Source organism: Amblyomma mixtum, chromosome 3 (assembly GCF_055824585.1).
Source record: "Amblyomma mixtum isolate Tamu chromosome 3, ASM5582458v1, whole genome shotgun sequence".
Lineage (NCBI taxonomy): Eukaryota > Metazoa > Arthropoda > Arachnida > Ixodida > Ixodidae > Amblyomma > Amblyomma mixtum.
In genome coordinates, this window is record NC_143014.1 from 120,135,813 (window position 1) to 120,257,758 (window position 121,946).

Below are 121,946 nucleotides of genomic sequence, written 5' to 3' on the forward strand. Positions count from 1 at the left end.
AACAACACAAACAATTCGCATAAATAATTGGAAACTGATTAGAACGAAAAAGCGAGGAGATGCCTATTATCACATACTTTGGGAACGCAAGGGTTGGGAGATGGGGTCGATATAGGATATAGATATACCAGGTGTTTCAGAAGTCCCGCCCGTAATTAATACTTTAAAATAGGCTTTTCTGGTTTAATAAAATTGCCTCTGCGCCATGCTAACGCCAGTGTATGTGGTCATCAGAAAACTGGTGAATAATGTTAACTAGTAATCAAAATCTAACAGTTAAATTTTGTACTATTAAAGATAGGCACCTCATAGCAATCAGTGATTTGTAGCTGTCCTTTAGTAGCAACAATGTCAGCTTTTGTATTTACCAAACTTTGTTAACTTCGGCGCTATGGTTCAACAAACGGGGAATTTCAAGCGCGATTAGAAAATTGCGCGCCGGCGATGAGCGCACAGCGACGTCCACTTGTGCGCGTCATTCCATGGCGTACGTGCCACATGGCCTTCTCTGGCCCGCCTCGTCTGGAGAAGCCATGGGAGCGCCGATCGCAGCAAGCAGCGGCGAGCACCGCAGTGCGGACGGGACAGAGGTGGTCACGTGCCACTTGCGCCATGGAATGACATGCGCGGGTGGACGAGCGGCACGCAATTTTCAACTGCGCTTGAAATTGTAAAAATTCGTTTGGCCACAGCGGCGAGGGTAATCTGGAAAATTTAAAAATTAATATGGCTTCTTTATTAATGTCCAGCTACAAATTTCTAATTTCCACCAAGTGCCTCTCTCTAATAGCTGAAAAAAATCATGAATTTTGGTTTACCAGCTGAATAGGTAATTAGCCACCTGTATTCTGATGTCCGTCAGCACTGGTAATTGTATGCCGCAGAAGCAGCATATATTTAAAAAATCGGGACGAACTTCCCTGAAGCACCTGGTATGTATGAAAGACGCCAACATACATCGAGTGTTGGCTTCTTTCGCGACCGCGAAGGCGTTCATCGGTTCTTCCATTGAGCCTGCGGCCACGTGCTTAATTTGAGGTCATGTGGCGACACTGAATAGTTGGAACCAGGGGCGCGATTACGAGAAATCGTCTCAATTTTGAGACTCTGACGTCAAAATGACGACACCGCGAGTTGTTGACCGCGGAATCAACCAATTAGCAGCGAGGTTGTGGTGTCTAATAGTAGGGTTCCACCCAGGAAGCATTTAGTTGCGCAATAAGGGACCGTATACTAAAGTTTTGCTGTAAACACGCCGTTAATAATTTGAAGAATGTGTTATTTCGCTAACAAACTATGTTTCAAACTCAACGACATGAAGCAAAAGAAGAAGCGTCCTCAATTTTGCAATTAAGTTTGCTCTTCAGTCACTTTTGCTGTCGCGAGGGTGCGCTGACGCTGGAAAAGCGTCGGTAGCGGCGGCTAGGCGGCGTGAGCTGCCGCCTGATTCAACCGATTCAGCCTTATCCCTCCACGCACATATTCAGCCATCGTAAACATGGCAGCCAGAAAAAAAATCAGCTGATTCGACGGCTGTCCTCTTTTTTTACACATTACGCAGAATCAAAGTACTGCGCAGACGTCTTAAGTGCGCGGAAAAATCTGTTTAAAGGCAGTGATTGCTACGAGTCTGCCGAGAACAATTTGGAAGGAGCGCTTGGCTCGAAAACCGGCGAAGGCAGCTTTAAGGCAAGTTCACACTGGCGAGTTGCAATCGTCGCGCTAGTATTCTAGGCGACCGATTTCGGTCAATTAGTTACGGTTTGCGAAGCACATGTAAAGCGGGGAGGGAGCGTAATAAATCGATTTAAGCCTGTCGCGCGACCTTCGCGACTCGCCAGTGTGAACTCACCTTGCTGCTATCGATGGCAAATGTGCTCCAAGGGCGATGCGTGATTACATTTATTTTTGTTCAGAAAATACCCGGCGAACATGAATAATCACACTGCAGCAACTGCTGACATACGGAAGCAGACCGGTGCAGCTGATGGGAGCTTGCAATCTCACTGCGGGAATTAAGAGCCGGCACGCCCGGTCACTGCGGCAACAATCACTCTTCCGCCTCGTAACCAACTCATGCCGCCCGCTTCGGGTTAAGCACTCGATATTCGTGTTGGTGGCGCCGTTCCGTTCGGATGATGCTCGGATGACGCCGCCGGGGATACTGCGGTGGCGAAAGTTTATGCGAAGGAAGTCCACCTTCGCCGCCGCCTTGTCTTGAGGGGTCTCGCCGGAAAGCGCGCACCTTCTGCGACTTAACTTTGACAGTGGTCTCCGCAACTCACCGCAAACACTTGCACAGTCGGTTGGGCTACGCCGACGTTTACTTCATTTCCTACGGTGTCTTGAAACCCACCGGCGGCGAAGGCGCGCACAGGCACTTGCCGCTCCACTGACCGCGCACTCACCCGCACACCTCCAAGTTCAACGCCGAGTTCGTCGCACAGCCATTATGCTCCTTCCTATGTCAAAACGTCGAAACAACTCGTCCGGCACGTCAAAACCGTCTTCATGCACCCTCTTACACCGCTGCTCGCGCGGCCACCGGCCATGTAAACAACCGCCATTTTCTGTCTCGAGCGGTTTGAGACCACTCGTTCTAGTCTCAAAAAATCGTCTCAATCGGCTCGCATAATTAGGCAAGCAACGTCACCACTTCTGGCGCACTTCTGACGTCGGCCGGTGACGCAAAAAACCAATATGGCCGCTGGTCACGACCGACCAATAGGAACGGGGCAAATGAGACACTTTTTGAGACACTTTCCGATTGAGACGATTTTGAGCAACTCGTAATCGCGCCCCAGAGCTTGGTATGCAGCTGCACGAGCAAACATGCAACTGCAAACAAACGAATACGTGGCGCCATCTGCTAGGCGCCAGCAAAAGGTTCAAGTCTTATACATGGCGCGAATTCTGAATGTTTTCTGCGAGGAGCACGGTTATGCTTGCCAGTAAAAACTGCGGAAATTGTGGACGCAGTTTTCCACTAGCTTATTCCAGACGCTGAAATTTCCAATATGAAGAAATGAGCATTACATACGCGAAGTTCACGATGTTTCCTTGATGCATAACTGAGATTCATTTCTGCATTCCTCAAGCGACACGGTCAGATCAGCTATATGCAAATGTCCCTGTTCAGCGTTACACCGAACCTACTCAAAACGAAATATACATGGATGGAGGTGTTAAGCAGTGCTTGGCCTATTAGAGAAAATTTCGTAATTTGACGAAATAAAAACTGCTAGAAGTGAACACACCGAGGAAACGATCCGTTAGCTGAAACTCCAACAAGGATAGAACGCTAACACAACGGCAGGGACTGGACTTATGTTTTGTTGTCTGCAGTAATGGCGCCTTCCCTAGGAACGGTGTGCAGCTTGTACAGCTCTAAGAGCCGTCGGCAGAAATGTTTTTGATGAGTGGCATTACGCACTGTAATCTAAGCGCCGTGAGTGACATTTTTAGGCGCACGTGCATAGTTGGCACGGGCCTACGCAGCATTTCGCGGAGTGTTTTAGCCCCACCGCGCGGTAAACACGGTAACTATACGGCAACTGGTGCCGCATGGAAAATGCGGCTAGGCAAGCCTGGCAATGCTAGCAATGGCAACGCGCTACCGTATTTGCCGTATGGCTGTCCGGCTTCGCTTAATCTGTCTAATAGCGACTGTTCCGTATGACGTTGCTGACGCGTCAGAGTTACTTAATTTTGGCACCATCCCAATTTCCCCACGCCCCAGCCGAACTAGCGAGGTGAAAAGCGTTTTGAGTGTGTCCCTTCACGTTAGTGTGGTTCGCAAGCTGCCACTTGGCAACTTTTGTAAGGCTTTTTACGGAATGCAACTGCATAAAATACGTTCGCCGGACTGACTCCATTCAGCCAACGTACGCATAGTCTCGATACCGGTGATCGAGAAATTATAGTAAACGCGCTTGAAAACGAGTGCATTACAGAGCGTATTATTGTATCCTTACATGCAAACTTCGATAAGCATGCTTTCTGAGTATATTGTATTCCCCTGTTTTACTCGTTCTGGCAGCCGCCGCGGTGGCTCAGTGGTTATGGTGCTAGGCTGCTGACCCGAAAGACGCGGGTTCGATCCCGGCCGCGGCGGTTGAATTTCTTTGGAGGAGAAATTCTAGAGGTCCGTGTACTGTGCGATGTCAGGGCACGTTAAAGAACCACAGGTGGTCGAAATTTCCGGAGCCCTCCACTACGGCGTCTCTCATAGCCTAAGTCGCTTTGGGACGTTAAACCCCATAAACCAACCAACTTGTTCTGGTCATGAATTTGAGTCACGCTTATCAGGAGGTACAGTATTAAGGTTTTAGCAAACACTTTTTTTTTTTTTCAAATCGGCCATCTAACAGTTCTTTGGCTATGTAACAATATTATAGCACTAAGAAGCTTGAGCGCTGTTCAAAACATTCAGCACGTATTAGCTTTACCGACGACTGTCATCGACGTCAATTACGACCAACACACTAACGTTGAACCAAGCCGCGTTTTACCGCTTCGCCAAAGTGACACATTATCAGAGGCTGTGCACGCGCTGAAAGGGACAATAAATTTGCCTGTTCGACCATGGTTTAATACTGGCATGCTGATTTTTATTTGCTTGTTTGTTTACTTCCTCAAAGGTCTAATGTTGAGACATCGCACGAGGGAGTGGGCGTATCAGGTCAAACAAATGTAATAAAAATAACGATTAAAGGTTTTCAATGAGCCGCTTGCATGGTAGTGGATCGGCTATTGGGGCAAATTCAGTGGGCAGATCACTCCAGTCCCGTGCTGTGCGAGGAAAAATGACTGCCGAAAACTCGCAGTATGGGCTTGTGACACACTGTTTTACGGTGGTTGGAGTGTACGAGTGGAGTGGACGATGCTGTGGGCTCTTTTTATGGATGGGTTATCTGAAAGGCAATAATGGAAAAATTTATGAAAAAGATTCAGACGTGCTATCCCACGCCGTGAGGCTATAGAGGATGAGTTAATTTGAGCTTTTAGTGCTGACATGTTTGATTAGTAGGAATAATTAGACAAAGTGAATCGTGTTGTTCGGTCCTGAACCGACTCGAAGGCATAAGGTTATTGTGGTGCGGGTGAAAAACAGCATTCGCATGCTCCAGCTTGGGACGCACAATCGTTTGGAAAGACAGAAGCGTATATATAACCTAGAGCACTGTTAGCAGATTTTTTCCCTTCTGCTTTCTCATCAATTATCTTTCAGCAAAAATGATTGCAGTAGTAATTTCCCATTACTGAAAAAATAGAAACATCCCCCATACATCTCTTGATTTCAGTGACTGTTGGCTTCCTTCATGTAGGTTCAAGTAAGGTCACGTGAAATATGCACAGAGATATTTGAATGATTCAGTCGTTGCAATCTGAATTTTGTTAATGCTAAATCAGGCAAAACGTACCTCCGACAACGTGAACGGACATGAAGACAGTTTGGGAGACACTTAATGACACGAGACAAGAGTTACACCAGCTCTGTATGCGAGTAAAGTCATTTTGTATTGCGCAATAGTTGGTGGAGTTTGTTATTGCTCGGTAGACGACACAATAATCAGCGAAGAGGCGAATATGAGAATAAATTTTATAAGGCAGGTCATTAGTGTATATAAAAAAAAGGAGGGGCCCAACACGGTACCTTGCGGTACACTTGAAAGCACGGGTGTTAGGGATAAAGAATGTTGACACATGCGAACTGCTGTCGGCTGTAGTAGTTAAAAACTCTCGAATCCAGCTTAGTTAAAAATCTCTGCCTCTCCCGTAACCGAGAGTAGAGTAAGCATGAAATGTTTACGGGCATAACACATTGGTTGTAGATGGTACTAGTCAAAATCTTGAAATGGGTCTAGTGTTCAACACACCATACCACACCACACCACACATACTGTGCACTGGTCCATGTGGACGCAATCGTTTCCTGTGAGTGTCTGGGGAATCTTTTCCGCCCTGCCTCGTCAGCTGTATCCGGTTTCTGTTTGCCTTTCATGTTCGTAATCGTTGTTTTCATTCCTCGGTTATTTGTACCACTTTGCCTATGGGACACTGGTGACGTCACCACTGGATTACTTCATACATAATTGATGACGAAGTAATGACAAATTACTAATTAATAACTAATTACCGATTTATGACTAATTACTAATTAACTGCTAATTAATAACGCTTAAGCTTCGCCTTTAGGAGTGGAACGCGACAGCGTGTTGTAGCGCTGCCAGGCAGTCCACGGAACGCCGCCACCCGTTCGGCGCGATGCCTTGCCCTTTGAACGCGACGTTTTTGAGGAAAAAAAATTACGCAGTAATTCTCTGTCATCTCGGTGGACACCCGAACCGCACCGTAAAGGAAGGGAGGAACGCCACCACCCATTCGGCGCGATGTCTTGCCCTTTGAACGCAACGCTCTTTGAAGAAAGGAAATGGTGCAGTAATTCTCTGTCATCTCGGTGGACATCCGAACCACACTGTACAGGAAGGGAGGAACGCCACCACCCGTTCGGCGCGAAGCTACCGGCGCTTGTATGCCGGTTCTGTAGGAGGGCTTAGAGAGTCTCGTTAAATCTCGTACGGTGCCCGGATGCTCTCGTTTCAGTGCCCGGGTGAATGGAATTCAGTGCCCGGATGTTGGCTCTCGGTCTCGGCGTGACGTCACCACACTGCTGACAACGGGAGCTAAAAGCATTTCATGCGTAAAAACTCGAATCCAGCTTAGAACGCACAGATGGAGGTTAAAGGTGCACTCAAGAGGATTCTGAACTCGTATTTTTACCGCTGGAACTCGATCTACGTGCTCCGAGCGTTCTTAAAACTTCGAATTATTGCCATGTGCGTCCAATTTCCCTACTTTAAATCCGATTAAACTTCCCGGCTCCTACCTTTTTTATTTTATTTCCACGCAGACGGTGCGAAGATTCGACGAACCTTTCAACCAGTCCCGTGGCGGCTTGCCGCTCTGCCATCGGCGGAGTGATACGCAGTGATCGGCGAAAGCAAAGGGTCTACGCGTATTTTTATTTCCGCGGCCTAATTTGGAGCTATGTAGTCTATGACTAGATCTATTTATTCACGAAAAACTAAAAAAAAAAACTCCACCTTAGAAAATTCCCCTAAAAACATTCGGTCAAAAGCGAAAGCAAAGCCGCAACGCCACTGCCTGGAAGGCACTCCATGCGTTGGTTGACGCCTCCCACCGTCTGCGTGGAATTAAAAAAAAAAGGTGGAAGCCGGACGTTAATTCGATTTAAATTAGGGAAATCGGCCACACAGGGCAATAATTCGAGGTTTCCAAGAATGCTCGGAACGTGTAGATCGAGTTCCCGCGGCAAAAAGACGAGTTCAGATTCCTCTTCAGTGCAGTTTAATAGTATACGACCGTAGGGAACCTTGCCGAATGCTCTTTCGAAATCTAAACATATTGCGCCTGTCGGGATGCTGACATCTTGGTTTAAATATAAGTCGTGCAGGAAAAGAGCAAACTTTGTGTCACAAGAACGATTTCTGCCGAACACAAGCTGACTTGCATGAAAACAGATCACGGATGGTAGGAAGTTAACAATTTGAGAGCATAAAATATATTCCATTATTTTAAGAGACACTTGTTACGGAAATAGGGCGTTAGTTTCTCGGTGATGAACGACTTCCTTTCATGAAGAGTGGGATGACCTTTCACGCCATCTAGTCAGGTGGAATTGAACCGCTACGCGGTTCCTGGAATATGAATGATAACAGGAATCACACATGATTAGCATTTTTCAGCCCTTTGTCGCTGATACTGGCCATGCCGGTGCATGACGAGTTCAATGATTCAGTTGCCTTCAGAATGCCGATGGGATCCAATGTGACACTCTGCATGAGTGGATGCGCAAGGTATGGCGGATCGGGAAAACTGTGAAGCGGTTAATTAGTAAAACTTGAACTAAATGCTGTGCTTAGGAAATCTGCAGCCTCAAGTCTAAAGAATCGTAAGTTCAGAGCTAATAGAGAATAAAATCCCATTTAGTTTATTAGAGTTAATGGTTTTTCCGCAAACGTTTTGGGTTAATTTGCAGCATGAATGGTAAAGTGGTATTAAAAAAAATGGGCTGGGGTTCAACCCGGCTGAACCTAGCTTACAGAGCGGAAGCCCGATGAGTCTGCTTCGGTTTCTGCTTCAATATTGACACGCTTCCTAGCTCTATACTTCACCAACGCGCCCTGTCGACATTCTTGATCATAAGAATCATCAGATTTAATCAGCCGTCTACGATACACAGCCGAAACACTGATTGCAGCGCGCGACTCCTCCATGGATATACCTGCGAACGTGAATGAACGCTTCGTGCTTTTTATTATCTTATCAGATGAACGGCTAGTCACGTGGTGGTGGAAACATTTATTGCCAATAATTAGAGATGACGGGGGCGGAGCCCCCTACACGGCAGCGGTTCAGCGCAGCTGACAGGTGAGCGTTGAATCGCATTGTTCAACGCAGTTGCGAAATCTTGCGAACACCGCCGGCCCCGTGCGGGGTCACAGCCAGTCCCCCGCTGTGCCGCTTGAAGGTCATCTTAAGAGCGACATGACCTTGAGGTTTTGCATGAGGGGAGTAGAGTTTACGCTGTAAAAAATGACGTCTAGTTTGAGCGGTCGACCTTTCGTATTCTTTCGTGACAGTGTAGTACCTCTGCCATGTAGAATTAGATCGTTTGGCGGATCGAAAAACGCCTTTTTGTTGGTTGTTTAGTCGGTTTCCGGGAAAACTGAAGCTGGCGCTGTTACTATTTCTGTTATTCTAATGGTGGGAATGTAAAGACTTATAAGCCGATGTATCTTTAGTGGAAAGTTAATGGTGAAGGTAACGAAGGAGTCCGATAATTCTCGGTTCATGCTTACATACGCTCCTTTATCATATAGCGTGTTTTTTTTTCTTTAGTATGTTCCATGCTCACTGCTATTACAAAGCGGCATTTTTCAGTTCAGATATGAAGCTGTATTCCGGGAAAACTACTTTGTCCATTACAATTTGAAGTTAAACCTGGCGCACAGCTCTATCTGTACCTTGAGCCTAGTACATACACTTCACTCTCCGGAATGCCTTTCCGCTTTTCTTTATTGCGGCAAGGTTTGTCTTTGGCTACACTATACCGGTGCATGCTCTTGTCGACACCGAAGTTGAGGCCGGCCGGCCGCTTTCCTTATAGTTCGGCGTATGCGACAACTCTAAGCTTAAAAGCTGCATCGTACGTGGTTAAGCGTCCATTCCCCATCGGAAACTCACCTGTGGCAGACTCAAGATGCTCAAGAAGATGTGGCGGCTCAAGATGCAGCTCAAATGAAAATGATGTCTAACTGCGCGGGCGAAACTTTAAGACCCTCACAGATAGCACTCGGCTACACAGAATTGCTTGCTCGAAAATGATAGAAGCAGGCAGCCGTCATCATTTGGCAGCATCTCGGGGAACGCGAGCGCCCGTGCAGAGCAGTTGATTTCAGCAGTTTCTTTTTTTAAGATTATAGGCTGCCAATCGGGTTCGGGGAAGTGCCCCTTACACGAATGCAACCCTTATCCGCATATATATGGTATTAACAGTGTGGCAGTAAGTAATGTTGCATTCGCTGTGTACTGCCATACTACCAGACTGTTTTTACATTCGTTATAACTAGAGGCCGGATTTTTAGGCACTAAAAAACATGTTTTATTCGCCATAAATAGGCGGCTAAAATTGCATTGTAGGCACCTAACGGAGAAAAATAGGCACTATAAACTTTCTCAAAAGTGCACGCAGTTCCGAACTTCAGCGCCCAATATCTACCGTAAAATAAAACAAAAACACAGCAGGAATTATTTCGGACCTTAAGCAAGGTACGAACATTAGAAGCCATTTTTTTGTTTGAGTCATTTGCTCTATGGTCTGAGTGTACGAATGCGTTTTCGTATGCACGCACGACTTCCAGCTGTCTAGTGTGGCCTGCTCCACCAAGATTGCCGCCAAATGCCATTTGATGAAGATGGCATGCGGCTGGGGCACAAGGAACGAAAATAAGGCAGGTTACCCAGGTGAAAATTTTAATCTGGTAAACTGTTTCCAGCAGGTTTATGGAACATTTTACAGTTGGTTTCAATTGGAACCAATGAGAATTATTTGGACGAACCTATAACTTACTCCGTATACTTTCCGAAATGTGGTGCCATCTGGTCAACTTCCACTTTAACAGCCAAAGTCAACAAGCTGCCACGATAAAATGGCAGAAAATAGGAAAAAGGTTGCTGCGATATTTTCGGCTGAGGTGGTTGGTATTGTGTACACAGCCGGCGTAGGTGTATTCACCACAGCCAACTGACGAGGTCATCTAATGTTGCCATGTGTGTGTTCTACTCAGAACCGAAATGGATTCGAAAGCAAACAGAATCTGAAAGCAAAACCACAGCGTATTTCAGGCCCCTTTTCTGTAAAATAGGGCATTTTTAGGCACCGACGTCGGAAATAGGCATTTAAAGGCACTGACACCCAAAATAGGCATTTATAGGCACTATAAAAAAAGTATTAAACATATTGCAGTGATGGGAATGGCCAAAACCATTTTGTAGCAGGCCTTGTAGCAGGAAAATATTCGCTTTGTAGCAAGCGTCACTTGTTTTGTAGCAAGAGCCGGCATTTCCGAAAAAAAAAGCTTAGAAGACAAATTTATAGTTTATTTGTAACAGCATACATCAATGCAATGCAATACAGAAACACACAAAGTGTATATTGACTAGCACTGGTAATCATTACCATGGTAATTGTACCGCAAGACAAAGAAACATTGTCTTCACCAGCAACAAAGAACTGAGACCGAAGTACTCAAAATATTAAAATAAATTATGAGTGTAAACAGGAGCAGCCACTGAACTAAACCTGCTTTCGAGAAAAAAAGGAACTGACCATCTTGGATTGCAGTAAGCATGTATGACAACCCTTCGCACAAGAATCAAGAGAAATGAAAGGGAATTAGGCATGTGCTTTAAAAATACTGATATCAGATGGACAGGCCTATGTTCCTTTCTTTGAGCCCTTATTAAAGGCAGCCAGATGAGAGACACTATCATTCATTTTTTCCCTAGCTTGGCTCAATATTGCCTGGCCACTCGCAATGTCACTGAAGTTCTTCAGCTTCATGCCCCGCTCAATCAGCAATTCAGCATTTCTGAACATGTGCTGCGCTTCATCTACCTTCTGTTTCGCTTGTGCTTTAGACAAGCTGGCACTTGCTAGCACTGGATCCGCACCTGCACGTGGCCTTTTCGACTTCTCTTGTTCGCAGGCAATGCGCTCTGCATACCGTTTCGATGCGCCTCGAACGGCCCTAATGACATTTGGACAAATTGAAAGCTGGCATGGGTCACTGTTGTACCTTCTGGCAAATGACATAATCTGGCGAATACCATTCACGCTTGCCAGACAAAGGTTCGACCTCTCATTCAAAACCCTTGTATTCTGGCTGAAGCCTCGCTCAACATCAGCGTTCCCATGCGGAAGCGAAAGAAGGGCCTTGACAAGCTTAGTCAAAAGCGGATATTTTCTCTCACCTTGAGCGCCCTTGATGATAAATATATTATGCCAGTATTTGTCAAGTGGCCCATCAGTGCCCACATTCAGCGCTTCAGAGCTTAAGAGTGTCACCTCATCAAGGAGAGATGAAACTTGGCTAGGTTGTATCACTTGAGGCGCACATTTTGCAAGATATCTGAACGATTCTGCTGAAGACTCCTGGGAGTGGGTGTTTGGGTGCAAGCACCTGAGGTGCTGAAGTGTCAAATTCTGAAGAGGAAGCCTTGTCAGAACGTACTTTGAGCACGCTATGTAAAATGACCTAGCTCCTAGTCGAAATTCAGCTTTCTCTGAAGCAGACCAAGATTTCATAGCTTCCTCAGTATCTGCCCCAACTACTATGCTTTCCTTCCAATTCTGCGAACTTTCGACATCAATGGAAGCGAGCTCATGTCCCTGTTTCAACATGAACACCTGAGGCCTCAGAAATCTGCCCAAAATTTTCTTCAACATCATCACCATTTCATCATAAAGAACATGCAGCAAAGGTTCACTCTTTTGAAACAGCGTCAGAAATCCCACAACTAGGTCACCTGCATTCTTCACAAACAGAGCCTTTGCGTAGAAACTTTTGTCATTCAGGTTTCTGTTTAGTCTCGCCCTCATGCTACCTGCAGCACGCACTGGTTTCTGGGAGTCTAGGATGCTCTTTAGGGCAGAAAACTGCTCGACTAGTCTTTCCACGGCTGGTACAAGAGACAACCAGCGACAGTTGACATGACGCAAAAACACAGTTTCAGGCAATCCAAGAGCCTCTTGTTTTTCTTGGAGCTGGGCACTTTGCACCGAAGATGTCTTGAAAAAGTAATACACGTCACTGACTACAGTTTCAACTTCACTACCAAATGAATCAAGAGCACATGAAAACGCGTTGTGCACCTTGTGCAGCGAGCACTCTCCGATTTCCATTAAGGGGCCGTTTTCCTGGGTCAATTTTTTCTTTAAACACTTCATTACATTTGGACCATCACTGAAAAATGAAAAAAACCCTGCTCGAGGAATATTTTCAGTGGCTTCATTTACACATTTCAAAAGGATATCAGCCGTTGCCCTCCCCAAACGAAACGACTGCAGGTGCTCGACCACTACTCCTTTTTCAGCACCAGAAAAGTAGCGCACGAGAACATCAAACTGCTGGCACCGCTGTTCTGGCAGTGGTGTTTCATCTACACTGATACTGTAAAACACACCAGGACGATTCAGTTCCTCATGCACAAGTCCCTTGAAATAAGGCCCAAGCCCATCTGACACAACGTAAGACACTTTTTTCCTACTACAGGAGAAGTCTTTAGCCACCTTTGAGTCGGGAAACATCAAGCGATGAAGGGGTGTAGCCGTATCCGCCCATGAGTATGGGAGACCTTTTATCGTCAATGCCAAAACAAAAAGTGCTTCGCTAGCTGTGACACGGTCTGCATGGGTCATCGTGCCTGTCGATGAAAAATCCAACGATGCTTGAACAGCAGCTGGCCTCTTCAGCCTCCCGTCAGGGCCCCGAAGCTTGCTGGTCAGCTCCAAGTGCTTTTTACTCTGTGAATGCCGTTTCACTGCTGTGACACCATGCTGTGAGCAGTTGATTGTCTGGTTACAAATAATGCAATAAGCATTTTCTTCCCTTTTTCCTGGTCTGCACCACACCTCGAAGCAATCTCCATTGCAGTCGACATCTTTCAATATGCCAGAGTTAAATTTGCTGTTGCGTCCTGCAAACGATAAATAATAATGTTAGTTTGATGAAATAAAAAGCTGTTATGCAAGCAATATGATCCTGTAAATTAGAGAATAATTGTAGAGTGCTTAAACATATTCTAAAAAAAAAAATAAAGACCCAGGAAACACTACGGTTCTTTTCCCACAACAGTCATGGTTAACAATTATACACTTCATTCAAACGTGGCAGTACAAGTTATAGAAACACGTTCCTCGATACAGAACTGAATATTAAAAATTAACTTTAACAAAATTTCAATGGAGGCAAAATTCCAGAGGGCCGTGCGATGTCAGTGCACGTTAAAGATACCTAGGTGGTCGAAATTTCCAGAGCCCTTCACTGCAGCGTCCTTAGGTTGTAGCTGTTGCACTAATAGCTGCAAAAGTAGCTTTTTCAGGGCTTTCAGAGCACCTGAGCTGCACATACCGGCAATCTTTCCTGCACTAATTTGATGAATAAACGTTAATTTGGATAAACGTTAATTTGAACACGTAAAAACAAAAGAGCAGTTTGTTATAAATCCAGAATAAGCAAAGTGCCAAAAATTTGCAGCTCACTAATTGCAAAGTATTGAAGGCTTCTGTCTAGATGTTTGGGAGAGCAAGCTCCATTCTAAAAACCGGACACGTGTAATTATAAAAGCAGTACCACTTTCGCCGACAAAGAGCGCACCTGCTTTGAGCGCGCGATCGCGCTATCATGCAGTCCTCGACCGCCGAGGAAGGGTGGAGGCTTTCTCCCACGTATCCCTTACCCGCCCGTTAATTGCTGCCCTGAAAAACGACCTTGTTTCCCCTTACTTTTTGAAAGCTTCCGCCGTAAATTCGCGAAGCCTGCCAAGCTTCGACAACAGACAGGGCCGTCAGCGCAGCGCCAAAATCGTACGAACGTAGCGGGCGCGCCAGAAGACGCTTGTTGCTTCATCGTATAGCCGGAAGGCTGCAAAATACCGCGTTCCGTGGAACTTTCTTTCATTTTCGCCTCGGAAGTTTTTTTAATTACGGCAGCAACACGAGCACGAAGGCCAGAAGGCCCACCAACTCCGTGAGAAATGTACGGCGTCATATACGTCCGCGGTATACACTTTATTTCAGAAGCCGCTACATAAAACTCCTTAGCATGAGTTCAGTGCTCATATCCATATAACACTTTCAGCTCAAGCTGCAAAGGCACCGCTTTAAGGACGTCTTTCAATCAGCCAAGTGATGTCAGGAAAACGCATTCCGTAGGCTCCGCAGCCGGACAATCCGAAACTACCAAGCGACCTCGCATGCCGAGTGAATAAAGGAGCGCGTGAATGGCCCAGTCGCCGGCGAGTTTTATGCATTTCGTGCCGCAAGATTGTTATGGGCAGCCCGGACGTCACTGTAGCTTTATTTCAACCACGGAATTCGTAGAACTGCGGATGGCAATATGAAATTACTGAGCGACGTTACACGGCTGCCCAGCACGCCACGTGCTCCAGGGCTTTCGAAGCTGATACTAGCGTAAGACGAACGCCACAAAACTACAAGTACTCTTTCATAAAAAGTAAACAAACCGGGAATTAACAGCACCCTCTCTTGCAGGCTCAAACTACCGCGGTTCTGCAACGTGCATCCACCGCCATTCGCTCAATTTGCTACTGTTAAGTCATGTTCAGTTTCTAAATTTGAACCCCGCCACACTGACTCATCAGCTCTTATGTCCAGAAAGACTCATTTGAATAAACTAAAAGGCGCAAAAAACGAGAAAAAGCTTACCTTTCAGTTTCGAGAGCGCCATCGTGACGCCGCCACGACGCCGCTGAAACCGCTGAAACCACGCAGTCGAGGCGAACGAGCGGCGGGAAAGTGCAAGAGCGCGCACCGACGCGCCAAGGCCTAGCCACGGCCCACTCCACCAACTACTCGCCTCCGGTGCCGGCCCACCGGAAACGCTCGGAGCTCGGACGCGGTGGAAAGCGTGACGCGTTCACGACACCCTCACTCAGTCACACTCTCCCATCAGAGACGAAGTAGACGGAGCACCATGCGGATCACTCTAGACGAAGACTGAGAACTGGATCGTATTGGATTTTACCGGCTACTCTCAGACTTCAATGGCGGACAACAGTCGCAAGCATAGTTCCCTCACAGGGCAGTACCTGACGTTGGCGACGGCTCGTTTTGGCGCAGCTTTGGCGCAATTTTGCAAAAAGGCCCCTTTTTGGAGCAGCATGTAGCAGCTTTATCGAAATGGCGCAGATTGGCGCAATTGGCGCAGCATTCCCATCACTGCATATTGTCAACAGCTAATTCATGCTCATATGTAAAAATGGTGCGCCTACGAAGCGTTGAAAAAATAGGCATTTGCCTAAAATCCGATCTCTAGTTATAACAAAACGCTACAGCTAGTAAAAGTTATGGGAATATGCTCACGGTTAAAAACAGAAGAGGCAAGCTTGCTGTGGTCACTTCAAGAGAAGATTTTATTGTCACAGATCGCTCAAGAAAAACAAACGCGTAACATCACAGCTTCCTGTGTCGCAATCGCGGTATTTACATTTGTACACGAGTGAAGGAAAGTTTCTTTAAATACTCAATTCATGCTTGTGCTTAGTCGGATACAACTTAAGTGTGTTCCACCCACAGTCAGGACCACGGCATAGAATTTTAGCTGTACAATTTTTATTAATAAAGTGAAACACTAAAAAGCTAATTTCGTTTACTTTTGCGATTGGCTAGCGGAGTAATACAAGACGTCGCGGACGTGGCACAGTGTTACCAAACTACTGCTTTCTTTAAGTTGTATCCTACTATAGTTAACGAAACTAGAACAAAAGGCAAAACACAAAGCTAACATTTATCGACAACAAAATGATCACACAAATTTTAATAGTCATTCTAATATGCACTCCTAACGAGCAACGAGGTGAGCAAATGCATTATTTCATGACAATGACAATAATAAAAATGAAGAAATGTTTGCTTTTGTACACGATCACGGGCGATTCAACATTCCATCCGACGTTTTTAAGAGCTATCCGAGGTGCTTCAAAACCTCGAAAAACGCAAGGTCGTTTAACGCACTCACAAAGCACATAGTGCTTTGGTAACAGTACACCAAAGGAATAGTACACCAAAAGGATATTAGACAAACACATTGAGACAGAAAGTTTCGTACACAAGAGATGAGAAAAAGGCACAGTGAGAACGAAAGCCATACGCAAAGTTTTAGTTTTAGTGAACCAACGCATATTCCGGATTAACGAACCAGTCGTGAAGATTTTCAAAGCGCTCGCTGTTTCGTGACACGATCCCAAGATGGGTACATTAATCCCCGCCCCTGACAATGAGAAGCGCCCCGCCGGCAACACAACTTTCGCAGAGTCGATATTCGCACATATGCAGCAGATACGTCCCGACATCGCGATCGCAGTAACCAAAAAAAGTATACAGCTCGATAGGGTGTTGCCTAAGCCTTAATATAATGCTAATGACGCGCCCTCTCAAATAGTCTTTATGGGAACCAAGTCTAAGTATTCTACTAGGAATGCGGATTGTTGGCGAACCTTCTGAAGCGGTTAGCGGGGGTATTTAATAAACTACCAAAAGAAAAATGAACAGACGTGAAAAAGTTGTTAATGTGCAGAAACACGATCGAAGAACGCTCTTAGTATCTCGCACAGGGCGTGATCAGCGAGAGCAATTCGCAGGAATAAATTTTATCGGATGTTGTAGCTAGGAAATGCGGTCTTGAACAACGTCACTTTGAAAAATCGAGTGCATGGCTTGACTTTCGAAAACAGTGTACATAAAAGTACTAAATATATACACTGGCAGTTGCAACTTCGTGGGAAGTACAACTGCCGATATTGCATTGCTTTAGTTTTAATTAGCTTCTCTAACTTTTTTTTTTTTTTACCGGCAGGAGAACACATCGACAGTGCCGTCCTCTTTGCGTTGGTAGTTATGAAAAGGCGTATCCCGAAAACTGGCAACCCGAGCAACGAGGGAAGTCACGAAGTAATTGCACAGACAAGAACCCCCAAAAGTGACTTCCAAATAGTGAAATATTTCTTTGTTTTCATGTGCGAATAAGAGTTTCATAACTTACGGCACCACTTGCATAGAATGTTGCATAGAATATCACTAATTGTTTTTTTTTTCAAAGTTTGAGCGGCTAGCACCACAAAGACGCAATTTCTGGACGGCTTGTTTCAGTTAGTCAGCCTTTTAGTGTAGCCTCACGTCGACAAGTTCACAGGCCCTGTTGACCACGTCGCAGAACTCTTCGGGCTTCTCGTAGTGCAGATTGTGGCCACAGTCTTCTAGCACCTGTTCAGAAAATGTTAACAGACGGGTTTGAATGGATGAATTGAAGGCTTAAAAACTAAGGTGATGAAGGGTTTATAATTAAGTATTACAGTCGCGAGATAGAAACTAACAGGAGGTTCTCGAAAAAAAAAAGAGGTGAGTGGAAGACGTAGTGTGCACCTGAGGCTAAACATGGGTGACAGTTCATACCAAGTGCATTGTTACCCAACATCCCCTCGCTCTGTGGGATCTACTACTGTGAATGCTATAAATTGGCTCTCAAACGTGCTGTAAACGATGTCTTCCATACTTCTCACACATATTCCTGCAAATGTGAACACACAACATGCCTATATGTTTTTATACAACGAAAAACATAGCGACGCTTTGATTAATTAAGCGCTCCTGAAGTGAAATGGTGGTGGAGAAGGCGCTAGAAAACAGCACATGGGGCCAACTCACGTGAACTTCGACGTAGGACTCAGTCCTGGCTTCACGGATGGCGAGCGCAGGCCTTCGGCCCATGAAGCTGTGTGCGCCGTAGATGAAGGTGAGCCCCATTTCTTGAGGGAGCGCCACTAGCCTGGTGCCCATCGGGTGCTTTACCCATGGAAACCTGTGCATCAGCGCCTTCACCGAGGCCTCGCCGCTGCGAACAGAAGTGAATGCATCGGCAGGATTAGAACACAAGGGCAAGTATAAGTAACACTTATACCACAACAATATTTTTTTTTCTGGGAAAAGTTCTCTCACGCAAGCTCCCGTTTTTTCCGGAGACTTGACTAAAAGCACAAAAGACGGCCGTCTACTTGTTTTCCACCCCTTCGTGACAGAGGTGAAGTGAAGTGTAAGTGTTACAGGACGTCCGCCGTATGATGTCTCAGTTGTGGGCAAGCACGATGTTCGGCTATTACTTTTGCTATCGAAAAGAACTTCTCACTTCGTTAGCGAAAGTACTTTCAACCGAGAGGGGCAGCGCAGAAGGTCGCTTTGCGACGACGAACGCCTCTCGTGCGGACTGCCAACCTTTTTGTATCTGCTGCTGCATACGCCCAGAAGGTTCTTTTTGCCCAAGTTCAATCGCTGCATGCGCAACAATCGCAACGAAGTATGTACAGACAGGAAAGTCTCTACCATACACTCCGTAAGCGAAGCCGATAGCTCTATTATTAGCTGCCGGCTGGAGACCATACTTGAGATGAAAATTGACTATTGGTTTTCAACTCGACAAAGAGGTTTCAAGCCGCCGGCTAATAATAGAGCTGTGGGATTTGTTTACTAAACACGTGGACCAGACACTGTTTTCTCCGACTGTAGTACCCTTGCTCATCTAAAAGTTCTCCCGCTCACTTGCGCGAAGCGGCGAACTGCCAGGTAGTCTTCGGCAACCTCTGAAGCAACGCATGCATAGCGGCAAATAAATACCGCTGTTGGTGCTCGAAAACGCGCGCGCCATCGGAAAAGCGACATTTAGACGACTATAGTCGCTGTTCCTACACGCCACGCGGAAAGTCCGTCGACGCAGTGTCCCTATGCAATCGAGGCGGCAGCGTCACGAGGAGTGCATCGCCGGAAAGGACGCGCGCGCGAGGGCCTTGGGGTCAGCGAAAGCGCCAGTCTCGTCACCTTGCGTGCATTTTTGCGAGCGCATTGCGGAATACGTGCGCGTGAGTCCGGTTTCGGAGCGGCCGCGAGACTTCTTGGCCTTGTTCCTTGAGAAACGACCCGCGGTCATTAGAAGGACCCGCGTCCACGACGGTGCTCACTGTCCGCGACTCCGCGGAGCTGGGGTCGCAGCTTTATGGACCGCTTGTTCTTGAGCCGGTTTGCAAGGTTTACTCACCCCCTGTCCCTCAAGGTATCAGCCTCGCCGGCGTGCGCAATGATCTGTGCACATCCCTAGGATTGCTTGATAGAATGCTATCAACATTAATTGGCCGGAAAGCCTCGATGCTCTCTCGTCGACTGAATGCTGCCCGTTATTTTCTTAAGGAAGCCTCTGCCCTGCGGAATTCGCGATCCAACGGATGTTACGGCCACCTCTAGCAAGTGAACACAACACGGACAATACAAGAGGATTGATTGATCGATTGATCCAAGAATGTTTTACGTGCCTAAGCAACAACGTGGTCTCTAGTTCCTGTGATACGCGAAAGCTAACCGTTGTTTACTGTAAAAGCAAGGACTTGGCGGGTGTAATGGAAGGCAGTACTTTTACGAAACTTTTTTTCTTCAGAACTTTAGCCCAACGACAGAATGAAGCTACGCCGATGGGCGAAATAATGCACAGCCGGCATGATGGGGACCGGTGGAGAAATATTCCGTGCTTGCATCACAAGGGGATGACCAGAACGGTGATGGCGCGTATTCTTTCACCGCCACGACAAGGCGTTCGATCTCTTTTCATTGAGCTGCTAATACGGAGTTATTACGCAACTTACGCTTTATTACCGCTACTTCCAACTAAAAGATACAGGCATTCTTCTATGTTTTTTTTTGCTTTCGGAGACTGTTTGCTTCCATCATACCAGTAATAAACTGGCCTTACGTTGCAAGGCGGCACACGGACTGAAAAAAAGTTTCGAGAAAGGCTGGGATCTACGACCGAGACAGGGCTTCCTAATAAGTTCCGTACAGTCGGTAATGGCGTTGTTGTTCCACTCGGCCACTGTTTGTGCTCCGAGAAAGAACGGGCAAAAAAAAAAAAATAATTTCGCCTCTGCGGAACCAAGATTATAATAACCCAGGCGCTGTACTACAATATCGGAAAGCTCCTTATCGCGCAGAAGCTTACCGAATGCGTGGCCCTTACTGAGCCGAGGCAACGCGGCGAGCAAGCTTTACCTGAAAGCACAAATGCGCAAAGGAAGCTAAACAAGGAGCTGTACCTAATAGGGCTGTATGTTGCGCACAAGCGTGTGCACGTTTGTTTTGCCTGTGTATGTGAGCAGCATGCATACGTCTTCGAGCGTACGTGCGCGCGTTTGTGCGAAGCGAAGAAGCGAAAGTGCCGTTGATCTTACAGATCAAAGGTCCCTTCTGACAAGGCCGTGAGCTTGAGCGTTTTTTTTTTTTTTGTCAGCGCTGCCGGTAAATTGGTGGTCTCGACACAGCGATCACACACCGCTCTCCCGTTAAGGTCAGCGTGAGAGAACACGACCAAGGCCGTACACGGAGTGCTGTCATTGGCACACCATTACCGAGCCGTTTAGCCTCATGCAAGGGCGAAGTAAACCTCCCTGACAAAACAGCGAACAAAGACACGGCAGCAAACAAACAAAAATGAGGCGCTCACCTGGGCCTTCGAACGTTGCAGTGGTAGAAATAACTGACGACCGCAGTCTCGTCCTGGACAATTTTACGAAACATGTTGGTTTCGTGCGAGAGTACGACTCCGAGGAATGGTGGTCCTGAAAAAAACATGACGATAAACGCCGCCTGTAATGAGGCGCTCTCAGGCAGCTAATTCTATACATTACGGAAACCCATAACAAGCGTACACGAAGCTCTGAAAATAACAACCGGTTGTGCGAAATACAACACGTCCACGTGAGCACGGAGCCGCTTGCATGAGTTACAGTGACGCAGTTTGGGATGCGTATGCAAGAAACGATTGTTTACATTCATTGCCACAACGTAAGTCCCTCATCCTGTTGCCCCGAGGACTGCGTACGAGCAGGAAAGTAGTGATTTGCGCATTGAGACCATGAGGAAATACAGATAGACTTACGTGAGAATTAAAAGAGTGACGGGAAACGTTCGAAAAGTAAGACTATTACAAGTCGAGCGCATAAGGGGCACATTTATGGGCAACTCTTGAAGCGAGTGATTGGGAGGATGGTCCCTTTTTAGACTAAATTTTTGGCTCGTTTTGCCAAAAAAAAAAAAACAGAACCAGTGTGGTTTTTACAGCGAAACCTTTCGCTCAGACAGGGGTGGCGCTAGTGGGGGGTCGACTTTCCCCCGTCGCGGCGTTGGGTTCACGTTGCGTAGCAATCTTTGCTTCGAGTGCACGTTAGCTTGTGTTCACATAGCCCGCACTGAAGCGTGAGCGTTGCAAATCAAGGTGGGGAGCAAATGGCATGCCCATCGCCCAGGGCTGCGCGGATAGCCCCCCCGTTTCCACATACATGAGCAAAAAGCGCACCCCATTCATTGGAGCAACGGCCTAATGAGAAGGGACAACGTTTACATGAATGCGAATTAACGCCTCCGATGCTGCCACACGGTACCTCATTTAAAAGATGAGACTCTGCTAGAAAAGGTGAAATTCCGCTTTGATTCTGGGCTGCGTACTATAGGGCAAGAAGAGCCTCACCCAAGATTCCGCTAACGCGTAGCACCGAGCAGATGTCGGCGCGGCTGAAGAATTTGAGGCCGAGCGTGAAGGCGGTCACGAGCCAGGGCAGCAGTTGGAAAGCCGTGTCCGGCACGCGGCTCTCGGAGAAGCCCCACGGGTCCTCGAGGATCAGGTGCTCCACGTGTTGGGGATGCCGCAGAGTATAGGCCGCCGCCACGAAGGCGCCGAAGCTGTGGCCCAGCAACACAAACCTCTCCAGGCCCACCTGGCGCCGCCATGCCTCGAGCGCTGCAAACCATGCGGCAAGCTAGAGCGAAGCACGGAGGCAGGCTGCCCGCGTGTGCCTGGGACAAGCGGCACTGTGGCCGGAAGCACAGGATTGGTAAATCTGCGGCCTCGAGCTGAGCCACTCTTTAGTTATATGGAATGGGGCAATGCTAGAGGGGCACCGGGTACGAGGGAGCGCGAAGATTTCTGGAGCCAGAGACTGGACACATGCATCCTTGTAACCTTATGGAGCCCTAAAGTAGGCGGCTAAAACCTAACCAACGTCCAACATAACACGACCCGTGCGCATTTACCGAGCAGATATACACTTTAGGTTACTTCCTGGGCCAGAAACAAACTAGCTAACAGTCTGATTTGACATGAGAATAGGAAGTTTACAAATACTCGAAATACTTTTTCTGCAACTACTCATTAGCTACTTATTGTGCAAACAACCTCTTGTCCTGTAAGAAGGTGTATAATATTTTCACAGGTCAAGGCTTAGGAGGCTTCATGGGAAGTCAGTCTTGTAATATTGGTCTGAATCATCGCAGGGACTGACTGAAGACTGATTGATGAGAGTGTGCCTAGTGCACACTCTTCGAACGGAAACAAGCTTCCTACCACGGAGACAGGTCCTAGACGGCCGAAGCACGCACACGCACCTTGAGCCATCTGCGCCTCGGCGGTGCCCGCGTCTCTGGAGAGCGTGGGCCGCGAGCTTTTGCCGAAGCCCAGCAGGTCGATGGCGTAGACGCGCCGGCGGCGGGACAGCGCCTCCATGTTGAGTACCCAGAGCGCCGCGCCGCATAGGTAGCCGTGCACTAGCACCAGCGGCAGGGTCTCGGCGCCTTCATCCTCGTCAGGCTCTAAGTGGACCGTCCACACGCGGCTGTTCCGCGGAGGGCTGTCGCTGATGCGCCCCACGTCCACGTAGTAGCCGCTGTACGGCTTCCGCATAGCTGTGAAGGAATCAACAGTGAGCCACCACGTGGGCGTCCGGCCGGTCTCGACTAAATACAACTGGGCGATATAGGTGCCCTAGAAGCTGGAAAGTGCGCACGAGCAAGAAAACTCAGTGCAGGTCCTAGGCTTATAGAAGGAAGGCAATGAGGAATGCTCGTTGATATGCATGGAGTGGCAGCTTCCGCCATTGCATCAGCCGTCCAACAATCCTGTTTCTACGAGAATAACCAGTCATCCGTTTCCCACGCCATGGCAACACTGCCTTCCGCGGGTCCGTGCCCCACTTTACTACGAAAGAATAGGCTGCATATGGCAGTGACGGCCATTACTGGGCGCAGAACTGAGGCCATCTGATGGAGATTTACAGTAAGCGCTGCCAGGGTGTCGCCATATTATACGCTGGCCTGCTGTGTGCACCTGGTGCAAGCGCGGTGGAAGTGGTAGCGCGAGCTCTCAGAACCTGTCCGAAACAGCAAAGCACAGGTATATTGACATGTGCGCGTAGCAGCCAATACTATTGTACTTGCGTTGTCGCTGTTTAAGGGATGCTGCTGTGCTCCTGAAGGTGCTCGAATAGCGGCGACAGAAGCGTGCAGTAAATTGTTTTACTGCATGCAGCAGATCGTTTCCCAGATCCAAACGGATGGGGGGGGGGGGGGGGGGGCGAAAAGTTGGAGGGTCACAAGCTCCGCCGTAAGGGTATGGCGCAATAGCGTAATTTGTTTATAGTTATAGATGCCGCGGCATCTGCCAATGTATCCAGAAGCGCTCGAGGTGCAGCCAGCGGAAATAAATAGGATAGGGAGAGGACAGTGACAGGAAAGAAAGAGGGGAAAGACAGAATGAGGTCAGTTGATGGTGGAATAATATTTAAAAACTGTGCACAACAGTTCATTTCTGGCAGACAACACAGCCGGCAGGCGTGCACTTTCGTAGTGAGCCCGCGCGCATATTAGCACAACGTTCAAGAAAAAAAAATAAGCACACCATCTAGTTTGAATGCATAGTTTATAGTTTCAAGGTGCTTGCAAAATTACCAAGTTTCCCATTGAGGGTGGAGGCAACGAAGAATGAACGACGTTAACTCGAGTAGTGATAACACGCAGTCACTGCGATATCAGAATGCCCCAATAATAAGCACAGGTCTCTCCAATTTCGAAAGGGAACATAGTTTGAGCACTCGATTAATGGTTACTCTATGTGCGACAAGCACACTAATTTTTCAGTTTTATAATTTTAAATTTGATAGCGAAGCAAAAAAAAAAATCCCTCTTTCTGCGCAGACTAGTTTTTCACTTTCATATTGGACCTCATTTTATAAACAGCTTCTTCGCAGCCTCTTAAGCACCTTTCTAATAATTGAAGTCGCAGTCTCGACGGCGGGCAAGCTGTCCTTATCTTCTTTTCCGTGCTTTCGTGCATCGTAAATGAAAAACCCTGTCCATTAAATTTAATTTCAGGAAACGGGTGTAATAAATTCTTCTTCAGCAACCGAAGCCACACCGAACAAGGAGGGCAACATGAAGACAATGCATTGCAACAATATGCACATTCAACCAGAAATTAACCCAACGTCAAATTGCGACCGAGGCTTCGATGAAATGTTGCAGCGGACCGACACTGCATTTTTGTTCGTATTTTTCAGTGTGGCAGAGAAAGACTAAGAAAGACCGTCAGTCGGGGCAAATTGTGCAGCAGGTTCCACTAGCTCTTGTTGCAGTTTTTTTTATCAGATACCCTTTAAATCAAGAACACCAGTTTCGACAAATATCAGTCCAGAAATCAAGAAAAAGTTGCGCGGCAGTAATGCGACACTGCAGCATATCGCAGGTACTTATCCAAGGGGAACCCACCCCCAACCCACGAAAAATCGTTCGCAGACGACGATCTTGCATTTTTGTTCGAGAAAGAAAGGGGAGGGGGGCCCCTTTGAGAGGAATGCTGTTGAAAGGACACGACAGAGCAGGGATGTGAACGCGAGGAGCGGGGCGAGACAGGTGCTTGTGAACGAAAGGCATCATTGTGACCTTTTGACAACTGCTCTTTGCACTACCTAGAAAGCTGGTGGTGACCGTAGGGGCTTCAGGTTCACGGAGATTAGGGAGCAGCCCCCTCACCTTTTCGAAAAATAATACAGCGGAGAGTGACTGACACCTCCCCTCGCGCTAACCCCTTCAGACAGCAGAGAAGGAAGAGAAGGCGGGGTCTGTGAACGACGAATTTTTGGTTACAAGAAACCTTCCTGTTAGTCAGCTTTCCTGAAATTCCGCAAATTGTCCACTGCTGCGAGAGTCAGCGGCGAGCTGCTGCAGAACTCCACGTGGCTCGACAAAGGAGATTCTGCGACCATTGCTCTACAGCCGCCCCGAGACGGCACTCCACGCTACCGCCATTTAAAATGCAATTATTTCTGTCTTGTCACTTTCTGTTATCAAACCGCTTGGCACACAAGTAAAAAAACAGGCAAGAGAACTACAAAGAAAAACATCAGACATGACAGCGCAAAGGTCACACAAACGTGGTGACGCAGCAACAAGGAACACCACGCGTTGTCGAAGCGGCACGTTTGATTTGAGCATAGTGGTGACCTCTATGCTCCAGAGAAAGGCAAAAAGGCTGACGTTCTGTTCTTGAGTGGTGGCCGCCGACGGGTTCGATCCCGGCCGCGGCGGTCGAATTTCGATGAAGGCGAAATTCTAGAGGACCGTGTGCTGTGCGATGTCAGTGCACGTTAATTAAAGAACCCCAGGTGGTCGAAATTTCCGGAGTCCTTCACTACGGCGTGTCTGAGCCGCTTTGGGACGTAAAACCCCAGTAAACCAAACCAAACCAGTTCTTCCATGGTAACAGATGTAGGTCCGCCTTTTGGTTGTGTGTCTCGCCATGCGGGATATTCTTCCTCTACTGCAGCCACAAAGAGATATTCTTCGACCTTTTGCAAGTTACAGTATAGAGCCGGCTGTGGCAGACGGCCTGCACTGAAATCGCACACCACACTGGCCGCTTTTTGCATTTAGCCTTCGTCAAAATGCGGCCGCCGCATCTGGGATCCCGTTCGGCGATCATTGCCTCACAGCAGGATGCCAAAGCCACTGAGCCACCGCGGCCTCTCACTACTAAGAATCAGGGACATTACAGACGCAGCGTTTTTGAGGAACTGGTCCTGAATCATTTGCACTCTAGCGCACCCACTTCCGAACAAGACGTCAGACTTTAGAACATGTCAAACTGAACGGCATTCTATCGTTAGATAAGTGTCGCTGCGAATAAAACGGGCGTGCAAGCAGTGACAGGGCCAGCCACGGCGCACGTGTCTTGACTCCGGGAGCTCATTTAACTGCAGCGCTTCTAACACAGAAGTAGGCATTCTTTGCGAGAACTGACGAAAGGCGTGTACTCACAGCCAAGGACCCGGCGTTCTGCATCGTCGAGGCTCTGCCTCGATGAGGGACACCAGCTGAATAAAGAGCGCAGTCGGAGCGGGAACTCAATGAGGAAGTACGTGAGGATGCGCAGTACCATATCTAGCAGGGTCTCCTTGTAGTAGCGTAACCTGCGTCAGAGAGAAATGGCGCCGTGTCGCCCGTCAGGAACCCCTTTCGCGAACGAGAGGCGACATTGAGAAGACCGCCACCAACGAAAAGGCTGCGCTTCCGATCTGTGGCAAAAGGGAAGGGACACAAAAGGGTGCAGGAGGAGGGCGCTCCTTCAGTCTGCGGTCCACCCCACCGCTGGGGGCAGACACTCCGGGCGACACTGGAAGCTCTTCCATGAACTGGAGGGGCCAGTGAACGCGCCAGCGTTCCTCAGACCCCTCTCGACCCACGTCAAGAAAAGCGGACAGCGGAACACTGTTCTGCTCAGCGTGCAAGGAACAAGCTGTACGACGCTGACTTGTCAAGGATAGCTGTTCACCTTAGTACCCTATTCGCCACTAAGCAGTCAATGGCGCTGCAATTTCCGCCCTCTCTTTTGTTTGTGTGTCTGCATACCTTGACGTTCGAGCGGACCACACTCTTTCGTCGCTAGCTGAAATTCCCAAAGCCCTGCCCCTGGAATGATGGGACTCAGTTCCCGCGCATTTAACAATGCTGTAACAATATTCGAGAGCCAGTGGCGCGTTGTAAGGCTCGCCGCGAAGCCTGAAGCCTGGTTCACATGCGGAAAATCCTGTTCCGAGCGGTCGCGGCGGCTCGAGCCGAATTGAGCGGCCAGAACGACGACATTCCAACAAGTTGAACGTTTTTCGCCATGATGCGCCGCTCAATCGCTTGCAGGTGAAACAGCCTTAAGGCACGAAGATTGAAGGCAACTTACTTGTTCAGTAGAAGCAGCGCGAATTGCAACTGGGACGAAGACGCACAAAGACGAGCGCTAACTTCCAACTGCAGTTTATTGCTTGGCCCCCAGAAATATACACGACAGGTTGAATCAATAAATGATAAGATATCGACCATAACACGAGAAGATACGTACTAAAAGCTGCTGATACATTGTGCCACATGCGCAATGTTGACACATGCTTCTTTTACCCTTGCAATTTCTGCGGCTTCAAGAATTTCGTGAGTGAGCTGATTGTTGTGTCTATCACTGCGCATGCCAAGACGTCAATTCATCATTTCATGTACATTGTTTTAACGCTGCTTAAGGCGTTCAATGAGGCATCCTACATTTTGCTTACGGCACGATACCATGATGAACAACGCCTTCCTGACAATGCAGGAATCCTTGCGCTGTTCACTTTTCTGCATATCTTCCCCAGCTTATCAGGATCCGAGAAGACTACTTTAACGTCTACTGATTGCCCATCTTTTTTCAGTCTATGTCAGAGGTGGTGAATGTACGGTACTACTGCTAACCTTTTTTTTCTAACTGTTGCAGACGTTCCACCATTTTTGATCCTTCTGGATGACTTTAAACTTACAAGAATCGATTCGGCTATCGAGACAAGCAGTTGTAGGGGGTAAACAAAGTGTACAAGGCGCTGGGCTTGATAATTGAGGCTATCTTTTATTAAACGGATGCACGATTTTTTAAGTGCATTAATATATATAGCACGACTTGGCCACAGCACGTTGTACTAGTTTAGAAAGAGGTTGCGGAAACGGAAGTAATCGTTTACTGTTACGTGGTTAGTAAGCCCAATATGCATGATTAGGCATAAATGGGAGCTTGAGGTCCAAGATTCTTCGCACGTTATCCTGCAGGCATTTACTGGTTAATATGAGCAGATGAAGGCAATTTTCAAGAATGCTTTGGATCTGTGGTCTAATTGCTTCGAAGTTGTTAACATTGGTGCCTGTCAGGATAAGAAACTCGTCTACGGAACGAAGCACTGCACAACCTTGGATCCGTCTAATTGACTTTTGAGCTTCCTGACCTTTTGTGCCAATAGTAGATCGCTTAGCATAGGTGCAATGCATGGTCCTATGCATGCTCTTGTACCAAAGGCAGACGTTAAATAGCGTCTACATGGGGGAAATTTTAGAGTTATTACGAATGCTTTTAACGACTACTTTCTGCTTATAAGCCGGGAAAGATTTGCAGAAAAGTGAACAGCGCTAAGTTTTGTTACACAGGAGTGTTCCATAAAGCACAAAAATCAATTCGCGCCATGCCAAGAAGGCGTTGTTTACTCCATCCCGCTATCGTGCGGCAAACAATATGTAGGACAAAGAGTAATGTGTCTCAATGAACGCTTGAAGGAGCATCATAATAATGTACGACATGAAACAATGAAAGGACATGCTGGTATAGTCATATATTGCAGGGACTGTGAGCATAAAACATGCAAGCCATACTTCGCGGAAACGAAAGCGATAAACAGGCACAACAATCAGCTTATACCCGCGAAATCCTTGAAGCCGCAAAAATCGCAAGGGTAAAGGAAGCATGTGTCGGCAATCTCTCTGTGGCAGTAACAGCACGGGAACTAAGGTTTTTAGCCGCAAGGAAATGACGCTGCAGTTCTCGCCATCAACAGTAGTACGTACCTTTTCGTCTGGTTGTCAATATGTTTTCATTTATTGGTTGAGCCTGTCGTACATATTGTGACGTAGGGGTGACGGCAGTCCGGTCCTCAGGAAGGTACCGACAGGGTTCTAAATTAAACTTTTCACTGCGCTGATTTGCGCCCAAAAAGCACTGAACTGCTCGATGGTGGCGGTAGCAACAGGCGTGTTGGGCGGTCGTCGAATAGCATCACCGCTGTTCTCGGCCTCGCTCAATTTGAACCTATAACGAAGGACTTTCGAGTTAAGGCATGGTAATCGACTACAACAATCTGCATTGCGCGCGGCTACAAACATTTCAGATAAACCTGGTTGCATCTCTCGCCAGAAACAAAGTATAAGTCGCATGCCGGCGGATTTGCGCATGAACAAATAATGCTATGCGGCAATATTTAAGCGGGCCAAGAAATAAACTTCTCTTGAAGTTAGCGCTCGTCCTTGCGTGTCTTCCTTTGTTCCCGTCTCAATTCGCGCCGTTTCTACTCAATGGATTACCAACTCGCCCAAGTTTCTGTTTTAACTTTGTAGGGCATAGCTGCACACACACAAAAATCGAGCGCTGTGAACATATTGCGAGAGTTTATACTCCCGACAATAGTGCATACCCCTGCTCTTCGACGGTGTAGCCTACTCTCCAGATTGAAATTAGGCGTAGCTGTTCGGTTAAAATACACACTTCGAGTGATAGAGCAGATGCGGTTCAGAGAGGTAATCTTGAAGTGCAGGAATGGCTTGAGTGGACTTCTTCCGTGCAGTGCATTGCAGAATATTGAGAGGCAGCGTACGCATCAGTGAAGGTCCCCGAGACCCTTCTTTGGCTTTGATGCCACAACTTCCGAACTTACTAACCTTCAGCCGGCTTTCGTAGAAGGTATCCGTCGTTCACCATTACGCAGGCTGAAATTTGCTCGAAGTTTGGTTCAAGCACAAGCACAGCCCTTTGTCAACAGTTTACATCCCAGTGGGTTTCCTTCCGAGCTCCACCGTGTGGCTTGTAATGCATCCTTAGTGATCAAAATTTCCTGAACGTAAGAAGAAATTTGGTGTTGCCCCCTGCAACTGCCTCCAATGGGGTAGGACTTCCACGAATGCTGCAGGAGCCCCACTACACGGCTTAAAAGCAAACCTCCCGGGCTCTAATCTTGCTCAAAGGCTGTAAAGTCAGGAGGCAAGTACACGAAGACCGCTGACACAGTCGCGCTCGCGCATTCCTCCGAATTTACTCCACACTGTACTGTGCACATGGATCCCCAACTTACGGCTTGAAGCATTCCGCTCACTTGTACGAACCTGAACTTATGCAATGTCCTAGGCTTGTGCTGTTACACTCTTCTACTCTTCCGAGAGAATGCGCGCCACGGATTCGGCCTGCTGTAAATACCCCCGGAGTGACGAGCGACCTCGCCTCAGTAGGGTCCCCCAGTTGAACGCACCTCCTCGCTACGGGACTATCGTCGGCCCTGTCAAACAATAGCCCGGCTTGTGCGTGGCTTGGTCGCAATCGAAAGGCTTTGCTTCTTTCTGAGTTGCCTAGCGCAACCTCTTAGGAGGGTGTTACGAGGAAGAGGGATACTTGCGGGACTTAATTAAGAGATGGCAACGGGCTCAGTGAGCGCTGCATTGGGGTTGAGACAAAGGGCCGGGCTCGAAAAGGGATGCTTAGGTTGAACGAGCTAGGAGCGGTACAAGTAATCCACTAATCTCCGATGCGTGTTTAATACAGAAGCGATTGGCCAGACCCGTCTGCCAAAGTGTCCAGAGGATTTAGCACCGTTAGATTACCTAAGAAATACGTAGAAGTGTTCTATAGTGGAGCATGCATTCTTACAGCAAAGCAGTTGAAACGGTCACGTCCCGTTATACCACAGGCAGCGGCATGCTCACACATTCAACGGTTTTAAGTTGTTGGATTGTTCAAGGTAGACCAGGAAATGTGCGCAGCGTGCCGAGTCAACAAGCGACCAGCATCAGCAATTCCACGGCCAGGGTAGCGTGCCGCAAATAGACCGACCCCCGTGCTTCACTAAGATACGAGGAATGAGCCAGGAACGACTCTCTCAGCATGTACTCGCCTTCCATGTCAACTTCCAAGTCAATGACGGCGTCTAGCAGGCTTCCCTGCTTCTCAGAGAGCTCGGATACAACCGCATCGGGGGAACTGACTCAGATCTTTGTTTATGCGTTCAGGGATGGCGATGATGATAAGCCTTAGAAAATGATGAAAAACAGAGAGACGTCGTCGTCTTCCTTGCGGGGGCACAGGAGTGACGCGCGCCAGTCGTGGAAGTTGAAGACAATGGTTTGCGGTGCTACACGGAGCGAATCTAATTAAGCGAAATTGTGAGGCTAGCTTTTACACAGCGACATGCACTCAGAAAGTGCGCTCAGATTTAATTTTATTCTAGTTTCCTTCTATTCGATTCGAGTTTGGTTTCGCCCGTGTTAGGGCCCAAAATTGCTGCAGCGGCGGCAAGTGCCTTTTCGCAAATGTAAACACTGGTACGCATATTACCATATTACGTTTAAATAAATAAGGAGCCAAACTGTAAATGATAAAAAGTTGACTATTAGACATTAATGAACCAGCGTGCTAGTTAACACATCTTAGCTGTATTCTGCTGCACAGTACCACAGACAATACTGAATCGAAAACAGCCCTCGTTTTATCAAGATGCCTTTTCTAAGGCCTGTATATTCGCTGCACGACGAAACACTTCCCCTGTTGGACAAGTTTATGTTCAAGTTATTTAAATTGAACACAGTCGGTGCCGCCGAAGTGGCTCAGTGGTTATGGTGCTCGGCTGCTGTCCCGAAAGACGCGGGTTCGATACCGGCCGCGCCGGTTGAATTTCGATGGAGGCGAAATTCTAGAGGTCCGTGTACTGTGCGATGTCAGTGCACGTTAAAGAACCCCAGGTGGTCTAATTTTTCGGTGCCCTTCACTACGGCGTTCCTCATAGCCTGAGTCGCTTTGCGACGTTAAACCCTCATAAACCATAAACACAGTCGGACGCAACACTTTTGAAAACGGTCCTCGACTGCTACTTTTGAAATCCTGGCCAACTGATCGCTTTATCTCGTGACCAGTTAATAGCATCTGATATATGTCAATAAGCTCCGAAGTTCGACCCAGCAGCTGCGGAATTTCGACCATAGACAAAGAAATTGTCCCGTTAGGGAGAATGTTTCCGGGCCTTTTGGAAATCGGCAGGCAAAGAGCCGCATACGAGAAAAAAGCTATGAAACAAAAAGGGACGAGAGAAAGGAGCAAGCGCAGACCGTTTTTTTTTTACAGTTTATCGAGCCTAGTGATCGCGAAAATACAAAGCAAGAAACCAAGACAAAGAGTAACACAATAGATACCAGACACACGCACACATATATTTTGTGTCACTCTTTGTCCTTCATTCTTGCGCTGTTTTCACAATGCAGTACCAACTACCCCGTCAGCCCGCTCTTGTGAGCCTATAGTGAGCGCTGTTTCTTCGCGAAAAAGAAGTAACGAGTCCTTCGACCGATTCTTGATTTTAAAGGCGCCAAAAAACATGTGCCTTTAAAATCAGGAATAAATCAATGCCAACCATAGCCCAACAGCAAGTTCTCTAAAGCTATTCGACTTGTCCTCGCCAGTAGTTTCAAAATAAATTAATAAAAACAAGGACCCCGTACAGATGCCATATTAAATTTTTAGAGGGGCATTATAGAATAAAGTCTTCAAGGGAAGCACTATGTGCCCTTTCTATAAACGACAAGCTGACATGAGAAGTAGCATGAGACTAAGGACCACAGAGACATTTCAATGCCACCTTTTCGGGAGAAAAATATTGGGCTGAAAGGAGGCCCACTCTGCGCACCATGAGCTGCCCCTCTGCCACATGAGGTGTTCCACGTGAATTCGCGTTTGAAAAGGCAGACGGCCTCAATGAAGCAATGCGAGCTCAGCATGCCTTAACCGATGCAAAACAAGCAGAAGCGTCTTGAACCGCGACCTAAGCTGGCATGCACAAGTTCACGCTCAGTAGGGGAAACCGATTGAACGGAGGGACGAAGCCGAAAACATTGTGGACACTGAGGCACTAAAAAAAAAAAACCTTTTGTTCTGAACTTCCCTGTCCGCAGAACCTCACCGATGTAAGAATATGGTGGTGTTGGACACTGCAAAGTGTGAAGCAAAGAATCATGTTCAGTGCCCCACAAGCTTCAAGGCCAACTAAAGTACGAGGTCGTAATTGCAGTGAGGCAAATAAACTTAAGAGCTGCAGTATATGTGATAAAATCCTGCTCAATACATCGTGCTGCATGACTGTAGTGCATATAACAGCTAAATGTTCCTATATATTTGTTTATTTCTGTGGAAACGGAACAAGAACATCGAACCTGACGAATATATTTATCACAGTGAAGTTGTCATAATAGCAGCGACAATTTAGTCTGTTTCGGCTCATGCTATCCAGAAAAGCGCTCGGATAGAGAGACAATAAACGTTTATGAAAATGTTGAGGTGGTGAGCGAATTGAAAAGAACGAAGAAACGGAATATCCCTACAGGGAATTTGACATCATCTACTCAAAACAAACAGATGTCCGCGGAGAGTCAAAGCTCGTTGCTACCTCCGTGTGAAGGCGGTCATCACATAAGCGTATTGCGATGAATTGTAAAAAAATGAGCCAGGCTTAGAACGTCCTAGCTCATGTGCTTATGTACTCAAGAGTTGTAATAATTAATTGGGATTTGTTCTCGCCGCCGCCCTCGGCTATCGAATTTGTTGCCAGATGCAATTCAGCTCATAAGTTCAGCTTCATTGTGTCCACCTTCTAGCGGTCTAAGTTATATGAAGAACAAAAACTATATGTGGCACAGGCTGAAGGTAACACCGTGAAAGAAGCTCACCAGCTTTGAGGTTTTTTTCTGGACGCCTTTTTTCTTCTCCGCGGAATCGCGGTAGCCACGCCAATGCTTTCGCACATTCTCGTCTGAATGGTGCCACTGTGTTGCTCCGAAAGGCGCCGGCTTTTAAAGCGCAGATAAGGCGCGGCACAGTTTATCAGTCGAGAGTGAATCACATCGTCAGCAACGAGGCGCCCCCGTCGTACGATGAAATTCCTCTCTATGAAAGGGGACGAAGAACGCCCCCTCGGGCAATCACCCCCGGCGTACGTGCAAGAAGATGGACGAACGAGCTGAAGGGTTCGAGCGGCGCGATGAAGAGCGCGAGTGTTCCCAAAGGGGGTCTCTGCCCTGTGCTTAACCACAATGAACGCGGCTTACTCAGCAATAATTTTTATTTCTTAACGCTTTGTGCCTCTTCAACCTCCATGCAGCACCATTAGATACTTCATTAGACCTTCAACTTTGACAGTGCCTCCCTAGTACTTAGAAGAAAAAAATGTAGTAATTTAGACATGCACAGTCACCAGCAAAAGTTAACAGTATGTGTGCGGTTGGGATGAAATTTGCTGTAGCGCTGCATCACGACTCAGCTGCTTGGTATTGTTAGCAGTGAATAGAGCACGCACTTCTTCTCATAATCGCTGGCATTTCAGGACACTTGGCTTGAGCGACTACGCCGAAATAAACTTTTCTTGCGCACGCTCACGTCCCGTAAAATTTTGTTGCTGACTGAACTGTATCGGCGATAAAAATCTCAGAGGCTGGCGAAGAGTGACCTGGGCACGTAGGTGCCATGTCTGTCAGCCATATATAACCTGCTTTCATTACCGCCTGTGTCCGGCTTCCACCTCCATAAGTGCGGTCTAGAGCCACCGGCTAACAACAGAGCTATCTGCTTTGTCTGAAGCTCACGCGTCCTGCACTGTGATGGATTAGTTGACATGGCACTCAGCAGCTGAGTCCAAAGTCGTCAGATCGAATCCTGGTCGCGGCAGCGGTATTTTGATGGAGGCGAAATGCAAACACAGCTGTCTGCCGTGCAATGTCAGTGTATGTTAAAAAACCAAAGGTGTCCAAAATAATTCCCGAGCCTTTGGCTATGGCGTTTCTCAAAGCCCATGTGGAAATCTGTGGCATCAAATCCCTTGCCACACCGCATCATACCGCGGAAATTATTTACAGCTTCATGAGAGACGTCCAAGACGTTGATTTTATCTGAGCGGAACTGGTTTTCAAAGCTTCTCTCCACCTATTTGGGACCCCTTGCACTCACACTAAAACATCTGCGGCTAACCAGAAGATCGGTCCGCAGTACGCAATCATCTGGGAATTATTTTCGAAATGTAATGCGATACAAGCCGGAAAGCTTTATATTTGAACCTCGCAACTACCTGACGTTAGATTCCGCGGATGGCAAAACTCGCTCACGATAGGTTTGTCGAGCATAAACGCTCTAATAGCGGGCTTTGATATGCATCTGGCACTACGAATTAAGGATCATATTCCAAAATAAAAGCCTACTAGTGCAATGCGCAAGCGAGTCCTAGCCTGCAGCTGCCAAACAGCCCTATTTCACAACCGTGCACCTCAAGGCCCTCATGCGCATATGGTCACCCACAGTCACTGTGCCGGTGGGAACCGCAGGCCTACGGAACGTGTGCTTTATAGATGTCCGGCATGCATCTCACAGAGGTGTATGTGTCTGTGCAGTAATGTATTTGCCGCTAGCATTCATGATGCAAAAAAATAAGCAACTGCCGAAGTTATCGAAGTGTCAGATGTGTTTTTCTTCACGCCACAACCCTCGGGCATGAAACTGCTGAGATTCTGCAATTTTCAGAATAGTAACGATGAAATGAAATTTGTGTTCAAAGCCAAGTAACGTAAAGAACGATATAAAATACAGTCGAGCCTGAAGGCCACGCATATTGCGTTCGTTGTATCTAAGGTTCTTAGTAAGCTGACTTCCCATATTTAAGGCAAAAATAGTCAGACACAAGCGGTGTTTATTTCTCTCTATGCGCGTCCGCTTTTGCAATGTTGACACTGTCACGGCGCTTTCCAAACTCGCCAGCGTGGTCATGTGCTCCTCGCCGAGACACTTTCTGTTCGTTTTATCGTTTTATTGGGGTTAAATGGCCCAAAGCGACCCAGGCTATGAGGGACGCCGTACTGAAGGGCTCAGGAAATTTCTACCACCATGGGGTTCTTCAACGTGCACTGACATCGCACAGTACACGGGCCTCTAAAATTTCGCCTCCATCGAAATTCGACCGCCGCGGTCGGGATCGAACCCGCGTCTATCGGATCAGCAGCCGAGCGCCATAATCACTGAGCCACTACGGCGGCCCACTTTCTGTTGACAAGCTGATTTGGGGACGCGTTATAACTAATCGCGTTTGAAATGTTCATGGCGGCCGGTGGTAGGTCGGCCCCTTCTTCCTGTTTATGATATTCTTGGCAGTCGAGGAGTAGTTATGTTTCGCGTACTGTAACGGCTCTGCAATGTCGGAATTATCATCCACTCAGACCAAGTCATCACAAACAACTTCATATCCTGCCAGCTTTGCATGAATGACACATTGCCACCTTTACAAGTACGTCTGAGCTCGTGGGTGTTCGACCACGTCCTTCGTCGTACCCGGGTACTCAAATCTATACCTCACTGAAGCAATTTGAGATGAACTCTACAGTCAGTTCCAGCCAAGCGGCCTCAATCATTTTCACGGCGGCGAACATAAGAGATCCAGCAAGAAGTCTCTTAGTTGCTCTCAGCATAAGCTGTGACGCGGCGCCGCCTATAGCACGTAAATGATGCCCGTCTCTAAAGTGGCTTGTCCTTCGTGTCGCATTCTGTTGCAGAAGAGCTTGGTCACCGCAGTCAGAAAGGTCAGTATGTAGTGCTCCACACAGTTGTCGAGCACGAGCAGGAACCTCTCCTTGTTTTTTTTTTATGCCATATAGTGCTTGAAATGAATAAACCAGTCGGCGAACAGTCGTGCGTCATTTTATACCCCCTTTCTAAACTAATGGCCAGTGGCACATTCATCAAACAAACAAAAGTTGCTTAGGCCCTTTGTGTTGTCCCTGTAGCGTAAAAGAGCGCAGCTCGCAAAGCACCTTGGCCTGCGAGACTTGACAATGACGAACGGCCGCCGTAGGTCGCTGCCGTGCATGCCCATGCACAGAAGAATGATAACACGAAGATTGCTATTCTCAATACCAGTGCAAGTGTCGCCTTCCAGCTGACACATTTCGACGGCCGCATGTGGTAAACAGCAGATTATTCGGCATTGTTTACGTCCCACCGTTATTACTACTTTCTCGAGTCGCCATTTTCTTTCGAAAGAAGGTGGGGAGGGAGGGGTTGCGTCACGGGGACTGGGAGACGCTCTTCGGTCACTGCCGCCGCAGGTAGCGCGAGGTTTTCGACTGCGGGGCGGGGTTTGTGACACCTCCTCGTTCGCTACAACCAAGTTGTGCGGGCACGCTTGTTCGTTGTATCTGAGAAGCAGTGCCATTGTTCTGATACATGTTTTGACCGTAGCACCACCCTCGTTCATAATAAGCGAGCATTCGGTATAACTGCGGCTTATACAAGGGGGCTCAACTGTATTCGTAAACAGAAATAAAGAGATAATAAATATTCGTAAAAACGAGGTGTGTAAATCTACGAGTAAGACAGATGCCAGACACATTGTGGACCACTGGATATTCGGCATCCTCCACAATGTAACTCGACTCTGAAATGTGAAGCAAAAGAGTGTGGCCGCGCGCACAACGTGCCTTTCTTTCTTTTTTTACTTTATTGGTAGGCATGTTCAAGATCTGGCTATGCAAGGTGGTGCTCAAAGAAGCATTCATGAGGTTCCGATTTACCCGTATGTTATTTTATAAAATGCATGCATATTGCCTCACTAAAAAATAACGTTTCTGGAGCAAGCATCAGCTCTTATTTCTTTGTCACAATGGAGAAACCTTTGGAAATGGGTCCATTAATATCAAATGGCGGTGAAGCGATGCTACGCTGAAGAAATGGATAAACTGCATGCCTTTCTCTTTCAAAGGGTCGAGGCCGCCCGAGGGCAATGAATCCTCAAGGACCAGTGTTCGATGTGCGGCATCGGCAACCCAAACCAGCACAACACTAAATGGCAACGAGAGACAGTATAGACACTCGTGATGCTGAAAAAGGTTCTGGATATTTACAGAAATGTTTGTTTACTTTTACTTTTCGGACAGGGGTTCACAGTTTTCTTTTTTTGGTTGTTTTAGAGACCCTGTAAATGTAGCAGCAAAACTGAGCTTCATTAGTGGTGGCCAGCGTAACAAAAAAAAAAATGACATGGTTGCTCTGCTGACAAACTACAAGTGCTCTTTTCCCGAAAATAGCCGATGAAATTTTTAGCCACAGCGAATTATTAAAGTAGTCTGTTCAACATAACCAAATCGCTCAGGACGACAGCTCGTTGGCTGTATGATGAATGGGCCACTTCGGGTAGCTGCGTCGCAGCGCCTCACGGATTTAACTAGTGCCGTGTGACTGGAGGATTGCTGGTCATCCCCTTGATAGCAGCGTTTCTACTTGATGTTCGTGACACCGAAAAAGCGAGGTATCGTTACCCCCCCCCCCCCCACCCCCACCCCCCCAAAAAAAAAAAAAACTCTGCACCAAACATGGCTGAGTAAGGTCAGACTAGAGCGCATGGGCCCTTGTAGATCAGGCTATGTGTGCAGCAGTAATGATATCGATGGTGAGATAAACGCTACGTATCTCCTAAAAAGCTGCGAATGCAGACTTATTGTTGCAGGCCGCACGAAGGAAAACAATGCGGGAACCGGCGCAGTGGGTGCCATTCACTATAGATTGACCGCAGCGGCCTCTGTCCTCGACTCTGTTTACTTCTCATACGCCGCTTTCTGCGACACATTTCCCCGGAGTCCGCGTTGCGTGGGATGCAAAGGCTTCCGCGACAACAGACGCGATAAGACTAAAGGGCGCGCGGGCGGTGCGCACGAGAGCAGGCCTCTGCGATCTGGACGATCTGGAAGGGCACGCGTACGCACTCATGATTGCTCGGACACCCCTCGAAAGATAACGATTTCGCACGCCACGCTCGGACGGGCTTTCCCTTGCCAAACAGTGCGCTGTCAGTGCACCGCCTTCTGATTGTCACCGGGCCGATGACGTCGCCTCCGTGGCGTGACATGATAGCAGCCAGGTCGATGGTCGTGCCGTGTTACTGGCGGTGTTGACAGGGCCTATCGCGCTACGAGCGCTCAGCGTTTCCTTCCCGTTCTGGTTGAACGCCAACGGTCGGACAATCAGTGGGTGTTGCCTCTAGGACGCGCAATACAGCGCAGAAAAAAGAGAAACAACGTCACGGTCATAAAAGCTTTACGCTTAAGAGACCAAGCTTTTCGGGTGGCTAAAGGAGTCTTATTACGGTTGTCCGATGAAGCGCAAGCAGTGAACTGTGCAAAGTTATCACAGCCAGTGAGCGGAACCACGTGCCGGAGAAACCTGACGAAGCCCTAAATTCTTGTTCATTTATTCATGCAACGCACATTTTACACTCCCAGTAGCTGCGCGACGCTTTGGTACCATGATAGAGTTTCAAAATAGGCAGCACTGCACTCAACCCACCATGAAATAAAACGTGAATTCAGCCATAACAATACGACTCTTCTACCGGTAAACCTCGAAGAAATGCTGTGAAAGTTTTCATATCAGCATAGAACTTGCGTTAGATTCATTGAAGCTGTGAAAAGAGCGCTACTAAAATATCTTTATCTGTGCGCAGAGAAAGGCATCGCGGAGCAACGTACATGGGTGCAGCTGCCAATTCAGAGCCAGTATCCACATTTTCGGCCCAACACTAGCCAAGCCAAATACGAAACCTCATATTCCCGGCATTGCCGTGATGGCTGAAGTGCTCTGTAAGAAACTCGCATATAAGGTGGCACTAACTTTCCCGCTGGACAATATTGATAAACCGTAGGGGTCCAATCTCTATCTGGTGTGTCGTGCGAGTAACTAGTAGTAAACGCCAGCCGAAAGTAAGCATCTTTTAAAGGCACACCCATAGAGGGCCGTTATCAATAGACTGTTGCAACGCAAAACGCGCATCGTGAAATGCTTCTCTCGGTTAAGCCACTAGCCTATTCGCGCCGGAATTTGACGTAAGATGGCATACCACAGTCTTCTTTTCTCAAAGCCAAGTTTGGATGATTTACTTGCCTGGTGTATGTGATCCTCATCAATTATAATGGTGGGCAGCATTGGCGACCCACAACAGTAGCTTTCGCAAAGTGCGCGTTTAGCGTTGTAACAGTCAGTATACTGAATACAGATTCAATACGATTACCTTATATAAGCTATGGCTTGAAGGCATCCAGCTTTGTATGCATCCCTTGAATAGAACGTTAATTAAAGGGGTTCTGAAAGGGGCTCCGAATAAAGTTGCGATATGCTTAGGATATTAAAGTACTCCGCTTCACAAAGAGCCTCCAGCAAGAATTTTTTTTAGCGCGTTTCGAGGAAGCAGAGTTATCTGTAGTCAAAATATAAATTTAGGCGTCTTCGCGCCTTTCTCTCTCCAATGTGGGCGACCCTCAGCCGGCCATACCCACTCGGTCCCTCCGCCGGCTGCCGACGCGAGCGGGAGGGGGCGGAACTTACGGCCGCGGCCATGGTAGCCTGCATGACCTCAGAAAGAGACGCCACGGGAACCAATGACAGGCCTTCGCTGCTGACGTAACGCGTTGCGCGAGGCCCGGATTCGGACGAAAGTCCGGCACTGCAGGTCTCCGCGAGGCTTGGAAGCGTGAATTTTTACAAATATACTGTAAATGATCGGTTTGCTTTTGAGTTCCTGTACGCCGCACGAACACTTGGTGGTCTGTACTCTACATAATACAAGCGTATTATATACAACCTAAACACCCTTTTCAGGGACCCTTTAACCTTGCAATTTCAAACGAAACAAATGAAGGGTGCATGCTTATATATAAGCTCGCAAAATTTATCGATGGAACAATAAAATATGACGCTTTGTACAAGAAAATATAACTGATGAAGGTCGTGTGCTCAAACATGCTTATCACCTTTTTGCTGTTACCCAACAACAAAATAATTACGTATTGACAACAGCTTTTTCATCATCATGGATGCCAGAGATTTCCAGCAAAAATTTGGGAAGCGTTCCGCGAGACGCAAGATAACACGACTTCCGGCATGACATCGTTACTGCAAAAAAAAAAAATTATCAACGTAACTAAATCCCACTGAAAGAGAAACATGACACTGCGAGAGGCGCATGAGTAATGTTTGTTACATGCCATGGCTATTAGTAACAGACGCCAAACATTTAGTAGATTTTAATCACCTCAAGCTGGATGCATGACCCTTGCTGCTCTTTTTGTTATTGCCCTGAACACAAAATAAAACAGCTGTAAGCAACGCCATCTGCGCACAAATCCCTACATCATAAGTTTGGTTATGAAGCTTCGCAACATTCAACCTTTCCTCACATCGTTTTCAAAATCCGGCTTCAAAAATTAAGTTTTTTATTGTATTAAAGGCACTATACGTTATACGTCGATTAATTAAAGATAAACGATACTAATACTTATGCTAGAAGCGTCGAATAACACTGTATTTGATTCCTTCCGTAGTGTGAGAGAGAGAGGGGAGGGGATAAAATGTATTGCTAATGAACTCCATCAGTTCAGTAAGTCCCCTGGAAGGTCCGCTACAGTCGTTTTCCACGCAAGAGTACATAAGCCTTATTACTTTGATACAGCCCAACAGCGACAACGGCATGAAACGGAAAACGACAGGACACCGCTCACTTCCAACTTCATTTAGCTTGGATGTAATTGGATCCCAGCTAAATGTATTTAGAAGCGCACATATCATGGAGTCTAAAACATATTTAATGCAGTGCATTGGTTTGCACACCTAAGTTTATACTTGTATCGCACACATATAATTCGAATTTGATAGTGTCTTATTATCTATAGCACTTATCAATGTTCGACCAGACATCTGTACCTCACGTGTCGTACAGCGTGAAATCGCGGCACTTGTAATGCATTGCTGTTCTATTTTCTTGTCTTCGGTTTATTAGTTCTTTTTGCATGTAGATATGTTACAATATTTTCAAGCAAGTATAGTCTAGTCGGAAGCCACATATTCATCAATATTTTTCGCACTTCTGGAAGTTGTGCGTATACGCTCTTCAGGGTCGTGCTTGTCGACGTGTACCTGGGGTCGAGGTAAAGAATGCAGCGCGAAAAGACAAGGACAAACGAAGAAGTGGAAGAACTGGTCGAGGGCTGGCCAAGCTCCTTGCAGCTTGTTCCCTCGACTCCTTTTCACAACTGACAAATGTAAAATAACAGAGCCTCTTTATTGTTACTGTTAATAAAGTCAGCGCTGCTCCGTCTTTGTTCCGTTCCTGTTGTCGTTGTAGCGCTGTTTGAAAGAGATCAGCGCAAACTCTCTCAATTGTCAGTTTTCATTGCTTCACGCAAGGTTTGTTTAAACTTACAGGCACCCTCCTTACGTGTCGAATAGCAAGTACGCTCTAACAAGACACGGTGAGCTAGGCGTTGCATAGCGATAATAAAAAAAAATCAGCTCAAAATGACGGAGACGTACAGTTTTTGTCAAAAGTAACCAGGCTGCATGTTTTGCTCAGTGGAGCCCTTACAGCTTCCCTGAAGCTGAAATGGTCGTTAAAGGTAAGGACTGGCGGTCTTCTTACCTTCCAGCAAGTTTTGATCTTTAGGAAAGCCACAAGGGCTCCACTATACAAGCTAGAAGCGAACCATGCAGCCTGGTTACTTTTGACAAAGACGTACAGTCTTTGTCAAAAGTTTAGAGCCCAGGGGGTTTGCTTCTAGGCCTTGTAGTGGGACTCCTGAAACCTTCGTGGCAGCCCTACCCACTGGAGGGGGCAGGACCAGAAATCATCTTACCTTCAGGAAATTTGTAGCGCTGGAGGTGCATTACGAACCACACAGTGTGGCTCAGAAACAAACCCCCTGGGTTCCAAACTTTTGACAAAGGCTGTACCTGCGCGTGCCCCTGTGTGCAGGTCTCACGAGTGTCTGCGTGCTCCCGTCATTTAACCTACCGCTGGGCGAAGAAAATGGCTGAAGAGCAGTCACACGTCTTGAAGTATTCGAAGATGCATTTTTTAGCCTGAATATTACCGGCTGGTGCTGCTTTAGTTTGCGCCATGATTTTCTGCAGAAAGCGTTGCGACAGCAATACATAGACGGATTTAATGGCTGCGGGTTACCGCGGCGGGGCTAACTGGCTATCAAGGGCCGTAATTAGCAATGATTACGTCATAGACGGCAACCACTTGGGACAATTAGGCGCAGAAGAACGAATCGGGAAGTCAATCGTTACAATGTGTCACCTCAAGGTTCTCTCTGCAGTGGTCCTCCACGCTTGTAAGCGGCTAATCCAAAGCACTTGCATTCAATACTAAATTCAGAAAGTATAACCACTACGAGCTCATAAGACAGCTTCAACCACTGATCTTTTAAAAACCTACCCTTACAAGAATGGGTATTGAATTTCTGATGTTATTTGATGTAATCGTGGTGAGTCGTCACAAATTAATCACAAAGGACATATATGTTGTGTTTTCGCATCAGCCCGACATCATATATTCTTAATGAGTTTTTGCTTTAACTTTTCGTACCAGATTGACATCATAAATGCTTGATGAATTTCCTCACTAACTTTTAGTGACCGGACTGACAACATAAATTCTTGATGTGTTTCTGCATGAACTTTACTGGTAAAAAAAAGGTAGTCTTTCTTATGCATGACGACTTCAGAGCAGTATCTTTTTCAAGCACCGGCGAAGACGCTTATTTATATTTCTCGTGCTGTAATGACGCACATCAACGAACAGAACTTTGTAGTTAAATCTCTTCATTAGTAACTGCCGGAGATCGCGTTTATGACGCCAGAATTGCCTTAGAAAACCCAACTTATAACAGCTCCTAACACTTGTTGGGGGCGTCTTATTGGCACTATATAACCATGAGCCCACGCTATGATGAAATACAGATATATGTGATTGTATCGGTGTGGCATGTACTTCGAGAGTTTGTAATGCCCTTTTCTCTCGATCATGTTACATGCTTCTTTCAAAGGGTCGATGGAAGCTGTTTGCAGCAATGGCTGACAGATTATGGTCCTGAGCTGTTCCACGTTTCTGCGGAAGTAACACATGAATAGCCTAGTGGATGTTTACATCCACTATACTATTCTAGTGAAAATCATGAGAATCTGAAGAGAAAAACACACATCACGTCTTTCGTCTTAATCAGAAAATCAGTGGCAATTTTCATCATAAATGCATCAGAAACTCAACACAAAAGTCATCAGAAATACATGATGTGTGTGATGTTTGAAATCATTGACTTTTGATCAGAAACTCATCAAAAACTTTTGTAAGGGATAAACTGCCTTTAACACTAATACATTGTATAAGATGCTAAGTTCAAGACCACACACATACAAAAAAAGAAGCTGTGTGCACAGCCTCTCTCGATCATTTGGTATTTTGCTTCTACCGGTGCTTTCTGCACTGACCCAAAAATCGGTGCTAATAAGTCGATACCGCTAATGCTAAATTCACCAGCGCGCAGTTGAATTGTAAAAAAATCTATCACTTCCTACAGTTTCCCTCTCCGCATAATTGCAGAAAATACTGTTTACTTAGCCATAAACACCGGCCAAACTTTGGCTGGATGTGAGAAATAATTAGAACATATCTCTAGCCGAAAAAAAAAGAAAATTGAGCACTTTCATGATACCGCTTACCACTGAACTGGTAGTGCAGCTGACTGGTAATCTTAATTCAGTTATTCAAGGGAGTTTATTTTGTTACCCCATTTTGCGAAGAACAGGGCGACGCTGCTAGCTGACCCCGAGAAAGTTGCTGATGCCGATATAGCCCTGGAAAAAAAAAAGGCCAAGAATGCTTTGGAGGGCAGGGATGACCATGCATCCAAAGCTGTCTTGCCCTTGGTTAGTATAAGTGTTGGTGTAGCTTCCTAGCCATTTTCGTTTTGTTATTACTGCAACCAGTCCGATAAAGTACGCACGAATAACAAATTCGCTTCAGATACTCCGAAAAAAATTTTTTTCTCCTCTCTCATAAAGTGAAACTCGTACGATAACACTGCGATGCAGCGTGTTACGGAGTATTTACTTTTCTAAGAAATAATTACTCTAAGATGAAGACCTTCAATCAAAACAGGGGTAATATACGCTGGCATAATCTAGAAAAGAGCCGTACGGGAAACCATGCACCCAACGTTACCAAGAATGCGGAATAAATCTGCTTGGGGTGTCTGCTCCTTTGTGTCCCGTCCTCCGTGCTGTTTTAGGTATGAACGTTCATCAACACGCCCTATTCGCTACACTTGTGCACGACATGCGCTGATTAGGAATTGTTTTGTCGATGCTAAGCATTGTTACTCCCCTGACAGTGGTAGGCCGTTGCGCTAAGGGAAGTCATTGATCAGTTCGAACCTCATGCTTCTTGGGTGCACACACTCTTCTGGAACGCGGCCAACGCTCGCCACGTTGAAGTGTATCGTCATTCCATTCATTTGTGCCCAGGACACTCAACCGGATTATAAGCTTTGATTGGAGGATGAAAGTGCTTAAGAGACCGGATCCTAAGAGGCACTACGAATAAAAGATTGAAAAACGGTACCTGATAATGCTGGTCAGCATTGTGAATGAGACCTGCGGGCTGGAGCGCGGGCTAGTTGCTGCGGCTTTCTGTCCTCCCTGCGAGCGCCCCTGTCGGCGTTCAGGCGTTTGAAACGGGACTCCGAAGTCGGACCACGCTCGTATCCGCTCTTTTCTTCCAGCGGGCGGTGGCACAGTTATGAGGCGACCTAGGGGAAGAAAGCACGCGCAGGCGCCAGATGCGTTGTCACGCAAACGATAAATGCAGCGGAGTACTCGGTGCGATAACAGAAGCAAACCCCATCTGCGGCGTGCCTTGAGATTGCGGCTAAGCCCTTGGCTATCTGAAACCACTCGAGCGCGAAATGATGTGTCGCATGTCAGCGACACGGCCGACCTGGCATGTTTTGGCGCGTTCCCATCTTGCTGGTGCGGGAACCTGCGCGCCACCCCTACGGCCACAGACGGCGTGTCGTGTTCGCGAGAAACTCCTGCTGTAATGCGAGCGCCCCCGCTCGCAGGAGCTTGCGCGAGCCTCCCTATATCACTCTCTCCTCTCTCTGGGGATCTTTATGCCGCGTACCCAACGCCTCGCTTGTCAGCGGACGTATGCAAACGACGTTTCTACAGTGCCTTTAGCCAACGTGGCTGCTGACTCAGAGAACTTTGTTTACTTGGAAAGCTACGCTGACCACGTAATAGACCACATACCGGTCTGCTCGGCGTGCTGGTTTATTAAAACGAAACGGCGTGTGCCGCTACTGAAGGTTGGGGCGCGGATTTCCAAATGAAGCGTTCGCGCACAAAGAAGCAAAACGAAGTCCGAGATTCTTCCCCCTTCGCCAGGGCGAGGAAGTGACAGGGATAGCTGTGCACAGTGTCCTATGCCCCTCCAGCATGACTGCCCTAATTTCCAAACCTACTTGCACCCACATGCGTGTCGTGGCGCAGAGTCATCGGGGCAACATTTTCTTTGGGACGCGGAAATTATCACAACGTACTAGGACGCCGTTTACCCGGAGCAAGGTGCACGTACAGCTATCGGAGTACCTAAAGGGCTTAGGCGATAACAAACGTTTTTAGCTCACCGGAGACGTATTAGCGTAGACGTATACCGGTTTACATGTCCCCTCTTGCGCTCGCGCAGTGGCATTGTTGGCGTCAGACGGGGCCACTACGCCGGTGTCCGATAAACCGGAATACGACTCCGTTAGTACGTCTCTGCTGTGCTAAAAACGTCTAATAACGTTGTGCCCTACAATCTACCTTGCAGGCAGAGCGGTCTTGGCCTTGGCAAGTATTACTGGTAATACCGTATCGCTGCCATGTCATCATACTTTTGTTACTATAGTGCAGCCTGATGCTGAGCGTGGGAAATTAAAAACTTTTAGAATAGGGGAGCCTGTCGGTTAGCGGGATATGGGAATGCGCTAGTGCGCATGCCCAGAGCTATAGCGCCCCACGAGTTATTGCCCTGCACATGTGCACTGGCGCCCGGCTATTCCCCTATATCTCTAACCAATGGGGACTATAGGAACGGTGGCCTTTATAAAGCTATAGCTGTGCGAAAGACTTTATTTTGTGCAGAAGGAGGAGTCGGTGTATAGTTTTATGGAAAATTCACGCGTTCACCGCAATGAGAATTTCGTCCAGGTGGAGGTGAGATGTCTAAGCCACGTGAGACGAGGAGCGTTCTCGAGAATGGACTATCCATGACAAGTCATTCGGGTGGGGCTGGCCTGCGTAGGCCTATGTGGGCGAAAGAAACAACTATTTTTTATTACATTTTATTTGTACAGCAATTTTTATGCTCTTTGCTGTTGAAAAATTAATGGCGAGTGATATAGATGTTATACCACAACTCTTGCTTTGAATGTTAACGGTTACGTGAGCAATAATCAATTCGATACCAGGGGAAAACATGTCGTCGACTGAGATATCCCGCCATGGCTTGTCCAGGAATGTCAAATCACCTGCCCGGGCATTTCACGAACGGGGTTAGCGGCCTTCATTACTCAGTTCTGGGAAGGGGCTGTGTTCCGCCCTTGGTCCCCTCCGACAAGGCGGCTGGTCGGCGCTCCTTTTCAGTAAAACTTCGATTGGGCCTAGTTGGTACATGCTATTGTTAAAGTGAACGCTGTGCAAACACGGGACGATCCACAACGAATAGACACAGACACACATAGGCGCCTGTGTGTGTCTGTGTCTATTCGTTGTGGATCGTCCCGTGTTTGCGCAAGGTCCTTTTCAAGCCAGCAAAAGGGATGATCCCCTCGCTGGCGTCGCTGTGTCCTACGGTGGGATGAAGACATATGTCTTCATCCCACCATAGCCACTATATGAATGGGTGGCTCCTTTCCGCTCTGACGAGGCTGCTGGCCACCGCAACCGCAGGCGAATGGCTCAAAACTCATAAAGATCAGCTCAGAACCTGATATCTACATCGATGTGAACTTTTAGCGTACATTTAGCATCCTGTTTGACTTTTCAGTAAACCCTTTAGAAAATTCAGCGCCATCTGGTGTGTGACGCGCGAATCGCAGTGCCTCCGCCATTTCTTGGACCTGCCGTCTGCGCTCGGGCCGCATTGACAAGTACGGCGCCCATCGAAGCCACAACAAGCGCAATTTTTTTCTTTCGTGTCCTAGCCACCTTCCTTGACATTGGCTCTCTGCTCCAAGCTATAGTCGCGATGCCGGCATGCTGCTGTGTGCCTTTCTGCAGCCAGAGCAGGACCCATTCACAGTTGCGAGTCGCGAAGGGCATGCGACCAGCAGTCGCTTGCGACCACGCAGCAGATCGACGACACCGTTGTTCACACTTGCAAGCGCAACCAGCAGATCGCTTTCTCGTTAGATTCTCGTTTGAAGCGAAAACTCTCGGGAATATTGACGTTGTGCGCGCGCTTTCGAGAGTTTAGTCTGCTTTGGCCGCGCCTCCTTCACTCGCGCTCGGTCCTCTAAACTGCTGTTAGCAATGTACTACTACGACCTTAGCGGATAGGACGATGTTGTGACAGTTTTTACGTGCACCGCGGTCGTACAAGCGTCATGATGACAGAGGCGCGCTTCTCTGCAGGGCCGGCCTGCCAGCCTGTATGCCGGCCGCCGGAGTCAGAAAAATGCGCCAATATTGCTTATTCGCGTTCACACCAAGCCCGTGGGTAGAGGTATGTAAAAAATGAATAATTTTTGAAGATCGCTGGTGAATACCGAGTTGCTGGCAGAAGTGATAACTGCGACACAAGCAAATTTCTTCCCATAGCCACTTTGCTGCTGCTGCCCACTGCGGCTCGACTGTCGTCTGCTAGCCCCACTGCTGAAGGCGCCGTGGAAATCGAGCATGTTTTAATATTATTGTGAGACGAGGTTGTGGGTTTGAAATAGGGGAGATAAACCCGTTCTCCCCGTTTAAGCGCGGCTGACACAGTTCAAAGCCGCGCTGACCCCACCCCGTGGTCGCGTACGCTACCGAGCGCACGCCGACCACGGTGGGCCTTGCTCTGCGGGAACAAAGGAACGACACACTGGCTGACACAAACAAGGCATTTATTGCTATAACAACAATAACGCCAGCTAGCAACAAAATACACTGAGGAATCGAGGATGTCCGACTCACCAGCACGGCAACGAGCGAACGTTCGCCCACGGTAGGGCAAAGGGATAAACTCCGACGCCCGACGGGACGGGCTCGGCGGGAGCAAGTTCCGACCAAGAGGCGCCCGCGGCGAAAAGCGGAGTGGCGCGCGGAAACGTCCGCTTGCGTTCCCGGTGCCGAGCAGAAGAGACCCCGTCGCTCCCCGTGAGCGCGCAGCAAAACGCCATCCGTGGCGCTGGTGTCGCTGCGACGCGAGCGCCCTCCCCTGTTAGTTAAAGTAACCAAAACTGAGAAGAGCGCGTTTCGTGGGAGCTAACTACAGGAACTAGTGCGTTGAGGGAAAGCGAACGCAGGGGACGAAGGCGTCCCCACAAGGTACACAATAAAGTGGTGACAAAAGCAGCATCTTATTAATTACTAGCGCTGGCCATGATCTGACGCGCCCTCAGCTGCGGCATCGATACGAAACCGGCTAGGCTTAGCGACAACTAGGGCAGGAAGGGAGCAGCGCAGTTCGTCGCCCGGCGCGCCCGCGAACGGTGTCGTTGTTGAAAGCTCGACTCGCCCGCTGATTGGTCCAACGGTTTGCAACTCGCAGTCGCAAGGCTGGAAAATCGAGCAGGCAGCGACTGGTCCGCGACTCTCGCTTTTCGACCAAAACAGTCGCGCGACTTCTGACGCGCACGGAAACAAGCTGTGTATCCAGAGCACGGAACGCATGAAGTAGCTGCATGCTTTTTTCTTCTCGTCCGTGATCTTATCGTTTTCACATTCAAAATAAATGATATAAGTATTGCAAGAGCAGCGAAAAGTTCCTTTTACCGTGTAGCCCTTCCGCTGTATTGTGAGCACAAGCCTCGGTGCACTCGAGGACATGCATTCCGATGCTGGCGACTGTTTCGGCGCATCACAAAATCAAAACGTTGCTCAAGCGCGCTTGTTTTCGATTTGCTAGCATCCGCGTCTCAACCATTCATAGCAAGTTTGGTGTGCGTGAAAAAGAGCACGACGATGCGGCGCCGCGAGGAGCGCCGTCGTTCTCTCCGTTGCGAACCTGCAACAAACGACGGCGACATAGGCGGAGTGCAGCAGCAACAGCGGTGTGTTTTCGTTGGGTCAGTGCCTGCGGCTTAGCAAGCGCTCCAGTAATCTGTCACCTTGATCTGAAGTGAGCAAACTATGGATGGGAACAGCTACAACGCGAGTGATTTTGTACCGACGGCTAGCACACCGGCACTGTTGATCGAGCGCCCGCATGGATCGACACGCATTCCGCCCTGCAGTGCGCCTGCTCGTAGTCGAGACCGGTGTTGTTAGCCCTCCTTTGTCGACAGCAGATTCGACCTGCACGGCTACGCGCACTGTCAACGGATCGCAGTAATACCGGCTTGAAGCTTCGCTGAGAGGTGCGGCTGGACAATAGGAGTCCAAAAACCTTTCCGAAAATCCGCCCGGGATGACAGTCAGGTCCCGCGACCACTGCAAATTTTCTGCCATCGCTTTTACAAAGGCAGCCAGACATGCCACAAGGTGAAAACTAGTGCAAAGGCTGTGCAGAGCACTACAGCTGCGCTTTAGCTGCGCGTCTGCTAGCCAAAGGTGCCCAAAATATGGCGCACGGCGCCGACGGAAGTTGCTGGTGATGATGCCTGCCGAGTTGCGTGACTGAATTTTCTAAAGGGTCTATTCGCTAGGGTTTGCAGCCTTTAATGTTGGTCTTAAAACTGTGTAAGCATTGTTTCACTCTGTTGGATTTTTAGCTATTTTAGAGAGGCGTGTGTGTATGCATGTACGGTTTTTTCCACAGTTTTGTTATGTGGCTCATGGAACCTTCATGTTAAGGAAGAAATTATTTCACTGCTGTCTTGTACAGGAAATAGCACTATTTATATACACCAGGTGTTTCAGGAAAGACTAAGTAGTCTTCAAAAATATGGCTTTTGCGGCATAGTATTACCAGTGTTAGCAGACACCAGAAAGCTGGTGAATTGAATTTAGTAAGCTGGTGAAGTAATTTCTGATAATTAACTTTTTAACTAACACAGTTCAGCAAGTGGTTGCCATTAGAGATTTGTAGCAGATCGTTAGTAGTAGCCATATCAGTTTTTAAAATTTACAAAACATGATTACGCTCGCCGCTGTAGCTCAACAAAATTTGGCTGCAGCGTGCGAAAATGCGTTTTTGAAGGCATGCAGGCGAAGCAACCCCACCAGTGCATGTAACTGCTACAAATCTCTTACTTGCCACTAGACGCCTAACTCTAATAGTTGAAAGGTTCATTAATAAAAATTGGTTAACCAGCTTACTACGTAAGACTATTCACCAGTTTTCTGGTGCCCGACAACTCTGGTAGTAGTATGCTGAAAAAGCCGTATTTTTACCTCAAAATCCCTATTTTTTAAAAATTACTTAGTCCTCCATGAAATACGTGGTATATATGTGTATATATAAGAAAAATCTAATGTTATTTAATTCATGACGTTTTGGCTGGAGGGCCAGTCATTTTCAAGTGTACTCCAGCATTTGAAGCACACAGCTTTTGTTTCGAATGCTGTAGCATACTTGAAAAAGGCTGGTCCTCCAGCCAAGACGTCGTGATTTAAAACCTGTTATGTTTTTCAATTTCTGTGTGTCAATCATTGTTACCAAGATGGAACTGAGGAGGCTAGGTCCTCTGTGCCGAAGGGAATATTCTGTTCCTCTATTGTTCTCCGTAAAATATTTTGATGTGTCATGAGCATCTTATAGCGCTAATGTACGCTTGTGCGCAGTAAATGAATGTAATAATTCGCATCTTGCTTCTATTATTTTTAAGCAGTCTAGCATACAATGTGGAAAAAAATGATTTTTAAGTGATAAAACTATGTTATAAAAGTGTAATACAGTGTAGTTAACACACGCGTTTCTAAACGCTGTCAAGTTGATGGTAGGAATTAAACTTCCTTCGTACTCGAGTCTATTGGATAACGGTGGCAAATTGTCGGAAGACTGTTGGTAGGATGCTGGTAGACATTGTTGGTAAGTGGTTGATAGGAAGCATATAGAAACTGTCGATAAGGGGGTGATAGGAGGTATAAAAACTTTCTATGTACTTGAGTCTTGGATTACAGTGGCCAATCGTCGGGAGACGGTTGATAGTACAAGATTTAAATATATTTATGACTTTCTACTTCATATTGATAGGTTCTATTAACATTTGTCTAAAGACTTTCTAAAAAATGTTACTAAAAATGTTTGTAAGGGCGACAAGCGGGTCGTCTTGGTCATCGAGAAAATATTTACTTTGCTGTATAGCTGTGAGGCAGACCCGCAATATTTAAATAAGGAGAACAATCTCCTTGTCGGTTAGGGAGTGCTAACAAAATTTGGAGCGGGCTAGTAGCTGGCACACAGCATGGAGAGATGCATGTCGAGCCGCGGGTACCGGTGCTCGATTCACCGTGCCGTTGCGCTCCAGCAGCATATACTGTATAAGTTCAGAATCACTCGCGGCGCAAATTCTCACTTGCATATTATACTTTGCTCACCTATAAACAGATTGCAGTGACATTCTGCGAGAGTGTTTTTACTTAGCCGGAATGCGCAAGCACCGAACGAAAGCACATTTCTTCATGAATCCGTGATATGCATGTGTGCAAGCCAGCTGGCTTGGTCATCGTCCCTGTCGCTACATCGCCGCTGTAGAGAGAACATTTCTTTTGCTCTGCCTACGGGAGACGCCCGCAAAATTTTAAGAGAGAACAGAGAACAGGCTACGGGTTCGTTTACAAAGCTCGAGTGCGTAAGCACTGAGACCGCTGTGCACGTCGCTATTGCACATCGCCTGCCGCCTTCGCTTGCTTGGGGGTTGCTAAGCGATGGAGCTAACGACGGCGGTGGTCGCCGCGCCGCCTCGCGCTCCTCTTCCCGCACATGGAGCTCACACTTTACAATTCAGCCATTATTTATTCAGTGGCGACAAAGTAGAATAATTGTTTTCTGTGACGCCTTTCAGAACCAAAATCATTAACGTGTTTGAACCTCCCGCGTTTTCGGACGACTAACAACGCATACGGGCTAACCCGAGCCGCTCTGAAAATTCTGAAGCAATCGGAAAATTTGGCCCATTTCACGGCTGAAAATTTGTGGTGCGAGCACCTTCAGACAAAGCGAAGGCTTCGTGCGCCTTCCGTTTGACGTGAACGTGAGGCACAGTGTAGCGGCAAAAACGAATTGGTGGTAAAGAAGAAGCCCGGCTTCGACGGGTAACACCATAGTTCTTTCCTTTCTCCAAGGGCGCACCGCCATGTTGCCGCGGGTGGAAGTAGTAGATGTTTTTATTATGCAATGAATATAGAAGGAAAAATAATTTTTGCTACCCCGGCATCTGTTATCGCTAGTGGAAGCACCTGAGCTGAGGCCGCGGAAATAAAGGCTGGCAGGCAGCGTGTAGGAGAGAAAAGAAAGAGCTGAGGGGATAATAGAAAGGACAGGGGGAGGGGTACACTGGCAGTAAATCTATTTACATATAAACATGATAAATATAAATATATACAGGTCGCACGCGCGTGAAGGTCTAGTAGAACACAGTACAAAACACGACACAAAGCACAAAACAGGTGGAGTGGGGGCGTCCAGCTGGAAGCCAGACACAGACAGTCCCTACAACAGCTCACCTATGCGGACGCAGTACCGAGTGTCGGGATCGCACTGTGAGTTTTCTCGACAATTCACACCTTTACAGCACAGCATGCTACTGCAGCTCATGGCATGTAGGTCCCATGAGATCCCATCAACATAAAACCAACAGCAGCCGAACCTAGAGGTCATGCTTAATAGAAAAGTAGCGTCTACAAAATGCAAAAGAAAACATCGGCCAAAGTATTCCTCACAGTTTTAAAGCGGCCACATAAAGCAGCCGTTGCCGTCATTGCCGCTCCGATGCCAGACTAGTGTGGAGCTCCCTACGTATAAAAGATGGTTTTCTCGCGTCATCTCGCTCCAATTTTCGGCTACACCACCACTACTGCCGAACACGTGGAAGCACAGAATGAACGTACCACATAAGACGTGTGAGGAAGGAGGACCTGTGCCCAACCCTTTCCGTGATGTCACTGCAGCCGGCCACGCCACCAGCGCTTTTATGAAGCAACTAGCAGCGCGCTCTAAGTGGCGCCATCTTATATGAGTGCTCTATTAAGGTCGCTAAGTAGCTAGTTGCACATGCGCTTCTTAATCATACTTGGTCGAAAAAAAAGGAGGCCCAAACGATTTTCTATTCGAAAATTTCTAACCTGCAGGCAAGAGAAATAGCTCAAAGTTATGTATGTTTAGTCCGGGCCAGCTTAACAACACAGCATTAACTTTTCACTCTGACAGCGTGACCGGAACTTTAAAGCGATTAATTCAGTTGTACCGTATTGTGCGTCTTTATCGTAAAGACTTTCAAAATTTTTCTTACCTCAACCGCTGGCTCGTTTGCGGTGAAACTGCACACAGAGCTTGCGTATTATGGTAACTTTTGTATCGTAGCAAGCTTTACAACGGTACTTACTTAATTAAGCCATGCATGATGCAAAAGCATAATCGTCTGCGTCGAGATCGGCGTACCGAAACCCAAAACACCGAGTTTTTGCTGAAGGGCAGCAGTGGCGCCATCTGTCTGCCAAAACGAAATTAAACAAGAAAAAAACAGCTCAGGACTTCGCGACGTCGTTCTCCGACGAGCCACGAAAGCAGACGATATAAGCTGAATTGGATAAAGGCATTGGACGCAAAAAAGACGTCAAACAATATCCTTTTAACGGCACAGCCTCGTTAAAAAGGTTGTTTCTGGCATTTTTTTTTCCGCTCAGTTGGCCGAAAATGTTCGAAGCGCTTCAGTTCTTGCAACGCTCGCCTTGGCGCCTTGTGACGCTTTCCACTGCAGAAGACAGATGGCGCTACTGCCGCCCTTCACCAAAAATTCGGTGTTTTGGGTTTCGGTACGCCGATCTCGACGCAGACGATTACGCTTTTGCATCATGCACGGCTCAACTAAGTAAGTACCGTTGTAAAACTTGCTACGATACAAAAGTTACCATAATACGCAAGCTCTGTGTGCAGTTTCACCGCAAACGAGCGAGCGGTTGAGGTAAGAAAAATTTTCAAAGTCTTTGCGATAAAGACGCACAATACGGTATAGTTTAACTGTTAATTGATGTTATTGGTTGTTATTGTATTCTGAAGTTATGTTCATTTCTTCTAAATGCGGGATTGTCCAGGTAGCGTGGCCGAGTGGTCTAAGGCGCTGGTTTTAGGCACCAGTCTCTTCGGAGGCGTGGGTTCGAACCCCACCGCTGCCAATAATATTTTGCCTTTTCTCATTAGAGGGTACGGTCTCTATAAATGCATTTCTTTTTCGTAAGCTCTGTCTACCCCATGCAAGCTTTTCTCTATGGAAGCAAGGGCAATATTTTAAAGCGGGTACTAATCAAGTAGATGGACTCATCTGTTCCCGTATTATTTATTTATGGTCGTGTTGCAATCTTGTGTTTATTTGTTTCAAAGAGTAGAAACTACGGTAGCGTGGTATCTCGGTGAACCACTTCGGCAGATCACAGAGGTTTCGAAAACTGAGCCATGCTTACCGGAGTATATGAGGGCACTGGAGAAAGTGGCACACTTGGACCCTTTGTAGTGGGTCCAGTTACCTGTAAACCGGCTCACGTACCGGATTCATTTAGTATGTATTTTGTTTTGTGAAATAACGGCAATTGTGTAAACAATGAAGTAGCCTAGCCGTGTGGTCTGAGGCGCTGATTTCAAGCCATGAAATACAAGGTGGACGCCAGCTGATTTTCCCCTCTCTCACTGAAGGTGAGAAAAGAGCAGACGTGCAACCCGGAAATCTCAACAACGAGCAAGCATGCATGTCTCGCTTACAACGATGCGAGAAGCCAACTTACTGGGGTTCCCAATTCACCAATGCTCGAAGAAGAAATCAAATTTTTCGACTCAGTACTAAGGGGAATAGTTCAGGCCGGCGGAAAGACATCCAGCAACGGAAACATTTAAAGGGAGAGTCTGCAGTCGGATATGAATATAAAACTATTAGGCTATATCCTGGATGATCTCACTACTTGGTGGTAATAAGGGAGGTGGAACTCGCTGTTTAAGCAATCATTTATATTTTAAATTAACAAATAAAGTCAGCTCTTGACCGTAGTGTGGCGCCACGCTGTGTTGTCTCGTTGCGGCTAATTCATCAGACGACTGGAGTGAATCTACTGCATCCTTTGACTATGCCTCAACGACGATCAGACTGTTAGTTTTGTTCATATATACCTGTGAGAGCCTAATTTTCACGCATTCAATTAAATACGGCTGTTTTATTGTTTAAACTTTGTTGATCGTATCTTAAAATGTATTCGAAAACGAAATCACACAACCAACATGCCGCTAAACTTGCAGCGGCGCTGACATCGGCAGCGATGCTGGAAGAAAATGCCATTGCTGGAAATTGTAACATAACACTAGCTTCATTTTATTTTTTAAAACAAATTTAGCGCCCTCAACTGCGATTTAAAACAAAAATGCTTGCATACTGGTTAATGACCCGCCCACTATTGTAACTGTACTACACTGCGGGCACACAGGAAGCTCAAAGCAAACGTAACGTCCGCCAGTGATGTGAACGGCCTATGGCGGCCAGCTTGAAAAGCTTGCACTATATTAACCTGTCATGCAGAGTCTTCCTTTCCCCGATGGTGCAAAGAAAAAGATAGTCGTGGCGAACTGCATGGTCGTTGTTTCTTAAAGTGATGAAACATACAAAAAGGGCATGCCATGCTACAATGGAGTGGATAGCGCGAATATGACGCCATAGTGATCGTAACACCATCAGCGGAAATAACTTAACGTAATACAACCTCACATAATTTGGGAATGCCTCGGATCCCCACGCGGTAGGGATAATACTGAAAGTAAAGAAGCCTGGGAGGCCCTGGTACTGAACGAGGTCCCGGCCGACCAGCATGGAGCTGTCCGTCTGGCGACTGAAGCGGCTAAGAGCCGCTTCCCCAGTCTTTAGTGGCGGAGGTCCTGGCCCTCGTCCGCTAGGCCTGCGCGCCAGGGTCGGGGAGTAGGGGGCCCTACATCGATGGGAATAAAGTTTTAATCATCATCATCATCAGCGGAAAGCTTTCTGCGCATCGAATGGGCTCAGTTTGGGTTTCATGCCGGAAGAAGCGCTGTATTTTTTCGCGCTGCTGAACCTTTGAAAACAACTTTTTCTTTGTTTCGAAAACTCATATGGCATCGTCTTTCTCCATGGCTGCGAACTGCCCATTCGTACTCAACACCAGACTGTGCTCATGATCATAGTTTTGGCTACATGATTAGGAAACTTTCTATATTAACTGACGACTTCCGCGGCGTTCAATTTGATCCCTGAAATATTTTCTTTCTATTTCATACGGACTGTGTTTAGGAATTTTTGAAAATGTTTGCTGTAAAGTACGGTATCTGACAACGACTTCAACACACATCAGCACGCAGCACACCTGTCGTCTGGGTGAATGCGAAACATCGAGGTAGACGGCAGGCGTGCTGCGAACACCCTTCTTGACGTCACACACCTTGACCGACTGGAGCAGGAATGCGTCTTCCGACATCGCATGCGCAGGGGATGAAAATATAAGACGCGCGTAACGAGGGGGACCCTCGATAACATTATTTGGGAATGTCTGGGATCATCGGGCGTAAGGGACAATATTGAAAACTACGACTGCCTGGGGTTCTTTAACCTGCTCTCAGGTCGCACAGTACGCGCCTACATTGAAATTCGACCGCAGCGCCCGGGATCGAACCCGCATCTTTCGGGTCAGCAGCCGAGCGCCATAAGCACTGAGCCACCACGGCGGTTATATTGAAAATAGAGAATCCTGGGAAGCCTTGCTACGGAGCGAGATCCCCGTCGACCTGCAACGACCTGTCCGCCTGGCGCTTAAGCCGCGAAGAAGCAACGTATCTTCGCCAGTCTTTAATCGCGGATGTCCTGGCCCCCGTCTACTCGGACTGCGTGCCAGGGGCGGGGAGTAGGGGCCCTCCTATACCGGTGGAAATAAAGTTTAATCATCATAATCACGATCACAATCATCACGCAGCACACCTGGGATGCCTCCTTCCCTTCTCCCCGCAACGCGGCGATGGCGACGGAGCGCGCATCTGCGGGAGCTCTCCGCGGCGGCGGCGGCGGCGGTGGTGATGTAAAACATTTATTTATACTATTTACAAAAGAGACATTGCTTGGACTGGGCCTGAAGGGCCCGGCCCACGCAATCACTTAGAGGGATCCCTATTCCGGGACACGTGTGGCAACCGCGGCGGCGCGGGCTCTTGTCACCAGGGCTCGTTGGTCCTGGAGAGTTCAGCAGCCGAGCACGGCAGCCTCCCAGTCCTCTCGGGAGGGGTGGGAAAGCATGATTGGCAGGGCGCAGTTTATGCTATGACGAACTCTTCTAAACGGCGCTGATTCTACCACAACTCTGGGGATTTTTGAGATCCTACAAAAGAAATCGCAAAACATGTGCGAGTTGATGGTTCAGGTCGTGAAGTATGTTCAGCTTCTGTTTTGCATACCAGCGTCTGTTGCTTCCGGGGAACACTCTTTAGTGCTCTGCGCATAATAAAAACGTATTTGCGCAACCGAACGACTCAAAATGAGTTATCGCATCTATTGATTTTGCATGTACACAAAGAAAGAACGGCGCTCTCAAGTATAGACGACGTCATCATGGAGTTTATGAGTAGAACAGCGGAGCGAGCGGCAACCTTTGGTTTTTATATGTTTATTGGGGTTTAACGTCCCAAAGCAACTCGGGGCAACCTTTGGTCCCGCGTAACCACCTAAAAGAGCAGCACAGTCCGAAATGTCTGCTGCTTGCGCGCATTATTGGTAACTGTATACATGCACTGTAGCATGTTTGCTTGTATTGTGGTACTTAAACTGTCGTTTTATGTTATGGTTTTGTTCATGCGCGAATGCTTAAATATGAAAATTTGTCAAATGTGAATAAATATATGGGCACTGAAAATTCATATTGTAATTTTGTCTTGTTAATGCTTTATAAAAATGCACCAAAGCGATCAAAGAAACACTGCGTAAGAAAAAGATTTTTTTTCAGGCAGTTAATTGTTCTCAATCAAGCCAAACTTTGATTTTAATATCCGAAAAACCTAAGTACATAAACAAAAAAAAGTAGAAAGAAACTTGTTGGAGCCCCCACTGAAAATGTACTTCCGGCGTCCCTGCCAAGATCAACTGAGGCCATAGCAGCTCTTCCTTCCACTCTGGCTGCACATTTCCATGCATTTTTTTTTTTCCGGAGAAAGGTTTGCACAGTTGGCATGTTGCTTGGACTGTGCATGCTAGTACGTCAAGACAGCCACCTTTATATAGCTCCCTCTTGTAAAAGACCAAGTCTTTTACAGTGAGCAGGCAACTGCAGTCCTGTCAAAGTACTGTTTTTATTATTGCACAAGTGATTCATAGCGAACACAGGCAAAAAGCTTTCACAGATTGCTAACTTAGAAGCACTGGAATCGCGCCGGTATCGGGAAAGATAAAAGTTTTATTATTTACTGTACAACGAAAAAACACGAATAGACAAAAACCGATATATTCAACCCGCAAATGCACGTACGACCCGATCATTCCACAACAGAAAGGTTAAGGATTTCACGTGCAAAACCAACGTGTTCAAGCTCTTTTTTTCCCTAGGACGACACGCATCTGGAATGCACTGGATTCCCAAACTGTTGAATGCCCCACTCTTGATGCGTTCACAAACGCACCCCTGAGTAAAAAACATGAATGGTAGCTTACCAATATCCCTGAAGAGAAAAGTATACAACAGCTGTATCCTACCGCTACTCACCTATGTGGCAGAAACGTGGAGGCTAACAAAGAAGGTTCCGCATAAGTTAAGAACAACGCAGCGAGCTATGGAAAGAAAAATGATAGGTGTAACGTTAAGAGATCGGAAGCGGGCGGAGTGGGTGAGGGAACAAACGCGGGTTAATGACATCTTAGTTGAAATCAAGAGGAAGAAATGGGCTTCGGCAGGGCATGTAATGCGAAGGCAGGATAACCGCTGGTCCTTAAGGGTAACGGAGTGGATTCCAAGAGAAAGCAAACCTAGCAGGGGACGGCAGAAAGTTAGGTGGGCGGATGAGATTAAAAAGTTTGCGGGGATACAGTGGCGGCAACTGACAAATGACCGGGTTAATTGGAGAGACATGGGAGAGGCCTTTGCCCTGCAGTGGGTGTAGTCAGGCTGATGATGATGCAAAATAAATAAAATAAATAAATTTCAGCAACGTGCAGCAGCACTTGAAGAGCTCCCTGCACCACAGCTTGTACTGTCAATAATCATGTTTGCTTGCCACGGAAGACGTTTGATGCGATTTATAAGGTTGGAAATTTGGGCAAGTCGGTATTGATCCATAACATAAGAGTAGCGCAAAACCAGGACGACGGACAAAAGGGGAGAGGACACACACCAACAACACAGGTGCTGTGTTGTTGGTGTGTGTCCTCCCAGATAAACACGTTCTCCCCGCTTAACCGCGGCTGACACAGTTCAAAACCGCGAGGACCCCACCCCGTGGTCGCGAGCGCTACCGAGCGCACGCCGACCACGGCGGGCCTTGCTCTGAGGGAACAAAGGAACGACACACTGGCTGACACAAACAGGGCATTTATTGCTGCAACAACAATAACGCAGCTAGCAACAAAATGCACTGAGGAATCGAGGGCGTCCGACTCACCAACACGGTTACGAGCAAACGTTCGCCCACGCTAGGGCAAGGGAAAACTCTGAGGCCGGACGGGACAGGCTGGTGAGAGCATGTTCTGACAGAAGGCGCCCGCAGACGAAGAGCGGAGCAGCAGAAGAGCGTCTCTTCCCCGCGCGCGAGCAGCTGGTGTCGCTGCGACGCGAGCGCCGTCCCCTGTTAGTTAAAGTAACACAACTGAAGAGAATGCATTGAGGGGAAGCTAACGACAGTTGGGGGTGCATTGCGGGAAAGCGAATCACAGGGGACGAGTGCGACCCCACAAGGTCATTCGCTGAAACTGGCCGGGGAGGGGTCATAATAGGAGTAGACCTTTAGCTCTAAAATAAGAAAAAGTGCATATCACAGAAATCTCCCACAACAGCTCACCTGCTCGAACGCAGTACCGAGTGTCGCAAGCATCGAGTGAGTTTTCCTGGTAACTTACAACTTTACCGCACAGCACGCCACTGCAGCTCATGGCATGTAGGTCCCATGGGGTACCACCATCACAAAACCAACAGCAGCCGAACCTAGAGGTCATGCTTAATAGAAAAGTAGCGTCTAGAAAATGCAAAAGAAAACATCGGCCAAAGTATTCCTCACAGTTTTAAAGCGGCCACATAAAGCAGCCGTTGCCGTCATTGCCGCTCCGATGCCAGACTAGTGTGGAGCTCCCTACGTATAAAAGATGGTTTTCTCGCGTCATCTCGCTCCAATTTTCGGCTACACCACCACTACTGCCGAACACGTGGAAGCACAGAATGAACGTACCACATAAGACGTGTGAGGAAGGAAGGAGGACCTGTGCCCAACCCTTTCCGTGATGTCACTGCAGCCGGCCACGCCACCAGCGCTTTTATGAAGCAACTAGCAGCGCGCTCTAAGTGGCGCCATCTTATATGAGTGCTCTATTAAGGTCGCTTAGTAGCTAGTTGCACATGCGTTTCTTAATCATACTTGGTCGAAAAAAGGAGGCCCAAACGATTTTCTATTCGAAAATTTCTAACCTACAGGCAAGAGAAATAGCTCAAAGTTATGTATAAGTTTAGTCCGGGCCAGCTTAAAGGGGTGGAGACACCAAATTTTGAAGCTATAAAAAGCCTGCTATGGGATTCCTATGTATGCAAGGGCACTCAGAGCCAGGTGTTGGATGCAACAAACGTTTAAAAAATATTTTAATTCGGTTCCAAAGATTACCTAAATGCTCACTCTCACGATCTAGACCCATCGCTAGCGCCATCAACCATGACGTCACAAGGGGTGTAGAAAAATTAAAGTTTTAGTGACGTCATACCAAAATACAGTGACGTACGATGAGCGGGGCACAGCCGCGTGAGCGCAGTCGACGCACCAGCGAGCCGCGTTTGCTGCCGCCACTCGCTCGGTTTGCGGCGCGCCGTTGCGAACAGCGTCACAACGTCCGATTGCAGCTCGTTGCCTGCGTCCGGCATGCTATAGATGTCAACGGCGGGCCGCTCGCGGCGACAACGACGGGAAGCGGCAGCGTCATGATGACATAGGGCGCACTTCTTGGAGCCGGGCGGTCTGCGCCAGTCTTTGTGCCGAACGCCGGCATCTGAAGAACGCGATAGTATTGTTTGTTCACGTTCATAGCAAACCCTGGAATATATGAATATCAAAAATGCATCGTTTCTGACGATCGTTGGCAAATACCGAGTTCCTGGTAGAAGTGATGACTGCGATGCAAGCAAATTTCACCAGCAGGTTTTGTGCTGCTGCTACCTGGTGCGGTTCGCCTGCCGACTGCTAGCTCTGTTGCTGAAGAAGTCGTGGAAATCGAACATATCTTTTATTATGGGACGAGTTCACAGTAAAGGGGTGCCGAGCGGAGCACGTTTCTGAGCGCTGGCCAGTCCCGAAGCGCCCTCAGCTGCGTAGTCGATATGCGAAAGCAGCTAGGCCTAGCGACGACTAGGGCAGTCTGGGACCAGCGCGCAGGTCGTCGGCCGGCGTTGCCGCAGGCAGTGTCGCTGCCGAAAGATCCACTTTTAGCACAGTCATGCTGTCGTATCTCGAATCTAGAAAGCATCATTTCTGGTAGCATGGCTGTTTTGTATTTTCTTGTGCGGACGTGAAGTACGCCGAGTATGCCGGCCGGTAGGTCAGCCTGGATACCGTCTGCAGCCGACGTCTTAAAAGCGAGCTAAAGAGTGTTCTTGACGTAAATAATAAACCATGGGACAAGAAATGTGAAAAAAGTGTCATTTTTGAGGATCGCTGACCAATACTGAGCTGCTAGTAGCGGTAACAACTGTGATGTGAGCAAATTTCTCACAACCGCGCCTATAGCAGCTGCCGCTGGCGCGACGTTGGGGTCCGGCTCGCCTGGCGCCCGCTAGTTCCGCTGCCGAAGGCGTCGAGGAGATTGACCATACTATTATTTTATTGTGAGATGATTCTGTTAACACTACAGCTATTTGTGAAAAGTAGGCCTTTTATTATAGCGCAGGCGACTTCCGCCAGGCAGCAGCAGAGCTCCTCGCCCGGAGCGCCCGCGAGCGGTGCCGTTGCCGAAAGCTCCCAACATAAGCAGACATGCTTTGTCGCTGCTCGAGTATAGCTGGCAGTTCTGATAGCAAGGCGATCTTGTCTTTTCTTGTGATATTTGTACACCATCCCAAGCAGCGCTCAGGTACTGCTGCACGGCAGCGAAGTGTGACACCGGTTGTGGGCGCAGCTTGGGTAGAGCGGCGCAGCGATGCTTACTGGCATTTTGCAAAGTGTTTCGCATCCTCACGCGAACCCGCGAAGGTGATATTAGCGTGCGAACAAAAAAAAAGTCGATGTCCTCAATCATTGGAATCAGATCTGTCAGAATCCGAGCTGCTGGGACTAGACGTGCAGTTGTTTGTTTTCATGCGCTGGTCAGCACGTGTGTGGGAAAGCAGACGATGCAGCAGTAGGTGCGTCACAACTTTTGTGGGCCCACGTGACCAAGCGAAGCAGTTGATCTTCCCCCTCTGTGACGTCACAGTACAACTCGGCGTTCCGAAACCGAAACCGAAAATCGTTCACCTAAAAATGCTAAAATAAATTATTCACTGTGAATATATGAATCTTTGAGTGTGTATCATACTTCCTGGAGCCATAAGAAACGTTTGAAACTAAGAACGCGCGAACCACAAATTTGGTGTCTCCACCCCTTTAACAACACAGCATTAACTTTTCACTCTGACAGCGTGACCGGACCTTTACAGCGATTAATTCAGTTGTATAGTTTAACTGTTAATTGATGTTATTGGCTGTTATTGTATTCTGAAGTTATGTTCATTTCTTCTAAATGCGGTATTGTCCAGGTAGCGTGGCCGAGTGGTCTAAGGCGCTGGTTTTAGGCACCAGTCTCTTCGGAGGCGTGGGTTCGAACCCCACCGCTGCCAATAATATTTTGCCTTTTCTCATTAGAGTGTACGGTCTCTATAAATGCATTTTTTTTGCGTAAGCTCTGTCTACCCCATGCAAGCTTTTCTCTATGGAAGCAAGGGCAATATTTTAAAGCGGGTACTAATCCTGTAGATGGACTCACTGTTCCCGTATTATTTATTTATGGTCTTGTTGCAATCTTGTGTTTTTTTCAAAGAGTAGAAACTGCGGTAGCGTGGTATTTCGGTGAACCACTTCGGCAGATCACAGAGGTTTCAAAAACTGAGCCATGCTAACCGGAGTATATGAGGGCACTGCAGAAAGTGGCACACTTGGACCCTTTGTAGTGGGTCCAGTTACTTGTAAACCGGCTCACGTACCGGATTCATTTAGTATGTATTTTGTTTTGTGAAATAACGGCAATTGTGAAAACAATGAAGTAGCGTAGCCGAGTTGTCTGAGGCGCTGATTTCAAGCCATGAAATACAAGGTGGACGCCAGCTGATTTTCCCCTCTCTCACTGAAGGTGAGAAAAGAGCAGACGTGCAACCCGGAAATCTCGACAACGAGCAAGCATGCATGTCTCGCTTACAAAGATGCGAGAAGCCAACTTACTGGGGTTCCCAAGCGCCAATGCTCGAAGAAGTAATCAGATTTTTCGACTCAGTACTAAGGGGAACAGTTCAGGCCGGCGGAAAGACATCCAGCAACGGAAACATTTAAAGGGAGAGTCTGCAGTCGGATATGAATATAAAACTATTAGGCTATATCCTGGATGATCTCACTACTTGGTGGTAATAAGGGAGGTGGAACTCGCTGTTTAAGCAATCATTTATATTTTAAATTAACAAATAAAGTCAGCTCTTGACCGGAGAGTGGCGCCACGCTGTGTTGTCTCGTTGCGGCTAATTCATCAGACGACTGGAGTGAATCTACTGCATTCTTTGACTATGCCTCAACGCCGTTCAGACTGTTAGTTTTGTTCATATATACCTGTGAGAGCCTACTTTTCACGCATTCAATTAAATACGGCTGTTTTATTGGTTCAGCTTTGTTGATAGTATCTTAAAATGTATTCGAAAACGAAATCACACAACCAACGCCGCCGCTAAACTTGCAGCGGCGCTGACATCGGCAGCGATGCTGGAAGAAAATGCGATTGCTGGAAATTGTAACATAACAGTAGCTTAATTTTATTTTTTTAAAACAAACTTAGCGCCCTCAACTGCGATTTAAAACAAAAATGCATGCATACTGGTTAATGACCCGCCCACTATTGTCACTGCACTACACTGCAGGCACACGGGAAGCTCAAAGCAAACGGAACGTCTGCCAGTGACGTGAACGGCCTATGGCGGCCAGCTTGAACAGCTTGCACTATATTAACCTGTCATTACAAACACCTCCCTTAGAATCCTTAACGCAACCAAATTCTCACCAAATTATTCGGAATTGATATGGGTCCCAGCCCATTCGGGGAATCCGGGGAACGAGGCAGCCCATTCAGAGTAAATTACCCAACCTGTAGTTTCGTCATAGACTGCAGTGAAATTCGTACAGAGATGCCGTCAAGACCACATTGTCAGCATATTTTGTACTCAAACTACAAGGGAGGCTATACAGTCAAGTTCCTTGTCGGCATCATTCCCAATGGGATGATAGCCTTTGTTTCTAAGGTGTATGGAGGGCGTCATACAGACTCCTTCATCACACAAGACTCGGGGTTCCTAGACCTCATCAAACCTGGTGATCTTGTACTCAGTGACAAAGGCTTTCCTAGCATCAGGACAGACGTTCAGGGAAAAGGTGCAGTTCTGCTCATGCCCCCATTCAATTCTACTGGGGGTCAGATGTCTGAGGAGGACATGGACACTACTTATAAAATTGCAGCTGTACGAATTCATGTTGAGCGCGTCATTCAGAGGTTGAAAATCTACAAGATATTAACGAACAGGGTACCTCTAAGCTTAGTTCCCCACATGAGCAAAGTGCTTTCTGTTTGCGCTGCCCTTGTGAACATGCAGCCACCTATTTTAAAGAAGTGAAAAGAAGCTTTTGCATTTCTTGATTGCTACTTTCTGTAGGTTATGCTATCATTCAGCTCATTGAAGGGTTCATGACATGGCTTACCAACAAATTGTGGCTTTACATTGTAGGTACTAGCCATGATGTTGTTGTACATACAAAAAGAACTGAGGCTGTATGCGCGCATTTCAGCTAGAAATGCGCGCATTCAAAGTTATCGGCTCTATGACCCTCTCTTAGGGAAGGATGACTATGTTGAAGCAGCCTGAGTGACATCATAGACTGACTGCCGCGTCGTCTCCTTTTCATCACTAATAGTTCATCACTGACATTTAACACTGCAGTTCACAGTACGTGGTATTATTAGATAGTCATTTTCTGATTTCTTGTGTTATTATAGCAATGTTTATTGGGTTTTTCATGTTTCTCACGTTTATCGTGTTCATTCAAATTATGCAGTGTTACAAAAAGTACCCATGCTATGTTTATGCCTTCGCAGTGTATGTTCATGATGTTTACTTTTTACTTTTTGTCTGTATGTTATGATAAGTAGAATTGTTTAGTACATATTGTTATTTGCGTAGTACTACGAACAATAGCCTTATTTAATGCACTATTTCATTGTTCACAACATAGCTTTGTTATACTACTTGTGTTTTACCACTTGTTGTCTTTTTTAACAGAATGACCACTTGAATATTCTGATTAGTGTTTGACCACTTTACAGTTAACCTAACTGTGCCCTTCTGTCACATAAGATGAAATTAGCAGTATGTATAAATAAGTAAATGAATAAAACTGTTCCTCGCATGGCTTGTGTGGAGCAGAGCTTGCCTGCTTGGGTCCCATGGTGCAAAGCTAGGCAGAAAAGGGAACAACACAGGTCTTTGTTGCCTTTGCCCCCCTGTCATGACTTTTTGCTTTATCCCTCCGCACCCCTAGCGCGAAGAATGAGCAACCCACTCCCCTATGCTCACTGTGCAGTGCGCAGATCAGTTGCGAGCAGGCACATGACTGTTGGACTATGTTGTCATAGACAGCGAACGCGCCAGCGTGGCCTCATGCAACACTCATATACAAATCAAGTTTCGCCATTACTTTTATTGTCGCCATACAAAAATGCGTCTTTGTTATAGCATGTGGGTTTCAGTGACAAGACATTCCGAACAAAATTGGAAGCCATGCATGCACTTTGCCCTTGTCATTTACCGCAGCAGCTGCATGCCTGTCATTGCAGTCAAGATTGAAATAAACTTGTCTGCATGATGTTCTCATCAGAAAACATGGTTTTACTGGTTTCAGCAAAGGATAATTTTCTTAAATAGGCTCCTTCAGGTATGAAGACTGTTTTTGTCGCAGAATGGTACCAGCATTGACGAAAATAACAGTACCGGTGAAGAAAAGTAAACAGGAACGTCGAAATTCGGGCTTCTTCGTTCATGCTTTGAAACAATAGCGCAAAGAGTGTGTGCCTCCTCGTTTCATCGTCCCTTGTCTTTTTGCGTTACAGTTTTGAGATAATAGCCAATTAATTTCTGATAATCCATTTTTTTAACTATCAGAGGCACCTTGCTGGAATTGGAAATTTTTGGCCGGTGGTTTATAGTAGCCATATGAATCTTCAGAATTTCGAAAGTGCAATTCTCCTCAGCGCTATGGCCAAACAAATTTTGGCTGCATCTTGCCAAAATACACTCCTTCGACAGACATGAAGGCAAAGCAACTCCTTCAGTGCACGTAACTAGTTGAAAGCTCAATTTTATTGAGCCAACGCGCGAGGATAATCGTGCTATCGAAACTTTAAAACCCAGTGAGGCTCATATTAACGACTGGCTACTAATGATTAATTGCAACTAGGTGTCTTGTTCTCGTAATGAGTTAATTATCAAATTTAGTTATTCGGCAAACTAGTTAGCTTCACTGACCTGTTTTCTGATGCGCACAGACTCTGGTATTGTGCCGCAGAAGTCTTCTTCATACCTCAAAAAGCCTATATTTTTAAAAAACAACTTCATCTTCCCTGCATATGTGTCCATTACAGTATTTGAAAGTGACCAGATTCACTAGACTAGACTAGATTCACTAGGCAAGTGACTAGATCATACTCGTAGCAACAAAATTCCAAACATTAAAATACTTCCTCAATGGTCCACTTCTATTATTTCAACTATAATGTTTGAGGTCATTTCGCCTGAAGTAACACTCTCACGGCTGACGAAGCCCTCAGTACAGATGAATGCTCAGGGCACAGGATAGGAATCATTTTTGCTGCGATATACCGTACTGCTGTGACCCATTATTTTGCAAAAATTTAACACAACAATGTATTCTCACTTTGGAACACACAGTACAATGTACGGGCTTAAAGATAATCTAACAATGGAATCCATTGATCACAGAAGAAGGATTTTAGCACATATAAAAAATTAGAGAAAGGTGAAAACAAAATCGGAGTAAGAAGCTAAAACAATGTTGGAATAAAGAACGAAGTAAAAGCGCTCCAGCTTTGGGATAAGCTCCCAAAGGAAAAGCTCATCGCGAAGTACACTTACTATCACTGACTGCTTGGGTGAATACACATACAGGAGTGATCTCTGTAAATTTAGTACATACAATGATACTTGTAGCTGTGTGTAGTACTGATGTGTTTTCTTGAGTGCGATTACGTCGTCACTGAATGTGATATAGGGGAGATGGCACATCCTCAGTTCATAGTCCACAAATGGACAGTCCTTAAATCTGTAAGTGCACTTTATCTCGATGAGCCCTGTTTCGTCCCCAATCCTGACCAGTCCGTCAGGGCTACAACAGAGCCAAGGCTGCTGCGGCAGCACCATCAATCCTGTCTGCAAAATCCAACATGGTTATTAGTATTTCTAAAAAAATTAACAATACTCACATTGTTTAATAAAAGTGGAGGGCATGGATTGAAAAACAAAGCAGCTACACACCTGGACAATACGTGCTTCAAGTTTCTGTTCCAAGCTCTGTCGCGCTGCGCTTTCTGTCTTGATGCCTGTCAAATAGTAACGCATGATAGTTAAGTACTAAAAATGTAGTACACACATGAACTCCAATAAGCGAACAAATCATGACTGGCAATAGGCTACCATACTTGAACATCATTTCAAATTTACCGGGTTATCATGGATTTAGGAAACCAACCGTAGCGCACTGCAGGACTTGTGTAGGAAGTCACTTTTGAAAGTTGGTGAGCAGCCTTGAGAAGACCCTCATCACATTTTTTTTTTGTCATGACTGCGTGAGCTTTAGAAGCCTCCGTTCCACATGCCACCTAGCTGACAAAAGAGAAATACGCAATGTTGACGGTCTGATATTCACGCTTTGTGCAATTTCTATGTTAAAATCCACTATACCTCGCACAGTTCGCCTGGCCCTGGGTAAGAATAGGCAGGTCGGCAACACTCCCATGTACCAGTATTTTTTGCTTGTATTTTTCTTTTTGATCCAAACTCAGGTCAGATAAGAAGTCCTGCGGTCGCGTCTTCTCATCGTCTATAACTTAAAAGTGATAGTAGACTGGTCTCGTCAGCATCGGCGCCAACAGGTCTTCCAGGAGCTCTCTTTCAACAGCTTCCGAAGCTCTCTCAATAATGCCATCCAGGACTTCTTTGCAGATCAATTCGTCTGTGTGTTGGGTCGTGAGCTCTAGCACTTCTTGTAGTGGACATACAATCTCTGGATACTTGAGCAGCACAGTGCGTGAGGCAGGCTTCACATCTACGTACCTGGCTTTCTGACCTGTTTAATAATGCGAGGAAGATGAAATGACGTCACACTTTGTGTCTGCAAATTAAAATTGTTCAGAACACACCATTGGCAGAATGCACTAGCCTTATCGGAGGACTAACTATATGAAAGTTGTCTATTTGACAAAATACGTATGACCAGCCACAGAAATGTGGTTAGAAGAAAATGAGGAACTTTTTGAAACAGGCTGGCTACGCAAATTTACTAGGCAACAAGTCCATCAAGTCGTCTGCTGAAGGCCTCATGTTCTTGCTGCTTGGTTTGCCCCATTTTTGAGGCTGGCTTGTGCATGACTGCTTTTCATAAGAATTGATGAAAAAGCACACAGCAGCACCGTGCTTACAGTGCCCCTTGATACCAGCCTTGCAAATGCACTTGGCCCGGCAAATTGTAAGCTGGCGTTTTAGAGGGCATGACCATGCAAGCTGCAAAAAAAAAAATTGCGGAGGGCACTTGAGACTACTTACATTCTCCGAGTGCGGAAGGATTTGTCTCATTGTGGGCTACTATATATATTTAGCGATATTTGTTTACTAGTTCGCAACTAACGACATTTTAAAGGCCTCAGCTTCTAGACCTTTCCACTAAAGGCCTTTATGTTAAATACCCCTAGGTAAAGGTCCTTAGGTCACTCATTTAGCATGAAAGCCTTTGTGCCAAAGGAATTTAGGCTGAAATTCTTTATCTAAGGCCCAAGCCTTCAGAGTGAATGCATTTGGCCCAACGGCCTTCATCCTAAAGGCATTTCACCTAAAGCTCTTCAACCGAAAGGCCTCCCTTTTCCATCGGAAAAGCTTTTGAACTCTTATTTTACTTGCCGCTGTGTCTAAGAAATGTCACCGATAGGAAAGGCCTCGACATAAAGAAGCAAGGCTAGAACTGACAAGGGAATGGAAACTGGTGGACACTGCACAAAAATTGTTCTGGATGGTCGTGCGCAATGATCATTTGTACATCGAAGTTCGGCACTGATGCTCCTCACGAACACATTTATTTATTTTAGGTATTTAACAGTGCTCTTAAACCACATTTGTTTACTTTGTTTCTTCGCGTGCAACGACCGTTACTTGGTCGATATACGTCTGAAGCTTTTTGAGGATAGTAGTGTTTTTGCCATTCGACTGTAGGAAATACCCCAGAATCCTAATGGTGCTGACTCTCGGTACCTTGCTCCCTCCCACGTATACCTCCACTGGTTTATGTAGGTGCGGTAGGCGGGATTCTCGGGTTACCTGGAATTGAATGTAAAACATTTTATTCGCCGGAAAGAATGGCTGGAGGCATTGCTAGCATTCAAACTGAGCGCGCCTGAAACCGAAACCGGAAGTTTCGCGATCAGCCACTTTGTGCGGAACAATCAATAGGCCAGCTAGGTCCTACAGGAGTGTCCGCTCTTTTTGAATGCATTTCTCTATGCCACTACTGCCGAGCACGTGGAAGCGCAGAACGAAGGTAATAGATGAGACCTGTGACGAAGAAGGACCTGTGCCCATCCAACTCCATGATGTCCCTGCAGCCGGCAACACCACCTGTGCTTTTATGGCGCAACTACCGGAGGACTACAAGTGGCGCCATCTTATATCAATGTTCTAATCTGGCCGCTATGTAGCTAGCTGCACATGCGTTTCGTAACCTTACTCCGAAAAATGGGGGCGAAATTGATTTTCTGATAGAAAATTTCTAACTTACAGGGAAGTGAAAGCTTTTCAAAATTCGTTATGTATAAATATAGTGCAGCTAAGCTTGTCCGCACAGCCTGAACTTTTCCGTCTGGCAGCGTAGCCGGACCTGCAAAACACTTAACGCAATTTTGCAGTCGGGCTGTCAGACAAGTTAATTATTATCGTTTTCTGACCTTGGGTTGATTACTTCTAAACGCTGCATCGTTGAGGTAGCGTGGCCGATGTCCCAACAGCGTGGCTGACACACACATCATAAAGTCCATCATAAAGTCCATCATAAAGTATAGAGCAGCAATAATACGTGCACGGGGAGAAAAGCTACTGGCCGGTGAGGCTCCAACTAAGCGTGCCTTATCAGACGAAAAAGCTTACGCTAGAGCTAAAGAGATATTAGAGATGGATTACAAGGGGAAAACGACGCACGACCAAGCTGATATTAAGAACGCCTTTGAGGATTACTACACGGAACTGTTCGGCCACAGATTACCCGATAAACCGGGGATTGAAGAAGGTTTTTTTCACAGTAATGCCTAGGCTGGACCTTGATACTACAACGGCACTCGAAAGAGATATCACCGTTGGTGAAGTCGAAAGAGCCATCGACGAACTAAACCTTGGAAAATCGCCAGGTCCAGATGGACTGAGTGCCGCTTTTTACAAAGAGTTTAAACCTGGTGTCGCTGTGGCCTTGCATGGGGTATTCGTGGAGTTATTCGAGTGCGGATTATTGCCGCCCTCTTTTACGCGCGCTCACACAGTTTTGATTCCGAAAAGCAAAGAGGACGTCAAACTTCGCACGGTCACTGGATACAGACCAATCACACTAACAAACGTAGACTACAAGGTGCTGATGAAGGTGTTGGCGAGACGACTCCAGGCTGTAATTAATCCAGGATTTAATCGGCCCCCATCAAACATTTGGTATTAAAAACAGGACGATACACACGAACATCCATGTGGCCAGGAGTGTTTTAGAACTTTGTGATAGCGAATTCCTGCAGGTAGCCATGCTGCAGATCGATCTCGCTAAGGCATTTGACAGGGTGCCACATGACATCCTCTTTGATTTGTTGGACTATGTTGGTGTTGGTAAAGATATACGCGATGGTGTAAAAATGGCGTACAGAAACTGCACCACAAATCTTGTCATAAATGGTGAACTGTCGCGCCGTATAGATGTACGCTCATCTGTACGCCAAGGTTGTCCATTGTCGCCGCTGTTGTTCTCACTGTAGTAGAACTTTTTGACGGGTTAGTTGGTACATTGTCTTGAAAGAATGTCGTACGCCAAAAAAGGACGAAACAGGAAGGAAAAACACAGAACTCTGCCAGAAAATTTTGCAGAATGAAGAAATACGCGGTTTTGGCTTCCACACGTGTGAAGTTCGTGTGCTTGCTTACGCGGATGACGTTGCCTTTTTTGCATCAGACAGGGAATGCATTACGGCTGTACTGAAAATAACACACGATTTTTGTGCCCAGAGTGGCAGCATGTTAAACATAGATAAGTGCATTGGTTTGTGGCATGGCGCATGGGACATGACCAGATGTATTTGAAAATGTTCACTGGTCCACTACACCGAGCACATATCTTGGGGTGCCTCTTGATTGCTATCGTGAAAGCGATTCGGTCTGGAGCAAGAAGGCCGGTGAAATGAGAGAGATGACATCTAGATGGTGTGGGCGCGATCTTTCAGTGTTCGCGCGTGCCACGGTATGCAATGTTTTTCTAGCAGCAAAGATAATGTACATCTTGCAGGTGTTGTACTGTACACGGGTGAATATACAGAAGTTCCATCGCATCTTTGCGACATTTATATGGCAGTCCAGTTGGGAGAGAACCTCCCGAACGAATCTTTTTCGGCGAGTCGCCGAGGAGCGTCCGTCCCTCTCTCACTTGTTTTTAAGCCAAGTGGTCATGCGCTTCATGTTTCTCCGCGAAAGAAGAAACCCTTTCCTCCAGTGTTTTGTTCAGTTTATGTTGCCAAATGCACTCCCAGACTTTGTAATCTCCTCTACCGGAGGTGGTCGCTACAGTGTGTCCCGTTACCTCCGTGAGGTTGTCGCATCTTATCGATTCCTTGTCACCCGTTTTTCCAGAGAATATTAGGCAACTGTGAAGAAAAGGCAACTTAAGAAAGACTTATTACACGTCCTTTTTCCCGCTCCCATGTATCGGTCGGCCTTTGGGGCCTCACCGGGCCAAAATGTGTTAAAGAGGGTAAGAAGAATGTGGGTAACGCCTTCAGCAAAAACTTTCTTCTTTCAGCTGCACACAGGTACCTTACCTGTTAAAAGCTGGTTACATGAAAGAGACATATACGTCCCGTGGGGCACCCATTGCCTTCTCTGTAGGAAGGAGGAAACAATTGACCATGTTTTTGTCGACTGTAATAATGCAATCTTCTTTTGGGACGTGTTGCAGCGAACCATAAAGAAAGATTTGCCGCTCACTCCGCACGGCATTAGGTTTCTGCCTGTCGAAGACGATGGAGCTCCATATGACACCATTTTTCTGCTTGGCTTGCATGCAGTGTGGCGTAGTGTCATGGCATATCGCCTTTGCGATCCTGGAGCCAGATCTGTGTATCAATATTTTGTTGAAAGTGTCCTGAAAATTTACGATGTGTTAAAAGACCGAGGTTTTGACGAAGAAATTGTATCCCTTTTCCAGAATCTATCCCAACTGAAGAAGTTGGAATGGTCGCTGGAAGCGAGGAGTGCTGTAGCCATGTAAATAGCCATGTAAATAGCCATGTAAATAGTCACATATGTTGTAATGCACAGTATTCCCACGCCTTTGAAGGCAATAAAAAAAATTGAGGTAGCGTGGCCCAGTGGTCTAAGGCGCTGGTTTAAGGCTCCAGTCTCCTCGGAGGCGTGGGTTCGAGCCCCACCGCCTTGCCTTCTCACTTCAGCTATCTGCAAGTACGCATTTTTAAAGTAAGCCCTGTCTACCTGATGCGAGCTTTTCTGGCAGGAAGGGTTTAGTTTTAAAGCGAATGAACCTGCAGCGGGACTGACTGTTTTTTCGTGTATTGTCTTTTCATGGTCCTGTAATCTTGCGTTCATTTCTTTCAAGGTCTGTAAATTGAGGTAGCGCGGCATTTTGGGTACGGAATGGTATGGTATGGCATGGAATGGCATGGCATCACATGGTATGGCTTAGTATGGTATGGAAAGGTAAGGTATGGTATCGTGCTATGAGAGACGCCGTAGGCTAATACGGCTGACAGAGTGCTAACAGTACAGAGCTAACAAGGCTAACATTTGAAACCACTGTTATGCCGCACCCATTCCCCTACCCGCACGATGAAATGATCTAGCTTAACATCTAGAAGATATGGCTAGGAGGCCATCTTCGAACGCTGCTACGCGGGCAACACCAACCATGAAAGGGACCCAAGTAAGATGGTGTCAAAGGTTATGTGCATGAATCAGAATCAAAATGTATTTATTGCACCCTAATGGATACTTGTTGTGGAATCCACTACTCACAGAACTATAAAAAGAAAACCGGGTGCACTGACCCAGTGCACGCGAGCGCATCGAATTTTTGGACGTAATATGGGCCATTTCCTATACTTACTTTACTGCTGCATCTAGAAGGGTTTTGCGCACAACACTTGCTAATACGGGCACCTGTTCTTCTGGGGTGACCCCGGCACACAAGTACGCCCGGTGGATCTGGACGCCTGGAGCAACAGTCGTTGCAGGCGCTAGATGCCGGGCGTCTACAAGGGCCAGACACATTGGGCGCTCAACAGTGGCGCGGTCTGATTGCGGTGTCTTTGCAGCAGGCGATACCAGAAGACACGTAGCCCCAAGACATAGGAGTCGGCTGATCATGACAGGCCGAGTGCATTGTCTTCAGGGCAGAATCCTGGCCGCCGGAAGGTACGACGCCCCGACGCGACGAGGTTGGCTTCGCGTAGAGCGCTCAGTGCGTCGACTCCAGGCCAGGATCATAGGTTCTTACGCCTGATAAGTGATGACGTGGCATAACTCCGCGACGATGTCGGTTTGGTGGTTGCACGAGATATGAAAATGTCCAAACCGCTGGGAGGCGATTTGCTGTCTCACCAAATGCGTCTTTAGAAGGGGAAGAACACGTCCGGAGACAACCGACGGCCTGAACTGGGAAGGCTCCACCGAGAGAGACACCGCGCGCTTCGCCGTCGTGTTAATAACTCCTTGCTCAGGAGGGGTGCAGGCTGCCGTAGGCCCAAACAATGACTGCTGCTGTTGGTCGTCAGTGATGGCTTGAAGAATCACGGGAATGCTTCAGTGTCACTGTCGCGGGAGTGATGGGCGGTGCATACAGGCCTTGTCGCTAGCAGAATTTTTTTCTGCTCGCATGTGCACGCGTACCATCTAAGCGTGCCGCATCATCTTTGTCGACTACCACCCAGTGGAGGCTGCTGCAAACTGCATTGCAGTAAATTCAGCATTTTGCACAAAATTACTCTAAGATATGTTATTGCAGCAAGAGAAACAGAATTATTCTCAAGATATGTTATTACAGCAAGAAGAAAATCAAGAGGTGTTTGATTTGCTCAGGAACAAAGAAAATATGAAATTGGATTTTGACTGGTATGCGTCTTTAGGAGCCCTGTTCTGCACGAGACATTGTATGTACGTCAGTTGCCTGGAACTATTGCAGCCCATTGCAGTGGTGCCACGCTGGTTTAGTTTGGTTTATTATTGTTTAACGTCCCAAAACAACTCAGGCTATGAAGGACGCCGTAGTGATGGGCTCCGGAAATTTCTTTGGGTTCTTTAACGTGCACCGACATCGCACAGTGCGCAGGCCCCTGGAATTTCGCCTCCATCGAAATTCGACCACCGCGCCTGGGATCAAACCCGCATCTTTCGGGTCAGCAGCCGAGCGCCATAACCACTGAGCCACCGCGGCGACCTAGGAAGGTTGAGATTGGTCGGTTAGGGCAGACCCGGACTACATTTATACATTACTCATTTTATACATATCCTCCCTCTACAAACGTGAAATTTGGTTTTGAAGAATTCGTTTGCTCCCATTTTTTTTTCGACGAAGTAAGTTTAAGAAATTCATGCGCTACTAGCTACTTAGCGACTTGATTAAAAGACTGAAGCAAGATGGTGTCACTTGGGGTACGCTGGTCACGGGAAGATCGGAGTGAAATATTGTATGAAGAACGCCTGATGCTGTTGGACGATAACAGGTGTGCAGCTAAAGTGCTTAAATACTGATACAAAAAGAGCGTCGACTCACTGTGGCGGGAGAGAACTAGGAAGCTAACCAGTAAGTATGCAGCAAAGAAGGACAAAAAATAAAGCGCTTTAAGCGGCAGGTAAAAAACGCAGAAGGTAAGGGCTGGATTAATTGAATGGAAAAGCTGCCAAATGTAGAACTATCGATCAACTGGAAAAGTCAAATCAGGAAAGAATCGTTGTACGATAACTCAACAGGTTGCCTAAAGAAATATTAAAAAATTGCTGAGGCTCAGCTTGGCTAAGCCTGGGGAATGCGAAGCATATTAGTGGCTAGGCTTGGTAATACATGGCTTTCCTTGGTTGAATACTTGGTCATTTTAATACAACCACTAGAAGCCTTCGTCGTGGGAGAAGACAACGGCATGGCTACAGCGGAACGCCGACTAACCCCGAGACGCGCGTTGGGTGAGCGCCTGGATTGCCACGGAAGCCGCGTCTGCCTGCCCGGTGGAGCGAGCGTTTCACCTACACTGAGTGTGAACGCGCGTTCGAAATGCGCGGGAATGCGCGGGTGTGACGGCTAGGGGACCCACGGCGACGGCGCGAGGTGGAGGCCGGCTCTCTCATCCGATGTCACATGGCGTGACGTCACGGTGTCACGTGGCGTGACGGCTAGGGGTCCCACGGCGACGGCGCGAGGTGGAGGCCGGCTCTCTCATCCGATGTCACGTGGTGCGACGTCACGGTGTCACGTGGTGTGACGTCGCGGTGTAACGTGGGGGTCCCACGGCGACGGCGTGAGTGGTAGCTCTAGCAATATGATTCGCATAAAAACAGTGCATTGTGGCTACTACCAATACCTCATTTCAAAGGGGACGCTTCTGACTTCTATCTAACCATCCAGATACACGTTTTTTTTTCAGTTTTTTTTTGTTGCGATTTAGCCCCTGAACACTTCCTGTTTGAAGAGAGAGAGAGAGGGAAAGGCAGGGATGTTAACCAGAAAGGATTCCGGTTGGCTACCCTGCACAGGGGAAGGGAATGAGGGGAATTAAAGAGGAAAGAGAGAAGTAAAGGGAAATAATCACAGTCTGTCAATCAAGGCAGTCGCTCTCAAAAAGCGAAAGAGTGCCTTGTAAGCCTTGATGGCAGTTGACTGTTGTGGCCACGGACCTAGGATCTTGGCCTCTGTGAAAGGGCGAGGGTCCAGGTGGTCCAGAGCACATCGCAGCTTATGTCTTTCGGCTACAAAGGCAGGGCACTCACACAAGATATGGGTGATTGTCTCATCACAGGCGCAGTTCACACAAGAAGGGCTGTCGACCATCGCGATCCGGAAAGCACACTTATTCGTGAAGGCAACACCGAGCCATAGACGACACAGTAGTATTGCTTCACGACGGGCTACATTACACGGAAGACGGAGGCGCAGTCCAGGGTCCAATGTCCTGAGGCGACGGTTGCTGGCGGGTCACCTGCACCGGAGTCTTATCAAACACTGAACGGAATCTTTCGCTTGCGGCGCTGCCTTATCAAAACCACCGCGACACGGGTCACCTGAATCAGCATTGTTGCAACCGCTGCGCGACACGCGCCGGCTGCACCAGCGCAAATCATTTCAAACACCGCGCCATTGCTACCGGAAGTGCTCTGGGCTAGTATCATCATCAGCAGTGTTGTCTGTTTACAAACGTCAAAACCTTGCGCACTGGGCGCATTTGTTTTTCAGTCCCGGACTGTGTGGGACTACTTGCGGACTCGAGTCCGATATTTATTTTTCTCAGCCAGCCCGAAAGCTCCGCCAAGGGAGTGACACTCTCATAGAGCCAATGGGGACGTTTTTTTTCGAAGGCGATGGTGGCGGCACCTGGGAGAGGCGGTAAACGCATCAAAAATCCAATATGGCGTCGAGCGTTTAGGCGGCTGGTTGTGGCCGGTTGCTCGCGCTACAGTGCACTGTACTCGCGCGTTCCTAGTGCTGGCGGCCGCTAGCTCGATCCAAGCTTTGTAAATACTAGTGATTAACTGATCCCGCGCTGCATTCACGCTTGATTAGCTAAGTACTTACGGAATCTGCTCACTCGCTTTTGTATTTCGATGTGTCTGTTGACGTAGCATGGTGCATGGTGGCGAGCGGCGCGACTGCTTTTAAGCAGCTGCGCTCGCTCTAGAACGAAAAGCGTAAATGGTTTTGTACAAAGAACAATTTATTAAAAGAACATCAGCAGTGACAGTCGATGTTCAAAAAGTGATTTTAGACATCAGTGACATTGCAGTATCAGTAACAGGCATCCTAAAAATAAAAATAAAAAACGCCATTATGTAAACCTAGAAGACATGAGCGCACAGATAATGTATAGGGGATAAAAAAAAAAAGGTATCGAGGCAGGTACAGTACACATAATAAAATGCTACATGACTGAATATAGGTTTGTACGCGATTTTGTAAGAGATTTAGGTAAATAGCAGGGAAGTAAAACATCTGATATGCATTGAAACGCATCAGTCTGTGGCTATGAATGAACACACGCAGAGAAAGGCAGCAAAAATTTTCAACCTTTGACTCGTGTAAAAGAAATCACAGTGCGTTGGGCTAGGGACAACATAATATGCTGCAGTGTTAGTTCTTCGTATAAAGACTCCAAGAAAAGCTCACTGTGTGACTCGACGTGACGCCAATGACGCTGCTGCAGTGCGAATGTCGCCGACGTCGCCGTTTTCGCTTGCGCGGCTGACCGGGCGTCGTCTGCTGGTCGTCTGCTTCCGCGTTATCAGCGTCGTCATCTTCGGAACTAATTCCTTTGATATCTTATTTTTAATACCTATGGCTGGTTATAATTTGGTTCATAAGTATGTTTTTATTATTGATAGTGGTCGAAAAATTTCACTTTTATTAGGCTTAACTGCAGCCGCGTTTACCGCCGATACCAGGATCGCTGCAATCGTTTCGACCGTGGCGCCACCCTCGGCGCGGACGCGCAACTTCCAACATGCCACAGCCCTGGCTCCGCCCACCTGCCTGCATCGCCATAGCAACGCGTTCGTTTTTCGCCTATGGCAGTCCTTGGGGCTGCGGGGAAGGCAGCAGACGACAGCTGCGCGCCGCGCTGCCAGCCATGTTGTGTTAGACTGTGTGCATTTTGCGTACTTTTCGTGTTCTTGAAGGAAAACATCGTGCGTTAAATTTCACATGAGCTCCGTAGCTGCTCTATGAGCCATCGTAAGACTTTTTGTTCTTGCATCTTCGTTCTATTTTCTTGAAATCCACCGCACACAGACGCGCGTTCGGAGCTGCGAGCGCGTATTGTTTGCTCGAGTCGTCAAGAGGTTTCTGTTCGCTTGTTTTGCGACATGCTGTCTGTGCGCTTACCTGAAAGCATCGCATATGAACCACTCGTATACTGGAGCAGCTATAGCGCTTGTTGTCAACATTTTTGCGAAGGTTTTCGTCTATCTGAATATCCGCAACGAGTTGGGCTACATTCTGCTAACTTCGCCGCGAGCAGTAGCGGCGAGCATACCCTCGAAGCTGAGTTCGTTAATGCACCTACGCCAAGCTGACAGTACGGTCTTCAAATCGACTCAGTATCATGAGCGAGCTCACGGCGTTGCTTCGGCGTCGTGGTGCCCATGGCTTGCGTCGTCTGCTAGTAGATGACTGCGTCCAGGTACGGTAACCGAGGGGGAGCCCGGCTCTGGCGGCGAGTCCGAAAGCAGCCTAAGCAAGTAGGTCATGTGACCATGACGCTGTCTCCTCTCAGAGCGGAAGCCGAGACCTGTCATCAAGTAGTCCGGGACTGGAAAAACAAATGCGCCCACTGGCGCTGGTAGTGGCTCCGAGTGACATGAAGGGGGAAGGATCATAGGCCGTCATTCGTCATGCATCTTATCTGGGGTGTTCGTTCTGCACTTGCACGTGCTCGGCATTAGTCACAGCTGAATGAGTCGAGAAAAGCGTCTTCTCTACGTTGGGTTATAGTGCCTAGTATATTCTAGGCACTATAGTTGGGTGCAGTAACCGAGTTTGACACAGGAGCGGCCATCTTGGGAACGGCATGGAACGATTTCCGGACGAAAAAATGACGACTACATCCGGGGGCGTTTGTTGGGCTATAGTGCCTAGAATATACTGTAGTTGGGCGGCCAGCAGTAAAAAACTGGAGCGGACACTTAAAGGGGTTGTGAAAAGAAAATGAAGCTGCCCGATTTTAGTTTTTACTGCTTCCATAAACATCAGATATACTGATTCCGAAATATTGCGGCTCAACATTGAGCCGGCTTTTAGTAAAGCCGCTTCTAAATCGCTCCCTTTTTGCGCTCATGAGACGACCATGCGATGCCGTCGGCCGGCACATGCATAACTCGACTAGGCCATCTTAAGATCTTTAGAAACGTAGAGATATCTTTTGTTTGCCCTAAAATAACAGCTTTATAAAAAATTGAGAAAGCAAAACAAAGTTTTCCAGTTATTTTCACACGTAATTGTAATCCGTTAAGCTGCACACGTGCTAATTGATCGATCGCTGACCTGGGACCGGCTTCGGTTTCGGTTCTGCTTCTCTATCGTCCGTGGCTCCAGTATCACTGGCTCGATATAGCCTTGCTTACGTGAACCTATCTAGGTGGTGTTTCTTGACAGCGGTGGTTTGAGTCAGAGAATCGAGCTGAGCTGGGTCAGCTCATCTCGACGACTCTCTGTTTACATGAACTCGATACGAACGAGTCAGCTATCGTGGCGGGCCTAGTCTGGGAGTCTCTGAGATCTGCTTGTGGGTGATGAGGGGGTCCTTGTCTCCGGGTAGCGGGGTCTCTATGGCCGCTCGGGTGTATACATCTCGAGCGAGGCGATGGGCAGCCTCATTGCCTGGTAAACCCTCATGAGTTGGAACCCAGATGACTGAAACCTCCCGGTTTAGCGGGTGCTTCCTCAGTAGACTGGCCGCCTGCCTGGAAATTAGGCCTTTGCCGAAGTTCCTAACAGCCGCCTTAGTGTCTGAGAGAATAGTTTTGGCTCTGGTACCTGTACAAGCTAGCGCTATCGCAGCCTCTTCAGCTATTAAAGCGTTACGCGTATTAATGGATACAATTACCTTCTGGGAGTGGTTCCCATCTACCACCGCTATGATTGCGGCCCCTTCTAGCCCTCAGGCAGCATGGCAATAGGCTGATTCCTGAGGAGGGTCTTTCATTAGATTACTTTGAATAAATTTTGCTCTATGCCCTCTTCGTTCCTTTTCATGGATAGGGTGCATATTCTTAAGAATCGGTGCCATTTTGAATAGTTTTCGTGTTTCAAGTTCCAGCGGTTCAGCGACATAGGGTGGCTCTCCTGACGGAAGCCGTAGTTCTCGTAATATTTTTCGCCCCCCTACAGTGGAGTTGAGCCGCCAGATCTGCGCCTCCCTGACCGATTTCGCAATCTATTCCCAGGTATTATGCATTCCCATAGCTAGAAGCTTCTCTGTCGAGGAGTCGGAGGGATGCCTAAAGCCCTTTTGAATGACGTTCTGATCATTATGTCGAAATGCTCCACTTCTCCAGGATTAAGATTCAGAAAGGGGGTGTCATGAGCTATCCTGCTGATTATAGAGGCATGAACCAGCCTTATCAGGCAAGGTTCTCTGAGGCCTTTGTTCCTGGGGGAGATTCGCCTGAATGTCCTCGTTACTTAGTCGATATACGTCTGAAGCTTTTTGAGGATAGTAGTGTTTTTGCCATTCGACTGTAGGAAATACCCCAGAATCCTAATGGTGCTGACTCTCGGTACCTTGCTCCCTCCCACGTATACCTCCACTGGTTTATGTAGGTGCGGTAGGCGGGATTCTCGGGTTACCTGGAATTGAATGTAAAACAATATATTCGCGGGAAAGAATGGCTGGAGGCATTGCTAGCATTCAAACTGAGCGCGCCTGAAACCGAAACCGGAAGTTTCGCGATCAGCCACTTTGTGCGGAACAATCAATAAGCCAGCTAGGTCCTACAGGAGTGTCCGCTCTTTTTGAATGCCTTTCTCTATGCCACTACTGCCGAGCACGTGAAAGTGCAGAACGAAGGTAATAGATGAGACGTGTGACGAAGAAGGACCTGTGCCCATCCAACTCCATGATGTCCCTGCAGCCGGCAACACCACCTGTGCTTTTATGGAGCAACTACCAGAGGACTACAAGTGGCGCCATCTTATATCAGTGTTCTAATCTGGCCGCTATGTAGCTAGCTGCACATGCGTGTCGTAACCTTACTCCAAAAAATGGGGGCCAAATTGATTTTCTGATAGAAAATTTCTAACTTACAGGGAAGCGAAAGCTTTTCAAAATTCGTTATGTATAAATATAGTGCAGCTAAGCTTGTCCGCACAACCTGAACTTTTCCGTCTGGCAGCGTAGCCGGACCTGCAAAACACTTAACGCAATTTTGTAGTCGGGCTGTCAGACAAGTTAATTATTATCGTTTTCTGACCTTGGGTTGATTACTTCTAATCGCTGCATCGTTGAGGTAGCGTGGCCGAGTGGTCTAAGGCGCTGGTTTAAGGCACCAGTCTCTTCGGAGGCGTGGGTTCGAACCCCACCGCTGCCAATAACTTTTGCCTCCTCACTTCAGCTATCTGCAAGCACACATTTTTTTAAGTAAGCCCTGTCTACCTGATGCGAGCCTTTCTGGCAGGAAGGGTTTAGTTTTAAAGCGAATGAACCTGCAGCTGGACTGACTGTTTTTTCGTGTATTGTCTTTTCATGGTCCTGTAATCTTGCGTTCATTTCTTTTAAGGTCTGTAAATTGAGGTAGCGCGGCATTTTGGGTACGGAATGGTATGGTATGGCATGGATTGGCATAGCATGACATGGTATGGCTTGGTATGGTATGGTAAGGTATCGTGCTATGAGAGACGCCGTAGGCTAATACGGCTGACAGAGTGCTAACAGTACAGGGCTACCAAGGCTAACATTTGAAACCGCTGTTATGCCGCACCCATTCCCCTACCCGCACGATGAAATGATCTAGATTAACATCTAGAAGATATGGCTAGGAGGCGATCTGCGAACGCTGCTACGCGGGCAACACCAACCATGAAAGGGACCCAGGTAGGATGGTGTCAAAGGTTATGTGCATGAATCAGAATCAAAATGTATTTATTGCACCCTAATGGATACTTGTTATGGAATCCACTACTCACAGAACTATAAAAAAGAAACCGGGTGCAATGACCCAGTGCACGCGAGCGCATCGAATTTTTGGACGTAATGTGGGCCATTTCCTATACTTACTTTACTGCTGCATCTAGAAGGGTTTTGTGCACAACACTTGCTAATACGGGCACCTGTTCTTCTGGGGTGACCCCGGAACACAAGTACGCCCGGTGGATCTGGCCGCCTGGAGCAACAGTCGTTGCAGGCGCTAGATGCCGGGTGTCTACAAAGGCCAGACACATTGGGCGCTCAACAGTGGCGCGGTCTGATTGCGGTGTCTTTGCAGCAGGCGATACCAGAAGACACGTAGCCCCAAGACATAGGAGTCGGCTGCTCATGACAGGCCGAGTGCATTGTCTTCAGGGCAGAATCCTGGCCGCCGGAAGGTACGACGCCCCGACACGACGAGGTTGGCTTGGCGTAGAGCGCCCAGTGCGTCGACTCCAGGCCAGGATCATAGGTTCTTACGCCTGATAAGTGATGACGTGGCATACCTCCGCGACGATGTCGGTTTGGTGGTTGCACGAGATATGAAAATGTCCAAACCGCTGGGAGGCGATTCGCTGTCTCACCAAATGCGTCTTTAGAAGGGGAAGAACACGTCCGGAGACAACCGACGGTCTGAACTGGGAAGGCTCCACCGAGAGAGACACCGCGCGCTTCGCCGTCGTGTTAATAACTCCTTGCTCAGGAGGGGTGCAGGCTGCCGTAGGCCCAAACAATGACTGCTGCTGTAGGTCGTCAGTGATGGCTTGAAGAATCGCGGGAATGCTTCAGTGTCACTGTCGCGGGAGTGATGGGCGGTGCATACAGGCCTTGTCGCTAGCAGAATTTTTTTCTGCTCGCCTGTGCACGCGTACCATCTAAGCGTGCCGCATCATCTTTGTCGACTACCACCCAGTGGAGGCTGCTGGAAACTGCATAGCACTAAATTCAGCATTTTGCACAAAATTACTCTTAAGATATGTTATTGCAGCAAGAGAAACAAAATTATTCTCAAGATATGTTATTACAGCAAGAAGAAAATCAAGAGGTGTTTGATTTGCTCAGGAACAAAGAAAATATGAAATTGGATTTTGACTGGTATGCGTCTTTAGGAGCCCTGTTCTTCACGAGACATTGTATGTACGTCAGTTGCCTGGAACTATTGCAGCCCATGGCAGTTGTGCCACGCTGGTTTAGTTTGGTTTATTGGGGTTTAACGTCCCAAAACAACTCAGGCTATGAAGGACGCCGTAGTGATGGGCTCCGGAAATTTCTTTGGGTTCTTTAACGTGCACCGACATCGCACAGTGCACAGGCCCCTGGAATTTCGCCTCCATCGAAATTCGACCACCACGCCTGGGATCAAACCCGCATCTTTCGGGTCAGCAGCCGAGCGCCATAACCACTGAGCCACCGCGGCGACCTAGGAAGGTTGAGATTGGTCGGTTAGGGCAGACCCGGACTACATTTATACATTACTCATTTTATACATATCCTCCCTCTACAAACGTGAAATTTGGTTTTGAAGAGTTCGTTTGCTCCCATTTTTTTTTCGACGAAGTAAGTTTAAGAAATTCATGCGCTACTATCTACTTTGCGACTTGATTAAAAGACTGAAGCAAGATGGTGTCACTTGGGGTACGCTGGTCACGGGAAGATCGGAGTGAAATATTGTATGAAGAACGCCTGATGCTGTTGGACGATAACAGGAGGGCAGCTAAAGTGCTGAAATACTGATACAAAAAGAGCGTCGACTCACTGTGGCGGGGAAGAACTAGGAAGCTAACCAGTAAGTATGCAGCAAAGAAGGACAAAAAAATAAAGCGCTTTAAGCGGCAGGTAAAAACGCAGAAGGTAAGGGCTGGATTAATTGAATGGAAAAGCTGCCAAATGTAGAACTATCGATCAACTGGAAAAGTCAAATCAGGAAAGAATCGTTGTACGATAACTCAACAGGTTGCCTCAAGAAATATTAAAAAACAGTGCACTGTGGCTACTACCAATACCTCATTTCAAAGGGGACGCTTCTGACTTCTATCTAACCATCCAGATACACGGTTTTTTTTTCAGTTTTTTTTTGTTGCGATTTAGCCCCTGAACACTTCCTGTTTGAAGAGAGAGAGAGGGAAAGGCAGGGATGTTAACCAGAAAGGATTCCGGTTGGCTACCCTGCACAGGTGAAGGGAATGAGGGGAATTAAAGAGGAAAGAGAGAAGTAAAGGGAAATAATCACAGTCTGTCAATCAAGGCAGTCGCTCTCAAAAAGCGAAAGAGTGCCTTGTAAGCCTTGATGGCAGTTGACTGTTGTGGCCACGGACCTAGGATCTTGGCCTCTGTGAAAGGGCGAGGATCCAGGTGGTCCAGAGCACATCGCAGCTTATGTCTTTCGGCTACAAAGGCAGGGCACTCACACAAGATATGGGTGATTGTCTCATCACAGGCGCAGTTCACACAAGAAGGGCTGTCGGCCATCGCGATCCGGAAAGCATACTTATTCGTGAAGGCAACACCGAGCCATAGACGACACAGTAGTATTGCTTCACGACGGGCTACATTACACGGAAGACGGAGGCGCAGTCCAGGGTACAATGTCCTGAGGCGACGGTTGCTGGCGGGTCGCCTGCACCGGAGTCTTATCAAACACTGAACGGAATCTTTCGCTTGCGGCGCTGCCTTATCAAAACCACCGCGACACGGGTCACCTGAATCAGCATTGTTGCAACCGCTGCGCGACACGCGCCGGCTGCACCAGCGAAATCATTTCAAACACCGCGCCATTGCTACCGGAAGTGCTCTGGGCTAGTATCATCATCAGCAGTTTTGTTTGTTTACAAACGTCAAAACCTTGCGCACTGGACGCATTTTTTTTTTCAGTCCCGGACTGTGTGGGACATGGAGGAAGGAAAACTAAGGAGAGGCCCTTTGTATTCCCAATGCATTGGCGAGAATGTGGCGGAAGTGACGTCAAAATTTAGGCTTAAAAAGTCGGGCCACTAGCAACGTTGTCGTTGTTGCTAAGAAAACTCGGGCCACTAGCAACGGCGTACGGCGTCGTTAGCGTCGTTGTTGCTAGGGGCCCGAGTGTTTCGCGGTGGCGGTGGACGGACTTTCGGCACAGTGTGTTCGGCCTTGCGTGTGAAAGTCTACATGCCTGGCGTCGTGACGTTACGCACGCATCTAGGATTGCTTTTATATGCGGCAAATAACCGCTCATTTGATATTTTGTTCGTCAAACTTGGTGTCGTTACACGGAGCGATCGATGCATTGAAATGAATCTCGTGAAAAGGTGGCACTCTGGAACCGCGCTTCGACACGCGAAGAAGCGTTGATTGTTTTGATCAGCGAACTTTTGCACCTCACCAAACAGCACAGAAACATGAAGCCGCTCTCGGCGATGCTGAGCTGCGTTTCGAAGGCCGCACGGCGGGTCTACGGTAGCCCGAGGAGGATGGTGAGCGGCGCGCAATGTCGTCTTTCTTCGCCTGGCGTCGGAAAAGGTTCACCGCACCTGCGCACCGGTCTGTGTCTAGGTGCGTGTTTGCGGGGAGGGAGGTGTAGGAGCGGCGAGCGGCGCGGTTTTTTTTATACCTTTCTTTCACGAAGCGCTTGCGAGCCGCGCGCGTAACCTGCCCCGTAGCTCGGTGGAGAAGGCAGATAGTGAGGAAAGCCGAGCCAACTTCCGGTTGCGGGGCGGCTTCAGAAAAAGTGATGTCAGGCCTCTCCTTAGTTCTTTCCTTCCTCCATGGTGTGGGACTACTTGCGGACTCGAGTCCGATATTTATTTTTCTCAGCCAGCCCGAAAGCTCCGCCCACCTGCCTGCATCGCCATAGCAACGCGTTCGTTTTTCGCCTATGGCAGTCCTTGGGGCTGCGGGGAAGGCAGCAGACGACAGCTGCGCGCCGCGCTGCCAGCCATGTTGTGTTAGACTCTGTGTCCATTTTGCGTACTTTTCGTGTTCTTGAAGGACAACATCGTGCGTTAAATTTCACATGAGCTCCGTAGCTGCTCTATGAGCCATCGTAAGACTTTTTGTTCTTGCATCTTCGTTCTATTTTCTTGAAATCCACCGCACACAGACGCGCGTTCGGAGCTGCGAGCGCGTATTGTTTGCTCGAGTCGTCAAGAGGTTCTTGTTCGCTTGTTTTGCGACATGCTGTCTGTGCGCTTACCTGAAAGCATCGCATGTGAACCACTCGTATACTGGAGCAGCTATAGAGCTTGTTGTCAACATTTTTGCGAAGGCTTTCGTCTATCTGCCTATCCGCAACGAGTTGGGCTACATTCTGCTAACTTCGCCGCGAGCAGTAGCGGCGAGCATACCCTCGAAGCTGAGTTCGTTAATGCACCTACGCCAAGCTGACAGTGCGGTCTTCAAATCGACTCAGTATCATGAGCGAGCTCACGGCGTTGCTTCGGCGTCGTGGTGCCCATGGATTCGTCGTCTGCTAGTAGATGACAGCGTCCAGGTACGGTAACCGAGGGGGAGCCCGGCTCTGGCGGCGAGTCCGAAAGCAGCCTATGGCAAGTAGGTCATGTGACCATGACGCTGTCTCCTGTCAGAGCGGAAGCCGAGACCTGTCATCAAGTAGTCTTTGACTGGAAAAACAAATGCGCCCACTGGCGCTGGTAGTCGCTCCGAGTGACATGAAGGGGGAAGGATCATAGGCCGTCATTCGTCATGGATCTTATCTGGGGTGTTCGTTCCGCACTTGCACGTGCTCGGCATTAGTGACAGCTGAATGAGTCGAGAAAAGCGTCTTCTCTACGTTGGGTTATAGTGCCTAGTATATTCTAGGCACTATAGTTGGGTGCAGTAACCGAGTTTGACACAGGAGCGGCCATCTTGGGAACGGCATGGAACGATTTCCGGACGAAAAAATGACGACTACATCCGGGGGCGTTTGTTGGGCTATAGTGCCTAGAATATACTATAGTTGGGCGGCCAGCAGTGAAAAACTGGAGCGGACTCTTGAAGGGGTTGTGAAAAGAAAATGAAGCTGCCCGATTTTAGTTTTTACTGCTGTTATGTTTTAGTAAAAGTTTATTGACGTTACGTATTACAAGCCAGAGCGGCCATGGCGAGTTCCCGCGCTCTTTGTCTCTCCCCGGTTCCCCCGAGTGTCCAAGCCCTGGACTGGACACCCACACAGATACTGCACAGCACACGTAGGGGGCGCTAGCTACTGGTTTAAAAATGCCATACATAACACGCCCCTTTTTAAAAAAAACAAAAAGTTCACAACACAAGGCGGTGTTGAGGCTTTCTGGGCTTTGTCATTCACGAAATCTTGCTGGCTTAACTACCAGCCGACCTGTGCGAGTATGGTACACGCTAGAAGAAACTGCTCGTGTAGGTGATGATGCTGCTGGTGGGGGGGATGTTGGTGAAGCCAGCTGAGCAGGAGGAGGCTGAGGTGATGCAGGCTGAGGCCATGGATGGTCAGAGGATGTAGTTATGTCATAGTTCTCTGGAGAAGCCAGTGGCACTGGAGCAATGCCGAATAAAGGTCTAAAGTGGTAACGGTTCCGACGAGACATGGCACCTTCTGGTGTGTCGACCAGATATGATCGGTGCTGTGGGCCAACTCTGTGTATACTTCCACGCATCCACTGACCTTAGCGTCTGAACCACATCTTCTGTTTTTCCTTCAACACAGACAACGGCTTTGTTGTTCTGTCACCGTGGCGATGCTGTCGTTTTTGGTGAACACGAAGGCGGCTTCTTGCGTTGGCACAGTTGTACTGCGGTTGGAGCTGGACAGGATGTATAGGTACTCTTGTACGCATTTTCCTGCCCATTACGAGTTCGGCTGGTGACTTAAGCCCATCCATTGGTGTACTTCGAGCATCCATCAGGACCACAAAAAGATCCTTTCCATCTTGCAATGCCTTTAGAAGGGAGTGCTTTATTGTTTGTATGGACCTTTCTGCCAGTCCATTAGACCTTGGGTAATAGGGAGAACTAGGGTTGTATGTGATGTCCCAAGAAGCGAGAAACTCCTGGAACTGGGTCGCATTGAATGGAGGTCCATTGTCACATACGAATTCTTCCGGGATGCCGAAACGGGCAAATACTGCTTTGAGAGCAGTTATAATGGCTTCAGTGCTTGTTGATGCCATTTGTTGCACCTCCACATACTTGCTGAAGTAGTCGACAATTAGCAGGTAGGTAGATCTGTTGAAATGAAAGAGGTCCATTGCAACCTTCTGCCACGGACGATCAGGCAAAACACGCTCAGCCAGAGGTTCATACTGGTTTTGTCGCTGGCAGTGATGACAACGTTTGATCATCTCCTCAATGTCTGCGTTCATGGACGGCCAATATAGGCTTTCTCGAGCCTTATTCTTGCATGAAACTATGCCACGGTGTGCTTCGTGAAGTCTCAGTAAGGCATCTTGCTGACACGAGACAGGCAAGACAAGTCGCTGCCCTCTCAATATAAGGCCATCACATACGTGTAGTTCATCTTTGCAATGGGCAAAAGGTTTCACTGCTGTTGGGAGCAATGTGTCACGTGTAGGCCAACCTTCTTTGATGTGTTTCAACACCTGTTGCAAAGTGCTGTCCTCAACAGTTGCTTTTCGGATATGTTCCAGCTTTGACGTTGAAGCGTTGACTACCGCACAACTAGCCAGGCACTCAGCAGGTTCATACTCCTGCAGAGAACTTGCACTGTCAGGCGCTCGTGAGAGTGCATCAGCTACTATGAGTTCTTTCCCTGGAACATATGTTAGCTGAACATCATACCGCTGGAGTCTGAGTAGAAGACGCTGAAGCCTTGGGGTTATCTTGTCAAAGTCCTTTTGTTGCAGACCAATCAGAGGCTTGTGGTCAGTTTGTACCACAACACTCTGTCCATATGTGTAAAAATGGAAACGTTCACAGGCAAAGACTATAGCGAGCAGCTCTTTTTCGATCTGGGCATATTTTTGCTCTGCCACAGTGAATGCAGCTGAGGCATAGGCTACTGGATGATTTTCCTGTAGGAGTACCGCACCAACTCCGTATGAGCTTGCATCCGCTGAGACCACAACCTCCTTTGATTTGTCAAAGAAGTGAAGAACAGGGGTCTTAGAGATGAGGTGCTTGATTCTGCTGAACTCTCGAGTAAGGTTGTCATCCCAGTGCCAAGGAACGTCATTCTTTAACAGCTGCCTGAGACATGTAGTTTCCTTTGATGCATTTGGCACAAACTTGGTAAGGTAAGTCACCATACCCAAAAATCGGAGGAGTTCAGTCTTGTTTGTTGGCACTGGCATTCCTAAGATAGCACTCACTTTTGCAGCATCTGCTTGCAGACCCTCTGAAGTGATCTGATGCCCGAGGAACTGCAGACTAGGCTGTGCTAGCTGACCCTTCTTCTCATTAAGCTTGAGATTGTGTTTGCGAGCTGTTAACATGACGAGCTGCAGCTGCTCCATGTGTTGCTTCATAGTCTTGGACGCTATCAGAATGTCATCAAAGTATGGGTAAACACCCTCAATGTTTGCAAACATATCATCCATGCAACGCTGCAAAAGTTCTGGAGCATTTTTCAGTCCAAATGGTAGCCGCAGGAAACGGTACCTGCCCCAAGGGGTTGCGAACGTACACAAGTAAGAGCTTTCTTCAGAGAGAGTAAGCTGCCAGAATGCAGATTTGGCATCAAGCAGGCTGAATACAGTGCACCCACATAAATGAGCAAACAGTTCCTCTTGCGTTGGTATACGGTAGTGCTGGCGTTTGATAGCACTGTTTAGATGCCTGGGATCGAGGCAGATTCGTAAGCTGCCGTCTTTCTTGGGTACAATTACCAATGGGTTCACCCAGTCAGTTGGCTTCGTGACTTTTGTGATGATAGCATCCTGCTCCATCTTCTCGAGCTCTGCTTTAACTTTGTCTTGAATGGCCAAAGGGATCTTGCGTGGTGCTGCAATAGTAGGAGTTGCACTATCTTGCAGCACAATGCTGACAGTTCCTGGAAGCTGGCCAATCCCAGTGAACACATCTTTGAAGTCCTTAATGATGTCTTGAGCTGTGACATCGTCAGAACCACGCTGAGGAGTACCGGCTGCATTTCCTGAAGAGGCGAGATGATGAAGTCGACGAATCAGCTGTAGCTGCTGGCATGCCTCAGCACCAAGCACAGGGAACACATCAAGGTCTACGACAAGGTACTACAAGTTACAGCTGAGGTTTTGTGTTTTTGTCTGCAGAGTGCACTCACCGCTGACCGGCAGTCGATCACCTGTATACGTAGACACCCTGATGCAAGTCGGATGCAGCATTGGTTGATCACTCCACTGTTGAAGCATATGCTTTGGAAGAATGTTCACGTCAGCCCCTGTATCAAGCTTAAACGTCACCTTGTGGTTGTGGACGACGAGTGTAGCTGTCCAGTCCGATGTTTTGACAGTACTGCCCGCTGTCAGCTCCCCAAGAAAGAAGTCATCCCGGTCAAGCGTCGACACGTTGTGCGGTGGTCTAGTCTGCGTCTGTTGATCATCACAGTCAGCTGGTCTAGCTGGTCTTGCTCTCCTCTGACGGCACATTACTGCAAAATGTCCAAACTTGCCACAGCGAAAACAGTGCGTTCCATATGCCGGACAGTTGCGCGGCTGATGATTGCTCCCACATCTCGAGCATGAGAGTGTAGTCGGGGTCGGCGTGCGGCCTTGTTACGGCGGTGGCGGACGTCGGTCATTCACGGGCTGGTGGCGTTGAAAATTACCGGCCCGCCGACTGTTGCAGCGAAGTGCGTCGACCTCTATCTTTGGTTCAGTCGCCTGAAGATTTTGCAAGTGCTTTTTAGAAATCTCGGCAGCTTTGCAGATTGTGATGATGCGTTCCAACGTTAAGTCGTTTTCGCGGAACAGGCGCTCCCGAAGCGCAGAGTCCCGAATGCCCACGGTGATTCGATCACCAATCAGTCGATCCGCTACGCTGCCAAAATTGCAGCGCTGGGCTTGAATTCGCAGTTCTACTACGAAGTCGTCAATTGACTGTCCCACCTGCTGGGTCATGGAGTTGAAAATGGCGGTGGCTTGAGTAGCGCTCCTGTAAGGCTTATAAAGGGCGTCGAACTTGTCAAGAATGTACTCGACTTCATCCACTGGTTGTCCGTCTGGTTGCGTAGGAGGCGGCGGGAACGTTTGATATATTCGTCGTGCTTGTGGGCCAAGAACGTGCAGAAGTAAGGCTTTCCTAGCTGCGTTTGGCTTAGCTGCGTACTCACAAGCTTGCTCATATATGCTGTACGACGAACGCCATTATTCCCAGGTCGTCGCTGGGTCGTCTGTCGGCTCATACGGTGGCGGTTGCTGCAGAAATACGCCTGCCATGTTGCGCTGCTTGTTGCGGAGTCGTTGCGGAGACTAGGCGTTCACTTGCACTTCTGACACCATGTTATGTTTTAGTAAAAGTTTATTGACGTTACGTACTACAAGCCACAGCGGCCATGGCGAGTTCCCGCGCTCTTTGTCTCTCCCCGGTTCCCCCGAGTGTCCAAGCCCTGGACTGGACACCCACACAGATACTGCACAGCACACGTAGGGGGCGCTAGCTACTGGTTTAAAAATGTCATACATAACAACTGCTTCCATAAACATCAGACATACTGATTCCGAAATATTTCGGCTCAACATTGAGCCTGCATTTAGTAAAGCCGCTTCTAAATCGCTCCCTTTTTGCGCTCATGAAACGACAATGCGATGCCGTCGGCCGACACATGCATAACTCGACTACGCCATCTTAAGATCTTTAGAAACGTAGAGATATCTTTTGTTTGCCCTAAAATAACAGCTTTATAAAAAAATTGAGAAAGCAAAACAAAGTTTTCCAGTTATTTTCGCACGTAATTGTACTCCGTTAAGCTGCACACGTGCTAATAGATCGATCACTGACCTGGGACCGGTTTCGGTTTCGGTTCTGCTTCTCTATTCTCCGTGGCTCCAGTATCACTGGCTCGATATAGCCTTGCTTACGTGAACCTATCTAGGTGGTGTTTCTTGACAGCGGTGGTTTGAGTCAGAGAATCGAGCTGAGCAGGGTCAGCTCATCTCGACGACTCTCTGTTTACATGAACTCGATACGAACGAGTCAGCTATCGTAGCGGGCCTAGTCTGGGAGTCTCTGAGATCTCCTTGTGGGTGATGAGGGGGTCCTTGTCTCCGGGTAGCGGGGTCTCTATGGCCGCTCGGGTGTATACATCTCGAGCGAGGCGATGGGCAGCCTCATTGCCAGGTAAACCCTCATGAGTTGGAACCCAGATGACTGAAACCTCCCGGTTTAGCGGGTGCTTCCTCAGTAGACTGGCCGCCTGCCTGGAAATTAGGCCTTTGCCGAAGTTCCTAACAGCCGCCTTAGTGTCTGAGAGAATAGTTTTGGCTCTGGTACCTGTACAAGCTAGCGCTATCGCAGCCTCTTCAGCTATTAAAGCGTTACGCGTATTAATGGATCCAATTACCTTCTGTGAGTGGTTCCCATCTACCACCGCTATGATTGCGGCCCCTTCTAGCCCTCAGGCAGCATGGCAATAGGCTGATTCCTGAGGAGGGTCTTTCATTAGTTTACTTTGAATAAATTTTGCTCTATGCCCTCTTCGTTCCTTATCATGGATAGGGTGCATATTAAGAATCGGTGCCATTTTGAATAGTTTTCGTATTTCAAGTTCCAGGGGTTCAGCGACATAGTGTGGCTCTCCTGACAGAAGCCGTAGTTCTTGTAGTGTTTTTTGGCCCCCTGCAGTGGAGTTGAGCCGCCAGATCTGCGCCTCCCTGACGGCTTTGGCAATCTATTCTCAGGTATTATACATTCCCATAGCTAGGAGCTTCTCTGTCGAGGAGTCGGGGGGATGCTTAAAGCCCTTTTGAATGACGTTCTCATCATTATGTCGAAATGCTCCACTTCTCCAGGATTGAGATTCACAAAGGGGGTGTCATGAGCTATCCTGCTGATTATAAAGGCATGAACCAGCCTTATCAGGTAAGGTTCTTTGAGGCCTTCGTCCCTGTGGGAGATTCGCCTGAATGTCCTCGTTACTTGGTCGATATACGTCTGAAGCTTTTTGATGATAGTAGTGTTTTTGCCATTCGACTGTAGGAAATACCCCAGAATCCTAATGGTGCTGACTCTCGGTACCTTGCTCCCTCCCACGTATACCTCCACTAGTTTATGTAGGTGCGGTAGGCGGGATTCTCGGGTTACCTGGAACTGAATGTAAAACATTTTATTCGCCGGAAAGAATGGCTGGAGGCATTGCTAGCATTCAAACTGAGCGCGCCTGAAACCGAAACCGGATGTTTCGCGATCAGCCACTTTGTGCGGAACAATCAATAGGCCAGCTAGGTCCTACAGGAGTGTCCGCTCTTTTTGAATGCCTTTCTCTATGCCACTACTGCCGAGCACGTGGAAGCGCAGAACTAAGGTAATAGATGAGACGTGTGACGAAGAAGGACCTGTGCCCATCCAACTCCATGATGTCACTGCAGCCGGCAACCCCACCTGTGCTTTTATGGAGCAACTACCAGAGGACTACAAGTGGCGCCATCTTATATCAGTGTTCTAATCTGGCCGCTATGTAGCTAGCTGCACATGCGTTTCGTAACCTTACTCCAAAAAATGGGAGCCAAATTGATTTTCTGATAGAAAATTTCTAACTTACAGGGAAGCGAAAGCTTTTCAAAATTCGTTATGTATAAATATAGAGCAGCTAAGCTTGTCCGCACAACCTGAACTTTTCCGTCTGGCAGCGTAGCCGGACCTGCAAAACACTTAACGCAATTTTGTAGTCGGGCTGTCAGTCAAGCTAATTATTATCGTTTTCTGACCTTGGGTTGATTACTTCTAATCGCTGCATCGTTGAGGTAGCGTGGCCGAGTGGTCTAAGGCGCTGGTTTAAGGCACCAGTCTCTTCGGAGGCGTGGGTTCGAACCCCACCGCTGCCAATAACTTTTGCCTCCTCACTTCAGCTATCTGCAAGTACACATTTTTTTAAGTAAGCCCTGTCTACCTGATGCGAGCCTTTCTGGCAGGAAGGGTTTAGTTTTAAAGCGAATGAACCTGCAGCTGGACTGACTGTTTTTTCGTGTATTGTCTTTTCATGGTCCTGTAATCTTGCGTTCATTTCTTTCAAGGTCTGTAAATTGAGGTAGCGCGGCATTTTGGGTACGGAATGGTATGGTATGGCATGGATTGGCATAGCATGACATGGAATGGCTTGGTATGGTATGGTAAGGTATCGTGCTATGAGAGACGCCGTAGGCTAATACGGCTGACAGAGTGCTAACAGTACAGGGCTACCAAGGCTAACACTTGAAACCACTGTTATGCCGCACCCATTCCCCTACCAGCACGATGAAATGATCTAGCTTAACATCTAGAAGATATGGCTAGGAGGCGATCTGTGAACGCTGCTACGCGGGCAACACCAACCATGAAAGGGACCCAGGTAGGATGGTGTCAAAGGTTATGTGCATGAATCAGAATCAAAATGTATTTATTGCACCCTAATGGATACTTGTTGTGGAATCCACTACTCAACTATAAAAAGAAACCGGGTGCAATGACCCAGTGCACGCGAGCGCATCGAATTTTTGGACGTAATATGGGCCATTTCCTATACTTACTTTACTGCTGCATCTAGGTGGGTTTTGCGCACAACACTTGCTAATACGGGCACCTGTTCTTCTGGGGTGACCCCGGAACACAAGTACGCCCGGTGGATCTGGCCGCCTGGAGCAACAGTCGTTGCAGGCGCTAGATGCCGGGCGTCTACAAGGGCCAGACACATTGGGCGCTCAACAGTGGCGCGGTCTGATTGCGGTGTCTTTGCAGCAGGCGATACCAGAAGACACGTAGCCCCAAGACATAGGAGTCGGCTGCTCATGACAGGCCGAGTGCATTGTCTTCAGGGCAGAATCCTGGCCGCCGGAAGGTACGACGCCCCGACACGACGAGGTTGGCTTGGCGTAGAGCGCCCAGTGCGTCGACTCCAGGCCAGGATCATAGGTTCTTACGCCTGATAAGTGATGACGTGGCATACCTCCGCGACGATGTCGGTTTGGTGGTTGCACGAGATATGAACATGTCCAAACCGCAGGGAGGCGATTCGCTGTCTCACCAAATGCGTCTTTAGAAGGGGAAGAACACGTCCGGAGACAACCGACGGCCTGAACTGGGAAGGCTCCACCGAGAGAGACACCGCGCGCTTCGCCGTCGTGTTAATAACTTCTTGCTCAGGAGGGGTGCAGGCTGCCGTAGGCCCAAACAATGACTGCTGCTGTAGGTCGTCAGTGATGGCTTGAAGAATCGCGGGAATGCTTCAGTGTCACTGTCGCGGGAGTGATGGGCGGTGCATACAGGCCTTGTCGCTAGCAGAATTTTTTTCTGCTCGCCTGTGCACGCGTACCATCTAAGCGTGCCGCATCATCTTTGTCGACTACCACCCAGTGGAGGCTGCTGGAAACTGCATAGCACTAAATTCAGCATTTTGCACAAAATTACTCTTAAGATATGTTATTGCAGCAAGAGAAACAAAATTATTCTCAAGATATGTTATTACAGCAAGAAGAAAATCAAGAGGTGTTTGATTTGCTCAGGAACAAAGAAAATATGAAATTGGATTTTGACTGGTATGCGTCTTAAGGAGCCCTGTTCTGCACGAGACATTGTATGTACGTCAGTTGCCTGGAACTATTGCAGCCCATTGCAGTGGTGCCACGCTGGTTTAGTTTGGTTTATTGGGGTTTAACGTCCCAAAACAACTCAGGCTATGAAGGACGCCGTAGTGATGGGCTCCGGAAATTTCTTTGGGTTCTTTAACGTGCACCGACATCGCACAGTGCACAGGCGCCTGGAATTTCGCCTCCATCGAAATTCGACCACCACGCCTGGGATCAAACCCGCATCTTTCGGGTCAGCAGCCGAGCGCCATAACCACTGAGCCACCGCGGCGACCTAGGAAGGTTGAGATTGGTCGGTTAGGGCAGACCCGGACTACATTTATACATTACTCATTTTATACATATCCTCCCTCTACAAACGTGAAATTTGGTTTTGAAGAGTTCGTTTGCTCCCATTTTTTTTTCAACGAAGTAAGTTTAAGAAATTCATGCGCTACTATCTACTTAGCGACTTGATTAAAAGACTGAAGCAAGATGGTGTCACTTGGGGTACTCTGGTCACGGGAAGATCGGAGTGAAATATTGTATGAAGAACGCCTGATGCTGTTGGACGATAACAGGAGGGCAGCTAAAGTGCTTAAATACTGATACAAAAAGAGCGTCGACTCACTGTGGCGGGAAAGAACTAGGAAGCTAACCAGTAAGTATGCAGCAAAGAAGGACAAAAAAATAAAGCGCTTTAAGCGGCAGGTAAAAAACGCAGAAGGTAAGGGCTGGATTAATTGAATGGAAAAGCTGCCAAATGTAGAACTATCGATCAACTGGAAAAGTCAAATCAGGAAAGAATCGTTGTACGATAACTCAACAGGTTGCCTCAAGAAATATTAAAAAACAGTGCATTGTGGCTACTACCAATACCTCATTTCAAAGGGGACGCTTCTGACTTCTATCTAACCATCCGGATACACGGTTTTTTTTTTCAGTTTCTTTTGTTGCGATTTAGCCCCTGAACACTTCCTGTTTGAAGAGAGAGAGAGGGAAAGGCAGGGATGTTAACCAGAAAGGATTCCGGTTGGCTACCCTGCACAGGGGAAGGGAATGAGGGGAATTAAAGAGGAAAGAGAGAAGTAAAGGGAAATAATCACAGTCTGTCAATCAAGGCAGTCGCTCTCAAAAAGCGAAAGAGTGCCTTGTAAGCCTTGATGGCAGTTGACTGTTGTGGCCACGGACCTAGGATCTTGGCCTCTGTGAAAGGGCGAGGATCCAGGTGGTCCAGAGCACATCGCAGCTTATGTCTTTCGGCTACAAAGGCAGGGCACTCACACAAGATATGGGTGATTGTCTCATCACAGGCGCAGTTCACACAAGAAGGGCTGTCGGCCATCGCGATCCGGAAAGCATACTTATTTGTGAAGGCAACACCGAGCCATAGACGACACAGTAGTATTGCTTCACGACGGGCTACATTACACGGAAGACGGAGGCGCAGTCCAGGGTCCAATGTCTTGAGGCGACGGTTGCTGGCGGGTCACCTGCACCGGAGTCTTATCAAACACTGAACGGAATCTTTCGCTTGCGGCGCTGCCTTATCAAAACCACCGCGACACGGGTCACCTGAATCAGCATTGTTGCAACCGCTGCGCGACACGCGCTGGCTGCACCCAACGTTTTTAGATCCCTTTCAGTTTGAAAGCTGCGGTGCACGGATTGTCGCCTTTCCGTTTCCTTCCGTGCGGTGGCGCTCGCCACGCTGTTTGCCCGACCAGCGTGGCCCTTCGCGTCTACGCCATGGTCACCGCCGCCTGATTTGGAGCAGCCAGCAGATATCAGCATGGAAGATATCAGCTGTCCTGTGCCAGTTGTTGGCAGTGACGCTTATCTTACAGTATACAAAAGCTTCAAGCAAGGGTTCTTAAAGCATCCCACCAAAAAGATGCTAGAGTTTACCAACATTGTAAACAAAACAATCCCGATTTCTTTGAAGGAAGGTCCCGTTTCTGAAAGGGACGTTTCTTGGGAGCTGCTAGACGAGCTTGAATTGCAAAACCTTGTTCGGCTTGGATGTGCAGAGCATATGGCCACTTTTACATGCCATGTGCTGCATTTTGTCATAGTGACACGCATCCACTTCTAGGCGAGAGACGTGAACCGTCGGCTAGAGAACAGAGAAATATTGTCATTGCAAATAAAAAAGCTCGCCTTCAAGTAGCCATTCCCTCCGTGCTTCCAACTTAGCGAAACTGCATTTAATGCTTGTCTGTGTTCAATGAAATTAACATTCCAAAAATGAAAGTGCAGTACGCTGCTCCTGTCTGTGCTATCATTGCAAATAAAAAGCTCTTCTATAGTTATTCCCTCCCTGCATCCAGCTAAGTGTGTCTGCATTTATACTTGTGTTCTCTGAAATTGGAATTCTAAAGAACGTGCAAAATGCTGCTCGCATGTGCGGTGCTTCGTTGATAATATAGCGCGGAATTTCGTGACTGATCTAGAAGCGGAACATCGCTAGTTTTATCCTTTCATTAATGTTTCGTGCATTCTCCCGAAGAAATATTGATAGCTCTACTCCAACATACGCATATCATCAGCGCTAAACGTCGCAAACGTGATGCGATAAAGCGCAATGCAAACGATTGGTTTTTTGCGAACTGGCATCAGCCTGCTCTTTATCTCACCCTTACTAGCCAGCTGAAACATTTCTTTAACCATGAGGCTGAAGTTTCAACGTGACAGCTCCAAAAGTACAGCAAATTTGAGTTCGACGTGTTCGCTCCCAATGTTATCGCGGATGAGAACAGGCTGTCACAGCAACTGCCAAGCGCGAGCGCTCCGGCGCCTCCGGGCCGACAGCGACAGCAGCGCCGCGTGGTGAGTGGAAGCGGACGGGGGCCGCTTTCTCGGGCGCGGCGCGGGGGTGCTTGCAAACTGAAAGGGATCTAAAAACGTTGGCTGCACCAGCGCAAATCATTTCAAACACCGCGCCAATGCTACCGGAAGTCCTCTGGGCTAGTATCATCATCAGCAGTTTTGTTTGTTTACAAACGTCAAAACCTTGCGCACTGGGCGCATTTTTTTTTCAGTCCCGGACTGTGTGGGAGGAGAACTAAGGAGAGGCCCTTCGTATTCCCAATGCATTGACGAGAATGTGGCGGAAGTGACGTCAAAATTTAGGCTTAAAAAGTCGGGCCACTAGCAACGTTGTCGTTGCTAAGAAAACTCGGGCCACTAGCAACGGCGTACGGCGTCGTTAGCGTCGTTGTTGCTAGGGGCCCGAGTGTTTCTCGGTGGCGGTGGACGGACTTTCGGCACGGTGTGTTCGGCCTTGCGTGTTAAAGTCTACATGCCTGGCGTCGTGACTTTACGCACGCATCTAGGATTGCTTTTATATGCGGCAAATAACCGCTCATTTGATATTTTGTTCGTCAAACTTGGTGTCGTTACACGGAGCGATCGATGCATTGAAATGAATCTCGCGAAAAGGTGGCACTCTGGAACCGCGCTTCGACACGCGAAGAAGCGTTGATTGTTTTGATCAGCGAACTTTTGCACCTCACCAAACAGCACAGAAACATGAAGCCGCTCTCGGCGATGCTGAGCTGCGTTTCGAAGGCCGCACGGCGGGTGTACGGTAGCCCGAGGAGGATGGTGAGCGGCGCGCAATGTCGTCTTTCTTCGCCTGGCGTCGGAAAAGGTTCACCGCAACTGTGCGCCGGTCTGCGTCTAGGTGCGTGTTTGCGGGGAGGGAGGTGTAGGAGCGGCGAGCGGCGCGGTTTTTTTTATACCTTTCTTTTACGAAGCGCTTGCGAGCCGCGCGCGGAACCTGCCCCGTAGCTCGGTGGAGAAGGCAGATAGTGAGGAAAGCCGAGCCAACTTCCGGTTGCGGGGCGGCTTCAGAAAAAGTGACGTCAGGCCTCTCCTTAGTTCTTTCCTTCCTCCATGGTGTGGGACTACTTGCGGACTCGAGTCCGATATTTATTTTTCTCAGCCAGCCCGAAAGCTCCGCCCACCTGCCTGCATCGCCATAGCAACGCGTTCGTTTTTCGCCTATGGAAGTCCTTGGGGCTGCGGGGAAGGCAGCAGACGACAGCTGCGCGCCGCGCTGCCAGCCATGTTGTGTTAGACTCTGTGTCCATTTTGCGTACTTTTCGTGTTCTTGAAGGACAACATCGTGCGTTAAATTTCACATGAGCTCCGTAGCTGCTCTATGAGCCATCGTAAGACTTTTTGTTCTTGCATCTTCGTTCTATTTTCTTGAAATCCACCGCACACAGACGCGCGTTCGGAGCTGCGAGCGCGTATTGTTTGCTCGAGTCGTCAAGAGGTTCTTGTTCGCTTGTTTTGCGACATGCTGTCTGTGCGCTTACCTGAAAGCATCGCATGTGAACCACTCGTATACTGGAGCAGCTATAGAGCTTGTTGTCAACATTTTTGCGAAGGCTTTCGACTATCTGCCTATCCGCAACGAGTTGGGCTACATTCTGCTAACTTCGCCGCGAGCAGTAGCGGCGAGCATACCCTCGAAGCTGAGTTCGTTAATGCACCTACGCCAAGCTGACAGTGCGGTCTTCAAATCGACTCAGTATCATGAGCGAGCTCACGGCGTTGCTTCGGCGTCGTGGTGTCCATGGCTTCGTCGTCTGCTAGTAGATGACAGCGTCCAGGTACGGTAACCGAGGGGGAGCCCGGCTCTGGCGCCGAGTCCGAAAGCAGCCTATGGCAAGTAGGTCATGGGACCATGACGCTGTCTCCTGTCAGAGCGGAAGCCGAGACCTGTCATCAAGTAGTCTGGGACTGGAAAAACAAATGCGCCCACTGGCGCTGGTAGTCGCTCCGAGTGACATGAAGGGGAAAGGATCATAGGCCGTCATTCGTCATGGATCTTATCTGGGGTGTTCGTTCCGCACTTGCACGTGCTCGGCATTAGTGGCAGCTGAATGAGTCGAGAAAATCGTCTTCTCTACGTTGGGTTATAGTGCCTAGTATATTCTAGGCACTATAGTTGGGTGCAGTAACCGAGTTTGACACAGGAGCTGCCATCTTGGGAACGGCATGGAACGATTTCCGGACGAAAAAATGACGACTACATCCGGGGGCGTTTGTTGGGCTATAGTGCCTAGAATATACTATAGTTGGGCGGCCAGCAGTGAAAAACTGGAGCGGACTCTTGAAGGGGTTGTGAAAAGAAAATGAAGCTGCCCGATTTTAGTTTTTACTGCTGTTATGTTTTAGTAAAAGTTTATTGACGTTACGTACTACAAGCCAGAGCGGCCATGGCGAGTTCCCGCGCTCTTTGTCTCTCCCCGGTTCCCCCGAGTGTCCAAGCCCTGGACTGGACACCCACACAGATACTGCACAGCACACGTAGGGGGCGCTAGCTACTGGTTTAAAAATGTCATACATAACACGCCCCTTTTTAAAAAAAACAAAAAGTTCACAACACAAGGCGGTGTTGAGGCTTTCTGGGCTTTGTCATTCACGAAATCTTGCTGGCTTAACTACCAGCCGACCTGTGCGAGTATGGTACACGCTAGAAGAAACTGCTCGTGTAGGTGATGATGCTGCTGGTGGGGGGGATGTTGGTGAAGCCAGCTGAGCAGGAGGAGGCTGAGGTGATGCAGGCTGAGGCCATGGATGGTCAGAGGATGCAGTTATGTCATAGTTCTCTGGAGAAGCCAGTGGCACTGGAGCAATGCCGAATAAAGGTCTAATGTGGTAACGGTTCCGACGAGACATGGGACCTTCTGGTGTGTCGACCAGATATGATCGGTGCTGTGGGCCAACTCTGTGTATACTTCCACGCATCCACTGACCTTGGCGTCTGAACCACACCTTCTGTTTTTCCTTCAACACAGACAACGGCTTTGTTGTTCTGTCACCGTGGCGATGCTGTCGTTTTTGGTGAACACGAAGGCGGCTTCTTGCGTCGGCACAGTTGTACTGCGGTTGGAGCTAGACAGGATGTATAGGTACTCTTGTACGCATTTTCCTGCCCATTAGGAGTTCGGCTGGTGACTTAAGCCCATCCATTGGTGTACTTCGAGCATCCATCAGGACCACATAAAGATCCTTTCCATCTTGCAATGCCTTTAGAAGGGAGTGCTTTATTGTTTGTATGGACCTTTCTGCCAGTCCATTAGACCTTGGGTAATAGGGATGAACTAGGGTTGTATGTGATGTCCCAAGAAGCGAGAAACTCCTGGAACTGGGTCGCATTGAATGGAGGTCCATTGTCACATACGAGTTCTTCCGGGATGCCGAAACGGGCAAATACTGCTTTGAGAGCAGTGATAATGGCTTCAGTGCTTGTTGATGCCATTTGTTGCACCTCCACATACTTGCTGAAGTAGTCGACAATTAGCAGGTAGGTAGATCTGTTGAAATGAAAGAGGTCCATTGCAACCTTCTGCCACGGACGATCAGGCAAAACACGCTCAGCCAGAGGTTCATACTGGTTTTGTCGCTGGCAGTGATGACAACGTTTGATCATCTCCTCAATGTCTGCGTTCATGGACGGCCAATATAGGCTTTCTCGAGCCTTATTCTTGCATGAAACTATGCCACGGTGTGCTTCGTGAAGTCTCAGTAAGGCATCTTGCTGACACGAGACAGGCAAGACAAGTCGCTGCCCTCTCAATATAAGGCCATCACATACGTGTAGTTCATCTTTGCAATGGGCAAAAGGTTTCACTGCTGTTGGGAGCAATGTGTCACGTGTAGGCCAACCTTCTTTGATGTGTTTCAACGCCTGTTGCAAAGTGCTGTCCTCAACAGTTGCTTTTCGGATATGTTCCAGCTTTGACGTTGAAGCGTTGACTACCGCACAACTAGCCAGGCACTCAGCAGGTTCATACTCCTGCAGAGAACTTGCACTGTCAGGCGCTCGTGAGAGTGCATCAGCTACTATGAGTTCTTTCCCTGGAACATATGTTAGCTGAACATCATACCGCTGGAGTCTGAGTAGAAGACGCTGAAGCCTTGGGGTTATCTTGTCAAAGTCCTTTTGTTGCAGACCAATCAGAGGCTTGTGGTCAGTTTGTACCACAACACTCCGTCCATATGTGTAAAAATGGAAACGTTCACAGGCAAAGACTATAGCGGGCAGCTCTTTTTCGATCTGGGCATATTTTTGCTCTGCCACAGTGAATGCAGCTGAGGCATAGGCTACTGGATGATTTTCCTGTAGGAGTACCGCACCAACTCCGTATGAGCTTGCATCCGCTGAGACCACAACCTCCTTTGATTTGTCAAAGAAGTGAAGAACAGGGGTCTTAGAGATGAGGTGCTTGATTCTGCTGAACTCTCGAGTCAGGTTGTCATCGCAGTGCCAAGGAACGTCATTCTTTAACAGCTGCCTGAGACATGTAGTTTCCTTTGATGCATTTGGCACAAACTTGGTAAGGTAAGTCACCATACCCAAAAATCGGAGTTCAGTCTTGTTTGTTGGCACTGGCATTCCTAAGATAGCACTCACTTTTGCAGCATCTGCTTGCAGACCCTCTGAAGTGATCTGATGCCCGAGGAACTGCAGACTAGGCTGTGCTAGCTGACCCTTCTTCTCATTAAGCTTGAGATTGTGTTTGCGAGCTGTTAACATGACGAGCTGCAGCTGCTCCATGTGTTGCTTCATAGTCTTGGACGCTATCAGAATGTCATCAAAGTATGGGTAAACACCCTCAATGTTTGCAAACATATCATCCATGCAACGCTGCAAAAGTTCTGGAGCATTTTTCAGTCCAAATGGTAGCCGCAGGAAACGGTACCTGCCCCAAGGGGTTGCGAACGTACACAAGTAAGAGCTTTCTTCAGAGAGAGTAAGCTGCCAGAATGCAGATTTGGCATCAAGCAGGCTGAATACAGTGCACCCACATAAATGAGCAAACAGTTCCTCTTGCGTTGGTATACGGTAGTGCTGGCGTTTGATAGCACTGTTTAGATGCCTGGGATCGAGGCAGATTCGTAAGCTGCCGTCTTTCTTGGGTACAATTACCAATGGGTTCACCCAGTCAGTTGGCTTCGTGACTTTTGTGATGATAGCATCCTGCTCCATCTTCTCGAGCTCTGCTTTAACTTTGTCTTGAATGGCCAAAGGGATCTTGCGTGGTGCTGCAATAGTAGGAGTTGCACTATCTTGCAGCACAATGCTGACAGTTCCTGGAAGCTGGCCAATCCCAGTGAACACATCTTTGAAGTCCTTAATGATGTCTTGAGCTGTGACATCGTCAGAACCACGCTGAGGAGTACCGGCTGCATTTCCTGAAGAGGCGAGATGATGAAGTCGACGAATCAGCTGTAGCTGCTGGCATGCCTCAGCACCAAGCACAGGGAACACATCAAGGTCTACGACAAGGTACTGCAAGTTACAGCTGAGGTTTTGTGTTCTTGTCTGCAGAGTGCACTCACCGCTGACCGGCAGTCGATCACCTGTATACGTAGACACCCTGATGCAAGTCGGATGCAGCATTGGTTGATCACTCCCCTGTTGAAGCATATGCTTTGGAAGAATGTTCACGTCAGCCCCGGTATCAAGCTTAAACGTCACCTTGTGGTTGTGGACGACGAGTGTAGCTGTCCAGTCCGATGTTTTGACAGTACTGCCCGCTGTCAGCTCCCCAAGAAAGAAGTCATCCCGGTCAAGCGTCGACACGTTGTGCGGTGGTCTAGTCTGCGTCTGTTGATCATCACAGTCAGCTGGTCTAGCTGGTCTTGCTCTCCTCTGACGGCACATTACTGCAAAATGTCCAAACTTGCCACAGCGAAAACAGTGCGTTCCATATGCCGGACAGTTGCGCGGCGGATGATTGCTCCCACATCTCGAGCATGAGAGTGTAGTCGGGGTCGGCGTGCGGCCTTGTTACGGCGGTGGCGGACGTCGGTCATTCACGGGCTGGTGGCGTTGAAAATTACCGGCCCGCCGACTGTTGCAGCGAAGTGCGTCGACCTCTATCTTTGGTTCAGTCGCCTGAAGATTTTGCAAGTGCTTTTTAGAAATCTCGGCAGCTTTGCAGATTGTGATGATGCGTTCCAACGTTAAGTCGTTTTCGCGGAACAGGCGCTCCCGAAGCGCAGAGTCCCGAATGCCCACGATGATTCGATCACCAATCAGTCGATCCGCTACGCTGCCAAAATTGCAGCGCTGGGCTTGAATTCGCAGTTCTACTACGAAGTCGTCAATTGACTGTCCCACCTGCTGGGTCATGGAGTTGAAAATGGCGGTGGCTTGAGTAGCGCTCCTGTAAGGCTTATAAAGGGCGTCGAACTTGTCAAGAATGTACTCGACTTCATCCACTGGTTGTCCGTCTGGTTGCGTAGGAGGCGGCGGGAACGTTTGATATATTCGTCGTGCTTGTGGGCCAAGAACGTGCAGAAGTAAGGCTTTCCTAGCTGCGTTTGGCTTAGCTGCGTACTCACAAGCTTGCTCATATATGCTGTACGACGAACGCCATTATTCCCAGGTCGTCGCTGGGTCGTCTGTCGGCTCATACGGTGGCGGTTGCTGCAGAAATACGCCTGCCATGTTGCGCTGCTTGTTGCGGAGTCGTTGCGGAGACTAGGCGTTCACTTGCACTTCTGACACCATGTTATGTTTTAGTAAAAGTTTATTGACGTTACGTACTACAAGCCACAGCGGCCATGGCGAGTTCCCGCGCTCTTTGTCTCTCCCCGGTTCCCCCGAGTGTCCAAGCCCTGGACTGGACACCCACACAGATACTGCACAGCACACGTAGGGGGCGCTAGCTACTGGTTTAAAAATGTCATACATAACAACTGCTTCCATAAACATCAGACATACTGATTCCGAAATATTTCGGCTCAACATTGAGCCTGCATTTAGTAAAGCCGCTTCTAAATCGCTCCCTTTTTGCGCTCATGAAACGACAATGCGATGCCGTCGGCCGGCACATGCATAACTCGACTACGCCATCTTAAGATCTTTAGAAACGTAGAGATATCTTTTGTTTGCCCTAAAATAACAGCTTTATAAAAAAATTGAGAAAGCAAAACAAAGTTTTCCAGTTATTTTCGCACGTAATTGTACTCCGTTAAGCTGCACACGTGCTAATAGATCGATCACTGACCTGGGACCGGTTTCGGTTTCGGTTCTGCTTCTCTATTCTCCGTGGCTCCAGTATCACTGGCTCGATATAGCCTTGCTTACGTGAACCTATCTAGGTGGTGTTTCTTGACAGCGGTGGTTTGAGTCAGAGAATCGAGCTGAGCAGGGTCAGCTCATCTCGACGACTCTCTGTTTACATGAACTCGATACGAACGAGTCAGCTATCGTAGCGGGCCTAGTCTGGGAGTCTCTGAGATCTCCTTGTGGGTGATGAGGGGGTCCTTGTCTCCGGGTAGCGGGGTCTCTATGGCCGCTCGGGTGTATACATCTCGAGCGAGGCGATGGGCAGCCTCATTGCCAGGTAAACCCTCATGAGTTGGAACCCAGATGACTGAAACCTCCCGGTTTAGCGGGTGCTTCCTCAGTAGACTGGCCGCCTGCCTGGAAATTAGGCCTTTGCCGAAGTTCCTAACAGCCGCCTTAGTGTCTGAGAGAATAGTTTTGGCTCTGGTACCTGTACAAGCTAGCGCTATCGCAGCCTCTTCAGCTATTAAAGCGTTACGCGTATTAATGGATCCAATTACCTTCTGGGAGTGGTTCCCATCTACCACCGCTATGATTGCGGCCCCTTCTAGCCCTCAGGCAGCATGGCAATAGGCTGATTCCTGAGGAGGGTCTTTCATTAGTTTACTTTGAATAAATTTTGCTCTATGCCCTCTTCGTTCCTGATCATGGATAGGGTGCATATTCTTAAGAATCGGTGCCATTTTGAATAGTTTTCGTATTTCAAGTTCCAGGGGTTCAGCGACATAGGGTGGCTCTCCTGACAGAAGCCGTAGTTCTTGTAGTGTTTTTTGGCCCCCTGCAGTGGAGTTGAGCCGCCAGATCTGCGCCTCCCTGACGGCTTTGGCAATCTATTTTCAGGTATTATACATTCCCATAGCTAGGAGCTTCTCTGTCGAGGAGTCGGGGGGATGCTTAAAGCCCTTTTGAATGACGTTCTCATCATTATGTCGAAATGCTCCACTTCTCCAGGATGGAGATTCACAAAGGGGGTGTCATGAGCTATCCTGCTGATTATAAAGGCATGAACCAGCCTTATCAGGTAAGGTTCTTTGAGGCCTTCGTTCCTGGGGGAGATTCGCCTGAATGTCCTCGTTACTTGGTCGATATACGTCTGAAGCTTTTTGAGGATAGTAGTGTTTTTGCCATTCGACTGTAGGAAATACCCCAGAATCCTAATGGTGCTGACTCTCGGTACCTTGCTCCCTCCCACGTATACCTCCACTGGTTTATGTAGGTGCGGTAGGCGGGATTCTCGGGTTACCTGGAATTGAATGTAAAACATTTCATTCGCCGGAAAGAATGGCTGGAGGCATTGCTAGCATTCAAAGTGAGCGCGCCTGAAACCGAAACCGGAAGTTTCGCGATCAGCCACTTTGTGCAGAACAATCAATAGGACAGCTAGGTCCTACAGGAGTGTCCGCTCTTTTTGAATGCCTTTCTCTATGCCACTACTGCCGAGCACGTGGAAGCGCAGAACGAAGGTAATAGATGAGACGTGTGACGAAGAAGGACCTGTGCCCATCCAACTCCATGATGTCCATGCAGCCGGCAACACCACCTGTGCTTTTATGGAGCAACTACCAGAGGACTACAAGTGGCGCCATCTTATATCAGTGTTCTAATCTGGCCGCTATGTAGCTAGCTGCACATGCGTTTCGTAACCTTATTCCAAAAAATGGGGGCGAAATTGATTTTCTGATAGAAAATTTCTAACTTACAGGGAAGTGAAAGCTTTTCAAAATTCGTTATGTATAAATATAGTGCAGCTAAGCTTGTGCGCACAACCTGAACTTTTCCGTCTGGCAGCGTAGCCGGACCTGCAAAACACTTAACGCAATTTTGTAGTCGGGCTGTCAGACAAGTTAATTATTATCGTTTTCTGACCTTGGGTTGATTACTTCTAATCGCTGCATCGTTGAGGTAGCGTGGCCGAGTGGTCTAAGGCGCTGGTTTAAGGCACCAGTCTCTTCGGAGGCGTGGGTTCGAACCCCACCGCTGCCAATAACTTTTGCCTTCTCACTTCACCTATCTGCAAGTACACATTTTTTTAAGTAAGCCCTGTCTACCTGATGCGAGCCTTTCTGGCAGGTAGGGTTTAGTTTTAAAGCGAATGAACCTGCAGCTGGACTGACTGTTTTTTCGTGTATTGTCTTTTCATGGTCCTGTAATCTTGCGTTCATTTCTTTCAAGGTCTGTAAATTGAGGTAGCGCGGCATTTTGGGTACGGAATGGTATGGTATAGCATGGAATGGCATGGCATGACATGGTATGGCTTAGTATGGTATGGTAAGGTATCGTGCTATGAGAGACGCCGTAGGCTAATACGGCTGACAGAGTGCTAACAGTACAGGGCTAACAAGGCTAACATTTCAAAACCACTGTTATGCCGCACCCATTCCCCTACCCGCACGATGAAATGATCTAGCTTAACATCTAGAAGATATGGCTAGGAGGCGATCTGCGAACGCTGCTACGCGGGCAACACCAACCATGAAAGGGACCCAGGTAGGATGGTGTCAAAGGTTATGTGCATGAATCAGAATCAAAATGTATTTATTGCACCCTAATGGATACTTGTTGTGGAATCCACTACTCACAGAACTATAAAAAAGAAACCGGGTGCAATGACCCAGTGCACGCGAGCGCATCGAATTTTTGGACGTAATATGGGCCATTTCCTATACTTACTTTACTGCTGCATCTAGGTGGGTTTTGCGCACAACACTTGCTAATACGGGCACCTGTTCTTCTGGGGTGACCCCGACACACAAGTACGCCAGGTGGATCTGGACGCCTGGAGCAACAGTCGTTGCAGGCGCTAGATGCCGGGCGTCTACAAGGGCCAGACACATTGGGCGCTCAAAAGTGGCGCGGTCTGATTGCGGTGTCTTTGCAGCAGGCGATACCAGAAGACACGTAGCCCCAAGACATAGGAGTCGGCTGCTCATGACAGGCCGAGTGCATTGTCTTCAGGGCAGAATCCTGGCCGCCGGAAGGCACGACGCCCCGACGCGACGAGGTTGGCTTCGCGTAGAGCGCCCAGTGCGTCGACTCCAGGCCAGGATGATAGGTTCTTACGCCTGATAAGTGATGACGTGGCATACCTCCGCGACGATGTCGGTTTGGTGGTTGCACGAGATATGAAAATGTACAAACCGCTGGGAGGCGATTCGCTGTCTCACCATATGCGTCTTTAGAAGGGGAAGAACACGTCCGGAGACAACTGACGGCCTGAACTGGGAAGGCTCCACCGAGAGAGACAACGCGTGCTTCGCCGTCGTGTTAATAACTCCTTCCTCAGGAGGGGTGCAGGCTGCCGTAGGCCCAAACAATGACTGCTGCTGTTGGTCGTCAGTGATGGCTTGAAGAATCACGGGAATGCTTCAGTGTCACTGTCGCGGGAGTGATGGGCGGTGCATACAGGCCTTGTCGCTAGCAGAATTTTTTTCTGCGCGCCTGTGCACGCGTACCATCTTCTTCTTCTTCTTCACCTCTTTATAATGGCACATGCCCACGGCGTACCATCTAAGTGTGCCGCATCATCTTTGTCGACTACCACCCAGTGGAGGCTGCTCCAAAATGCATTGCAGTAAACACAGCATTTTGCACAAAATTACTCTTAAGATATGTTATTGCAGCAAAAGAAACAAAATTATTCTCAAGATATGTTATTACAGCAAGAAGAAAATCAAGAGGTGTTTGATTTGCTCAGGAACAAAGAAAATATGAAATTGGATTTTGACTGGTATGCGTCTTTAGGAGCCCTGTTCTGCACGAGACATTGTATGTACATCAGTTGCCTGGAACTATTGCAGCCCATTGCAGTGGTGCCACGCTGGTTTAGTTTGGTTTTTGGGGTTTAACGTCCCAAAACAACTCAGGCTATGAAGGACGCCGTAGTGATGGGCTCTGGAAATTTCTTTGGGTTCTTTAACGTGCACCAACAACGCACAGTGCACACGCCCCTGGAATTTCGCCTCCATCGAAATTCGACCACCGCGCCTGGGATCAAACCCGCATCTTTCGGGTCAGCAGCCGAGCGCCATAACCACTGAGCCACCGCGGCGACCTAGGAAGGTTGAGATTGGTCGGTTAGGGCAGACCCGGACTACATTTATACATTACTCATTTTATACATATCCTCCCTCTACAAATGTGAAATTTGGTTTTGAAGAATTCGTTTGCTCCCATTTTTTTTTTCGACGAAGTAAGTTTAAGAAATTCATGCGCTACTAGCTACTTAGCGACTTGATTAAAAGACTGAAGCAAGATGGTGTCACTTGGGGTACTCTGGTCATGCGAAGATCGGAGTGAAATATTGTATGAAGAACGCCTGATGCTGTTGGACGATAACAGGTGGGCAGCTAAAGTCCTTAAATACTGCTACAAAATGAGCGTCGACTCACTTTGGTGGGAAAGAACTAGGAAGCTAACCAGTAAGTATGCAGCAAAGGACAAAAAAATAAAGCGCTTTAAGCGGCAGGTAAAAAACGCAGAAGGTAAGAGCTGGATTAATTGAATGGAAATGCTGCCAAATGTAGAACTACAGATCAACTGGAAAAGTCAAATCAGGAAAGAATCGTTGTACGATAACTCAACAGGTTGCCTAAAGAAATATTAAAAAACAGTGCATTGTGGCTACTACCAATACCTCATTTCAAAGGGGACGCTTCTGACTTCTATCTAACCATCCGGATACACGTTTTTTTTTCAGTTTTTTTTGTTGCGATTGAGCCCCTGAACACTTCCTGTTTGAAGAGAGAAATAGGGAAAGGCAGGGATGTTAACCAGAAAGGATTCTGTTGGCTACCCTGCACAGGGGAAGGGAATGTGGGTAATTAAAGAGGAAAGAGAGAAGTAAAGGGAAATAATCACAGTCTGTCAATCAAGGCAGTCGCTCTCAAAAAGCGAAAGAGTGCCTTGTAAGCCTTGATGGCAGTTGATTGCTGTGGCCACGGACCGAGGATCTTGGCCTCTGTGAAAGGGCGAGTGTCCAGGCGGTCCAGAGCACATCGCAGCTTATGTCTTTCGGCTACAAAGGCAGGGCACTCACACAAGATATGGGTGATTGTCTCATCACAGGCGCAGTTCACACAAGAAGGGCTGTCGGCCATCGCGATCCGGAAAGCACACTTATTCGTGAAGGCAACACCGAGCCATAGACGACACAGTAGTATTGCTTCACGACGGGCTACATTACACGGAAGACGGAGGCGCAGTCCAGGGTACAATGTCCTGAGGCGACGGTTGCTGGCGGGTCACCTGCACCGGAGTCTTATCAAACACTGAACGGAATCTTTCGCTTGCGGCGCTGCCTTATCAAAACCACCGCGACACGGGTCACCTGAATCAGCATTGTTGCAACCGCTGCGCGACACGCGCCGGCTGCACCAGCGCAAATCATTTCAAACACCGCGCCATTGCTACCGGAAGTGCTCTGGGCTAGTATCATCATCAGCAGTTTTGTTTGTTTACAAACGTCAAAACCTTGCGCACTGGGCGCATTTTTTTTTTCAGTCCCGGACTGTGTGGGACATGGAGGAAGGAAAACTAAGGAGAGGCCCTTTGTATTCCCAATGCATTGGCGAGAATGTGGCGGAAGTGACGTCAAAATTTAGGCTTAAAAAGTCGGGCCACTAGCAACGTTGTCGTTGTTGCTAAGAAAACTCGGGCCACTAGCAACGGCGTACGGCGTCGTTAGCGTCGTTGTTGCTAGGGGCCCGAGTGTTTCTCGGTGGCGGTGGACGGACTTTCGGCACGGTGTGTTCGGCCTTGCGTGTTACTACATGCCTACATGCCTGGCGTCGTGACTTTACGCACGCATCTAGGATTGCTTTTATATGCGGCAAATAACCGCTCATTTGATATTTTGTTCGTCAAACTTGGTGTCGTTACACGGAGCGATCGATGCATTGAAATGAATCTCGCGAAAAGGTGGCACTCTGGAACCGCGCTTCGACACGCGAAGAAGCGTTGATTGTTTTGATCAGCGAACTTTTGCACCTCACCAAACAGCACAGAAACATGAAGCCGCTCTCGGCGATGCTGAGCTGCGTTTCGAAGGCCGCACGGCGGGTGTACGGTAGCCCGAGGAGGATGGTGAGCGGCGCGCAATGTCGTCTTTCTTCGCCTGGCGTCGGAAAAGGTTCACCGCACCTGTGCGCCGGTCTGTGTCTAGGTGCGTGTTTGCGGGGAGGGAGGTGTGGGAGCGGCGAGCGGCGCGGTTTTTTTTATACCTTTCTTTTACGAAGCGCTTGCGAGCCGCGCGCGGAACCTGCCCCGTAGCTCGGTGGAGAACGCAGATAGTGAGGAAAGCCGAGCCAACTTCCGGTTGCGGGGCGGCTTCAGAAAAAGTGACGTCAGGCCTCTCCTTAGTTCTTTCCTTCCTCCATGGTGTGGGACTACTTGCGGACTCGAGTCCGATATTTATTTTTCTCAGCCAGCCCGAAAGCTCCGCCCACCTGCCTGCATCGCCATAGCAACGCGTTCGTTTTTCGCCTATGGCAGTCCTTGGGGCTGCGGGGAAGGCAGCAGACGACAGCTGCGCGCCGCGCTGCCAGCCATGTTGTGTTAGACTCTGTGTCCATTTTGCGTACTTTTCGTGTTCTTGAAGGACAACATCGTGTGTTAAATTTCACATGAGCTCCGTAGCTGCTCTATGAGCCATCGTAAGACTTTTTGTTCTTGCATCTTCGTTCTATTTTCTTGAAATCCACCGCACACAGACGCGCGTTCGGAGCTGCGAGCGCGTATTGTTTGCTCGAGTCGTCAAGAGGTTCTTGTTCGCTTGTTTTGCGACATGCTGTCTGTGCGCTTACCTGAAAGCATCGCATGTGAACCACTCGTATACTGGAGCAGCTATAGAGCTTGTTGTCAACATTTTTGCGAAGGCTTTCGTCTATCTGCCTATCCGCAACGAGTTGGGCTACATTCTGCTAACTTCGCCGCGAGCAGTAGCGGCGAGCATACCCTCGAAGCTGAGTTCGTTAATGCACCTACGCCAAGCTGAGAGTGCGGTCTTCAAATCGACTCAGTATCATGAGCGAGCTCACGGCGTTGCTTCGGCGTCGTGGTGCCCATGGCTTCGTCGTCTGCTAGTAGATGACAGCGTCCAGGTACGGTAACCGAGGGGGAGCCCGGCTCTGGCGCCGAGTCCGAAAGCAGCCTATGGCAAGTAGGTCATGGGACCATGACGCTGTCTCCTGTCAGAGCGGAAGCCGAGACCTGTCATCAAGTAGTCTGGGACTGGAAAAACAAATGCGCCCACTGGCGCTGGTAGTCGCTCCGAGTGACATGAAGGGGAAAGGATCATAGGCCGTCATTCGTCATGGATCTTATCTGGGGTGTTCGTTCCGCACTTGCACGTGCTCGGCATTAGTGGCAGCTGAATGAGTCGAGAAAATCGTCTTCTCTACGTTGGGTTATAGTGCCTAGTATATTCTAGGCACTATAGTTGGGTGCAGTAACCGAGTTTGACACAGGAGCGGCCATCTTGGGAACGGCATGGAACGATTTCCGGACGAAAAAATGACGACTACATCCGGGGGCGTTTGTTGGGCTATAGTGCCTAGAATATACTATAGTTGGGCGGCCAGCAGTGAAAAACTGGAGCGGACTCTTGAAGGGGTTGTGAAAAGAAAATGAAGCTGCCCGATTTTAGTTTTTACTGCTGTTATGTTTTAGTAAAAGTTTATTGACGTTACGTATTACAAGCCAGAGCGGCCATGGCGAGTTCCCGCGCTCTTTGTCTCTCCCCGGTTCCCCCGAGTGTCCAAGCCCTGGACTGGACACCCACACAGATACTGCACAGCACACGTAGGGGGCGCTAGCTACTGGTTTAAAAATGCCATACATAACACGCCCCTTTTTAAAAAAACAAAAAGTTCACAACACAAGGCGGTGTTCAGGCTTTCTGGGTTTTGTCATTCACGAAATCTTGCTGGCTTAACTACCAGCCGACCTGTGCGAGTATGGTACACGCTAGAAGAAACTGCTCGTGTAGGTGATGATGCTGCTGGTGGGGGGGATGTTGGTGAAGCCAGCTGAGCAGGAGGAGGCTGAGGTGATGCAGGCTGAGGCCATGGATGGTCAGAGGATGTAGTTATGTCATAGTTCTCTGGAGAAGCCAGTGGCACTGGAGCAATGCCGAATAAAGGTCTAATGTGGTAACGGTTCCGACGAGACATGGCACCTTCTGGTGTGTCGACCAGATATGATCGGTGCTGTGGGCCAACTCTGTGTATACTTCCACGCATCCACTGACCTTAGCGTCTGAACCACATCTTCTGTTTTTCCTTCAACACAGACAACGGCTTTGTTGTTCTGTCACCGTGGCAATGCTGTCGTTTTTGGTGAACACGAAGGCGGCTTCTTGCGTCGGCACAGTTGTACTGCGGTTGGAGCTGGACAGGATGTATAGGTACTCTTGTACGCATTTTCCTGCCCATTACGAGTTCGGCTGGTGACTTAAGCCCATCCATTGGTGTACTTCGAGCATCCATCAGGACCACAAAAAGATCCTTTCCATCTTGCAATGCCTTTAGAAGGGAGTGCTTTATTGTTTGTATGGACCTTTCTGCCAGTCCATTAGACCTTGGGTAATAGGGAGAACTAGGGTTGTATGTGATGTCCCAAGAAGCGAGAAACTCCTGGAACTGGGTCGCATTGAATGGAGGTCCATTGTCACATACGAGTTCTTCCGGGATGCCGAAACGGGCAAATACTGCTTTGAGAACAGTGATAATGGCTTCAGTGCTTGTTGATGCCATTTGTTGCACCTCCACATACTTGCTGAAGTAGTCGACAATTAGCAGGTAGGTAGATCTGTTGAAATGAAAGAGGTCCATTGCAACCTTCTGCCACGGACGATCAGGCAAAACACGCTCAGCCAGAGGTTCATACTGGTTTTGTCGCTGGCAGTGATGACAACGTTTGATCATCTCCTCAATGTCTGCGTTCATGGACGGCCAATATAGGCTTTCTCGAGCCTTATTCTTGCATGAAACTATGCCACGGTGTGCTTCGTGAAGTCTCAGTAAGGCATCTTGCTGACACGAGACAGGCAAGACAAGTCGCTGCCCTCTCAATATAAGGCCATCACATACGTGTAGTTCATCTTTGCAATGGGCAAAAGGTTTCACTGCTGTTGGGAGCAATGTGTCACGTGTAGGCCAACCTTCTTTGATGTGTTTCAACACCTGTTGCAAAGTGCTGTCCTCAACAGTTGCTTTTCGGATATGTTCCAGCTTTGACGTTGAAGCGTTGACTACCGCAAAACTAGCCAGGCACTCAGCAGGTTCATACTCCTGCAGAGAACTTGCACTGTCAGGCGCTCGTGAGAGTGCATCAGCTACTATGAGTTCTTTCCCTGGAACATATGTTAGCTGAACATCATACCGCTGGAGTCTGAGTAGAAGACGCTGAAGCCTTGGGGTTATCTTGTCAAAGTCCTTTTGTTGCAGACCAATCAGAGGCTTGTGGTCAGTTTGTACCACAACACTCCGTCCATATGTGTAAAAATGGAAACGTTCACAGGCAAAGACTATAGCGGGCAGCTCTTTTTCGATCTGGGCATATTTTTGCTCTGCCACAGTGAATGCAGCTGAGGCATAGGCTACTGGATGATTTTCCTGTAGGAGTACCGCACCAACTCCGTATGAGCTTGCATCCGCTGAGACCACAACCTCCTTTGATTTGTCAAAGAAGTGAAGAACAGGGGTCTTAGAGATGAGGTGCTTGATTCTGCTGAACTCTCGAGTCAGGTTGTCATCGCAGTGCCAAGGAACGTCATTCTTTAACAGCTGCCTGAGACATGTAGTTTCCTTTGATGCATTTGGCACAAACTTGGTAAGGTAAGTCACCATACCCAAAAATCGGAGGAGTTCAGTCTTGTTTGTTGGCACTGGCATTCCTAAGATAGCACTCACTTTTGCAGCATCTGCTTGCAGACCCTCTGAAGTGATCTGATGCCCGAGGAACTGCAGACTAGGCTGTGCTAGCTGACCCTTCTTCTCATTAAGCTTGAGATTGTGTTTGCGAGCTGTTAACATGACGAGCTGCAGCTGCTCCATGTGTTGCTTCATAGTCTTGGACGCTATCAGAATGTCATCAAAGTATGGGTAAACACCCTCAATGTTTGCAAACATATCATCCATGCAACGCTGCAAAAGTTCTGGAGCATTTTTCAGTCCAAATGGTAGCCGCAGGAAACGGTACCTGCCCCAAGGGGTTTCGAACGTACACAAGAGCTTTCTTCAGAGAGAGTAAGCTGCCAGAATGCAGATTTGGCATCAAGCAGGCTGAATACAGTGCACCCACATAAATGAGCAAACAGTTCCTCTTGCGTTGGTATACGGTAGTGCTGGCGTTTGATAGCACTGTTTAGATGCCTGGGATCGAGGCAGATTCGTAAGCTGCCGTCTTTCTTGGGTACAATTACCAATGGGTTCACCCAGTCAGTTGGCTTCGTGACTTTTGTGATGATAGCATCCTGCTCCATCTTCTCGAGCTCTGCTTTAACTTTGTCTTGAATGGCCAAAGGGATCTTGCGTGGTGCTGCAATAGTAGGAGTTGCACTATCTTGCAGCACAATGCTGACAGTTCCTGGAAGCTGGCCAATCCCAGTGAACACATCTTTGAAGTCCTTAATGATGTCTTGAGCTGTGACATCGTCAGAACCACGCTGAGGAGTACCGGCTGCATTTCCTGAAGAGGCGAGATGATGAAGTCGACGAATCAGCTGTAGCTGCTGGCATGCCTCAGCACCAAGCACAGGGAACACATCAAGGTCTACGACAAGGTACTGCAAGTTACAGCTGAGGTTTTGTGTTCTTGTCTGCAGAGTGCACTCACCGCTGACCGGCAGTCGATCACCTGTATACGTAGACACCCTGATGCAAGTCGGATGCAGCATTGGTTGATCACTCCACTGTTGAAGCATATGCTTTGGAAGAATGTTCACGTCAGCCCCGGTATCAAGCTTAAACGTCACCTTGTGGTTGTGGACGACGAGTGTAGCTGTCCAGTCCGATGTTTTGACAGTACTGCCCGCTGTCAGCTCCCCAAGAAAGAAGTCATCCCGGTCAAGCGTCGACACGTTGTGCGGTGGTCTAGTCTGCGTCTGTTGATCATCACAGTCAGCTGGTCTAGCTGGTCTTGCTCTCCTCTGACGGCACATTACTGCAAAATGTCCAAACTTGCCACAGCGAAAACAGTGCGTTCCATATGCCGGACAGTTGCGCGGCGGATGATTGCTCCCACATCTCGAGCATGAGAGTGTAGTCGGGGTCGGCGTGCGGCCTTGTTACGGCGGTGGCGGACGTCGGTCATTCACGGGCTGGTGGCGTTGAAAATTACCGTCCCGCCGACTGTTGCAGCGAAGTGCGTCGACCTCTATCTTTGGTTCAGTCGCCTGAAGATTTTGCAAGTGCTTTTTAGAAATCTCGGCAGCTTTGCAGATTGTGATGATGCGTTCCAACGTTAAGTCGTTTTCGCGGAACAGGCGCTCCCGAAGCGCAGAGTCCCGAATGCCCACGATGATTCGATCACCAATCAGTCGATCCGCTACGCTGCCAAAATTGCAGCGCTGGGCTTGAATTCGCAGTTCTACTACGAAGTCGTCAATTGACTGTCCCACCTGCTGGGTCATGGAGTTGAAAATGGCGGTGGCTTGAGTAGCGCTCCTGTAAGGCTTATAAAGGGCGTCGAACTTGTCAAGAATGTACTCGACTTCATCCACTGGTTGTCCGTCTGGTTGCGTAGGAGGCGGCGGGAACGTTTGATATATTCGTCGTGCTTGTGGGCCAAGAACGTGCAGAAGTAAGGCTTTCCTAGCTGCGTTTGGCTTAGCTGCGTACTCACAAGCTTGCTCATATATGCTGTACGACGAACGCCATTATTCCCAGGTCGTCGCTGGGTCGTCTGTCGGCTCATACGGTGGCGGTTGCTGCAGAAATACGCCTGCCATGTTGCGCTGCTTGTTGCGGAGTCGTTGCGGAGACTAGGCGTTCACTTGCACTTCTGACACCATGTTATGTTTTAGTAAAAGTTTATTGACGTTACGTACTACAAGCCACAGCGGCCATGGCGAGTTCCCACGCTCTTTGTCTCTCCCCGGTTCCCCCGAGTGTCCAAGCCCTGGACTGGACACCCACACAGATACTGCACAGCACACGTAGGGGGCGCTAGCTACTGGTTTAAAAATGTCATACATAACAACTGCTTCCATAAACATCAGACATACTGATTCCGAAATATTTCGGCTCAACATTGAGCCTGCATTTAGTAAAGCCGCTTCTAAATCGCTCCCTTTTTGCGCTCATGAAACGACAATGCGATGCCGTCGGCCGGCACATGCATAACTCGACTACGCCATATTAAGATCTTTAGAAACGTAGAGATATCTTTTGTTTGCCCTAAAATAACAGCTTTATAAAAAAATTGAGAAAGCAAAACAAAGTTTTCCAGTTATTTTCGCACGTAATTGTACTCCGTTAAGCTGCACACGTGCTAATAGATCGATCACTGACCTGGGACCGGTTTCGGTTTCGGTTCTGCTTCTCTATTCTCCGTGGCTCCAGTATCACTGGCTCGATATAGCCTTGCTTACGTGAACCTATCTAGGTGGTGTTTCTTGACAGCGGTGGTTTGAGTCAGAGAATCGAGCTGAGCAGGGTCAGCTCATCTCGACGACTCTCTGTTTACATGAACTCGATACGAACGAGTCAGCTATCGTAGCGGGCCTAGTCTGGGAGTCTCTGAGATCTCCTTGTGGGTGATGAGGGGGTCCTTGTCTCCGGGTAGCGGGGTCTCTATGGCCGCTCGGGGGTATACATCTCGAGCGAGGCGATGGGAGCCTCATTGCCAGGTAAACCCTCATGAGTTGGAACCCAGATGACTGAAACCTCCCGGTTTAGCGGGTGCTTCCTCAGTAGACTGGCCGCCTGCCTGGAAATTAGGCCTTTGCCGAAGTTCCTAACAGCCGCCTTAGTGTCTGAGAGAATAGTTTTGGCTCTGGTACCTGTACAAGCTAGCGCTATCGCAGCCTCTTCAGCTATTAAAGCGTTACGCGTATTAATGGATCCAATTACCTTCTGGGAGTGGTTCCCATCTACCACCGCTATGATTGCGGCCCCTTCTAGCCCTCAGGCAGCATGGCAATAGGCTGATTCCTGAGGAGGGTCTTTCATTAGTTTACTTTGAATAAATTTTGCTCTATGCCCTCTTCGTTCCTGACCATGGATAGGGTGCATATTCTTAAGAATCGGTGCCATTTTGAATAGTTTTCGTATTTCAAGTTCCAGGGGTTCAGCGACATAGGGTGGCTCTCCTGACAGAAGCCGTAGTTCTTGTAATGTTTTTTGGCCCCCTGCAGTGGAGTTGAGCCGCCAGATCTGCGCCTCCCTGACGGCTTTGGCAATCTATTTTCAGGTATTATACATTCCCATAGCTAGGAGCTTCTCTGTCGAGGAGTCGGGGGGATGCTTAAAGCCCTTTTGAATGACGTTCTCATCATTATGTCGAAATGCTCCACTTCTCCAGGATTGAGATTCACAAAGGGGGTGTCATGAGCTATCCTGCTGATTATAAAGGCATGAACCAGCCTTATCAGGTAAGGTTCTTTGAGGCCTTCGTTCCTGGGGGAGATTCGCCTGAATGTCCTCGTTACTTGGTCGATATACGTCTGAAGCTTTTTGAGGATAGTAGTGTTTTTGCCATTCGACTGTAGGAAATACCCCAGAATCCTAATGGTGCTGACTCTCGGTACCTTGCTCCCTCCCACGTATACCTCCACTGGTTTATGTAGGTGCGGTAGGCGGGATTCTCGGGTTACCTGGAATTGAATGTAAAACATTTCATTCGCCGGAAA

The 121,946-nt window shown here is 48.0% G+C and overlaps 1 protein-coding gene and 6 non-coding genes across 12 annotated transcripts; 6 read left to right on the plus strand and 1 right to left on the minus strand.

Moving 5' to 3' along the window:
- Nucleotides 1-10,671: 10,671 nt before the first annotated feature.
- On the minus strand, nucleotides 10,672-49,500 carry LOC149351609 ((Lyso)-N-acylphosphatidylethanolamine lipase-like). 6 transcript variants are annotated; one of them, XM_089580935.1, is made up of 9 exons: nucleotides 46,053-46,180; nucleotides 45,760-45,946; nucleotides 44,926-44,993; nucleotides 26,504-26,655; nucleotides 22,802-23,098; nucleotides 21,888-22,157; nucleotides 20,865-20,979; nucleotides 18,032-18,218; nucleotides 10,672-17,590 (listed from the first exon to the last, which is right to left on the minus strand). In XM_089580935.1, the coding sequence occupies exons 3-9, from the start codon at nucleotides 44,928-44,930 to the stop codon at nucleotides 17,489-17,491; spliced, it is 1,128 nt and encodes a 375-aa protein (XP_089437061.1). In that variant the 5' UTR covers nucleotides 44,931-44,993; nucleotides 45,760-45,946; nucleotides 46,053-46,180; the 3' UTR covers nucleotides 10,672-17,488. The 6 variants fall into 6 exon arrangements, with proteins under 6 accessions (XP_089437061.1, XP_089437063.1, XP_089437060.1 ...); XM_089580937.1 differs by lacking the exons at nucleotides 44,926-44,993; nucleotides 46,053-46,180 and adding an exon at nucleotides 49,356-49,500; XM_089580934.1 differs by lacking the exon at nucleotides 44,926-44,993.
- Nucleotides 49,501-55,576: 6,076 nt separating this feature from the next.
- TRNAL-UAG (transfer RNA leucine (anticodon UAG)) lies at nucleotides 55,577-55,658 on the plus strand. Its single transcript has one exon. It is a non-coding gene; the product is annotated as a tRNA-Leu (tRNA).
- An 8,792-nt stretch (nucleotides 55,659-64,450) lies between these two features.
- Nucleotides 64,451-64,532, plus strand: TRNAL-UAG (transfer RNA leucine (anticodon UAG)). The gene has a single exon. It is a non-coding gene; the product is annotated as a tRNA-Leu (tRNA).
- A 10,284-nt stretch (nucleotides 64,533-74,816) lies between these two features.
- Nucleotides 74,817-74,900, plus strand: TRNAL-AAG (transfer RNA leucine (anticodon AAG)). Its single transcript has one exon. It is a non-coding gene; the product is annotated as a tRNA-Leu (tRNA).
- An 8,780-nt stretch (nucleotides 74,901-83,680) lies between these two features.
- On the plus strand, nucleotides 83,681-83,762 carry TRNAL-AAG (transfer RNA leucine (anticodon AAG)). Its single transcript has one exon. It is a non-coding gene; the product is annotated as a tRNA-Leu (tRNA).
- A 12,438-nt stretch (nucleotides 83,763-96,200) lies between these two features.
- On the plus strand, nucleotides 96,201-96,282 carry TRNAL-AAG (transfer RNA leucine (anticodon AAG)). The gene has a single exon. It is a non-coding gene; the product is annotated as a tRNA-Leu (tRNA).
- Nucleotides 96,283-109,998: 13,716 nt separating this feature from the next.
- On the plus strand, nucleotides 109,999-110,080 carry TRNAL-AAG (transfer RNA leucine (anticodon AAG)). Its single transcript has one exon. It is a non-coding gene; the product is annotated as a tRNA-Leu (tRNA).
- The last annotated feature ends 11,866 nt before the right edge of the window (nucleotides 110,081-121,946 follow it).

What these genes read in the sequence shown, in the direction of transcription:
- LOC149351609 (XM_089580932.1), bottom strand. An exon ending in CGAGGCGCAGATGGCTCAAG is followed by an intron (nt 22,158 to 22,801) that starts GTGCGTGTGCGT and finishes CATGGTTTGCAG; the next exon opens with CGCTCGAGGCATGGCGGCGC. An exon ending in AGTCCTACGTCGAAGTTCAC is followed by an intron (nt 17,591 to 18,031) that starts GTGAGTTGGCCC and finishes TTTTCTGAACAG; the next exon opens with GTGCTAGAAGACTGTGGCCA.